The 107,500-nt window shown below is 45.2% G+C and overlaps 1 protein-coding gene across 1 annotated transcript; it reads right to left on the bottom strand.

Moving 5' to 3' along the window:
* Positions 1-6,135: 6,135 nt before the first annotated feature.
* Positions 6,136-62,527, bottom strand: LOC105185047 (homeotic protein empty spiracles). Its single transcript, XM_011144266.3, has 3 exons — positions 60,937-62,527; positions 38,912-39,084; positions 6,136-6,574 (listed from the first exon to the last, which is right to left on the bottom strand). Exons 1-3 carry the CDS (start codon positions 61,850-61,852, stop codon positions 6,290-6,292), a joined length of 1,374 nt encoding a protein of 457 aa, XP_011142568.2. The 5' UTR covers positions 61,853-62,527; the 3' UTR covers positions 6,136-6,289.
* Between the last annotated feature and the right edge of the window lie 44,973 nt (positions 62,528-107,500).

Here is a 107,500-nt window from a genome sequence, read left to right as displayed (position 1 = left end):
TGAAATGAAAAGGGAAAAATATACAGAAGCCTCGAGGTAGCTCGACTCGCTGTCGTCCTGAAACTTGAGGGTAGTTTCGCAAGTTGCAAGTCGCGAAATTCCATGGATCCTTGATTATCCTCGATGGAGCTCGCGGAGACTATCGACGTGCGGTATTCTTCTTCTTCTCGAGAAAGGACCCACTTGAGATATTTCGAGAGAGAAGGGAAAAGAAACGCGCGAAACAAAGCTTCACGGAAGCGAAAGTCCCGAAGAAGAGCGGCTATGACTCCTCCGTCCATCCGCCGTCCACCCCGAAACTTCCCGATGCCAGTGTGTGTGTGTGTGTGTGTGTCCAACTCCGACGAAAATAATAACGGCGAATGACGGCGATCTCCGAATACGATCTACCAACATCGGCCTGCGTCCGCATATCCGCTGTTCCGGACACGAAGGGAGAGATCCGGCGCGTTTAATTACGGAGGACGCGAGAGGGAGAGCTGAACGGGGCGGGCGGACAGGCGAAGGAGAGGGGGGAGAGGGTTCCACGTCCGACGTGGTAAATTATTCCTTTTGGAAGCGGCGATTATAAAGCGATTATCGACAAGGATCGCTCCCGCGGACGCGGCGCGACGGCAGCCCGGCGATTTTCTGCGCCGCCGTCGTCGGAACAGTCGAGCAGCCGGGACGAGGGAAGGAGAGGATGCCTTCGCGAAAACAATTTGCGCCTTATGCGCCAAGACACCCCTCTATGCGCGACGCAACGGCAATTACTGCCGTTGTCATTGTGATAATGTCGTGGCTGGGCAAGAATTACACCGGCGCGCACGGGCCGCTCGTCGCGGTCGTGCCTGACGGCGGAAATTATTCAATTTTTCGCGCATGTTCGCCTCGTCAAATAATACGCTGCGGCGCGGAATTACCATCGCGCGGAAAACAAACAGTTTCGGGACGGGGTCCCCGGCAGCATCGGCGAAATTACGACGTAGCCCCGAGTCCGCGCTTGTTCGCGCACCATCGAATTTGCCATCTGGATGTTAACGATCGGCAGCATTAGTTGCGCCGTTACGCGCGCGTCCTTAAACGCGCCGTCTCTTCCTCCGCGCCCGAGGACAAATGCGACATGACGCGCTCGCGTCGCTCGAAATTCCTCCCGAGTGTTAATTGCCCGCTCGTATTCGGGTTCACTCGTGCGGAGTGAATTCCCCGCTTTGAACGGTCCGCTGAGTGTTTCCATGCGGACTCGAAGAGTGAATCCGACGTGAACCCTGATCGCCACCGATAGCCCCGAGGCTTCTGTTTCTCCGCCGCGGCCATCTGGACTTGTGACGTCAGAAGCGAGAAGTACGCTTTAAAGTTCTCGGGAATTTCGTTGACGCAAGGAGACGTTTTCGCAACATGAAATTTCCCCGACACTTTCCTCTTGCTCTAGCAATCAATAAATAACTGGAAAATTGGTATGCCGGGATTAGGAGAAAAATAGATTAAGAAGATAGATTGAATATCACATTGACTTTATGCTCCTTTCAAAGCTCCTCTGACGAATATGTATATTTTTACTTCAATTAATCAACTTGGTTTGCACGAATTTCCAGCGTATTCTCTCGTTTCGGACGTTATCGACGTTATCAACATGAAGAAAAACCAGGAGCCTCAACGCATAAAGTTGTATCTCTTTAGGACGCATAATATATTTCTTACGAGAGGTGGTAAAATGATATATAACTTTGTGTCTTAAGACTATTATATCGGTCTACCACATCGCAGGGGCTAAATAAATCTAATCGACAGGACAGAATAATCTAATCGATTGAATTTAATCTAATCGTATTTTTCACAACGCTACAAGGAAGCGCTAATGCATAAGTATCGTTCCATTTGCAGGAGAAGGGAGGCAAGAAGAGTGGGGAAATAAAAATCTGTACGAAGTTTCAGTTGAATATTCATTCGTGGTTGGACGTTCATTCGTGTAACTCCGAGTGGCGGTATTTTCATCGTCACTTCGAGTGTACTTTCACTCGTTTCGAGAGAGTTTGCACTGCAATTTCGAGCAAAGAAATTTCGAGCCGCAGCCGATATTTACGTTTTGTAATATTTCCAAGTGGTAATTTCCTCAAACGACGCTCGGGAAAAAGGATCGCTTGAGTGCACGTGATAACGAACGAATCAAAAGCCTTCTGATTGAAGGAAACTGATTTCCTGGTTCTTTCCTTCTGGTCCTTCTGGAACCAGAAATCCTATTTCTCTTTCGATTGGCTTTTCCATTGTCTCGTTAATTAAGTAGAATTTTTACAATAGAGGGATAAGAATTTAACGACGAAATTATTTAGAATCATTATTAGAATTATTGCGTTACAAACACTATTTAGAATTTAATGATAAAATAAAAGTTTGGTAATAAAAAGGAAGGAATTTGACTATAAAGAAACTATCACCATTCTCTTCTCTCGATGAGGGATACCGCTGTCGCACGGCGAAGGAACGCCTCGTCGAGACAACTGGAGCGAAAACGCGCTGGAAACAAAAAAGAAACGACAATCGTGCAGAGTGATCATATAATTTATTTCACTATATCGTTAGAACACGAACTGAATCATCCGATAGTACAATTCCATGTTTCTGTATAGGTCGGAGTAAAATCACAATTTCCTATTTACAGTATTATTTACAGAGCGAAAGTCCTGCGCCGCGACGGAGCGCGCGAATTTCGGCGAGCGAGCAAAATCGATTAAGTAGGAACGACGCTTCCGCGCGAAATTCACGAAGACGCGCTCACGATTATTCGGCGGATCGGCTGCTCACGAAGTCGCCACGTAAACCGTTTTCATCATTCCAAATCGACCATGTCGATCCAAGTCGATCTTGGTCGAACTCCGACACGCTCGCACGGCGACATCAGGTTCGTTCTTTCTCGCCGAAGTAGGTCGCATTTTTACCCTTAGGGGGAGAGAGAGAGAGAGAGAGAGAGTGAGAGAAAGAGAGAGAGAGAGAGAGAGAGAGAGAAAGAGAGAGAGAGAGAGAGAGAGAAAGAGAGAGAGAGAAAGAGAGAGAGAGAGAGAGAGAGAGAGAGAGAGAGAGAGAGAGAGAGAGAGAGAGAGAGAGAGAGAGAGAGAAGGATAGAGTGAAGCAAATGTATGAACTCCAAGGGAAAAGAACAAAATTCTCTGCAGCGCTTCAGCACTTCAGCCGAGAAGAACGGACCTGCTGAGATGTCGGGAGAGACATCGACACGTTAACGCTCCGAGCACGGCGATTCCGCGTTCGTGTGCTTCTTCACGACGGCCTTACCGCGCTCCGGCCTCACTCGCGGCGCAGGAGATTCTTAGGTATGCGCATATGTGTGTGTGTACGTGTGTATATGTGTGTGTGTGTGTGTGTATGCACGTGTACGTGTGTCTAACGTTTAGCAATAATAATTTAAATCGTCAGTACTTTCTGCATGCTTTCTTTATCTCGGACATCGATCTCGGACACCGGACGAAAGGAATACTGCTCGCTCGTGTATAGAACAACGACTTAAATACAAAGTACACAACTCGAGTTTACACTGGGATCCTCCTCTAAAATGGGTTCTAGGGAGGGCGCGGTGGGGGGTGGGGGTACGAAGTTTGGCACTCTCTTCCAACTCGCGCGCGTTCGCCTTCTGCATCTTTTCCCTATGGGATGTTTCTCCTTTTCTCGTTCTCGCGTTACTTCGCACGCGGGTCTTGCGCGCATCGCGCTTTCGTCCCGTCTCTCTGCAGTCTCTATTTACATTCTTTCGATGCGCGCTCTCTACACCCCTTCGACTCTCGTGAGAAGAAACGCGCCGGGACGCGGTACCAGAAGAGACCGGCGACCGCAGTCTGCGCGGCTGCCGTCTCCTCCTCCTCTTCTCCTCCTACTCCTTCTCCTTCTTCTGTTCCCGCGCTCTGCTCTGCTTCCTACAATTTATTTACATGATCCAGCGGAGTTAACACGAGAGGAGGTTAGTCTTTTATGGCGATTCTTTTATGGCAAGACGAGCGTGAGCAAGGTGAGCGCGCAAATCGGCGGCGATCGGCGGCATTTGCGAACCGCGAGCACGAATCACGGGCGAGATCGGCCATTACTTTGTATTATACTTTCCCGGTTCACTCTCGGGAAGAAACCGTTCTCGCTCGCGAACGGAGGTGAAAGAGAGAGAGAGAGAGAGAAAGAGAGAGAGAGAGAAAGAAAGAGAGAGAGAGAGAGAGAGAGAGAGAGCGAGCGAGTGACTCTTCGCCGCCACGTCGTCGCGAAATTCGAGACTCCGACGGCCTCGAGGCTTCCGACGCCGGCCGATCGCGAATCGCTACGGCGGAATTAATAAAGCCCGAGGCGCAGTCTCCGCGTCGATCGTGCTCGATGCGCCGAGCGTCGCCGTTTCCGCCGGATACGCGTCCATTTAGCTCCGTCGTTTCTCCCGCAGACAATGCCTCCATTAGCCGACTTCCGATGGACGCCTTTGATTTCTCCGGTCGCTTTTTCCGCGCCCGCCAGGAAGCCAGTCTCTGCCCGGGAAGATCGCCTCTGCCTCTTTCTCTCTCTTTATACACACACACACACATACACGTACTCTTTTTCTCTCTCTCTCTCTCTCTCTCTCTTTCTCTCTTACCCTCTCTCTGTCTCTCATTCTAATCCCGAGGATATTTACGTATCTTCGCGATCGTTCCCCGGCCTTCGGCAACGGCCGCGGTGCGGTCACGAAGATCCTGCAGAACTACGTCGCGATCCCCTCTTCGACCGACGAAGAAGAATAAGAGGAACAAGACGGGAGGAAGAAGAAGAAAAAGGCACCCCTCCTTCAACATCGCCTATCGACTAATCTGCCAAGTTCCGAACAAGACTCGCCGAGTCCTCCACGCAGATCGGCGATTTCGCTGATGGAAAGGCTCTTCAGGGTCAGACTCTCGCGGGGTCAAGCATTCTCCTCCTCCCCCTCTTGCTCCTCCTCCTCCTCCTCCCGCTCGTAGCCACGATCCATCCCTAGGAGCCTGCGGTCGCTAGACGAAGTGCGGCGAGTCGAATCATCGCCTTCGATTGCTCTCGAGTGATCTCTCTCGTCGCCCGCTTCGCTTCGCTCTTGCGTTCAGCTAATTTCCCGCTTATTAAACCCTCGGAAGCGAGACGACCGCTGTGCGCGCCGCGGGCTAGCCGGCGCTGGTCATCGCCGGTTGGTGCCTCATTTCCGCGCGCTGTTAACGAATTACGCTGTTAACGAATGAAGTTTATGCGGCGCCACACAGCGAGGGTTGACCGTCGGTCGTTGAAAAGCACCGTTCGCCATTCTGCAGCTCGCTCGTCGCGCTTCTTTGCTCCTTCCCCTGCGATCGTCGCCGTCCGCCGTTATTCTTGGTCCTGCTTCTCCTGCGTCTCACGCCGGCTATCAGTTTGCTTTCTTCTTCCTTTCTCTCATCGCTCCACGGTTCTCCTACTCTTCGTCCTTTCTCTCATCCTCGTGCCCTGCCTGTTATATCTCCTCAGCCTCGTCCTCGAAATCCTCACTACCGCCCTCTTTCATCTTCATCGTCATCGTTATCGTCGTTGATGTCGTCGTCGTCATCGTCGTTTGACGTTGCATCCCTCTTTATCCTACCTTCAAACCGCACAGCACTTTTCTGCACGTTGCCAACCGCCATGGCGGCTGGACTCGCCATCGACGTGTCAGCCGCAGAAATTCGTCCCGATTCCTGCGCGTCCCGGCTGGCCTCTAAGTCGCATCCTCCTCAGCTCGAAACCAATCGAACGCGACGAGCTACGCGGCTCCAAACACGAGCGGATCAAGTCAGACAGATGATTCCCGGACAATCTGTAATGATTTCCCATGTGCATTATAGGAGCTGATCACCGCTTCCATTTTCCCGATGAGGTTTACCACTTCCTCGGCTTCACGACATCTGGTGTCGCGTATTCCGTCGTGGAACCGCGCGCTCAAACGCGATTCGACCGGGACCGCGCGACAGCCTCAATCTGACACTTCTTCGAGAACTTATTCGCTTCTGTTCACGTCCTGTGCCGGATCTTAGCTCGATCTTCTAGCTCGACAGCCTCGTTTCGACTCGTGGACAGGGTCTATCGGCGGAACATGCGAAGGAGATTCTCTCTCTCTCTCTCTCTCTCTCTCTCTCTCTCTCTCTCTCTCTCTCTCTCTCTCTCTCTCTCCCTTTATCTGTCTCTTTCTCTCCTTCTCGGCGACCGGACAAGATTCGAATCGATCCGCCGAGCGACCCTTCGCTTCAGCCTACAGTCAGTAGGATATTCTGCTCGATCCTGGATCCTTTGCCTAATCCAGGCAAAGAACGTCTAGCTACGCCTCAGAGCCGCTCGAGCACTCTTCGGCTTCCGGATCGATGTGCTCCTCTTCCTCCGCCTCCTCGCTGTTGAATTCGGTTTTCTGCTGCCACTTGCTGACGTGGTGGGCGTTCTTGTTGTTGCTGCTGATATTGCCGTTGCCGTTGCCATTGCCGCCGCTACCGCCATTGCCACCACCGCCACCGCCGCCACCCCCGCCGGATTGTTGTTGGGTCTTCGCGTCTTCCTCCTGCAGCATGCGCTTGTGTTTCGTCCGACGATTTTGGAACCATACTTTCACCTGAAACATTAATTATTTCGCCGCTATCAGTTTTTCCGGCGGGTTAATTGTGACTTGCTGCGACAACTCTTAGTCGACTCGAGAAATTCTCGAGTTAATAATTAACAGATGCGTTGTTACGACTTATTCGGGGAAACTCTTCCCACAAGCCATCCAGTGAGCGAAAAATTGTTGACAGAATATTATTTCAATGATATTTGATGGCGAATAGCGTTTCCTAGTATGTGGTTTTTAACGTTGTATCGATATCAGAATGACTTCTGACATTTTAAAAATATTTTTACAATATTTGAAAAGAGAGAAGATCATATTATCTGATATCTTGAATATCTTCGGTGTTATAAGGTAATATAATTAAAAAATATTAAGTGAGAACGTTCTCAAGAAATACAAAAGCTCAAGAAATGCGAAAGCAAAATTTCAAGATGTTGATTTAATGTTCTTCCTTTACTGAACACATTGCATTTATTTTCACGTAGTTGCGAAAGGGAGACTCGTTTATGTGTAAATATAAGAAGCAGAATTATCGTCGTAACACACCGTGTGACGTTAATTCTACTCGTCCAATTTCAAACGTTAACGTAGAAAATTAGCTGACAAGATAATCAGAGTGTCAGTCAATTGTTAGTTGCTATAAATTCACCAATTTATTTTCATGCATTAAATTCATTAGTTTATTTTCACATAATTGCGAAAGAGAGACCCGTTTGTGCGTAAATACACTGCAAACCCGAGTGTGTTATTTTGACACGTATACAAGCTGAAGCTCTCTTCACGCGTTTCTCGTCGTCTTAAATCACATCGTTTAACGCGTTTAAACGCGTTAAGTGACATCGAAATGCATCAAATGACGTGATTTCAGACGACAAAAAACGCGTGAAGAAAGCTTCAGCTTATACGTGTCAAAACAACATACTCGGGTTTGCGGTGTATAGGGAGCAAAATTATCGTCGTAACATACCGTGTGACGTTAATTCCACCCGTCTAATTTCAAACGTAGAAAATTAGCTGACAAAATAATCAGAGCGTCAGTTGTTGCTTGCCATAAATTCGCTAATCGTTATCGGAAACTAGTACTGAGCAACCGATAGTACTAAACGAATCGTGAACGTCCGCATTGTTCGGAAACAGAAAGCACGGTTAAGGATTTCCGATCGTAGCGGAGGGAACACGTCAACGGAAGATAACTCTCCGGCGCAGCCGACGGTGGCAGAAGGATACGTGACGTTCCGCGGGAGATAATTCGAGTATGCTCGTCCCCAGCGAATACCCACGTATACGTCCGTCGAAATCGATCTCGACGGGCCAATCCCTCGCCGACGGGGCGAATCGCAGCCCTCGTCTCGGGGTTGCTCTCGTCAGGCTTGCCAAATTAAGTGGCAACTAGTTATAAGCCTGCCCGGTCAACCCCCGATGTACGAAGGGGCCACCCCTAAACGGGAGTATCCGGTTACAATGGTACGTGTCGTTCACTCGGGAGGAACAGCCCGGCGGTGGTAAAAAGGGGGATCAACGTCGGCCGGGAGGGGAACGTAAATTCGATCGCGCATTGTCCCCGAATTGACTGTTGGATGGCGTACGCTCCGGCCGTGAGAAAAGGGTTGAATGCGCTCCATTTTCGAGCTATCTACGTGGAAAATCAGTATTGTGACGCAGCGGGGTACACACGCGCGGCGGAACGGCCTGGCTCCGCGGGGATGTTTTGGATATATCTCCGACTTATGTCCCGGCTGCCACGCGGTTTCGACAAAACCCGGATTAGCCCCGGGCCGGAACGAGCGAGTCCTCCGAGGCGAACAATTTTACGCTCTGCGTCGCGTAATATGTGATAGCCGTCAAGGACGATCCGTCAAGGACAAGCGCGCTTACTCCCAGCACCGAATCATCCCCATGACGCATTGCGTTCCTGCTTTCTTCCAAACGAGGCCTCCGAGAGATCGCTCCGTTTCACGGGGAAATGATGAATTCCCGACAATCGTGCGAGCTACCTCCAATGAACAACCTCGGGCCGTATAGCTGTCGTCGTCTTGCACCAAGGATTAAGCACATCGCGCCTCTCATCCCTCGGGACCGGTTATTATTCAGCGTTCTTATTCAGCACTCGCCACTGTCAATTGGCAGGCAAGCGAGACCAGCCACGTCGCTGTGCGGCACATCGGGGTCGCGGCACTTAACGGGTGATTAAGAGGGCAAATAGAGAGCGCGCAACCCCTTTCGGCGGACCATAGTTTCGAGCCTAGCCTGCCCTACCCCTTTCAGCCCGAAAAGCCACCCCGTTACGTGCCGACGTCCCCGGCCACGTCGCCTCCGGGAGCGGCGTCGCGCGCTTAATCGAGTTACCCCCGTCCCGTAATCGTCACCCATCAACCCCCGGAGTTGCCATGGTGATCGCGGGCGGTCCTGAAGCCCGATTGGCGGGTCTGTACGCACGTGGGATCCCAAGCATCCCCTACCGCGCGGCCCCTGCATCCCCCAGGATGAGCCAGACGCTTCATCCCCGTCGAGCGAGCCTCTCTCGCCTCCCTTCTCGCCGCTTCCCCAGCTCGCTCGCCCCCTCTCTCTCCTCCTCCGCCCCACACCAATGGCACCTGGATTTACACTCAGTTTAACCGCTCCTCGCCGCTCTGCGATAGTAACCATTCTCTCTCTCTCTCTCTCTCTCTCTCTCTCTCTCTCTCTCTCTCTCTCTCTCTCTCACTCTCTCTTTCTCTCTCTCTCTCTCTTTCTTTCTATCTCTCGCCCTCCATCGACGCCAGTATTTCACGGACGCGCGCGTTGTAAAAATCCTATAAAAGCTTCCAACACGTTCGACGATTTATTCCCTGATATATTACCCCGCGGAGTTTAATGCGCGACGGTAACGCGCGATTGGGATTTCGCCGGCGGGGGAATGGGATGGGGGTGAGCGGAGGTCAACGAGGAAAATGGCCCGACGCCCGGCGTCAGCTGGATTTCTCGCGCCCTGTGCACCCGGGAAAGAGAGGAGAGCCCCGGAGCCGGATCTCCCTAGCACGTCGCTGGAGACGCTCGGAATTGGAGCGCGGAGTTGGACGCGCCTGTGGAAGTCTTCTTCTTCGAGTGCACCGTCACCGACGCTCCGTCGCGCTCGCGACGATATTTTCCGGCGCTCCGGAGACAGCGATATCTCACTTCTGATCACAATTCTTCTAATTAACTGCTGTCTCTTATCATCGCGCACTATGTAAAGATCTACACTCTACCATCTCTTTTTTACTCTTGCTCTTGCATCTTGTCTCCTTAAAACGACACGAACGACACGGCGCACAGTAAGGCCAGATGACATTTTTTGGTTCAAATTTCTCTGCACCTGAATTTCCAACCGATCATCGACACCAATGGATGAGGTTGATCCTGAATAAATTCCAAAGAGATCTGTCTAGTCGAAATTTGAAAAAATCATCGGTTCATGGGTTTAGGGTTTGTCTTAAAAGTTTATCGTTTAAAGTACAGTGTCTTGGGTTCGACCTCAATGGGCTCGAGCCTATGGATACTAAATGCGAGACCCCAGAACTTATAATCACCTTTTAGAAAACTCAGAATTTCAAAGCTCATCAGATCAGCTAAAAAGTTCTCGGATTGATAGACTCCTAAGTTGATGGGCTTAAGACTCAAAATCCCTCGGTTTTGTGCTTAACGGGTCTATATTTGATGTTTTTGTATCTTGGGCATATGAGTTTTAGGTTAATGGGTTTCTGGTTCAAGATCGATAAATCTCGAGGTGTCTGTTGATTGGTTTTATAGTTGCAATCCGTTAAATACGCTATTAGTTAGAAATAAGTGTCGAATAATGAGTATTTCATAAGTTTCTCGCGTTTAACGATAATTTGTCCTCTTTTGGGGCTAGTAATTCAAGAAAAAAATGTTTTTTTAATTTTGGCAAGACAGATCTCTTCGGAATTTATTCAGGATCAACCTCACCCATTGGTGTCGATGATCGGTTGGAAATTCAGATCTCTAGAGAATTTGTAACCAAGAATCATCTGGCCTCACTGAGCGGCGGCTCGATTTGGAACCGAGTCGTGATGCCCAGGCGTTTCTTCGTGCTCTCTAAAGTACAGGCGGACACGTTTATAGAAGTGAAGATAACAAATGAACTTTACTTGTTCCTCGATTGCACCGAGAAAAGCCTGCGCATGGGCTTTCACAAACCTGTCTTCATTCCAATTTCAGTTCACAATCGGTGTATCTTCCCTGGAATGTTAGCGACTGGTGGTTTAGTTATAAATATAGTATCGCAGTGTAAAATCGCGCAGTAAAATCTCACTAAGACATTCAGTTAATGATAACGACTGCTCCTGCGTCATCGATGCAGCGATTGCGAACACGCAGAATGACTTCCCACCCGAAGCGCATGAGGAAACCGTTCATCTCACATCGCCACAAGCACAGAAAGTTGCATTTGGTGTAGCGAATTCGTGTGCTGTCGATTTCGCAGTGAAATCTCACCTCACTCTCCAAACTGAAGTGTGTGTTACCTTATCTGAAATTCACTCTCTGTATGTTTCTTTCTCAAATCGCACCGTTTAACAGACTTAAACGTGCTGGCTTATATATAACTCAATACGTTTAAACGCGTTGAATGACATGGCTTACCGCAACAAGAGACGCGCGAAAATAACAGTAACGATAGCGAGAAAATAATAACGGCAATAACAGTAATGAATAATTAGTGTGAAGATAACACGCTTGGACTCGCAACGCGTCGGTCAAGATCAGCGAGATGCGTGAGACGGAGTGGCGGAGAGAAATGTACTCTCTTTACTGATTGCGTCGGGAACATTTTTATCGATTCGCTTTAAGCGAACGCATAAACGCAGCCTCGCGATTATCGCTCTCTGCCGTTGGCAAGTACCTGCCGCATCGAAAGGGTTAAGAGATTCTCGCAGCCTCCGTCCGTCGAGCGTAAGAAGAGATTTTACATCGGACAGGCAAAAAGTATACATTAAGCGAAAGCTCCGCCACCTATCCCTTCGATCGCGCTGCAATGAGTCGCGACATTTCACGAGAGAGAGAGAGAGAAAGAGAGAGAGAGAGACAAGATGATTCACTTTGAGAGAGCGACTTCCACGTTTCTTGTTTACTTCGCCCGTCGATTGCTTGCGCTCGGCGCGTGTTCTTATTATCGTGCTCTCGAGATTACGCTCTGCTGCCTCTTTTTAGCCTGTAAACTCACTCTTACATTTCGTCTCCCTAAAGCGACGCGTACGCAACGGCCATGTCCGACGCCACGGACGTCGTGCAACGTACGACTGTCATGGGTCCGCGCCCCGCGTATAAGGTGTTCGCCTGTCACTTAGGCGCGTTCCGGGAGCAACTTCAATTACGTTGCCTGGAAGGTAGCCGAGCCTCTATCCCGCCTTGGCCGGATAGCCAGGCTCGCCGGCCGCGGCCGGGCCCGGCGAGCCGAGTTAACGCAGAAATCGCGCAGGTAAACGCGGACGCGGTGCGTATACCTGGCCGTGCATACGCAAACGTATTCGTTATCTCGCGGGATCGACAGGACGCTCCTCCGGCCGCCGCCGCATCGCCGAAGATGCGGACTCCTCCGACACCTCCTTGCCTCGCGCGCGCGCGCGCGCGAGAGAGAGAGATTCGCGTCACGGCCGACTTTAATCTCCGATCGAGGCGCGTCGATATTAACCTCCGAACGGATACGTGATTTTCACACTCATAAGTGGGTACTCGGGGAGGCGCGGCTGATTGCCCCGACTGACTTGTGCACCGTGAGGCTTCGGCAAAATTACGCAAACAACAATGACGCGCCTCGATGATGGATCATAACGTCATGCGAGAACCTCGACCGAAGGTGTCGGAATTTCGGAAGAAGGTAATCAGCGAGAAATTTGAAATTTCACGGGGCTGTTTGGGCGAGGATGACTCTCACCAAATTCCAATTAAATCAACCGATGGTTAACCTTTTCGCTGTTAGTGGGAAGTATACTTCCCACCTTTTCTTCAACTTTGCATTGTAAATCACATAATTTTGAAGAACTAATCGGGGACTTGAGTTTTCCAGATAACTGAATAGTTGTTCAACATACTCCAATAGGTTTTTATACCCAATTATTCATTTGTGATTATTTACAACAAATCAAAGTTGAAAGAAAATGCTTTTTTTAGGGAAAAATCGATTCCTCGGAGAGTATCGAATGTAGAGGTCTGAAATTTTCCCCAATTTTTCTGATGTTATACAAAAACATATATTTTTTCAGTATTTTTCTGCAGGTTAGATTTTTCATATAAACAAATATTTCTACAAAAACGGTCGAAATTTTATTTTTTTGCACTTTTTAGCCCTATTTTCCTAGTTTTTTCATTCTGTATCTCCATCTCTCTTATCCATACTATCAATATTATTTTACTCAAAAATGAATATTTAATCTCTAGCAAGCATAAATATACAGTATTGAACATTTTCCCACATAAATTCGGTAAATCTGACTTCAGATTCGTAATCAGCAACCCGAAAAACCCATACACCGTCAATAATAATTGGAATTTTCATTAATTTTGTACATCATGGTCGCTATATTGAGTCCGCCATTTTGAATTTTGCAAATCTGACTTTAGATTCGTAATCAGTGACTCAAAGAACGTAGGACTACCAAATATTTTAATAATTTTCTCAAGGGAAGTTAATTCAGCAGTGAAAGGGTTAAGAATGGCCGACGGGGACTTCTAGCTGTATAATTCGCTATCCGACGATAACGAGGAAATTGATGTAATACGTAGTACTTGACTAATGACAACTTTAAATGTATCACAGGAAAGAAACGAGAGACTTTTCTTGCTTCTATCGACGATAAACTGTCATTCATTTGTCGCGTTGCCAACTCGGTAGGTTGAGTCAACCATCGATTGCTTTTATCGGAATTTAATAAGTCACTCCAATTGGTGCTTCCGGTGATCGGCGACCGTCTCTCGTCGTAATAACCTTCCTCCGTTTTCCTAACTCCTTTCCCTCCTTTAGTGATTATCAGAGGAAAGTTTAATCTCTTCAGGGCTGCTGAAACATATGCTTTTTCACGTGTATTCAACTTTTCCGCCATTCTAAACATTATCGACAAAAATATAACGGACCCTATAGTGGGCAAATAATTCCGCCGGGAAATTCTACAAGGTAACAAAGAAGTCTCTCATCACGAGACGTGTCACTGAGGAATAAAATCATAGTCCTCCGGTTCTAACAAATTCATCCGCGAAGAGAATCGTGTCGACATCGCGTCTCCCGAGCGCGACAGGCAATTTTCCTTTTACCATTACACTTGGAGCTTCGAAACCGTAACGCACCGCGAGCGCATTACGCGCGACTAATTGTGAATCATCTAGAACGTTCTCATCGACGCGGCAATAATGCGCTCGACGTTTTACACGTCCCGCGCTCGCCGCTAGACGCTGATACACATATACTAGTTTATCTATGCAAATTACGACGGACGATATATCCGCGATAAGGCCGCGAGACGTCTGGAGAGGAAATTACTTCGGAATCAATTGCTCGTCGGGGTAGCGCGCGAGAGTGAGCGCGACCAGCCGGGATAATTAATGCAACGACGACAACGATGTAATAAACGCGCGCGACGAATGTCGTTGGACTCATCAAGGACGAAAAAGTGGCGTAAGTCGCTTGTGTACATCCGCGCGTAAGCATAAGCCGACTCCTTCCTCGACTCCTCCGTCTTCGACTAACGCGCGCGCGCGCGCGCGCGCGCACACGCGAAAACTCGCGCCGGACATTGATAATCGCGGGTTTAATTAATCTGGATTATTAATTGATATTCTAATTACGCGATACACGGGCACGGCGATCAAGATGGGATCGCGTTACGTCGATGCCGATACGGGCCGGGCGAATCGCTCGAACGAACGAGCGAACGAACGAATGAACGAACAAGCCGAGGGGGGACGAAGGAAAGGAGAGAGGCCTAATCTATCGGGGTCTTTATGTCCCCCGTTAAATATAATTACGTTTATTGCGGTCGCGCTCGCCGATTGGCCGCGCTCTTACTCCCGCAAATTGGATATCCCCGCTAATGGAAATTAATGCCGCGCAGCGCCGCGCCGCGACGTGACGTCACTTGCTTGCAAAACGCTTTAGCTCGTAGGCGAGCTCGTCATTTTCTCCTTTCCCAATTTCATGACTTTGTGAATGTTATTATTGTCGGACAGTGCGGCAGTGTGTCCGATATAATGTTGTCACGAGCGCTAAAGCAAAAAAGATCCGTGCGTTGATCCAGTCGAGGGAATTTCGAAAGTAGATTTATACTTGAGGAGCGCTCCTCTGTGCGTCGGCGAATTCCTCGCACGTGGCGTTTCTATCGAGAACGCTCGAGTTCCGCAAGTTTCCGTTTTTGCTCCGCGGTGACGCGAGGTGCTCATTAAACTATCACGATTGAGAGCTGCTACCGATGGTCTTGCGCAGTTATCGCCTGCGACAGAAGCCGGAGTGACAGCATACGGAGACAACGTCCGGCGCGGCAACGGAGGATTCAGGAAGACGCGGCTATTTTTATCGTACTCTTGTCCATCAGATGAGAGGATAATCAAGCGCCAGTACTCGCGGCGTGCACTGCTACTTCGCAGACTTATATAGATAGATAGACGGAGATATTTATCACGTTATACGCGTTTCATATATTTATTATATACGTCGACTGCAAGCGCTCTGCAAGAGGAGCTTTGCTGCGGAGACCGCGCAGCTGAAGACGATGACCCGCGCCACAGGCATTCAATCTTCGTCCAGCTTCATTCTTATCGGCGAAAGTTAGACGAGGATAGCATGTCTGCGGGCAGTGGAAGAAAAACACAGTCGTCCTTAACCCTTAAACACCAGGATGGGTGAAATTTCACCCGCTGATATTCTTCAACTGTTGCCGCTAAATAGCAGCGCATTACACACAGTGGTGTCCTGCTAGGATTTATAATGTTCCTAAATATATTTACATATCAAAAATGTGTATACAGTATACATTCAAAAGAGATGATAAAAGAAGTTGCGGGCGAAAATTCACTCGTCCTAGTAACAAGTCATAGAAAGGTCCTAGTGTCCAAAGGTTGATATCCTGTCTTCAAATCTCCATCACAAGAAGGCGCAATTTGATGTGTCACTTCGTGTCCGCTCGTGTTGTGATTACAGCGCACACCCATCAGTAACGGCTCGCAAAATCGTGAAATTTGAGCGCGCCCCTTGTTTCATTTTGCAACCGAGTGTACGAGTCGCGTCGTCTCGGTGCTCGGCTCGGTTGCGCTGAGAGGCTGCTGACGATGAACCGGCGATATTTCGACAAGCGCAAAATTTCCAACGGCACTGTGGACGCACTTCCCCCGCGGAGTTCGAGGGGGATGAAGTCTCCGTCTTTGACGAAGACGTCGCGACAATGGCCGCGGTCGCGGCGAAACAACAGGAAGCGCGCGAAGATACGGTACGCCGCGAAAGAGCGAATCAAGCCGAGCGTGGAGAATTACATGGGCGTGCGCAAAAATTGAATCGAGACGGCCGCATTTTGAAATTTAACTCGATTAATTAAAACGTTGCGTGCGCGCGCGCTCGTGGGACACGCGTACCTCCCGCTCGCGCGGCTCTTCGGTTTATTACCCGTCTATTTAATTACCTACCGCGCGCGCGGTGTGCCGTGCGCGTATTCGATTTCAATCAGCGCTTTTTTATCCATCCGCGCTTGCTCGCTCGCTTGCTCACGCGCTCTTTACAAATCCGGCCGCGCCGACGATTTATAATTGGCGAAGCCGTGACGTGCCGCGCCAAACGGCAGCTCGACAACACAAGAGCGTGCGCAGCGCGATTTTTTTCGTCGTGCCCGCTTTTTTCACCGGCGGAAACAGAGAGGGAGGCAACGGCACAGGGGGGAGCGAGAGAGAGAGAGAGAGAGAGAGAGAGAGAGAGAGAGAGAGAGAGAGAGAGAGAGAGAGAGAGGTAGAACCGCCTGTAATATGTACACGGGCGAGCTCTCAAATAAAAATCTCCAGCTGGATAGTAACCAATCGCCGGCGAGAGCTAGTCGCCCCCTAATCCCCCGAGGGCTCGGCGGTCACGCTCGAAACATTATTTTTAATCTCCCGTACGGTCGCGACAATCCGCCCCTCGCTATTGCGCGGGACGCGTCGGACTAAATAAACCCGGCGATATTATTTTTCAATCGTCGCGAGCGTACACATCGCGTGACAGAAAGGGCAAGAGAGAGAGAGAGAGAGAGAGAGAGAGAGAGAGAGAGAGAGAGAGAGAGAGAGAGAGAGAGAGAAAGAAACAGAGAAACAGAGAGAAAGGGAGAAAGGGAGAGACGAGGAAAGAGAGAGATAGAGAGAGAAGAGGAGGGGGGAGGAGAAGGGGGGAGAGAGAGAGAGAGAGAGAGAGAGAGAGAGAGAGAGAGAGAGAGAGAGAGAGAGAGAGAGAGAGAGGAGGAGCACACAATTCCAGACTCCAGGCTGGAAAATACAAAAGCGCGCACGCGCTCGCTCGCGAACGAAAAAGCCGCAGCGACGCGTACGTGGGTGTGGATTACAGGATGGAGAGAGCCGCGTGTTTTGTTAGGACGAAATTGAGCGTGATCTCGCGCGAGGGGACGCCAATTTCCTCGGATATGCGTTTCTCCGCTCGCCATATTCGCGCAGCGTGGAGTTCTCCTTTTGTATCTTCCCTCTTTCCCCGCCCTGCGCGCCCTGCCATTTTTTGCCGCTTTTTTATCTTCCTCCTTTCCCGACCGATCGTCGCGCGCGTGAGCATTGATCTGTGACCGCCTCGACGAGGCTGTCGCCGAGGATCCTTTTCAGAGGTAATCGCCGACCGTGACGCCGAGTACAAGTGGAGAATACCGGAGAGTTTGACAGATGTATTTTTGTCATCGAGGGGGAAAATGGACTCGCTGGAGTAAATGAACTGCGGGAGTTACGCGTTGACGATCGTGGGGAAGTGCGGACGGAACGCGTCGCCGAACCCCGTGATATTCGATTAGCGAATGAATGCCGGCGAAGACGAGCGAAGAGGCGCGAGGAAAGCCGCGAGAAAGAAGGCCCAGGGACGGCCGGAGGAATCGAGAGCGAGAGTATCGATCGTTACGTTACTGTTCGTTTGTGCGACGATCATGGCGTGGACAGGAGAGATGCGTCGCATCAGACTACGATGAACTGATAATGGAGGACTTTGCTTCGCGGTATCCTGGGGATCTGAACTCTTGAGGAAACTCTTGAGGATCGCTCACCGTTGTCCATCAACCATTTGTCGTCTTCGGTCTTTTTCGTTTGTAGAAGAAGCCTAGTCTGCAGAACGTAAACGAACGTTAATACCTTGCGTGAATGTCAATCAATAACTTGCGATAATAACTTGAGATAATAATTGTAGGGATTGATGTATTTCGAGATCGCGGAAATGTTCGGATTTGGATCGCCGATCATGATTCCCCATCGCTTCGAAAGCTGAGAGCACTTTACAAACGCGGAATCAGACGGTTGCCTGAGAAGCGGCCTCATGGTGGACGCTGATCGGACACAGTGTGTTCTGTTCCGTTTTTATCGATGAAAGATGAGGCTTATAGTTCTTCACTGACAATATGTAGCAAAGATGCGTCTAAATTATATTTCTTCCGAAAGGTTTTTTCCTTAAAGCTGGGCGATATGAATTAGCGTAGAATGTAACAGACGACAAAACCTGCGGAAAATATCCAAATAAGCGCACTATTGTACAGCAGAAAGTCAAACGTGCGCAACTAATTTTTTTGCGAATATACCAACAACTTGGTATCGCAATTCTTACTGCTAATATTTTCCTCGTGTAGATTTGCGAGATTTGTAAAAGTGTTGCTCAAAGTTTGAGTCAAAATTCTTCAATCCGGGGGTAAATCCAGGATAAATCCGGGATAGATTGGCATAGGGGACAGATGGTCAATTGCTATAATTTTGTTAATATATCTTGTTAATGTTAGGCTAGGCTTCAGTTAATCTCTTCCTGATGCACAAAAACATTGTTATTGCGAGTGAATAAATGTTTTATGTTTCTATTAACTTCCAAAATGTTTCACACATCGGAAAAATACGGTTTATTGCGAATACGGTTTATTTTGAGTTACAACATTAGACCTGGGCTTAAACAACTAAAAAACATCGTGTTTGCGTATTTAACTTACAAAATTCGTCACCGAGACTACGTTTCACGCGATATATGCATCTTTACGCGAACCCTCCAAATGGGATAGATGGTTCATTTTTATCAGAGTTGGATGGGCAGCCTACTCAGCGAGAAATAGCAAGTAATGGACATCGGATCGATGTTTCCTAAACGCTTTAGACGTATAAAAGACGTCCATCCGATATCTATTCGACTATCATTTTTCCCTGGATACCTAACATTAAAAACTTCAGTACATTTTAAACAGCTTTTTGCTTCGTTTAAAAATGCCGAATAGATTTCTTTCTCCTTTCGCTCTTTAATAAACAATATTTCTATAAGAAACTTGTGGAAATATTTCATTTTATTAATAATTAATAAAAGGATTAATAAGAAAGTTAATAATTAATAGAAAAGAACAAAAAATACTAAAAAATAAATAAATAAAGATCAATTTCTACATTATCATAGGCATGCCCATCTATCCCTTCATATATGACCATCTATCTCTCACAAAATATTTTTAATATTTCATCATTATTGGCGTCCCATGAATTTTTTTCACAAAAATTCTTCTATACCTTAAACATTCTCCTCTACTGAGTGCGTTAGTATGTTGTTGATCATTTATTACAATAATACAGATGTGTTATTTCCAATTAAAAAAAAAACTATACCCATCTATCCCGGACTTACTCTAATAATAATGGAATGATACGTTCAGTCAAAGTACCCGCCACCGTTATCACCACTTTCCACCGCCTTTCAGGCGATTGTCCGATCCCACTTTTGTAAAGCGATCCATCTCCCGAGTCGGTGAATTAATGTGAGAACATACGTTGACGTATATTCGTCAAGCGAGATCGACACTTCTGTTGGGAGATGATTCCGATTTTCATAACGATCTGCCGCGTCGGCTGGTGAAGCTCTTCCTCCAGTCGACGGTACGTATGCGCACGGAGTCGGCGACGCACACACGACAGTGACATGGCGGGATCGTGACGAGAAAACCGAGGAGCCTCCGTCCTGCCTCGAACTCGACGAGGCGACGAGGACGAGAAAGAGAATCGGTCCCGGGCGCCGACGGCTATCGTCTCCCGCCGATCGCTCGAATCGTTATTATTCGCGTTTCCACGTTTCGGAGTCCTTTGAGCGTCTCGCCGATTTGCAATTCAACTTGCTCCGACAACTTTCCGCGGCTGCTCCTCCCGGAAAAGCTACGAGGTACGCACGCGCGTGACACCAAACGCAAGACCCTGATTGCGCCGCGGGAATATCCGCGTGCGTTAAATTAAACACGATACGATCGTTTTATCAGCGCTCTTTCATACGCGCAGGAGATAAAGTAATCGCGACACAAAGATCCTCGCCGTGCGAGCAAGACGGAGACGACATGAGCGCGAAGGAGGTCGTTAGCTCCGCCGTCGCTCACCTCCGTTAATTGCTTTCCGTATGATTATTATTAATTTACGATGCGCTCGCGCTCGCGCGAATGCGCGCCTAACAAAGTTGTAAAGGAACATCGACCCGCGCGGCGCATAATAATAAAACAGCGTCGGCGCTTAAACCGGCGTCCCCCGACAGATTTCCCATCGTCCTTAAAATCCCATTAAACCGAACGTCAGGGCTTACCGCGCGGCGATATATATTACGGGTTTCATGATCTAAATATCGGTCGCAGCGCTCATATCAGATCGGGAACGCCCGGCCGGCTGGCAGGCGAGCGGCCGGCCGCTCGCTCCGGCTCTGATCGTCCATAATTCGTAGGAATTAATTGATAAACACTCGGCCGGCCGTGAAATACGACCGCGCGCAATTAGGCGAGCGATAAGTCGCGCCGTGGGGCGCGACTGTCGCGACGTGTCGCCTTAAAGGCTCGAATTAATGTTCCGCGGGCCACCACCGGGCCGGGCGGGAGGGGGGGACTTTAAATTCGCCCGTTTTAATTAGCCATTGTTCGACGCGATAGGACCGGCGCGCGCGGCGTACGAGCGGGATAAGCGCTGCATGTGTGTCGGCGTAATTTTATTGTCACACGCCGCGCGTGAGCGTCGATAAGCGCGCCCGGGCGCACCGGCGGCTTTCGATTTAAACGACTGTCGGGCCGATCGATTAAACGCGGCGCGCCGATTACGGGCCGATAACGTTTGTTTGCGCTATCTCGTCAACGTCGACGGCAGGCCGTGCACTTTGCATGACAAGCCCGCGGCGAGGCGTCTCGCTGCTTCAAATTATCGCTGCGTCCGGTGGAAGCGGAATATCGATGTCGCGGGCGCGACGAGCGCGCGCGCGCGCGCACGCCTTCGTCGATGACGATTTATAAGGCGTCGTTCACGTCTCGCGCGACAGAGACGCCCGTCGCGCTGCATGCTCGATCGCCGCGGCTCGATTTCTGCGCTGTCCTGGCTGAGTGTGTGTGCACTTGTCCAATTACGATTTTATCCCGGAATGGACGCGCGATTTTCATACGCCCAGTGGCGACTCCGGTGTGTATTTTGCTGAGATATTGAATTTTGATTGAGGTGTAACGCCTGTACTCAAGTGTTTTTTTCTTCTTGTTAGCTATTTCCGGTTAATGTCCTGAATGGAAATAGTTTTAATAGAATCATGTCTCTTTATTACGTCTTATCTTAATGTATAAATGTATTAAGTGAAGTCAACGAGAAGAGATACTTTACCGGAACACCCCAAAAAAGTAATTTCAAAACAAACGGAATCATCTAAATTTTAGAGGATTTTATTCCTATATATGGCCTCAAGAGGATTCCTTTAAGATTAAGAGGAAAATATTATAAACATATTACTCTTAAAGTTAATGGGATTATATATGTGTAGTACAAATCTTATTGATTTTAATATAAATTTCCTCTTACATAGAGATTATTTAATCTTTTTTTAAGAGGATTATTATTTATTCTTACTGTATTTTATTCTTACTGGTTATACTGATAATAGTTAATTTGAAAAAATTATTATAATGTATAGTAAAAAGTAACATATATGTAGATGTACTTCTGGCTCCACTTCTACAATAAGTAGGCACGAATGAAACAAATTTATCATAATAAACCAATTTCCAATCAGTTTTGTTATGAACTTCATAGCTACAAAGATGTTCATCAAAACCAATTGTATGAAACATAGTTAAAAGAAAGAATATATTATTCAACTTCTTGCAATAGATTATAAACTATATTTGACCAAATATGGGTAAATTATCTTTGTTGTATGTTACAGCAACACACATACTTTTTTTTAAGAAAGCATTTCAAATATTCTGATCCATGAGCATATGGTCATTTTTTCGTTCATGTCTGGAGGTAGAATGTGACTGAACAAAAGAAGCCGACATTCAAATCAACATATTCCTGTTCATACAAGAGGAAAATTAATTGATACAAGAGGAAACCCTCTTATATGAAATGAGAGAAAAACAGAATAATATCTAATAAATTTTAGATCAGTGGTTCATTTTAATCGCTTTATCGAAAGAGGAGTCCTTTTTTTCTTTGCTTAGAATATGAGACTATGGGAAAAATCACTTTACAAATAGAATACTTTGTTTTGGGTGAGTAAATTTTTATTTCGTTCAACTTGCTTACAGCACAAACGACTGTGTGACGTGTTAAGATAATATATAATAATTTTACATAAAAGTCAATGGTATCTTAGGCAGTGTCTAAGCGTTGAGTCTGGTGAACGTTACGCGGGTACCTGGATGCTCAGATATTTCTCCAAGTACCCGGATATTCGCGTAGCCTGATAGCTGAGTGTCTAGTTATTTATTTTTATTATTTTTCTTTCTGGAGGCGAGATAAATTCAACGAAAAGCAAAATACTGGATTTTTATACCAGGATGTATCAAGATAAAATATGAAACATTTGCTTCAAGTATACACTTCTTCTCATCAACCTTGTCTTCGCATGTACGCAGATGAGGAGAATGTTTTATGTAACGGAAGAAACACATGTGAGATTCCATTAAAAATATTTTTAATTCCGGATATCAGATCGGAGAAAGAGAGCAAACAAGGAGCGCTAATGAAATTCGTTCTGAGCTTAAACACGGCAGTTGTACTCTAATTATAATTTAGTATCTTGCCGCTTATATGCACACACATATACGCTTACAAAATTCGTACAATAACTTGCGCACTCGAACGGAGTACCGGTACTCGTACTGACACGACCAACTAGCTGCACTCCGTGCTCGTCCTTAGTGCCGATAAATCGCTCGCGTTCCGTTACACATCGAAATCCTGGCGACGATCACGAAAAGGCAGGACAGGTAAAGAGCATACGCCCGTATAATAACGCGGCTGTTATTCCCGGCCGATCGCGGACTCGTCGACCCGGCGTATTACGCTCGCCGCAGACGGTAATGGAAGAAGTTTTGCATATTATGCAGGCCGCGTGCGGATTCTCTATGCATAATGAGACGTGTCGTCGTCGGACTAACAATAAAGCACGCGCTGTCATCCGATATATCTGGCGCGATGCGTGCACAGCCCTTCTTCTTCCTGGCGTCATACCGCGAAGGTGGAGCTCGCATACGCAAAGCTGACGAGCTCTTCTAAGGTCGTCGTAATGTTAAATTTACATCATTTGATCATTAGGAGATTCGAAAAATATGCCCCGCTATCGGTGGATCTTTTTCCTTGTTTAAGTCATCGACATCGTAAATTAAATCAATGTACCTTCTGAATTTCTTGAAGTGAAATTTCACTCGAAAGGTACAGTAACTGCAGATTCACTCGAATTTAGGTGACTCTTGACTCATATGGACTGAATTCGGAATCGTTGAGTGAATACTTTCACTTGAGATTGAAGGGTAAATCTAATGCATCTCACCATCACAGGTATTCATTTTAATTTTTGATCGAAACATTCGCTCATATGGAATTAGAACTCATTCTGAGCATGGAACATTTATTTTTGAGATTTCGTAGTGGCATATTTTCATTTTCGCTTCGAGCGAAAGTGCTCGCACTTTTTATCTGTTTCGAGTGAAATTTCATTCCAAGAAATTTAGAGAATAAAAAAAGTGATAAAAAAATAGATGATTTCTGCGATCCAATTTAGCTCGAATCTAAAGCTATGGGTTTGGTGTGTTATATATTTATTAGCTAGGAATTTAAATATTAAAATACATATACTCAAATTCGACCGCGTGCAGATATATTTGCTATCGTAACAATAGCAAAGTAAATGGATATATTCACTTTTGAGTTAACTTCACCGTATTAACGCTAAAATTACCGACGATCTTAATGCGATTAAAAATTGTTGGAAAAACGCTTTATATAAGTATTCATTTATAAAATTTATAAAAGACTTGTTTACCTAATTTTTTTTATAAAAGTATCTATTATACTTATTCTTTCTGATGTTTTCCAACGTCCGTCAAAAATGATAAACGCATCGTTATGCGAAAATTCAAGCAACTTTTATAAGAGATTACAAGTCATTTTGGCCGTTCTGGTAATTCTAACAAACGTTGTAATTCTTCCTTCGCCGAATAAGGAGTGATTTTCATCATCCGATTAGCCTACGACAGACAAGAATCCTTCAATTCTCCGTTGCACTTGGAATATTCGCAGTATCCGTTTCTGTCACGTCCCAATCGCCTCGATTCAAAGAGAAATTTGACCAAGTCCTTGAGACTCAAACTTAATCTGCTTTGGGTCGCTTTCGTCGATCGATGGCAATTCAACATCAGATACGCGTCTTTCCTCGGCGCGTCGGCCGAGCGCGAGAATCACGGCGAGGAATTGATTAGAAATATCCATTTCACGCATGTCGCCCCTCGAGAGAGGAGTAATCGCGTCGGTCGCGGAGCGCTCAACAACGTCGAGTATGCCCGTCGGTCTCATTAAGTGTCTCTCCTTCGGCTCTCGCAATGGAAACAGAAGTTCCCGGCTAACCGCGCCCTCCGCTCCGCTCACCCGCTCCATAATAAAGCGTTTACGATTCCGCGCACACGCGCACGCGAATTTTACGGCGCGCCTGCGGCACGGCGACGGCGCGTTCGCCCCGGTAACGTAAGATTGATAATAACAATATATTCTTAGATCGCGTCGGGATAAGATTGACCGAGCCGTAAATTCGTAAATTGCGGAGACGCGTCCGCCGCATGGCGCGGACGACTACAATCGCGCGCGCGCGCGCGCGATTTAAGATCGCGCGCCTAATGAAGCAAGGACACGGGGCACAAAGACGAGGTGGCCGAGGGGAAGGGAGGCGGCGATTGAGCCGTCGCCGTTCCTTCCTCGGTTTCTCCGCCAAACGTTGAGTAATCGAATGGAACAAACGAACGTCACAGTGGGAAAGAGGAGAAACGGGAAGGACGAGGACGCCGCGACCGTGAGGATCGCGAATCAGTTATCGCGCGCCGCGAATCGCTTTTACGCTGCAAAGAGAAAAGGGTCGTCTGCGGGGTGGGCGCGTCGCGGTCGCCCACCAAGAACGCGCACGTGGATGCAAATTACCGCAGCAATATACAGCGTGACATGCTAATAATGTCGCGGTGAGTATTACCGTACATTTGCGACGCGGAGATATACGGCGCCGTTTATTTCCTCCGCGACGACTTCGATGAGGATACGCGGGGCGCGACGCGCCGTCCGCGATAGCGGACGGACGAATGTCGGAAATATTTGCCGACACGGAATATTTGCTGACACGGAGCATGTCGTACGAAAAGTATTGAAAATGTATGTACGCGAAAGACGCTGGCTGCAAAAAATTATAAGTCGACGAGCGAGTGCGGTTAAGAGCCGAACGCCGCTTGGTTCTTGTCACGAAATATTTAATGCCGATTATCAAAATAATTTAACTCAACAAAACTCGTCTGTTCGCACTTTAATATATAACAAACGCTTCAATCTTGGCTCCGGTCACTTCCCGTGTAATGAAAGGTGCAAGAAAGAAGAATAGAATTTAATTTTCCGGGGTTAAGACAAGCGCTCGGAGTTTTCCCACAATGCATATGAAATTCAGAATCAAGGTATGTAGGCAATGGAATAATACAAGAGATTTAAAGATAGTGACGTAATTAGATATATCGCACATGGCAGAGCGAAAATTCATTCAGAAATATAACGTTCCTTATTTATTACAGGCGTAACGTACACCATGTGCACCCTCTAGTCGACATTTTGCCCCTAATTTTGGCCTAAACCATCTGACATTTATAGATTCTGAAGAAATCAGTGTGAATAATTAGATATAATGTGTACATTTAATTTACACAGAAACTAAAGTTCCCAACTCAGCGCGGACCGCGGGAAACGTATAATTCGCCACTTGTAGCTGTTTTAGAAAATATCTGAACGAAATTATAGGTTAATACAATCAAAATAAGGTGACGCAGGCAGAATGGCTAAGTGAGCGTGTTAAATGGAATATAGAGGCCGAAAATAGGATGAGCAAACGTTCACTCGTTAAATCGGCTCTCTCGCGGAAGCCGAGAAACGCGATTGGTCCCCGCGGTGGACGCGACGCGACGGCGATCCATTGCCGACCATTGTCCCGACGGCTTTTCGACAATGCGAAAGAGCGTCCTCGTTTTCGCTCACCGTTCGCGCACCGCTGATAAGGAGCAGTTAAAGGCATGATTTACAGACTGGACTCGCTCGCTGCGAGCACGACGATTATTTTGTAAACGGCGGACAGGCGGGCGGCGAACGACCGGCGCGACAAAGTCTGATTTATCGGCGACCTTCTTTCCGCGCCATGTGCCCAATGCGTCGTTAATTATTGCCGTTAATAATACCCTCCGCGAGCTCGCGAAGTGCGCTGTAACGATCTTTAGCCGGGAGGAGGACATTTTTACGCTTCCGCGGAAAAATAACGGCGACCGGCACTTCGCTCGGCGCGCACGAGCGTTTATTTGCCGGCCGCTCGCTCGTCCGTGGGTTTCCCAAACGACGACGACGACGACGACGACGACGACGACGACGACGACGACGACGACGTCGAATGAGTCGAGCGTACGTCACTTCCGACGGACGGCGCGCGAATTCCCGTCGTTTTCGAATCCGTTCGTAAAAGGCCACGTTATCGTATTGTTGCCTCTTTCGTGCGATGCTATCTCGATCTTGACGTTGCTATTTATTTCACGGTTACTGCAAGCGGTTACTGTCATGTCATAGAAGAATTGAATATTTTGGCGGTTCGATTTTTTTTTTTTCGTATTGAGCATTGTCGACAAAATGACACGAACATTATCGTGAATAAACGTTCAAAGAATTGCAAGATTCCACGAGAAAAAGAGGAATCTCGTCACGCGATTGATAGGTGTTACATATTTGTTTTAGCTAAAAACTGTATTATTTTCTTTTCGTTTTATTAAATCGTTGCTTGAAGAGATTAAAGTCTCAAGAAGGAATTAAGTAACGTAAAATAATGTACAATGTAAATACCCACTGAGTTGAAAATGGCATGCTCTTTCATTGTTGCCTCCTTCTCGCGATGCCGATAGACTATCTCGATCTCGATGCGAGTCGTTGCTTATTAAAGGCAAGTCCCACTTGCCGATCGCGTCGACCGCGAACATTATTCTATCCTTGTCCATCTGACTGAATGCTAAACAGGAACGAAACGTACGCCGTATTGACGCGATCGTTAAATGGAACTCAGCCTAAAACGATTATCACGAACGGCTGTCATTGCGGGGGAATTATGCGTTTCGACGATTTGAATGCCAAAAAGGAATTAGGTATTGGAAGATAATGTCTACAAAAGGCGTTAATATTGCGAAACAAAGAATGTTTCACGACTGAACAGACAACAGTAACGGTGCACCTCCGCGTGTCCGCCGACGGAGAGTCACGCAGCCCTCGGGAACAATTATATGTGTATGTAAAAATAGACACGTACATATAAATAAACATATCGGGAGATATCGCGCGCGATTTTTCCGAATCGAAACACGTTACTTGACACGCGCGCATTATTTCGTAATTATCTTGGCCGATAGCGGCATCCTCGAATCCTGAGGATAATCGCCATCTTCCATTTTCTCATTTTCGATAGTAAAAGGAACACACACTGTTCTTTGAGCTAATGATTTCGGCTTGATACATCGACGTCCGTCATACGATGGCAGTCTGAAAAGTTCTCAGCCTAACAATGAAAGAGAATTCTTTTTGCTGTGAAATATGTTTGATTTTTCAATATAATCTCCTGAAACTTCAATACATTTATTCCAACGTTTTGCCAATAATTCAGTACCATCATTAAAGTGTGATTCCGGAAGGTTCTTTTCGCTCTGGTGGTATAGTGGTGGATACAAGTTTCATCAACAGTTCATGAAACGACGCTTGAAATCCATTTTATTTTGCTTAAAACGATCCAAATACGCATTCGAATGCGTTTTTGATCAATTGTTAGCAAATGCGGCACCCATCTTGCACAAAGCTTTTTCAACTGGTGCTACTACTCGAATGATTTGACAGATCGAATAAAATTTTACATGGATTTATGTCAGGGATACCACTTTCCAATACAATTATAGTTTGACAGTTTCTAATGCCATGTATGTGTCAGGTCGAGAACTTTTTAGACAGACTAATATGTCTGACTAGAAAAGTTGCTTTCGGTTTCAGATCTGACACGGATTTTAGCCAGACACAATGGGCGCGATTCCTGAGAGATGTAGTTTCGATCGATGCCAACGTGCTGCACCAGAGGACCTTGTTCGTGCAGAGCAGGATCGACTCTAAAGTAGGTGTACAGGCTCCCCGTGCACTTGTCTTTAACCATTTGAGGCCGAAATCTGACATTTTCAACTAAAAATTGTTGAATCGCAACGATCGCATAAGGTTAACACTCTCTTATTCACTCCATATATTTTTCTTATTAAGCCATTGACCATCACTCATTGTGTTATATTGTTCCATATTGCAATATAACGTTATGTGTTCCTGATAAGTAAGTTAATAAATATGTAAGTGAATAAATGTATTATTAATATAAGTAAAAATATCATATCTTACTTTTAATTCGTTTAAACTGCTTTCACATCGTCTGTAAATTCTCTTTCTATAAATATTCGCCCAACGTAGAAAGTTACAAATGTTTGATCGTCTATTTAATTATATCAATTTCAATTACTCGCTGAAAGAAAAATTTTCGACCGCCTGACTTGTTCACTTGTCGCTACTTGGTCGAAAAAATTTCGAACATTGAGCTTGTCATCGGCTCTAACTTACGTATTTTGGTAGCAGAAACAGGCAATAAGCGAAGAGACGGCACGATCGACGAAAAATGCGAATATTTTGACGTTTAGAACTTTTAAGGATTCTTTAAAGACTTTGAGCTTTCAGAGTTCGAATATCAGGAGAAGAAATGAGCTAGGGAGTGGCTGAGAATGAGCTAGCAAACAAATAGAAATTGATCTGAGAGTCGATACGCGCCAATGCAATCTATACAAAACACGACGCATGCTAAATGACGAATGAAACGTTCCACTTGCTTATTGAAAACGAGATATCAATACATTACGTAACGCAATCGCAAGGGAGAGCTCAACTTTGAGCGAACCGAGTTCTCGCCTTCGACGTAGATAATCGCTAAAACATTCTGTCGATCGTGCACTCGGGTGATTAATTTGGATTACAAATGTCGTCCAATCGCGATTGACATCGAGGCGCCGCGAAATCGTGATTTTCGGTGCGGAAGTCGATGTAATTAACGTAACACGCGCGGCGCTTACTTGCCTGTACGCGCGCGAGCGATCGTTAGTTAGATCGACGGCAGTCCGGTCGCTTGATTGGCATCAATTTTCCACGATAACGTAACCGCTCGTGTAAGTACGGCTCTATTCGCAGTCAATACTCTAATGCAGCCGCTCATTAAGCGCGGGAACACGCGTGAAAGAAAACGAGCCGCGCATTCCACGGCGCGCGCGCGCGCGGTTCGCGTTGCGCTAATAAAATTGCTGTTGCGCGTCTCTGTTCCTCCTTCTGACTTTCCCTTTTCTTACATTTACATAAAAAGAGACACCCGGAATCGGAAAAAAATGATAACGACATTTCCGTTGATAGTAGGAGGAGAAGGGAGGAGGGGAACGAGAGGACAAGAAGGCACGTTTGAGAAACGAAAGTCACCGCGTGGTCGCGAAAAATACGCTACGACGAGGACGATCGCTCCGACCGCTCGCCCTGCCTCGGAAGAAAGGAGACAAAAGAAGAGAGAGAAGGAAAAAGGAGAGGAATCACGCGGGGTTAATGGCGAGATTAATGATCCGGATGAGTCTCAAATAGAGCCCGCGCTCGCGCGCGCGTGCGCTCGCTCTAACGCTCGCTTCTTTTCGCCGCGCGCCACCGCATACCGATGGGGCAATCGCGATAATTAATCACTCGTTTTCATCGGGAGAATGATAAATCCGCGGAGTCGATACCGACGATGGACCCGCGCCGGCATGATTAACGCCGGCGTCGCCCATAATAACGGCGTCGCCGTAATCGACAATAAATTAATAACGAGCCGCCTCGTCCCGGCGAAACGCACGGCGTGCTTTCTCTAATAAATTCTCACGGCCGGTAATTAACGTCACGCACCGACGTTATTGTAAATACCGCGGGGAAAGCGGCGGGGCACGACGACGACGACGACGAAAATCGCGTACGCGCACGTCGACATCGCGACGATTAATAATCGCGCTTGTTAATAACGAGCGAAAAAAGTCAGTTCGGTTCGATTCCCTTCTCTCTCGCAGGTGGCTCGACAGCGAGCGAGCGCGCACGCACCGACATCGGCCGAACGAGTAAGAACAACAATGTTGTTCTGTCGCGAATGTAAAGGAAGATACGACGTAAATTAAAGGCTTGTGCGATAACAACCCGCGCGCGCGATCGCGCGTTACCTCGCCGTGTTACCGCAGCCTTGAGGAGACCGCTGTCGGCCATTGTCCACCTGTCCGAGCTGCTCGCATTCGATGGCCGCTATCGTCCAATTTTTCTCCTTTGTCCACTACGATGTATACCGTATCGCGCGTGTCGATTGCGTAACGCAATTACGCTCCGCCGTACGCCCGCTTAACTGCTAATTGCAGCGCGCGGCCGCCCCCTTCGCTCTCCCCCGATCCTTCTCCGTTTCCACCCCCTCCTCCTTCTCCTCCACCTCCCTTCCCCGCCATGGTCCAGCCGTAAACCCGCGACCTCATCTCTCTCGCTCAAAGCACGGCAATCCAGCGGTTACGATAACCCCGCGATTTCTTTCGATGCGGACTCCGATTCCAAGCGGACGGTCGTGTCCCTCTTTTACCTCCGCCTCCCCTCCCCTTCTCGCGCCACCGGACATCGCGAAACACGAGGATTAAGGAGATTTGTTGTCAGACACAAAGCGCGAGGTAGATGGATACTTTTACGGTCGTTTTAAGGAAACACTTCTGAGGATGTTATCTCCACAGGTAATACAAATCAAGTTAGCAGCGATAGTCAATTGCGAAAATAATACAGAGAAAAAAAAATAAAAACGCGAATGGCACAAAGAACGAGGGAGAACGAGGGAGAGAGACGCATATTCAATTCGATCGGCCGTCGATCGGCCGATTCTCGTTCGTTTCTGCCGCCGAAGCGGGCTTCCTTGAGCGACTGCAGTTATGCAAATCGAGATGATACACCATTAGCCGTGTCCCTCCAGCGCGTCCTTCTCCGCGGAAGCCAATCAGCGTGGCGCGAGAGGCGCGTAATTAGCAGTTACATTATATCCTTCGGCTTTCGTGCGTGCGTGCGTGCGTGCGTGCGTACGTGCGTGCGGACCGACGTCGCCGCGTGCGTGCGTGTGGGCGCGCGCGGGCACGCACACACATCGGCTGTTCTCGCGCTTGTTAAGATTCATAAGGAGAACGCGCGTTACACGCGACCCGGTGGCCCTCATTAGAGCTCTAATTGCGTGCGATTATACCGGCAATTACCTGGGAATACATTACGAGTCGCCGAATCGCGATCACGCGGCCATCACGACGTCGCGTCGTGTCGCGATTTCGCTCTGCCGTGCTTCGAGGCTTCCCTCGAGCGCAGCCAAACTTGCCGAAAGTCTAAAAATCCCCTCGAGGCTCATCCGAGCCGCGCTTAATCGCGTGTTGCATAATTTTAAGTCCCGCTTAAAACTCTCACGGCAATTACTCGACGAGAAGGCAAAAGGTGTTCGGTGTTAGCGAGTATAAAAATGCACGCTAACAATCGGAAACTTCATTTTCTGATCTCTCCGAAAAAAGTGTGGAGATTCCCTCGAGATTCGGCTGAAATCGGCTAACCCTCTCACTGTTAGTGGAAAGAATATTTCCCACCTCTTCTTGATTCAATTTTACGTTGTAAATCACATAATTTTAAAAAACTAATCGGGGTTATTTACTATACATAACTAATTTGAGTTTTCCAGATAACTGAATAGTTGTTCACCATACTCCAATAGGTTTTCATACCCAATTATTCATTTGTGATTATTTATAACAAATCAAAGTTGAAAAAAGATACTTTTTTTTAGGGAAAAATCGATTCCTCGGAGAGTTTTGAATGTAGAGGTCTGAAATTTTCACCAAATATTTTTCTGATGTTGTACAAAAACATATATTTTTTTCAGTATCTTTTTGCAGGTTAGATTTTTTTTATAAACAAATATTTCTACCAAAACGGTCGAGATTTGATTTTTTTGCACCGTTTAGTTCTATTTTCCTAGTTTTCTCATTCTGTATCTCCATCTTATCCATACTATCAATATTATTTTCTCAAAAATGAATACTCAAAAATGAATGTTTAATCTCTAGTAAGCATAAATGTGCAGTATTGAACATTTTCCCACATAAATTTTTTCCAGCTCGACCGATTCCTACGTCTAGAATCATATGTTCTTATTACGACCTGGTCATTATTTGATAATAATTGGAATTTTCACTAATTTTGTACATCATAACTGCCATATTGAGTCCGCCATTTTGAATTTTGCAAATCTGACTTTAGATTCGTAATCAGCGACCTAAAAAACGTAGGACTACCAAATATTTTAATAATTTTCTCAAGGGAAGTTAATTCAGCGGGGAAAGGGTGTTAATCGCGTATAACATATTTTCTCCGCTGACGAAACTCACGCAGCAGTTGCTCGCTGTGCGAGCAGCGTTTCGTATCTATGATTATAAACGTACGATGAAATCATTGCAGTCGGCAAACGTAATTTCCATTTTTCCGAAAAATCTTCTCGAGAGATTCAGCTGAATGTCGCCGTATTCTCGCAACTCTTGCCTACTGTTTAAAACTTTCACAGCAGCAATCACTCGTCGGGGAGAAAAGCGTTTGGCATTAGAAACGCATGATGAATTAATCATAGTCGGAAAATTATTTTTGCAGTACGCGCCGCTACAGTATTAACGATAAGGATCTAACGTGCGCATACATCGCTGCCGCCGGGACTTTTTTTTTGAAGCGACAGAAAGAATAAATTGAAGCCGAAAGTGATCGCGATTCCTAGCGAGATGAACAATTTCGTTCTCTCGGCTGGAAGTGACGACGCTGAGCATTTCTTTCCTTCGGATTTCCGCGACTCTTGCTGCTTCGGACCGCTAAATTAGCCGAACTCAAGCACCGACATGCGTGGCGAAAATGCGGACACGCTTTAACATGGTGCAAGCCGGTACTTATATTTGCGCATACGTCCCGCGTACGAAAACTTTGTTAGCGTATGATCCGCGGGGCACGAAGGGGCCCCGGCCGATCCTTGGAATTTCACGCGGATATTCGCGCCTTATTAACGACGCACGTCGTCGCGGTCCATGAAGGCAACACGTAATAAAGTACAGTTAATAGTCCCCGGGCTCGGCGTTCCTCGATGTATTCGAGCGAATCCCGCGGTGACGTGCGAAATAAAAAGAAAGAGTGAGAGAGATTGAGTGGGGGAGGAAGGGAAAGAGAGAGAGAGAGAGCGAGAGAGAGAGAGAGAGAGAGAGAGAGAGGGAGAGAGAAAAATGTGTAGCGTCTAAGAGAGATTGTCGAACTGGAGGCGTGAGTTTGCCTGGAAGCGTGAAATTCCAGCAATCGCCTTGTTAACGACGCCCACGAGCGGGGAGTAAACGGTTCTCGCCGGAAAAAAGCGGGGAGAAGGGAAAAAGAGAGGAAAAGCAGCCTCAACTGCTTATTCGCAAATCGCTGCCTCCTCATGCGAGACGCATTTAACGTCACAAAGTCGCGCGCTGGGATTATGTATTATTATTTATTCTCGCGACCGCGCGAATACCTAATGACGCGGAGTGTCGGCCGGATTTGTGCGTAATTGCTCGTTCGGGTGGTCGCGTTTCCCTCGATAGGCATTTACGCGCGAGTTGGCCTCACAGTTAAAACAAGAAACTGCGAGACCGCCGCGCTGCTGGCGCGACAAATTTTCCGAATTACCATTCAGCTTATCTTATTCACGCTGCAGCGGACGATTTGCATCACCAAGTGACCAGGGCTTTTCTCTTGCGACACGATAGCGCCCGTGTCATTTGTCCGTGTCTTCTTTACATTGTATGTACCTTCCCTACATGTGCTCAGTTTCCTTGGCGTACTTCGACCTTACGCCGCATTAGATTGATTTCGATGAGTGAACGAAAGTACTTTAACATTCCCGCTTACGTCCAACGCCCCCAGAGTCCCATCACGGGGAATAACTCTGCTCTTGGATATGTGTTATTTTATAATTAGAAACGAAAGAATAACCAAGTAAAAATTGAAGCTTTCAAGTATACGATGCAGATCTTTACTTTGATTATTCTTGGTTGCGTGTTCGCTTCTAAAGTTTTCGTTTTCTGACTATCGACGTAGAAAGATATCTTGACGGGAAATTTGCGGAAGTGATTGTTCTCGATAGGGATGTCGTGTGCGACGAAGGATTTCCTTTAATAGAAATATACGTTCTTGAAATAATTAAATTTAAATAAATAAATTTACTACTGAAGTAAATACATTTACTTTCGAAATGTGTTTTTATGTTATGTATATTATACGATGACTTGCGTGCAACGCACAAAGTCTTCTTTCAGCGCTAATGTGATAATATTCTTTATATTGTTGTATATTGAGTAAACTACTACAGATACGGATTTGCGCAATGACGATAACATTTCTGGATTCCAAGGTCGAAGAAAAAATGAGCGCCTGTCCGGCGCATCAGGCTCACTTTGTTTGCATACATCGTACAGTGCATTGGCAACTTACAATAAATTGATATAATGAGTTTTTTCAAACACTATCCCAGCTGACTGCAAACGTCACTCTTACAGCGCAAACTGGAACCAAACCGGATATACACGAAGAAATTGCAGTGAAATATATCGTAACTTCCCCTCATCTCCAATTAGATTTACGTCCTCCTAGATTTACGTCAATGATTCTGAGCAATCTCCAAAAAAAAATCACCGAGGACCGCAAGTACTTTTTTCAGTTTGATATAAATGCAAACAATACGAGTGACACCAATAAACGATTACACACAAGATGTAACATAAAATGCTATTCGGAAGAATGACAATTAGCGGAATAAGGCCCGGTTGCACCGACATTATTTTGTTTTCAAGCGAGACTTCAACGTAAGTCTATCCTTTCTTTTCAAGACAGATACATATTTAAGTCCCGCATGAAACCAAAATACCGTTGGTGCGACCGGGCCTGAGAGTTCTCACATCGCGCACAAAGCGAGGGGTGAGTCTCGGATTCCATCGCAAGCCCCCGCGCGCGCGCGCGCTCGAATTTCGCGGCCTCACAAAGTGCGCGCGCGCGCGAGGACACGAGCAAGAAAAGAAACGTCACGCGGCGGTACGGCGATATTTTCTGCGGGACACAGTCGCGAGACGACGTGCAACAAGAGTCGGGGGACGTGCCTGGAGAGAAGGACGAAGAGGAGAACGCGGCGGAAGCCTGTTTGGAGAGTCCTGTCGGCGGCGGCGGCGGCGGCGCCCAAGATGGCCTCCATGCCACGGTAGTTCTCCGTTTTCTCCCTCTCTCCGTTATCTCCCTCTCGGCTTAATTCCCGATACTGTCAGCCCATCTCGCCCTTTTTTGGCGCGCGTTGCGCCCATGGAATACGCAACGCGGCGGGTGCGCGTGATGTGCGCACATAGAGCGCATCTGGGCCGTGCGCGCGCGATTGCGCGCGGCTCGCCGAGGTGCGTGTGCGCGCACTAAAAATATCGTGTCGGGAGAAGGACACGCGGCCACCCCTTCGGCGGCGTGAATTAGCATATCAATCCCCTCATTATGCTGCTGCCTTGTGCGACAGTCTGTTCTTCTCCACCTCCCTCTCCCTTTCTCTATTTCTCTTTCGGGCTCACACGTTTCCCTTCTCGCCGACGCCATTAACGTTTGCGCGAACGTAGATTTATTAGCTGTGTAAAGAAAAAGTTTTCCTCATGAACACGGCAAAGCGATTTAGATTCCGATTGTTTTACCGCCATTTCGCATCGACTTCGAACTGAACGCGTCATTTGGTCGTTTAATATTTTCTCCTTCGTTCGCGAGCCCCGTTTTCCTCGGCCGTATTCTCGGCCGCAGCGCACTCGAATTCGAAGACAATAATGAGGACGATGCGTCGGCATTTGCTGCATCGCGTAATTTAAGTCCTGCGACTCCGCTCGCGGAATCCAGCTAACTCTGCTCGGATCTTGGTGCGATTTTGTTTCCGCCATTCTCGCGGTTCAAGGAGGTTCCCGCGCGTCCGACCGCGGAGTATTATTAACGAGAGATTAATGCATTCCGACACTCTCGGGCACGGTGATAATAAATATCAATGATGTCGTTAATAAATACTACCGACGGATTGCATTAATCCGTCGCGTCCGGTGCGTTATGTAATTGCCGTGTATAAAATTACCGTTGAAACACACCGTGCATTAGCCCGCGCGTATATACACGCGCTATAACGGCTGATAGTTTTTGCACGAGCGAGTGAAGTGAACGAAATCATCGACTCGCTCGTTAGGATGTCTAACGCTGTGCCGCTTTTCTCACGAAAAGCGAGTCATTCGATGAAACGTTGAAAGAGGACGAGGAACGAGGCGACGGGAAGAAGAGAGGAGGATAAAAATAAGCAATCGGTAAAACCAAGAATGCGAGTCGAGGAAAATCTCGATGAAGAGGCGATTCGCAATTCGCTCGTTCGACACGCTGAATGTCACGACGATGTCACCGGCGATCGCTGACCACACTGATTTTACCGCGTCTCATTAACTTACGTGCAAAGTGTAATTAATCGCATTTAGAAAATCGATCATACGACCGAGAGAGAGCCAATGAAGCGAGATTAGTGCTATACGCGTCTCGGATCACACTTACTTGCCGTCTGATAAATCTGCTAACTCAATCGCCGGTTAAGCTTTTGTGAGTCAATCGTTAGTTGAGTTTCTGTACTCTCCGAATTTCAGCCACAGTTACGTAACATTAATGTTCCGCGATCGACGACGTCAGGCACGTCAGACTCATCGTTTCATTTCGAGCAAAAGTATCTACTCGGTGAATTTAAGGACGGAAAATCATGCAACTCCAGTGGCTCGGCTCTGCTCTTCGAGCGAAATTCCACTCGAAGAACTTCAAAGAATGTGCGATCAACGTCAACGTGTTGCTTTCACGTCAACGTCAACGTTTAACCGTCGAAACCGCCGACGATTGAAATAACGGGTTTTCGAAAGAATACGTTGTGCAAGCCGTTGGCGAAGCCGTTTACTCTGTTCGCTTTCGCTCAACGTCCAATAAAAACGCAAAACGCGTCGTTATATAAATTCGCGTAATTTTTCACAGGGAATTACAAACTCGGTAGTCGCGATGTTGACACCGACGAAAGATTGTTCGTCCCGTTCGCGGTTTTTTCTCTTCTGCTCCTCTTCTTCCTTTTCGTTACGTCGCCGGGCCTTTGTGTGTCTCAACGGACACACATCGCACCACCACACAATGGGGCCAGATGACATTCTTTGGTTCAAAATTCTCTAGAGATCTGAATTTCCAACCGATCATCGACACCAATGGATGAGAGGTTGATCCTGAATAAATTCCGAAGAGATCTATCTCGTCAGAATTAAAAAAATGTTTATTCTCGAATTACTAGCCCCAAAAGAGCCCCAAAGGAGGAAAAATTATCGTTAAACGCGAGAAACTTGTGAAATACTCATTGTTCGACACTTATTTCTATCTAATAGCGTATTCACAGCGGATTGAAACTATGAAAGATACTTTCTATCTCTGTATGATGGCTTATGAGCTGAGGTTTATAAACTTTGGACCAGCTCATGGACCATCAAGTTAAGGTTGGATGTTTTGTTCAGTGTTCTCCACGTTTTTACTTATTGGGTCCATGTGGCTTAATTCTTTCTCAATGTGGGCTGAAATGATGAGCTGTGAAATTCTGAGTTTTCTAAAAGGTGATTATAAGTTCTCGCATTTAGTATCCATAGGCTCGAATCCATTGAGGTCGAACCCAAGACAATGTATTTTAAACGATAAACTTTTAAGACAAACCTTAAACCCATGAACCCTGAACCGATAATTTTTTCAAAATTTCGGCTAGGCAGATCTCTTTGGAATTTATTCAGGGTCAACCTCATCCATTGGTGTCGATAATCGGTAGGAAATTCAGGTCTCTAGAGAATTTTGAACCAAAAAATGTCATCTGGCCGCGACGGTAATAGCTTTTTTATGAATCAACAAGAGTGTATCACACGCGCGCGAACCAAGTGCAAATGAGGCGATCATTGCCGCGAAACGAACAGCGGAAACAACGAAGGAGCGCTGCGTCATGCGAATGCATCTTCTTCTCGTGTGAGACCGCGACGTCTCGTCGCGCGCTCTTCTCACGGCGCAGGTATCAATGTTGCCTAACACGTCCCGGGAATGCTGATGTCGAGCCGCCGCTGACGTCGCTTTATTAATCGCGCCTGCTATTTTCACGTTACCGATCTTGCTCGTCGGTAATAGACGACGTGCTCTCTCGTGTATTAAATAATATCCAATTATCGATCGTCGCTCGCGACCTCTGATCTTGTTAAAAGTTTAATAATCCCCACGACGCGTATCCCGTTATTGCATTGTTATAATTGGCACGTCGCAAGGCAGATATCGAAATAGTAAGAACACAATAGCGAGTCATTCGGGCTTCAATCTATTTTCGCAGCGATCATCTATCGCCTCGTGTTCTCTTTCCTTCTTTCCTTTCTCCGTCGTTCTCTCGCGCTTTCTCACCTGCGTCTCTGTCAGCGACAACGCCTGCGCCAACTGCTTCCTCTCCGCGCCTACGACGTAGTGATTCTTCTCGAACGCGTGCTCCAGCTTCAGCAGCTGGCTCGGGCTGAAGGCCGTCCTTATTCTCTTCGGTTTCCTAAAGGGCTGGAGCAGGAATCCGGATATGTCGGGACCTGAAACAGACCGTGTCCGGTGGTCCGTGAAATTTCGCCAGGATCTCGGCGCGAGAGAGAAAGAAACCTCGCGCATACCGACGGGCACAGCGAGACGGGAGTGACACGTGGGGGGGAGGAGGAGGAGGAGGAGGAGGAGGAGAAGGAGGAGGAGGAGGAGGAGGAGGAGGAGGAGGTCGACGGGGGCATTAGCATAATAAAGTTCACGAGCATATCATTAAGGAGGCCGAGAGTGTGTTGAATCTAAATAATGAATCAACGCGATATGAATCGGCGACGAGTAAGAACGCGTAACTCACCGGCCGACATATTAAAGCGGTATAATTAAATTACGCGAGAAGCGAAAGCCCACATTGAGTTCTCTCGCGGGTAGGCAGTCCGGAGCGGCCAGAGGAACGGCAGCCTTGCGATTTATTAACGATTAATTAATTGTTCAACGCCGCGTCGTCCGGCTGGCTGGAGGTCTCTCCCCGCCGCCGTAGAAGATAAACTTAATCGGCACGCGCGAGAGAGAAAGAGAGAAAGAAAGAGAGCCCGCGAATTCGTATACGACCAGCCGGCCGATCGTGCGTGTTCCGGCGAGAAAAAGGAAAAATGCCCAGCGAAGGGTTGCCCCGGGGGTGGGGGAGGCAAAAGAAGGTGCACGGGAGCGGGAACTCGGGGCCAGGTAATTGAGTATTCTACCACGAAAGAGCGATGTCGATCCGCCGATAGCCAAGTCTGCCGGAAGTCAGTCGAGATGCTTCAGCGGAAAGCTCGGGACGATAAATCGCCACATCGCCTCGCGCGAGCGAGCGCGGCTCTCCCTCGCGGCTCTCCCGATGCGTGACTATACCTCTCTCTTTCTCTCTCGCTCTCCGTTAAGGCGTGTTAATCCGATTTCCAGCGATCGACAACGCGATCGTCTCGCCGACGAGGCGTTATGGAGGCGCAATTGCAAAGTTGAAACGCCACGGAGTTGCCCGTGAGGGAAGGGGAGTGTTTGCGTAAATTCACAGGAAGATTCGGTATCCGCACGCAGAGGGAAGAAGAAACTCGCTGTGAATTTTGGTCATTTTCGGCAGCGACTGTGTGTCTCGGCCTGACGAAGAGCAAATAGCTTGCGATATATGAAATTATTATCAATGGCTCTACATACGTAGAGCACTTGTTACAAAAATGGACTTTCTGGGTACAATTACTTTGCTGCGCTATTTTTGTCTCATGTACCAAACATTTTTTTCTCTCGTGGTATGTGCGTTGCTCTGAGGACATTAGATAAACAAATTGAGGTTAGACAAGATTTATTGCATAATCGAATCGAATTGAATAAAAAACGAATTAAGTCGACAATGTAGACGTTTAGATTAAGTTTCCATGAAACTTAATCAACGATGAAAGATTAACAAAACCGAAATGTAATTATTATGTATGATACAAATATAAAATGTTCTTTTAATCATCAGGAAGTTGATTCAACTGAATAATATGAATAATTTTATCTCAAATGGAAAGTTGAATAAATTAGACGATAAATATAATCAGTAATGTATTGTGTCAGCTTCTCGTAAATTATTGAAGTAAATTTCGAGCTTTTTCTACACAAACGAAAAATTTAAGCATCCCTTGCAAAATTTTGCTATAAGCGATAGTTTGTCATACACAATCTTGAAACTGAATTCGTTGAACTCAATTCAAATTGTTTAGATCAATCGCTTTTGTTATATAAAGTAAAGTCGTATTGTGTAAATGTAACTTTAATAAAATAACTATAAATAATATAAAAATGTCATATACATCCAAAGTATAAATTTTATTTAATCGCTAATAATTTATCATTTAGGCCGATATAAACTACAAAGACATTGATAGCGAATAATTTTTTCTTTACGGGAAGATAATGTGTCGACGATGTATCGCACGTGTCAAGATTTTCCTCGGCTTTTAACAAACGCTTATGAAGCAAATGGCCGCCGTTCTATCGCGTCTACCGATTCTATGTACTCTTATTATCGCCGACGTTGTTATTCTCTCGTAAAGAAAAAAAGTATCGCTGCCGACATCCTCTTGCGTGGCTTTGATTAGCCTTAATTATTATGATCCTTAGTGATTGAATATCTCAGAGAAGCTTAATACAAAATATCGCTTATAAATTTTATCCTTTAGTATAAATTTTCAGTTTAAACACTGCTGTCGGCAGCATACACGTAAAGCAGGCCCTACGATTTACTGCATCTTGATAATGCGTAATTTTATCTGACACGAGTATCGAAACGAAATGCAATTCCGACCTCGTCGTCTTCGCACAGCGATCTCGAGCGTCAATTAGCGTATGCGCGTGTGCGTCCCCGTGTTATATTATTTATGGCGGCTTCTAAATTACAGCGTCAGCACGCAAAGTGATCTAAATAAGTCACGCTCAGTAGGTTACACCTAGTAACCGGTGTATAAACGTACACGCGACTAGCGGCTCGTCGGTGAATCGTATCATTTGCGTCGCGCGAAATTCCCGCTAGGATTCCGCGCGACTGAAACTGACAGGTTGATAGCTTGAATAAGTCGGCTGATACTCCTATGTTCTATCGAACTCGCGTGTGTATCTTTCTCATATTTCCGAGCGTCGTAGATTCTCCGCTGCAACGTCGGTCGAAGGGCGCGATCTAAAAGTGGGTTAAACGCATCGACCGACGGTATCGCGATCGTTCGATGAGTCATTCCGCGTCTGCGCCGCAAAAATAACCGCTAGCAATCTTTGCGGCTGAGACTTGCAGCGGGTTTGCACTCGCGAGCGCGTTCGCGATGACCTTCCGTCACGGCGAAGGATCCTCGTGTGATTCATATCTTCCGCGATTCGAGGCGCGCGAAAGAATTCGCGAAAAATACTCCCGATAAAATCCAGCGAGCCATTTACCGCACTTTTTCTCACTCGCCCGCGACAGAAGGAGAGAATCAGCATGATAACTTTGTGAGTCGCGTTAATTCGCCTCGGTCTCTCTCACGTCCTCTCCCGCGTAAAAAAATTTCGCGGGATTTCGTCCAGTCCGAAATCTAAGCAGAAATCTGACAGAAATTCGCGATTCTAAGCGGGCAACCCAAAATTTCGCCAATATTTCCTTTCTAGTCTTCATTTCACATTGGAACTTTATTTTGGTTAGTTTTAGTTTAGAATTTTATCTTTTTATACTTTTCATTCTGTTGAAAATAGTTGATGATAGTTGTGAAATTAAAATTCTCTATTTAATACCATAAAAAAGTTCAACGTTGCTTATCGAAAAAAAAAGTTGGCGACTTCTCGTGGTATTTTTGTTTCGAATCTATTAGGTGTACAAATTTGTTCGGTCCGTTTTCAAAAGATGGCTCCGGCTGTTATGAATGGTTCATAGTGACTGCCGATTTTGGCGGTTTCAGAGAGGTTAGACATCTGCCAATAATATTCAGTTTATATCGCTTTGAGTTTCATACAAAAACCTTGCTTTTTACAGTGTTGAAAATGTCGAATTTTGCGTTAACCAAGCAGCATTTGCGGGAGGCTTTAATTTTCTGCTTTAATTGGAAGAAAAGTGCAGCTGAAGCCCATCGAATGCTTGTTGAAGTTTATGGTGACGCTGCTCCAACTGATAAATCATGTAGGGAATGGTTTCACCGTTTCAAGGATGGAGATTTCAGTGTCGAAGACAAGCCTCGCTCTGGACAGCCAAAAAAATTCGAGGACAAAGAATTAGAGGCATTACTCGAAGAAGATCAGAGTCAAACGCAAGAGGAGCTTGCAGAATCATTGGGAGTGACTCAACAAGCCGTTTCCGTACGATTGAGAGACATGGGATTTATTCAAAAACAAGGAAATTGGGTGCCTTATGAACTGAAACCGAGAGACGTTGAAAGGCGATTTTTCACTTGCGAGCAGCTGATTCAAAGACACCAAAGAAAAGGTTTTTTGCATCGGATTGTAACTGGAGATGAGAAGTGGATATTCTACGACAACCCCAAGAAGAAAAAATACTACGCCAAACCCGGTCAATTGTTGCCATCGACCTCAACATCAACACCAAAGCCGAACATACATGGTTCGAAGATCATGCTCTGTATCTGGTTGGGAGCAAAAGGGTGTTGTTTACTATGAGCTGCTGAAACCTGAAGATCCCATTACGGGCGATCGGTATCGGCTACAATTGATTCGTCTGAGCCGTGCATTGCGAGAAAAACGGCCGGAATACGAGCAAAGACATGATAAAGTTATTCTTCTTCATAACAACGCTCGGCCTCATGTCGCAAAAGTCGTAAAAAAATATTTGGAAACGCTCAAATGGGATGTTTTACCGCACCCGCAGTATTCTCCGGACATTGCTCCTTCTGATTACTGGTTGTTCCGAAGGATGCAGCACGATTTGGCAGGTCACCGGTTCACTTCTTTCGCAGAAATCGAAAATTGGCTCCAAACTTGGATCGCCTTAAAAGACGAGTCATTATTTCGAGATGGAATTCGAAAATTGCCTGAGAAATAGGAGAAAGTAGTAGCCAGCGATGGAAAATACTTTAATTGATCTGTTCATTCATTCATGTTTTGAAACAAATACATTTTTTAACACAAAAAAACGGACCGAACTAATTTGTACTCCCAATAGATAGGGAATTCACGTTTGAGAGAGGAGACGGTGAATTTTTTCTCGAGAAAGCTCAAAGAAATTTCTATGCGGTCTGAACGTCAAACTCTGTGGTGACGAATGCTCGCGTCATCGCGAGCTGCGCGGCGGTGTGTTCGCTGGGCGTTCTTTGGACTTTTCGCGGAAGAATCGCGAAACGAACCGTTTAACGAGCACGTCGCGTACGCGGCGAGTATGTGCTGCTTAAGCAGAGACGCGCTTCCATGTGCGAGCACATTCCTGCGAGTCACGCGGCGAAGGTTGGATCCTTGACACGATCGAAGCGGTGATCGCGTGCGAATAGACACATTAATCAGCGCTATCTCGAGGTGGCGAAAACGCAGTCCGTTTCCGTGATCCGCGTAATCCGGCGTAATCCACGTTATCCCGGCGAGCTCACCCGAAGAAACGCAGCATCAACCCTGCGCTGTCATACGGCTGCTTTTACTTCTGCCCAATGTTTTCGTGAATATTTATTCGCATAAATTGATTCATCTTGTTATTTATAGATTATTTATATATTAAATTATATATCTATACAGTTTTTTCATATTATAATACATAATACAGAGAAGCTGTCACACAAAACTCTACGGTACAACATTTCACTAACACATTCTGAAGGTCGATTAGAATCGACAATCTTGATGCAAAAATTTCGAAAGGAGGCACTTTATACTTTTTATTTGTCGCAATTTTTCGACTTCCGATGTTGCATATTTCTGTAGAATTTCGTTAAAATGTATGCCCTAAAATTTTCTATTCGTTTAGCTTCCCGAAGTTTAGTTCAAGTAACAACCAACTTTTTATCAACTTATACTCTGAAAAAATATTGCCGATGCCTCGGCATTTTTATATTAGTGTTTCCGACTCCAGCCATTAAGTTATTAAAATTAAGTGGAACCAATTGAATGATTAAAATATCGCACGATGATTTTGGAACGGCCTGTATACACTTCACGACCAAAGTAAACCTTAGATTCCGCGATACTTAATTTTTCCTCTCTGCTCTCTACTTCGCGCAACAATGAGCGGCGATCCGATAGATGTTAAATCGAATTATACGTCGGATTACACGAGCGTGGGCGATTTTCCGCGCGGAAAGGTACGTGCGATCGACGCTAATTGCCGCGGCGGAATAAAGGATCATTACCGGAGCGCTCATGCGCGGGAGCCGATCGTTGTTGCTGGCGCGGGTAATGAATAGTAATGCGGTGACTTACTGCGACTGCTATCACGCTCGCGCTGCTCCGCGATTTTGAATGCGCGACATATGCCGCGAACCGCGACGGTCCACGACCGAGATGAGGTAACGATCGCGTTTCGCCAATAATTAATTAGTTAACTCCGGACGGCCGGGATTATATGTATTTAACGGCGCGAGGAAAGTGCGAGACAATGCGCGCCTGCAAATAATTATCCGCGCTCTTTTGCAGCTGCCCCTCTAATAATAATCGACCCCGCGAGCGGAAACGGCCGAATCGTTTATTATCGTCGCTCGTATAAATACTTGAAGAGGACACTCTCTCCCTCCCTCTCTCTCTCTCTCTCTCTCTCTCTCTCTCTCTGTCTTCCGGGTGCAGTTTAATTATTATACTTTAACGATAAATTGCCTCAGGAGGCCGCAAATCCTCGCGCGGAGAAGGCGAAAATCGATCGCGCGAGCAGAATCCCATATCCGGACGGGATCTTCGGCAACGTTGGGTAAGATCGATCCTCGCAATCCTGCCGAGATGCCGTGGCGAGATCGTGGGACGGATACGTCGTCTCGTGGTCTCGTCGTTAGCGGTTCCCTAGGAGCTTCCTAGACATCGCCTAGAGCGATGCGCTTAACTCGTCCTCTGCCGGGTAGAAGAAACGAGAGAGGAAGAGGAAGAAGAAGAAGACGAAGACGAAGAAGAAGAAGAAGAAGAAGAAGAAGACGACGACGACGACGACGATGTCGACGACGAGGGCGACGAGGACGATGAGGACGAGGACGACGTGGAGGAACGAAGAAGCGAGTCGGACGGCCTGTAATTACGGGAAGCTTGTGCTGCGGCTTTCGCAGCTGAGACGCCCAGAGCGACTCGAAATTACTCAAAAATAAGACCAAATGGTAAACGTATCAAATTATATCCCCCCTCCGCGAGGAGTTTCCCCCGAGCTCTCTGCCGTCGCTGCTGCTTCGCCAGCTCCGACGAACCCCCATTCTCCGTCTCCCTCTCTCTCTCTCTCTCTCTCTCTCTCTCTCTCTCTCTCTGTGCGCTGAGCGAAAGCTGCCGGGCGGCTCGGTGCATCGCACTAATGTGTTTTTAATTGTCGCTAAGCGTGCGACGAGAGACGTCGACGATCACGTGAAACTAACGACGGTCGCGGCCGCGCGAGACGAATGAAAATGTAAATAAGGCTGAAGCAGAAGGAGAGAGTGCGCCGACGTTTGATAATTTGGATCATTATGTCCGCCGAAAGAGGGAGAGAGAGAAAGAGAGAGAGAGAGAGAGAGAGGAGGAGAACTAGAGCGACTTGAGCTTCCGAATATGGAAGCAGGAAAGCTTTTCGCTTATCAAGATTAGATTGTGCAGCGACTCTGAAGAACAATCCGAGCGACGAGCAGTCTGCAGATATCGACCGGAAAGTGCTTTCTATCTTTGTCGGAGATTGTGCGTCGATTTGTATCGAGTTGACAAGAAAGTTCTTCTCGATCTTTGCCTTTCGTTTTTATCGAAAAATTCAAAAGACCTTTCTGAACGAGTCCACGCATTTCGAAGAACAATCGGCGGCGATTCTAGCTCTCTTTACGGCCGCGTCTGTTATTATATTTCTCCGTCGAGAGAGATTCCGCGGCGACGGCGACGGCGCGGGGCTCGTCGTCGAACTTTCCATCGCGAGAGTGAAACAACGGCAGACGCGACGCCGTTAATTGTTCGCGAGCGATCTGCTTAATTTCATTTGCTTTCGGGTAATTTGCCAAGGGCCGTCCACCGGCCGGTAAATATGGCGATTCAAGAACCGCCGTGAAAGAAAGAGGGAAGAAGCGCGAAAGAGAGAGAGGGAGAGAGAGAGAGAAAGAGAGAGAGAGAGAGAGAGAGACGGTGAGCTAATCCCGCGACGGATAGTTAATTAAAAGTTGAGCCGATAGTCGATTCGAGAGCGGGCGATTCTAGCCTTGAACTCCGCGATGAAATCTCGCTCATTGTTTTTTCCTCGTTCCTTCATTCTTTCCACTTCTCACAAAGCTAATTGGGGCTTACGGAGTACGCACCGGGCACTGCGTACAAGCGGCGCTAACGCGCAGCGCAAAGTGTTTCTCACCGTCTAACGATCTCATATGCAAAAGAGATTAATTGCTTAATATCGTGACAAGATAAGGCCTCGGCTTCCCGTCGAATCTAACATTAAGCGACGCACCATCGTGTAATAACAACGTGTGGCTCTTAAGTATCCTTGTCGCCGGTGTCCCGTCGTAAACGTCGCGTAAACGTGCGCCTGCGAGCCGCGACGCGGGTTAATAAAATATTTAAATCGCGCGGTGCAATTACGAAACGAAACACCTTCCGGCCTCCCTTCCGCCGTCACTCCCTTTCCGCCCCCTCGCCGGAGCCGTTTAATGATTGTAGTAGTTCGCGCTCGATTAGGCGGCGACGCAGTCCTTTGATTTCGCTCGCGGTGATTTGCGAGCGGAATAGGAACGCGTCGCGCGCGCGGGAAAATCCCATTTCTCCCCTCGCCCCTCTGGTACCGCTGAGACTCGCGACAAAGGGGTGATTGGCACGTCGCGCGGTTGTAAAGTCCGCCTCGATGCAAACAGCGCGACCGGTTTTACGAGAGAGCGACTACTATTTAAAGCATAATCGAATTCGCCTAATGGCGATTATTAGCGCCAATATGCGCGCGCTCGCGAATTGATATAATAATGATACGCTCGTCGTGGCGACACGACAACGTCTCGTTCGTACACGGAGCGAATTCCTCGTGAAATCGAAATAAATAAACAGAGAAAGAAGAAAGAGAAAAAGAGAGAGAGAGAGAGGGGGGGGGGACAGAAGGGAGGAGAAAAAAGAAACGAGGACTCGAAATTTTCCTCGTTTATGCGTTTTAATTGATTACGCACGTGATAACCGGTATATTTTTAGCGCGCGCCATTCCCCCGCACGAAGCGACGGGAATATTCAACGACGGGCAGCGCGCTTACGCAGCCGGCCGCGATAAAGACGTTCATGATGTAATTATTACGCTAGGAAAGAAAATAGAAAAAGGAAAGGGAGGAAAAGGGCGAGAAAGGGGCAAGCACGAAAGTATCGAGCCGCGGCCGGGGAGGCGGCGGTGGCGTCGCCTTCTGCGAGCTTCCGGCGCGCCATTTTCGCGCGAGACGCGAGCGCGTAAGCGCGCTCGGACGAGGAAAGAAAAGGAAGGAGACGATAATCGCACCGGCAGCGATATTTACATACGTGTCAAACCGAAATAGCCGCCCGTGCTGCCGTGGCAGCTCCATATTCACGAGGGGTTTTACGAACTGTCGTGTAGCCGCATAAAACAAACCGCGAGAGCTCAGCGATATATGGACCGCGCGCGATTACGCAGATATCGGCGCAATAATGTGGACACACTCGTGCCTCTAAACCGGCGCCGTAAACGCGTAGGCGATCCCCATTTGAAATGTAAATGGCGCTCATAACTTCCTGGATATCAATGCAACAACAAGCGTAAATTACGGTATATCTACACGGTGTAATTCAAGCAACATCTTCCGTCCCCGCTACTCCGCGCGCGCGCGCACACACACACACACACACACACACACGTACGTACATGCGATGTAGTGACGCGAGTCCGCGATTAATCGCATATGTCGCCAATTATTATCAATTCAACCGACCCTGCGCGATTTCTTTTCCCTCCTCCTTTCTTCCCGCTCCTCGTCGCACTAACTCGCCGAGGTATCGGCCGCTTCGACGTTCTATTTTCGACCGCGACGAAGTCGTATGTCATTGTCGGCCGAGGACAAGTATGAGCGCGACTCGAAGGCCGCGAATTCGCCCTCGGCTCGGCGGGCCGACGAGCTCTCGAGCGTTTCCCGACGAGGAGCTGAGACGGAAAATCGGAAGATCTCACGGCGAACTGGTCGGTTCGGCCCGGCGCGCACTTCAGCGATAAGCGGCGTCGTCCACGTTAAATGAGTAATTACCGTTTAATTACGCGGCCGATGGTGCGTGCGAGTGCGAGCGTGAGTGTGAAAGCGCGAACGTTCGCCCCGAGAGCTGTCGCGATAGCGGATATCGGCGATTTCTCGAGCTCGCGCGAGGGGCGCGAAATTAGCGCACGCGATTCGCGCGAGCCGAGCCGAGCCGAGCCGAGCCGAGCTGGGCCGGGCTGGTCGTTGACAATAGTATCGTGTTTCTTAGCGGAGAGCTAACCGTTGGTTAAGGATCGTTAGCGGAAACGGCTGTTACAACGCGAGCGGGCCGCTCCTCGCCGCCGTGTCCGCGGCGGCGGAAATCACGCGGTAGATCGGCGCCCGACTCGCAGAAATCTGTTATTATTTAACGCTCAGCCACTTAGGCTCGCCTGTCGCAGACATTAGTCCGCCGGCTCGTGGAAATGTGCAATTAAGCCGGCAGCCGCGAATAAAAATAATCGGAGCTGTTCCACAAACGAGTAAAAGATTTGCCGGCTCTCTCGGCAGCGGCGCGACTCTATGTGCACTGTCTGCAATTAAAAATGTACACCAACGCGACACGTGTTATTACGCCGCGTTGGCTCGGCGTCGCGGATTTTTGCGGATCTTGTAGTAATCTTGTAGTCGCTGGGCTTGTGTTAATCGCGCGTCACTGGAGGGATGTCCGTTGCATTTGAAGAAAACGCAACAGGATCGAACGGTCTGTGCATGTTTTCAATTAGAGATCGTTCCAATTCTAGGTAACCGGATATCCTTCTCACATTATTTGCCTGCTCAGAGAGCCCGGTATTTCTCAAATTGTACGGCTATTTGAGTACCTGCCTGGTCGAAGGTACAAGTATTCTCGGTTAAATGTTACTTTTCCTTCCTATTAATTTCTCAAATCTTCTGTCTCAGATTGATTTAACTGAAGACGAAAAAAGCCAGATTTAATAATTCAAGTCCGGTCGAAATAAAACAAAAGATAAACGGAAGAGAAGATGATCCAAATTTTCTTCGCGAACGTATGACTGAGACAAACAGACTTTGAGATAAAAGAAATCGAGTAGCCGCTATGACGAGTGTGACTGATAAAGATTCGTTCGTCTGATCTGAACTGCTGATTTCAGGTTTATTTATAAGATCGCTAATTAGATGCGGCACACAAGCGATGATTAGCTGCGAATTGATCGGATGGTGATGGGAACCAAACAGGCAGTAAATGTACGGCCTATTGTCTAGCTGTTTATAGTACCTCATTATTGAAATCACTGTGATAAAGCTTCGAGAGAGCTCGACCGCAATTAGCAATATGATTATACAAATAAATTTGTATAAAATAATTTGTATAAAATCATTTAAAATAGATTTGTTTTGATATTTCCAGAATATCATTGTCGAGAAACTTCTCTGGAAGAATATTTATTTGCAAATTGTTCGATTTTGGACACGTTTTATACGCAAAATTATTAAAGTATCAACAAAAAGTAGGGACTTTACCAAATACTTGGTTTTTGTATCAAAATGTAGATATAATATAAATATTTAATTAATTATTTTATATAATGTCAGATTATAAATGTTTATATCAGAATATATAAATAATGTTTATATTAGAATATATAAATTTATAATGCAATTTAAATATTTATATCAGAACATGAATGTTTACGTCGGAATAAAAACATGACATAAATATGTCAAATTATAGATACAATGTAAGTATTCGTATCGATATAAATGTTAGAATATATGTCTAAATAAAATATGCAGCAAAGTCTTCGCTTTCTGCTCTCGCCTTGATGTCTTAATAAGAAGAATTCGATATTACACAAATTTCTTCATCAATATTCTTCCGAATGTTTGCGAGTTCGAGCGACCGAAAGTAGTTTCCGTGAGTTAGCGGAATATAAATGTTTATATTAAAATATAATTCCGAATAGAATATCTAGCAAAGTCTTCTCTCTCTCTCTCTCTCTCTCTCTCTCTCTCTCTCTCTCTCTCTCTCTCTCTCTCACACTTTCTGTTCTCGCCTGTTCTGGTATCTTAATAAAATAATTCTGATACCACGCAAATTTCCTGACTAATACTTGAATGATCGCGAGGTCGAACGGCCGAGAATAGTTCCTCGTGAATTAGCAGAATATAAATGTTTATATTAGAACATAACTCTGAATATCCAGCAAAGTCTGTTCTCGTCTTGATATCTTAATAAAAAGAAAAATTCTTAATAAAAAGAAATCTTAATAAAAAAAATTCTGGTGCCACGCAAAATGCTTTGCTAATATTCTTCCGAATGTTCGCGAGGCCGTGCGGCCCGAGAGTAGTTCCCGTGGGTTAGCTATCCTAATATAAAAACACCCGGGTTAAACTGACTGCACTGGTTTCCAGACGGCGGTCCACAGCCGCTTATTTGCGCGAGGTTCGCGCTGAAATAATGCGCTTTGCGTCGATACAATATAAGAGAGCGCGGATACCCCGCGGTAGCCGCGGGGCACGCAATCACCGCGACCGGTCGACGATTTATTTACGCACTCGTGCAATCTCATTGAGAGATACGCAATGCGCAGGAGGCCGGATCACCTACGCGTTCATTCTGTTTGCATATTTTCCGTCCGGTATGTAAAACCGGCGACGAGCGTTTCAGCGCGAGCGCGAGACGACTGCTACGTATATGGCGGGGATATATTAAAATGCTCGACATGCAAACGTTAAAAATAGCCGTTCGGTTGAAATATATTCATTCCTAATCGAGGCATTCGCCCGTCATTCGCGATTATACGATCGACCGAGTGCACTGTCATCGACTTGTCATCGCGATACTTTACGATCGGCGGAGTATTTGGCGGCCGGCACATTGTGTCGTGTCGTTGCCGAGAGAAGAGTCGGTAGTTAAAAAGAAATGAAGTCAACAGAAATGCGGTTCAGGCCAAATTTCCGAACGAGATCGGATCCGAGGTGTTCGGTCCTTGACGGAAATCCATTAGGACTCACAAAAACGTACAATGAAAACCTAAGTCCCGTGCACTGCATTACTGGGAACAGGAAACGTGTCAGCTATTTGCTACTCTGGTTATAAATAACATTTTTATGGTGATGATTAAGACACTATTGTGCCCGCCCATAAATTTTGCAGGTAAACAAACACGCGCATTCAATATATCGCAGGTATCGAGGGAAACAAGAGCGAACGTGCTATAAAGAGAGAGAGAGAGAGAGAGAGAGAGAGAGAGAGAGAGAAAGAATGACCGTAACTGTTTTCCGTGATGTCTCAAAAAAGACCGGAAACACGTTCATCATAAATCTACAAGAGATTTAACTTTTCTTTAATGCCTGTGCATCCATCTTCTTCCACACTGGATTCCATCTGTCGTATACGATACGAGGTAAGGTAAAAACACCGCCATATCATCGGACATGTATTTTTAACTCTGAATATTCTTGTTTTGGCCTTTGGGTTCGACTATTTCAACTTTCAGCACAAAGAAGGAGAATACACACGCGACATATTCACAATGTATGTACACGTACTTTCCACGTTGAAAGTACAAACATTCGAATCTCCAAAGGCCAAAACAATGAGGATGTCGAGAGCGCGATGCGCGTCCCGGCATTTTTACTCTGAATCAGTCGGACAAGAAGGAGGAGAAACTCAATTGCGAAGCGAGTGTGGAGGAGCGACTCGAAAGTGCGGCTTATTATGTCATCTGATACAACGTTAATCGCGCGAGCACGCGCGATATCGTCGATATCTCGCGCGGCGCCGCGCAAAGACGGACTCGCGAGACGCGTTCTCGCGCGTCCGAGAGGTCTCCGATCATATTCATTCAATTACCGTTCCCCCGGCGCATTAATACCCCCGTGTAGTTTCAATTACCCGCGTTTGCACGGCAACGAAATTGCACAACACTGTTAACCATAATAACAGCCCCAGATACACACGCATCGATCCTTTCCGCGAACGTTTCCCCATTACCGCAACGACTTTCCTCTTTTCGCGCGTATTACCTGCGTACCCGGCCCCGCGTCCCTCGCTGAGCAAGGAGAAGCCGGAGAAGGAGAAAAGGAGAGAAAAGTAAGGGATAAAAAGAAAAGAAAGGAAAAAACCGCGGGATACTTAATAAGCGCGAGATCGAACACGGAACGACCGCGAACGTTCTTCTCTCTTCCTCTCTCGCTCTGCCGGCTAATATCAATTTTCCGTAAGCGTTATTGGCGTTGCCGCGAGTGCGAGTGCGGGTATTCTGTGGAATACGGCCGCACGCAGACCGTCGTCGCCGGCGCCGGCCGTGTATCCACAATCTCTGCGTATTTCCCGGCCGATTCCCGGCCGTACCGACGGCCGTTCATTACAGGCAATTAGAGTCGCGCTCGCGGTGGTCATTCTCCGCCGCGGGAACGGTCGTTAGGACGTCCTGCCGTCGAATTTTCAAAAGCGGACACACGAGAAAAGCCGGCGAGCGCAATTTGCCATTAGCGGCGATTAGCAGCGCCGGTGAAAGGGCTGGAAACGCGCGCGCGCGCGCGAATCGAGAAGTAACGATTCGCGCGAAAAAGCGAGGGGCTCCGGGAGAACGCGCGACCGATGGAAAGAAAACCGCCTGAGAGGTGCGTCTCCGTTTCTTTCATTCCAGCAGCGACGAGGGAAACGCCGCTACTTCTTTCCTTCGGCCGCAGGGATCGAAGCCGACGATAATATCATCATTAAACCCGCCTCTCCCGCCTGGCCGTTCTTGTTTCTCCGATTCATCGGAACGCCGCCGGAATGCATAAACAGTCCTCGGATGTCGAGTGGAAGAAATAAGAGTCTACGAGTATTTTCTGCTTCAATGTCCAATCAAGTTGTTGAAGAAGCTAGAGTTCAAGTCGTAACACACACGCGCGCGGTGAGGAATATCGCGGCTCCCTTTCATGCAAGAGTTCTCTTGGATTCCAGCAGGGTTTATCCTGCCAAGAAACACGTAGCCTGAATAATCGTTTCCCTATCTGCTTGCGTTCCTTGAAAATGAATAGGGAGCAAATTGTGCCGAGAATCATTGTAGGCAATACACTTATCTCGAACATATCGCGGAACATAGCGAATATTTCGGTTGGAACGGCTAAAAACTTGTTTGTTTCAAACGATTGAGAGAGACTCTGTTTACCGGGAGCTTCCAAATGAAAGAAAACATGTCGCAATGTGCCCATTTCTCTCAGTTATTCAGCTGTAATAAAATTCGAGCGTGTGAGTGCATTTACGGAGCTCGTCGCCGGATTCGGGCGATGTTTGTAAGCAAAGAGACTCCGCGAGCGCCGTTTTCAGAGAGAACGAAGTAGACTCGGTCTTTCGTTACCTCGGATGTCCGACATACGATAAAGCAATTCATCTAACAAGAGTACGCGATTTTTATTTTATATGCCGACGAGAAAAAGCCTTTATCCGTCACTCTCGGGATTCATGCGCGCGACCACATCACGGTCATTACTATAATTATAGACGTCAGATTTCAAGATACAGGTAGCATTTATAAAACGAAAGAGCAAGAAAAATTGAGGCGGAACGTCGGTCCGAAGAGACTGCTGTTACTTTTTACCGCGTCTTGATGCTAATTACCGCTATAAAATTTTCCTCTTGCACAATCGGGCGGATCCGGTTATTTTTGCCAGGAACGTCGAGCAATTCGGATAGGTGAACTATGATTAAAGACGCAGGTGTGAGCGAGCCGGATCGAATCGGAGCGTGTCGGGGCCACGATACAGATTAGAACGCGTGTACAAGTGAGGCAAGCAACAAATCGCATTTGCAGAATCTCTCTACGGGAGATCGTCATTAAGACGGCGAGGACGCGGCGCGCAGGCGCACGTGAGAGCGTTTTTGCCAAGCGGCGATACCCGGCGCGAGCGTTATCAAGTGGACTCGCAATCACGCATCGCGCTGGCACCGAGCCGATAAATACACAGTATTGTCTTCGCATTGTCGACGATTAGACTCCTCTCAAGGATGAGAGAGGCTACCTGCTATCCGAAGGATCTCGGATGTAATTGCAACGGTAATATCCCCGCCGGCGGCGTCGATAACGCAAATATGCTCCCCGGCGCAATTTTGCCACCGGCATGGGATAAAGCCGAGATGTAAATCGGACGCGCGCGATGCAACCAACAACCGCCTCGCGGTGTTACGTGTCTTTCAGTCGAAGAAGAGAAGAATTGCTCCCGCGCTTGTGGCAGATACTAATTCTTCCCGATACGAAGGAAACTTCAAAACACGTACACGTACACACGTGGAAGTTGGCGATAAACATTTTAATTTATCGCCCCTTCTCCTTTCTCTCAAATGCCATCCGAGCCCCGCGGCTCGGTCCGTCAACACGTCGGAAAAAAGGCTCAATCTCGAAATTATCGCTCGCGATAAATATCCTACTACACACGATAATACCGCGAAATTACGATAATACTTCGATCTAGTCGAGGCCTAAACGTCCGTTCGTTTCAATGTTCGTTCGAGCGGATCGTTAGAAATCTCCTCCCGCGAGAGCGGGTTTCACCTCCGCGGGTTTCGCACTTTGCTTCGCGAACGCGAGATGATAAAAGAATCGGCTGGTGAGGCTCGCGATAGTCGCGGTATCGGTAACGCACAGTTCCAAGAGCTGCTGCAGAGAGTGCGAGAGAGAGAGAGAGAGAGAGAGAGAGAGAGAGAGAGAGAGAGAGAGAGAGAGAGAGAGAGAGAGAGAGAGAGAGAGAGAGAGAGAGAGAGCGCAAAAGCGAGGCGGCAAAAGTGTCTCGAGCAATTAACCCGCGCGCTAACGTCCGTCAAACGTGGCGCACCGATAGATGGAGGAAACTCAGGCGGGAGGAAGTTCTCTCTTACGCCATTAAGAGCCTTTAAGGAGCCTGGCAGGCAGAACCGAGGTGAAATAGGCTAGAGAAAATAATCAAAGCGCTTATCGAAACTGCTTCGCGTACGTGTACCGGCGCGCGCATACACACACATGCGCGCGCGTGTACGTACTGCTACGAGACGCATCGAGGGAAGAGGAGGGATCACTCGTTCTTCTCAACAGTAATTACCGATACCGACTAATTGCTAGATAAGCGGCTGCCCCTTCTACGTGACTGAAGCTCTGATCGGCTGCATCGCACAGACCGTCTCTCTTTCTCTCTATTCTACTCTTTTCTCCCTTCTCTGTCTCCCTTGCCCACTATGCTTTTATTACTTTGAAACGCGATCGGTGCACGAGATCTCGCGCAATTCCCAACGTGGAAGATATTCGCGGTTATATCTCACGCCCTGCCGCAGTTCGTCTCTCTGTCTCTCGACTGCGCGTTATCTTAAGCCTGACACTTCAGCGCGGATAATCGCCTCGACTCGCTCGAGCGATCGTTATTTAAAAAGTCATTTATCACCGCGAATATCTACGATTTCGCGCGGAGGCTTGAATGAAGGACTCGTTCAGAATGGAAAGCACGAAGGGGACCTTTAACTGCGTGTTTGTTTATTTATTTCTTGTATTCCTTTGCGAGAAATTTATCTGAAAAGATGCCGTTGATAAAGTCGTTTATTAAGAACATTGTAGGAATAAAGTTTCTTGCAATTCCTTCGGCGAAAAGCAGAGACGCGAAATTCACGGGACAGATGAATATGCAACGTTTTCGATAATATCGTTGACTTTTCACATGAAGAAAGATTTATTTGCATTCAAAAAATTTTTTTTAATTCAAAAGGAAATTTAGTGAGATGATTCAAGTGAACTTATGTTTGAAATTAACGAACACGATTTTCTTCCAACAAAGCGACAAAAAAATTAATTATAGTAAAATAAAAATGTGATGCTCTGTATTATATCGTTTTAATATTATATTGTTTCATTTAAACCAATTTAAACTGATAAGGTTTGTAAAATATAAAACGTTATTATAAACTTTTTCTCTCACGTCTGTGGAAAATATCGCAACATCGTACTTACTGCGACAAAAAAAGTCTATCTTTATAAAAAATTGGACCAAATCTTGTAAGACACTTTACGCAGACCTTGTTGATAAAAATAATAAAAAATAATCAAAGTATATTAGATACTACCAAGAAAACTTCTTCTCTGTGTATTTGCGAGAGAAAACCACTTCGAGCGTGCAATTTTCTGCGCGTAATAAAATAAACATTCGCATCCAGTCTTTCCGAGAGAACTTTATTGTGTCACAGAACTAAAGAACTCAGAGATATATCAAAGGATTGCTGGGAAATCGTAGACGCTGAAATCTCCGAGTATCGCTCGCGTTATCGTGCATTCTTTAAAGCACAGATCAACACTGTCGCGAGTTGTTGCTACAGAAAAAAAAGTCTGCGGAAAGGGAGAAAGAGAAAAAAACACTCGAGAGCAGAAAAAACACGCCGGGGACTAATATGGCGGTCGTTGTTGGATCTTCTTTCAGGCGAAACTAGTTTCGCGACGTCTCTTGGTATATTTCTCTACCGGGTGGCACGCCTCATCCCGCATACGTGCCGATTGCGGTAAATTTATGATAATTGTCTTCTCTACCTGCCGGGGATGCTCTATCTTCTCTCCGCATGCCCGCCCCTCGTGGGCCTGGCCGACCTCGTAAGTAACTCTAAACGAGGCCTGCGTTGCCTGATTGCCGGCCGATTAAGCTCGCAGGTTTGCAGAAAGTCCGCGAGACGGACGATCCTGCTGCCGGCGGTGTTCGAAAATTCCACGGAAGAGGTTCGACGAACTTGCCGGCGCAGCCCGTACGCCACTAATTGACGATCGAAGCGAATCGGAGGGGGGAGGGGAGAGGAGACGGTAAGTTTTCACGATCGATTATACGCGAGTCTAACTTACGGTCGCGCAAAGAGACATCAATCCGCGAGGTAAAAGAGAAATCTGTCTGACTCTGGACATTCTTATTGTTTGCACCTTTAAATATGAATATTTCAATTTTCAGCATGAAGTAAATGTATAAATGTTCAATTTATGCATCGTATGTTATAAGTTCAAATATCCTTATTTAAAAACAGTAAGAATGTCCAGAGGGTGTAAGGTCGCGTGCGCCGGCATTGGCATCTTTATTATTGTTCACAAAGTGCACTCTGAACAAAAACAGCCGCATTTAAAATCAATAACAGCTCTACTGCGAAACTGGCAATCCGCGATGCGATACCGCCTTTTCTTTTTTCACAGTTATATTTCAAACCAACAAAACGGTTCGTACGGCATCTCAGATAAACTGAAAGGACGCGATCATAAGTATAAGATCCGACTGCATGAATACCGCCCTTACTTTTTCCAAGTAAACGTCCGTATCGTAGTATGTAATAATTGCAATTCCAAGATTAATCTCGCGCTCACAATCGCCGACTGAGTTATCCGTCATCAACAAATACCACTGCCTAATACCGCTAATCGCCGGATGAGGCATGATGGAATGTAAAAGAAGAAGATAAGACGTCGATTACGATACGAATGATCGGACCGTCGAACCTTCCGCACTACCTAAATTAATCTCTCAGCTACGTGCCCGTCGCCGTAATCGTCGTCGTCGTCGCCGTCGTCGTTTCCGCTCGCGTCATAAACGCTAAACGTGTCTCCGGGGTGTATTTCAGATTGTTCAATAATACATCTCGAATGGCAGAAATCGTTATCTCGGCGTAACCGATAAGAGGCGTCATCCATCATACAAACTTGTGCACGCGCGCGTGCTTCGGCCGCACGCTAAACCTACGATCGAACCGCGGGGAGTCGATCGAGATGCCTGCGAGGAGAGCGAGAGAACGAGAAAGAGAGATAGAAGGAGAAAGAGCGAGAGAAAGAGAAAGAGCGAGAGAGGAGGGAGGAGGAGGGAAGGAACGAACACTCTTGGGAATGCGACGATATTTCTTCTGTGTTTCCTGTTAATAGTACGAACAGCGATAAGTGCGGATAATTGGACTGACGCGTTATCAACGTATCAAAATAAATTAATTATGACGCGCAAGAGACGCGGAGAAAAACTACGACATTTGTTTTGCCCGGTGTGACTTAGCGGACGATAAGAAACCGCCGCTCTAGGACAACAACGTTACAAAATGCTAATTACGAAAGACTTGCGTAACGCAACGATGAGCGGGAGCGTGTGCGCCGAATGATAAGTGATATGATTATCATAAATTGAGTACGCAATCGCGCTTCCCCGATCGCGCCGATCATCGGCTTGAATCATGCGACTTTGACGACGACAGTACTCGAGAGTCGTAAAGCCCGATAACGTTGGAGAAAAACGTCCGCATTCTTTGACATATCTCCGAGGGACGGAAGCATGAAACTGCGTTTGGGGACTAAATATTGATATAGAAGTCAGTAGAAAGATAAAGTGGCCGTTTTTAATCAACGTTGTATAAATCATTGGATTCATAAGGCCCGCCACGTCGTCCATTAATTCTCTGTTACGTCGTGTAGTTTTGAAGTAATTTCGTATTTGACCTTCGAAAATTGGATTCAGTTTACCCACCGTCGCGTATCGTTATGACTTGAAAGAGATAATCTTGTCAATAAACAGTCTGTTTACAGCACTTATCAATTTTTTATGCCGCAGAGTGCACGTATTGTGCTTATAAATAAAAAAATATTTGTAAACTTAAATTGGACTGTTGCTTTATCGCACTGCATGATTATATCCCACAATCCCATAATCGAGGTTTGACGTTTCCTTCTTGTGGTCACCTTTTTAGAAGCAGGAAAATCGGGTTAGGAAGGTTTAAGAGGATACTGAATATTGTAAGTACAGGTTGGCAACGGTTAATGACTAGTGACTGTCGGAAAGCTGCAACGCGTGATGTGCAAATGCCTATTGTACTAACACTCTTATGATCCCATATGGATAATCTCGCAAATCCGCGCACCTGAATTCAATCAGCAAGTCATATATATTGCGGCAGTTTCTACGAACCTGCTAAAACGCGTAGTTTTTATGACTGCTACACCTTATCGCATCCTGTCTATTCCCGTGTCGGCTTTCTCTCGACAGTCCCTGCTTAATTTGTATCTCGATTCTTCCGTTTCTACCGTCCACAATGTTTACAATGCCTAAAACCCTTGGCGTCTACTCTGACGATATCGTATAAGACTGTTTCACGAAGATCAACATGAGTTCCACTCCTTTTTGGGAAAAAAACCATATCTGATAAATAGTGTAGTTTCAAGTGTCCGGTGGATTGTTGCAATTGACCCCAAATATCCCTAGGCCCGCGCCCAACACGAATACCTGAGCTCCGAATGTTCGACGAAAATCCGAGCGGCTGAACGAATACTCGTTAAGTCAAACCCTTGCGTCATACCTGAGCCGGACGCGGAACCCCAAAGAGAGCCGTGCGCAGCTTTGCCGCTGAACGCGCAATGCATAATAGCAGCGCGTCCAGCTTCTGTTACTTCACACACCGTGTAATTCATCGTGGCTAAGTTATTAAAAGGTAATAGACTGATAACAAACATACAAGTACAAGTTGCAGAAAGACATCGAAACAAATCAGCACAGACTGCCTTGTTTGGCAACAATCAAGCTACTCAAGTACACTGATGTGCACGTGACTCTCAATGTAAGTTGTCCAAGAAAAGTGTTGTGATAGTGTTTCGGACGATCAATTAACATCATCACACCAAATTCCGCTAATTAATCTTCAATACTTGAGTCATCGATACGCGGTAAATAAGCGTAATCAATAAATGACGCATACATTTGCCAGCACATTGCATTGCATTGCATTGCATTGCATTGCATTGCATTGCATTGCTTCTTTATCGACTTAACTCATTACGCTCATTTGATTATGCTTTATACATAAATTAGTGAGACACGTCGATATCGTCCCACGCAACGCACGTGCCCAAAAATCGTTCTAAATACCTCTAAACGGTGTGTAAAAGAAATAGAACGTTTTTGAGACATGTTTTGCGTGGGAGGACAGTGTTCTACTTTGCTATTTGAAAAACTGTCCCTATCGAGAACCATTATAGCGGCACTTGGGTCGTAAACGACCGTTTAACGGAATGCCATTGTATTAGTATGCCATAGTATAGGGACGGTATAGTAGCTGAAAGGACGACATCATTGGAACATGCGACTCGCACCATTCACATTTCCGCATACCTCCGAATCTATGCGGGAAGATTCTGCCGTGCCTGGACAGCAACCAGGGATACAGGGGGTAACTGTCTCTGGGCGTCTGGTGCGGATGCGGCGGTGGGTGGGGTCCAGCCGGAGTGCCTCCGTGCGGATAATGGCCGTGAGGAGGTCCGTGCGGCGCGGTGCCTTGGTGCGCCTGGAGCGCGACTGCGAGATTCGCCGCTTGGAAATTGGCCTGAGCCGCGGCCAGATTCGCAGCCAAGGCCAAATGCTGCGAGTGATACTCGTTTTGACCTGTCTGCGGACCGGCTGGACCGTGGCTGGGCAAACCGTAGAGGGATTTGAGCTGCTCGGCTGCCGCCACTGCTGCCATACTAGACGGTGGCGCGATGTAGTTCGGGCTGGGTCTGACCACTCCGGGGGGTGGCTGGGGGTGCGAGCTGATCGGCGAGTCGCCGTGCGATATCCTGTGTGGCGGACTGGGGCTGTTGTTGGGTGTGGAGCCGCCGCTGTGGCTGTGCACGGTCGTACGACCAAAGTCCAGGTGCGCGGCCGTCGACAGGTGATGATGGTGGTGCGGGTGGTGGTGACCGTGGTGATTGCCGTGGTGATGATGGCCGCCGCCGGCGCTACTGGCATGCGACGGTGTCCGCCGCGAGTTCGGGTAAGACTCGACGGAGGAACTCCGGGAGATGGGCCTGTCGGAACCCTCGGAATGAGTACCAGGTGATCTCGCGGCGACTCGGCGTGCCCGTGGCGACGACGAGTCCTCGACTACCTCCATCGGGCTGCCATCGTCGCGCTCGATCTCGACGCGCTCCAGCCGATCCAGCCGGTCCTCGCGACCCTGCCCGCCACCACCGACTATCGAGTCGATGCTAAAGCCGATCTTCGGCTTGGATGGCACCGGGACGATTGGCGTCGGCGCGAGCGGCATCATCGTACGATTATCGTACGCTTCGCGATTGAACAATCCACTTCGTCTGGACTAGCGAGCAACGTCCTCTTCCGGGATTAGGATCGCCACATCTTTGTAAGGCCCGCCCTTCACAGACCCGACGCGCGCTTCTAGGCGTCCTTCCAATCCGACACTGTCGTATTATTCTTATCACTGTCACTTACTGAAGCACTCACTATACCGACGATACCTGTCTTCCTTAACAGCGAAGTCCTCGGGGTTGTTTCTCACAGTCTAGAAATGTTTTTGCCGAGAACCCTCCAAAGGTACTACTTTCGACACCGTTGTTGGACCATTTAACCTACTCCGACAGGACCGCTCGCTTCAATTGCTCAGGTTGGTATTAGCGGCAATTCCAACAGTCACTCTCACTAATCCCAGGTCCCAGCACCGTGTTCACGCATCACTGGAACCGCTATCCGTGATATTGCAACCGGCCAATAGTAATCACCGTGCCAAAAACAACGCACGGCTCCTAGTCCGCGTCCAAACACGTCCCGTTGCTTCACCAACTGACGTCACGAACGCCTACGCACTGGCTCCAAGGTTCACGACACTCACTCGTAGGTCACGCCCGACACTCCATCGACCTGGTCGCGAGCGCGCTATTGACTTGGGCGCGCGGAAAACGAGTAAGAATGAGAGAAAGAGAAGAGAAACACGGAGAGAGAGAGAGAGAGAGAGAGAGAGAGAGAGAGAGAGAGAAAGAGAAAAGGAGAGAAAGAGAGAGAAGGAGAGAAAGAGAGAGAAGGAGAGAGAAAGAGAGAGAGAGAGAGAGAGAAGGAAAGAGAGAGAGAGAGAGAGAGAGAGAAAGAGAGAGAGAGAGAGAGACAGCAGCGACTTTTCCGTAATTCGTGACAGCGAGCGTCAAATGGAGCGGACACGTCGCGCGTTTCCGTGGAATTCAGCTCTCGCGGGCGAGAGCGAGCACCGAGCACAAGCTCTGACGGATGTTTCTGGCGCGAGAGCTTACTAGTGTTTGAGCAAATTACAGACTAAACGAGTCGCTCACCGAGACGTGGTGGGGGCTTCCCCGATCCCAGATCCAGTGTGAGCGCGCAGCACCCCTACCCGCGACTCGTCGGAGCGTATATGAGAGGGGGATCGTGAAAATCGAGCGCAGATGGGCGTTTCTCGGCACGGTTCGTGCTGCCTAGGCGTGCACAACTCGCATCCGATTGGCCGTTGCACCGTGCTCGCGATCAGCATCGGAGCCGAACATCAAGCGCGACTACCGCGGTTCCTCAAGGTACGTAGGAGTTGCAATGGGGCGACGCATTAGTCGACGATGGGCGTTAAACTCACGTTTTTGTCGTGCGATGAAAATGAGTCGTTTAATTAATATGTCTGGGCTCTCTCTCCCACCCGCGTCCCGTCGTTTCCCCGCCTCGGCCCTCCCCATCACTCCACCCCCGTCCACTTCTACTGGAAGAACGAGACGCGGTAGGACAGAGACGTTGCGTCGTATCCTTACTCGTATCCAAACTCATTCGAGATCGTAGGAAGGTTCCCTTGTAACCGTAGATATTCTCCAAAGGCAAGGCCATAAAAAAATCCATAAAAAGAACGAAAACATGTGTCTGTCTATATCGCCGATGACAATGCGAAATAATTCGCATGTTTCCAAATAAACTACCTACTATGTCGAAACCTATCTGAAGCATTAAAATTTTTAATCCGCTAATTCAATAAATCTTCCCGGACAAACACACATCCTTTGTGTGTTTTGATCTCATTTAAACGAGCTCGTCAGAACCTGCCGTTAGAAAAACCGTTTTCGTTAAAGCGTGTGTAGCAGTGAATAGTGTCCTCTCCACCTTGACTATTGTTCAGCTTGTCAGTAAGCGATGAGGTGATGAATGTATTTTTCACGGGTTTGTGACTATAATTGCGCAAATTCATCTGCTCAATGATGATCGATATTTGACACAATCTGGAGCGACTGAAGGTCTGGGAATTCTCTTTCTAGCTTTCATACAAAGTCGTTTCTGAATACCAATTCAGACTCCAAAATCCATTTCTTGATTTCAGTCCACTTACTGGGCGGTAATGGGCTTCTGTTCATTCTGATGATTCTTTAGAATTCTTTCTTTTTTTCTTAAACCATTTTTCTTTTTCATTCTTTATTACAAAGGTCCTTCTACATCTATCATAGTGTCAGCTGCAAATCGACATAACGTTCGCCGAGATGATGGTCGCAAAAGTTGACTCGACGTCAACTGTTACAAGTGCGACGTCAGCCAGAAGTGTCAGTGGTATAAAAACTTTGCAGACCTCTGACTGGTGACATATTCGTGTCGTTGAAGTTCAAATGTTAAAAGAGTCTTTACTTTTGCCTTTTACTTCTTACCATTGCGTTGCCGCAACACTATTATTAAAGGCGTATGGCGTAGCACGTGCAAACTACGTTCACCGGTACTGCAAGTCGATATCGGCCTGCTGCGATATGTTGCAAGAAGAAATATCTCGTCGTGAGAGACGACGGGGCGAGGCGGCAGGAGAGAGTTGGGCGAATCTATCAACGACGATAAATTCCGCGCTAAATCGCTGCGTCTAATCAGAATTGAAACGATTCAATCGGCGTATCGAAGGATACGACGGCCCGGAGACGCTCGGCAAATCGCCGTATCGCGCGAAATTGGAAGCATTCAATCCCTCGTCCATCTCATCGGGAATAATCGATTAACTTTCCGCGTTACATATGTCCGAACGTTATCGAGCGGCATTTACGACGCGTACAAATGCAGGCGCTTCGAGATTAACGACCTGCATCATTATACTTCCAATCATGCTTATTTAATAGCACGCTGCGCGCACACGTTAAATCCTGTCACGTTGTAGAGTGTACCCTCCTCTTCTTCTGCTTCATTTTTCTACTCTTCAGCTCTCGTCCAGACCCGGAGACGAATCCACGTATTGATCAAGAAAGAAATCGTTTACGAAGCATTCTCTCCGATCGTGAGCTTTAGCAAAAAGAGAAAGCCTTTCTCTCTTTGATAGTCTTATCGACCAAAATTTTGAACCACAGTCATTGAGGAAGAGAACAAATAGAGCATTGTTATTGTATGTTCCGTACGTATGATATTTCTATTATAAAATTACGCTTTCTGTGAGATACAATGGACTGAGGGATGCAGACCTTTCTCTCGCAGCATACGTTACGGTTATAATTCAGGTCGAAGAGGAGGGTTCGCTTTGTGCCCTTATAAATACCGTCCCGTCCGCACGACGCAAAGGCGTCATCAGAATCGGCTTCTATTAGAGGAAGCTGCGATAGCTGGCTTTCTGAAATTGTACTCAACCCCTTAACCCTTGAGGCATGTATTTTTCAGAAAATCCGAATCACATGAAAATTTATATACGGGGGTTTCTGGAGTCGCTGATGACGATTCCGTTATCAGATTTTCGAAATTCAAGATACCGGATCCAAGATGGCGGACGCAAAAATGAAAAGTCGCGATAATTTCGGTGATAGTAGGTATTGTAGGGTTTTTGGAGCCGCTGATTACGAATCCGTTATCAGATTTTCAAAATTCAAGACGGCGGATTAAAGATGGCGGCCACAAATATGATACGCCATCTTGGAAAATTAATGTTGGAATTTGGACCTCAGGTTCGTAATCAGCGGCCCAAAAATCCCCCAAATCTTGATTTTGAGCAAAAAATTCACTCATAGTTCGTGAAAAATGATTTTTTTCTGTAAAAATGTGTATTTTTCACACTTTGTTTATTTATAATAAGTGGACAACTTATACAAAATACTTTTCCACCTTTCATGTATGTTCCCGTATCATATAAGAAGCCAAAAAACGCAAAAAACCCGACGAGAATCCCTCAAATATAAAATATTTCATGAAAATGTGAGAATAAATAGGTGGTAAATACACTTACCACTATGCTTCAAAGGGTTAAATCCTCATACTTTTTCAGTCACTCGCCCTCTCCCACTGCCTCATCCCCTTCCTGATCCCCTCCCCGTGCTCCTTTCGCCGGGAACAACCAGCCCCCATGGCGGAGCCGGTGAGGCTCGATTTCTCGCCCTACCGAAGACGGCGTGTGGTCGCGACGGTGCCAGCACGTGTGTAGGTACTCGACACGTGGAACGGAAGTGGGGATATTCAACATGGCGACTGTACACACATCGCGCACAACAGTGCACCAATGCGCGAGCAGCGAGCACGCCCGTTTGAACGATTCGCCACTTTCTTATTTCCTACCGCGAGCCCAACACACGACTCTCTCTGCCTTCTTCTTTTTCTTTTTCTTCTACTACTACCACCAACTCTTCTTATATTCTTGTTCTTCCTCTTCTTCTGCTACTTCTGCTTCTTACTCCTCTTATTTCTCTCTGTTAGTTGCCCTTCTTTATTCCTGCTGTTCTGTCTCCAGTCGCGAGATTTTCTCGCCTTTTGTTAACTCCTTTGTGCTGAAAAAACGAAGCTACTCTCTCGCTGTGCAAAATTGCCGAGGGGATTATTATCGATCACGTAACAATATTTTTGTTCTTTACGGCAAACGCAGGAAAAACCCAAGTCAGATAGACAGATTTTGTAGAATTTCAGTGTTCGCACTTCTTGGGATAACCACTAATTCTCCTGAATGACTACTAACGTACCATTAACGTAACCTGGTCACGTCGGGATCTGGCCCACCCGTCTAGCAAACACGCGTCCTTTTACACAATGTCGAATACCAAATTATAGTTCGTACAAATAACATCTATCATGACTGACAAATGACCGATATGTGTGAGGTCTTTTGTGCAATGTTATACTAAAGTTATTATATCACGTTCTTGCAACTTAATGATACTTCAGTTCTGCACTGTAACGCTTCATTTTATGTCGATATTGAAATCAACCTTTCCCTTAATAATTGTCCTTTTTATTCCATCTGTTTCCATTATATGTCTGTAATTTTTTGTCTTAGAAATTTAATATTGCTATTTTCGCATCACTGACGATCTTTTTTCTTTACTTGTTTGATTTCAATAACGAACTAGGACATAGTGATAGCAATTAGCTCTCTCATGATATACGTAGTTACGTTATGCTTAAATGTATAATATACAATGTTCAAACATTTTTCTCTTGTGCCATACTTAGTAGTATTCGTCGAAAATAATATAACAATAATCAATAACGGATATCGACCATATGTATATTAATGAACTACTGATGTTCTGATTTATGAAATATTATATCCATTAGTTTAAACAATAAATTAGATTAAAAAATAAAACTTCCAAAATAATATTTTTTTTACATTTTCATCACATAACACATAATTATTCAATTCAGTGGAGCAAAATTTGAAATATAACAAAATTATATTAAAATCTTACATATAAAAAATCAAACATAATGAAAATAATTTTTGAAAATAAATTTTTAAAAATAATGATTGGAAACAAAATTTTACTTTTACTAAACAATAATATTTTTTTTTCTACCACGTAACGTGGTTTAATGTAATTAAACATAATGATATTTAAAATAATATTATGCTGTTTGAGTCAAACTCAACTGAAATAAATAAGAATATCGAATACAAAGAAAGCATTCCCCGTGTTCGTTTACTGAGGGTTAGGCAATGTGGACTATTCAGTAATAAGATACTGTGCATGGGATGGATTTGCGATGCAGGGGAAGAAAAGCCGTCAGTAATGCAAAAAAATATCAGATTTCTTAAAACAATTTAAGGAAAATGATGTAATTTTCTGAATAAAATGAATAAATTAGTTGAAACGATATTTTTTTTGACCAAGCAATGAAATTATTTCAAAAGTCAAACAATGCAATTTATTGCTTGAAATTCAAGGTGAAATATTTATATGAATGAAATATTTTGCGATTCTTGTTTCACTATTTCTCTTGCAATGAATACCATGTAAACGAAACGCATGGTCCCGTCCCGAAACCAATCCTGTCCCTTGAGACTTTGGTTCCTATATGTCCTATTGCAAGAGACACGAAGAATGAATACGAATTGAAAAAGTTTTAGAAAGACTTTTCGAAACAGTAAATTATACTAAATCTTACAGTCACCATCATGCGTAGCAAATGTCGATTATCGTTTCGCCAATAATATAATGCAACCAATATAATACTAATATAATGCAGGTTGTTACTCTAATAACAGTTAACAATGCAAGACAAGATTCCTAAATCTCGACACATTCAGTTTCGCTTTGTTCCGGATTACAGTGCACAGAATTGCAAAATAAGGGAATTCTTGTCCACACCATGAATGAAACTAATCCATCCTGCCTTTCAGCCTTCACTCCCTATGGAGGCAAAACTGCGACACGCGTATATGTTACGCTGCCACTTTTCAGTAGGTTCAAGGTTCGGAGACATTTTGACCAAGTATCAAAGGTATCTGTTTCCCTTTCGTGTTTTATTTTTTTTAAGAAACTTACAACTGACAGTCTTCTTTCTTCTGCTACGTAGGACCGTTACCGCAGAAAATATTCGCTTACAATTACATAAAACGAGTCTCCGCTAAAAAAAGAAAAAGAAAAATCCGATTCCTAGAACAGTATGGAAAGAGAACCTTCGAATAAATCCACGAATATCCGTTGATACTTTCTGTTAAGCAGCGCGAATCGTTAGACCGCCATTGTCGAGGCGAAAAGTAAAAAGGAGTGATCTAGAAAAAAACAGGGAAAAAAGAGGAATAACGGCCACGACGCACAGCACGCCGTGCCGACGCCGTGTCGACACTGTGCGTGCTATTGTTTGATAGCCCCGGAGCAACAACGGCCTGCTTTCCTCCGCGCGTTCTCTCTGTCAATCGATCGCAGTGTATTCCGCGAGCGTATACTGACCCCCTTATTGAACATCGCATTTTCTCGCGCCCGCGAACAAACGGAGAAATCTAATTTTCCCTTTGTGCTTTACAAAGAGAACCAAAGCAAAGAATCGAGCGTCGATACCAGCGAAACAGAAAGAAAGAGAGAGAGGACGAGCGTGCGTAACCGACTCCAAGTCACGTGTATGAGAAACCGGCGTCACACGTTACGTCACACTGTGGGACCCCGCGGGGCTTTGTGGGACCGAAGAAACGTTCGCGAGCTGTCTCGCAATCGTCCCTGCGGATTTTCTTTAATCGGCCGCAATCGATAAATTAACAGAACGAACGTCGTACGGACGACTTTTTGCGTTTGGTCTCACTCGCTGAACTGCGAGCTTACCCAAGTTGCAAGAAGCGAATGTTTTGAGGAAAAACTCGCGGAACGAATGAGTCTCGCGTGTCTCGATCGCCGATGGCTGCCAAGGTCGCGACACGCCTTATCGCCTTTTCGTGATCGGGATATCGGCGATTTGAAGATCGGCTGCGAGATCGCGCGTTCTCCGCGGTAAAGAAGATTAATTTTCTAGCGTGCGAGTAATTTTTCTCTGCACGCGCACGCGTGCGCTGTTCCTCTCGAATCGGCATGGCGCGAGAAAATCGAATGTAATCGAGCGTATAAAAAGGGAGCGGGACTAATCCGGTCGCATGATCGAGGCCGAAAGCGTACACACGAGGATACAATGGGGGCGCGGGACAAATGAAGTCTCTCTTTCTCTTTCTCTCTCTCTCTCTCTCTCTCTCTCTCTCTCTCTCTCTCTCTTTTTCTCCTTTTCCCTCCTACTGCCTCTCTTTCTCTCGCTCGCTCATTCGCTCGTTCGCTTGCTCTCGGCATGCTTAAGGATTGCATTACAGGCAAAATGGCGTGCTTAATCAGGCCATTTATTCGCCGAGCAACGGCCGGTCCGGCCATGAAAAGCGGAGGAAGCTTTTGTGACTCTCCCGACGTCGTCCTGCCGAGGCGTCATGTCTCAGGGCCCGGGCCCCGTATTTTATACATTGTACGTATCGCGTCCGATGCAATTATAATAAGCTTGTAATGTCGACATAATGAAATGCCGAGCCGAGGACCGTTGACTCGCCCCGCGTACGGAAAAGAAAGGAAAAGAAAGGAAGCCCCAAGCCATTGCTTTCACTTCTTTCTCGCGCTGTGAGAAAGGCGAGCGAGTTACGCGCAAACACATATCGAGACTTTCGGGATCCTCGGGATTGTTAACTCTCGGCGCGATGCGGCGCGACGTGTTCGCGCTTCTGTTCGCGTCGTCGTGTTTAGAGAAAGAAGGCTTAATCGGGGAGTTAATTAATCGGACAATCGCGGCAATCAAACGACACGTGTGACTCGATCCTCGACTGTAAAAGGGAACCTTCCCTTTTTCAAGGATCATGAATGTTTCTTTGTGCCCCGGGACAGGTCGCACGTCACAAAGGGATAGAATTAAGACCGGACTTGAGCCGCATCCGAGGTACGTTGGCGAGATATCGCGAGTACACCTCGCGAATACGCCTCCTCCGCGCAGCCTCCGCCGGTACCGCACGGCGGCTTGGCTAAAAATAGCACTTGGTCGTTTTTACAGACGCTAAGGGGCGCTTAGATAATGGACGGCATTTTTGCGAAGAAGTCACGACCCCTGTGCGCGAACTTGCACGAGGATAGCGGTACCCAACGATCCTGCTAACGCACGGCCGGTACTTTCGTCCCGAGAATAAAAGCTGTCCCGGGGTACCGAGGTTACGCTGACATTCAATTACCGTCCACTTATATAGGCGAGGCCCCGCTATACGTGCATCCACTTGATCTGCCCACTTTCAGGCTAATCGCCCTTAATAAGAAATCTTGTACGCGGCACTGAAGGGGTTTTCTACCCGCGGCTAGGTACGACGCGTGATCGGTATTCTGCGAAGCGCTCGTTTCTCCCTTATCCTGCCCGATCCTGCCATTCTGCCGGCACGACAGATCGATTCGAATGGAACGATTGATCGCGAGCCGCGCTGCTTCTCAAACCAGAGGAAGAAGCTGTCTCTGATCTCGTCTGCGATCTCCAGATAGCGACATTCGAGATTTCCAGTCTAACTAATCGCGAATAAATCGGTGAGAACAATTCTCCTTCATGTGACAATAATGACCGTTGATGAGGGAAGCGCGTCATTATCGGTAAAGTGCCTCCGAGTTCGCTTTTCAAGCAACATTGACGCGCAAATTATCGCCACTGTGTGTGCAGAGAGCCGTGAGGAAGAGAGCGATAACAGCAAACACGCTGCGTCGAGGCTGATGCGCAGGTGGAATTTCAATAAGGCTGAGAGCCACTGACGATTCGCGGTCCTCGTATCTTAAATAACCGGCCGGCACCTATGATTTTCTTGGAACGACCGACGGCTCGATTAAATTGATTCGCAAGCTCGAACGCTCGGAGAGGAGAGGCGGGTCCTCGGGAGGGTATAAACGAGGCAGCGCACCGTTTTGCCTCGGTAAGTAAATAAGTTTAAGCGACCGCACGACGACAAACAAACACCACGAGAGAGAGAGAGAGAGAGAGAAAGAGAGAGGGGGGAAAGCGAGAGGTCTGCCAAACTGCATACACGCGCGACTCGCGAGCGCGATTGAGAAAAGAAAAGAGGGAAAGAAAAACGGGGGAGACAGAGAAAAACGTAAGCGATGAAGACGCCGTCTCTCTCTTTCTCTCTCTCTCTCTCTCTCTCTCTCTCTTTCTCTCCTTGCCTCGAAACTCTACTTCGTTGCCCGAGAAAAAATCTCGTAACGAGTACTACAGGTGCTGCCTGTGGCTCGCGGTGAAAATACCGTACACACAAAAGCGACTCGAGAGCCGGCCGTTTATGGCGAAACGCAATTTTACGGCGATCCGCAAGAAGCCACCGGCGGACGCTTGTAAGGACCATTATGATAATCAGTCGTTTCGCCTTTACGGCACACATTATACATATACATCCGCCAAAAAGAGAATTATGCGCACACGCATATCGCACGAATACGCGCACACGTACGCACACTCGAGATCCGTGGAGTCCTTTAAATCGCTAACGGCCGCGACGCAACAATCTATTATACATGCTCGATGCGGCCGATGTGTCGCCAAGATGCTCATTACTTCGCAACAATGTATACACTGCGCGTCGTGTATGGGCGTCGAGGATCGCGATCGCATCGTCGTCGTCGTCGTCGTCGTCGTCGTCGTCGTCGTCGACGTTGTCGGAGGCGCGCAAGCCGGGAGGTTGGAAAAGCCGATGGAATCATGTTCGAGGCCATCATCGGCCGATTACGCATACTTGCCGGGCCATTATGCCTCATTAAAGGAGCCCGATCGACCTTATTATGTGCGCCACGGACCTCCTCCCGGGCTCCTCTCTCGGTCTCTCTCTTTCTCTTTCTCCCTTCGTTCTTCTCCCTCAGGACCCTATCATTGCCCCTCGCGTACGGCCAGCTCGAATATAATTTTCGACGGGCACGAAGATAGCAGGAGTGCATCGACCGAAAATTAACGGCTCTTTAGGGGCAAATTGATCGGCCGTGTTCGCACTCGACTTTTCGAGCCGCTCCGCAAAAACGTGCACGGTGGTGTGCGGCACGGCGCGAAACGCGAGAAGGCGGAAGCAGCCCGAGGTGAAGGCGGCGATGGAGCCGGCCGATCGTGAGAAGACACCAGCGAGATCCTCGTTGAGCGTTCTTCAAGACCGCTCCGGCAGAACGCCAGATGAAAACGCGTCTCGTGTACGTCTCAATGTGCGTGAGATGAGGAACGAAGCTCATGCCCGGTCGAGATTGAAATGCACAGGAAACCGCGTAGGGGAGGGGAAAACAGGCCGCGATCGGTCGGTTTCACGATTACACTTGGTAATCAAAAGCTTATAATTCGCGAATATTTCTCATAAGTTTGCTAACTTCGTTCAACTGGGAAACTCCGTTTACACCGAGAGGATATTATAGTTATTATATAAATATTTTTTCAACCTTGTCGTATGTCCTAGTATTTCAAGAGTAAACCATAGAACAAACCAAGTCATCAAAATTGATCTCTCTCTCTCTCTCTCTCTCTCTCTCTCTCTCTCGCTAAAGAATGTAGTAAATATTTCAACATCAGTAGTAATTTTTTTAACATCAGGTAACCAAGAAAAAGTTCGTGCCGTTTCTAGATTTTGTCATGGTCAAACTGCACATGCGCACGCTATCAATTAAAAGTGTAGTTGTGTACGCTCAAACAAAAGCTTATTTAATAGAGAATTTACCAGTGTGTAACACTCAATTATTTAAAGTTTTGCATATATTAACTTTCTCTACCTAATAGTGATCTTTGCTTCCTAAAATGCGAATGGCGCGCAAGAAACGGCAGCACAATAAATTCAAACAGAATATCGCTATATTCCTCGGTCGCAAACTAAAATTCTATATAATAATCTTTATTATAGAATCCACCACCCGTGTGTATATGTTCTTATGCAATAATGTAAAGTAGACTTAATTTGTTTATGTGGACATGGAAAATGAAAAATTTTCGTTGTTACGCCTCTCGCTCATGAGAATCGGTGCGTCGCACATGCGTGTGACATGTGTGGTAGCGAACACGTGTTGAGATTGATTGGGCTGCTAGCCGAGATAAGTTTTATAATATTTTGATAAAGCGCCCGCGCGCTTCTCTACGCTGTTCTCGACGATACGCCTTCGCTGCCACGACATCCGTCGAGATCGTGAGGTTCCACATCGACTTTGCAGGACGCACATCACGAGGTCTCATAAATAATAATCGTCGTCAATATCTCGACGGCGCTTTTAGCGACTCTTACGCGTCGCCTATTAAATAACGCGTTTTTCACTTTCCATTTTTCTCCCCTGTCCCTTTTTCTCTTCTTTCTTGTACACCGTCGCACAACCCCACGTCGACTTCGGCCCGGAATCTCATTATGCATTACATGAATGACTTTCCGCGTTTATGTAGACGGCGGCGGATAATTATCGCGACCGGATTTCAATTACGTTCCCGGCGTTACGCCGAAGAAACGTGGCGGCGCGCGAGGCACTCGGAAGAACAACAACCTCCGCGTTACTTATTACTCATGAATATCCATAAGCGGCGGCGGTGGCGGCGGCGATGACGACGAGGACGGGGCCGAGAGCGATGCCGCGTGTGCTCTTACGTCACTCGGCGTGTTAATTATACTCGCAATTAGCTCGCATTTTCGTGGTATGAAACATCGACCCGTCGGCCACCGGTCGAGAAGTCGGCTCCGCTGTTCCGCCATAAGTATTCCGCGGGATATCACGCAATTTTTAATCTTGATGCTAATTCAAACAAATATCGTTATATTTTCACCCTCCGTCTCTCTCTCTCTCTCTCTCTCTCCCCCCTTCCTTCGCCTGCCCGGCCACTCACCGGACCCTCGCTCACCCCACGTCTATGAGACGGCGCAATCATTTTTAATTACGGTGGGGAACCAATTATATCTAATAGCCTGTATTTATATCATAATCATAACGTGTCCGCGCAGCGGAGCAATTATGCGGCAATTTGAGCAAATACCTTCCCGATGCGCACGGCGTTACCGCTTGATGAGCTTTAATTATTTCGGCCGCCGAGCCGGGATAACGAGAGAACGCGCCTCCCTCTCGCAAATATCGCACATATAGATATATATGTAAAAAAAGGAATTAGGCTAATGAGACGAGAGGCCGTGCACGGACAATTACATAATAGTTACACACCAATCCGTACCAATTATTCCGCGCGCCGATATCCATCCGCTTATCTGCCAATTATCACGAGAGAGCCGGCGAGTTTGATCGAAAGAAAAGTGAAAAGAAGCAAGAATCGCGCGCAGGAAAAATTGCGCCCTTGCGATGCTCTTACCGCGGTGAGCCACCAGGCTCTCGAGGATCCTGTGTCACGAACTCACGAGAGTGCATTTCTTTCTCGGGGAAGCGTGAAGACGCGTAAATGCGGACGAGTCAGCGTCGCCGGAGATACTTTCACCCGCGATCGATTATCGCCCCGGCCGATATACATACGTTTTGTGCATGTATGTGTATGCGCATACATAAACTCGTATGTCCCCGATACTCCTCACTCCATATCCGAGGCGCGGTGACCACGAAACACGTTACTTACGGCCCATGAATATCCATGGGGTCCGGGGAGCAAATCGTGCGGCTGGCGTGCTCTGATGATAGGTAACCATGTGTAATGGAGTGCTAACTACTGGCCACTTCGCGAACCAGCACACCTTCCATCCACGAGAAAGGTGGTCGAGGGGGTTGAGTGGATGCGCACGAGGAAGAGAGAGAGAGAGAGAGAGAGAGAGAGGGAGGGAGAGAGTCGAAGCATAGGTAGCGTGAGTGAGAGAAAGAGCAACGATGGAGAAGAGACGGAGAAACACTCGAACCCCGCTCTCTCCGGCGCGATGGAAGAAGGGAGGACGATGAGGACAAGGGAGCCGAACAGTAGAGGGAGAGAGAGAAAAAAAGGGAGAAAAGGACGATGCGGTAACGAGAGGAGAGAAGGCACTCGTGCGCTGGCATGTCTCGTCTCTTAGTTTCTCAAACAAGGGGGCGGTACCTCGCAGACCAGTGGCAGTCAACCGGCAGATCGAAAATTCTCGCGGGATCCTGTCTGCATCCGGTCGACTCGCTGTTGACCTTCCTCGACTTGCGTCGAGACCTCTCAGGTCCCGACGGAAAGCCGAATTTTCATGCTTTTCCGAAACCGTAAACGTTGTCGGGCGCGAGCGCTTAACTGGAAACTAAAGTTCGCGTCGAAAGCAAACTTTTAATATATCGTAAGACAGGGTGGTGACTATATGATGCAATATTTTTCAAATTTGAAATTTCTTACAATACTCGAGTCGATTTCTGGGAAGAACTGAAGCTGTGAACCACGACTCTCGGTGAAAGCAATAAATATGATTCCGCTATAAAATTTAAAATTTGGAAAATGTTCCATAGTTATCCTATTTTATAATACCTCATTTCTACTATTTAGGAAGTAGCAAGGAAATTACTATTTAAGAAATCAAACACAAATTGTTGTATATTATATGGAAAAGATAAATTCTGTCAGCGTAACTGAATTTTCTGATGCCTGAGAAGAATAGAAACCAATTGAGAAATTCAGTCATAAGAACAGAGAGATTCTTGCAGAAGGTTTCTAATAGAGATGTGCAAACTATTCGAATTCGAATTCGAATTCGAATCGAATCGAATCTAATATAATTCGATTCAATTAAAATCCGTATCTCTATGATTCGAATCCGAGTAATTCGAATAGAAATCAAATACATTATCGTTTGCGTGCATCAGCTACAAAACGGGCCATTTGGGCCTGTATGTTTGAACCCTTAACTTGTAATTAACTTAACTTATAATTAATAACTTAATTATAAATTATTTTAAATATTTAAATACAAATTTTACTTTAAAATGATATTACAATATCAATATTCCCTTTCATATTAAAATCTTCCATTATTATTTGCATGTTTAATAGTCATGTTAAATTTTTTAATGATTCGATTCGAATTCGAGTGAAATTTCATAAATTCGATTCGATTCGAATTCGAATTTAAAAAATGAGATTCGATTCGATTCGATTCGACATAAAAACATTCTTGATCGCACATTTCTAGTTTCTAATCATTCAGTCATCTTCAATTGTTTCAAGTTCGAGTTTTAAAGCGATATTCATAGTGGAATCTTATGTTTAAGGTCGTTTTAAGTTCACTTCGATTCGTTTTATTGAGTATTGACAAAGCATCTGGGAATAAAGTTAAAATGATCTTAGATATAAGATCTGATTATGAATATCGGCCTTAAAGATTAATCAAATATTTGTAGACATAGATAGACTGAGAACTCCGAAAAAGCCATGAAGATATTTGAAAAAGATACCTGTGTCACAAGTATTCGATCTTTGTCTAACTTCACGCCATTGGAGAAAGCTAGACGAAGATAAAGTGCCTATCTAAGGGAAATGTAGTCGTCCTTTATATCTTGTCTTCAAATCTTATATCTTGTCTTCAAATCTTTCATAGGAAGACCCAGTTTATGTGTATAAACTAATATTTTAATCAATTTTGACACAACTGAATGTCCAGGAGAATTTTTCAATCGCGATAACGAAGATATCATTTCCCATCACCGAATTTTTATCTAACTCCCTTTTAAATATACAAATTGATATCCTTTTTTGTAGGAAGTCACATGAGTCAGAAAAAAGGTTAAGAGGCCATTTCCACTAACAAAGATGTTTAAGTTCACGTCGAGCGAAGGTGCGAATCATTGAAAATTGTCACTTCCCGTTTTCGGCGGATCTAATCTAAAGTACAACTGAAAGCCGGTAGTGTGCGAAACATTGCGCATTCACGCTCGCTGATCTTTCGCGTTTGTCCTTCATCCTGAGGACTCGGAAAAACCTCTCGCAAAAGACTCGTATTTTTGTTATAATAAGTCCAAGAAGTTTATATAATGAACGTTTACGTAATCACGCCTTATCACAAAAATGTGGATATTTTTTTATAAGCGCGAGAGCCACTCGTGTTACTTATGCAATTATGTAACAGCTAGAGGTCGAAATTTACGTAAACGCAAATGTATTTGCATCAGCGTGTTAATAAATCGTAGTTAAGAAGTAAATCTCCGTGATGACATTAATTAATTTCTTCATTTGCACGCGCTTACGCGCGAAAGATCGCGGTAAGTCGATGGAAGACGGCGGCGATTCGCGCGAAACGAAAAATCATCTCCCTCGCGATCAATAAATACGCGCGTTAGTTTTCGCACTCGGCGAATTATTTCTCCGCAGGACGTGCTCGCGAAGTGAACGTAAGAGGCGTTATCTCTCCCGGCCGAAACTTTGCCGTGCGCTGAAAAAGTAAATGTTTACCCACGGCCACATGCGTCGCGTATTTACCGCGAAGCTGGTGAAGCGCTAGCTTGCGCGAAGCCGCTCATTATTCGTTGCGATCATCATCATCATTATCGTGGTCATCATCATCATCATCAACGTCATCATTCTCGTCTTCTTTCTCCTCTTCTTCTTTCTCTTCCTCCTCTTCCATGCTGAAGAGTGTTTGTTCTGGCTCTCTCTCTCTCTCTCTCTCTCTCTCTCTCTCTCTCTCTCTCTCTCTCTCTCTTTCTCTCTTTCTCTCTTTCTCTCTCCCCCCTCTATCTTTCTCCGCGCGCGGCGATAAGCGAATAAAAAGTAATCTGTTCGAGCGGAGCCTGTCATTACCGGGTTATTACCTAAGTATCGAAGTGGAATCAGGGCCGCGCGCCGATATTGAACTAAATGGCGGAAAAAAAGGAGAGGTCCGATACTCTTCCTCACCTTCTCTTTCTCGCTCTCTGCGTGGACGCGATAGGGAACTCGCTCCTGAGTTCGATTCCATTTTTCCGAACTCCGTACGAAACAACGAGAATCGAAACGTCGGAGAGGCGGAGGGCGCTTCTCGTTATCGCGCGACGGACACGTGGTGATGTTTTTGCGGGAACGAGTCGCGAATCGTCATGAGAGGAGGGCGAATCGAATCTCCCCGGCTGACGATTCGCGAGCTGCTCGCCGTGAGCCGTACTAATTTTCTATGTAAATCGCCGGTCGCCGACGTGTCCTTTCTAATCGAATAATCGGGACCGTCCGACATGAGCAAACACCGCAAGGTGCGCGCTTTCCCGAGGGACCGATCCCCTATCGTCAATAATTTCGCCTCTTAACGCCGGCGGAATCGCGATTTCATTTCGACTCTCCTCGCATCGTCCGCCCCGTGTACCCAGTGATTTGTAATAATAAAATACTCTTTATCTGGTGCCTCACACATGCACACATATATACCACACAAGAGCGCGCCCGATATTCAATCGGGCCGCACTCCGCGCTCTCCTCGCTACCTTGCCGCTCCCTCCCCCCCTCTCCACACTCCTCCCGAAAATTCGATAAATCATAACCCAATTTCAGAACGATATCAATCGCACCGTCTCCTTTTTCTTCTCTGTCCCACCACCCCTCTCGCCCCTCGTCCCACTTTAAGGACCCCTCGTGTCGAACCCCCTCGGCCCTCCCTCTCCCGCTTCTTTATATAGCATCCGTACTCTCGTCTCGCTCTCTCGCGGTTCAAGGCACGATTTATAAAGCAAACACCGTGCGGCACCCTGCAATCAAGCTACACAACGCGCCTCTTCGGTTTACCAGCCCTCTTTCTCTCTCACCTCCTCCTCCTCCTCCTCCTCCTCCTCCTCCTCCTCCTCCTCTCCGCCATCGTGCGCACCTCTCGACTTGTGTATCGAATCGGCCGATCGGCACTTATACGCCGCGTATCTCATACCTCCGAGCGCGTTTACACCGTACTTAGGACTCACTCGGCGCAGAGAATAAATTAATAATTTCTCCGGATAACAGCTGGCGTGGAGTTTCAACGATTGCCAGGGACGCAAAGATCGAACACCGGGATGCACACGAATCTTCCCGGACTCCGCGATCCGGATCCCCGTCCCCGCGTGATTCCTCGACCTCGAAAGCCGCTGGACGGACGAGCAAGTGAGGCAAAAAACTATCGGGCGTATCCTTATGCCGTGACATTTATGCCGTGAGGAAACTTATCGATATTAATTTCAACTATTTCTATTTCTTTTTCTATCCCTATTTCTATTGTAATATTAACTTTTTATTTCGATCGTTTTCTATCTGTTTACGTATACAACCTCGCGTTATCGTGATCTAAAAGTTACGACTAACAGCTGTCAAAATTAGAAGTGCGTATATTATAATTAGGAAATGATAGAAAAGTTTCAAAAAGATTGCAAAATGTTTATAAATAAATTGGTATAACTATATATAAAATTTGTATAACCATGAAATTGTCATAAAATAACATGCATATCAATAATATGCGCTTAAAATTTTTTTTTGAATAGTTTAATAGCTCACATTTTTCATATGTGTGTACGTGTGCAATATAAAGTTTTATCTTACGATTATTTATATAATTAAGTCACATTAAATATCGTGTATCATTGAACAGGAATTGTAAAAATTAAGCAATGTTGGTTCTGCGGTCTTAGACATCCGACTGTTGAGATGTCTATTTTATCTTCAGTATCACCGTCCATGAAAGTATAGAAAAGTTGGAAACTAAGCATGCTTCGGATTTTATATAGAAGAATTGCAAAAACCGACGAAGAATCCAGCAAAACTCAAGGATTCAACGGTCCACGATTGAAGAAATTTAATAAAAAAGAAACCCCGCGAATCGATTGCGAATTTCCAAGATTTGCGAAACACAACAATTATTGGCAGCCATCTGCATTTACTTATGGGGAATATCGATCTTCCAGGAGATCGTCGAACGAGTCTTTCCTCGAGCAAGATCTTCGAGCAAGTGGTCAATGACGGCGCGGAATAATCGGCCTTAGTCGGGCACAACGTGAATATCACGCATTCGAATGCGGATTCAGGATTCTCTTCGCGGGGTACGAATTAGCGGTTCTCTCTCGGGATAAATTAATAGTTCCGTAGACAGCTGGCATGGAGTTTCGACGATTAGTACGTGCGCGGCGCGCACGAACGTCTCTCAAGTACTATTCGTGTTCAACTGTTATCAAGAAACGATCGGCGGTTTCATGCTCGCCGATGGATAGGACCGATCTTTATTCGCTCGTTGCCGACCGCTGCTCGCGTTTCGAATCCCGCGACTTAATTGCACATTAAATGAAACCCACGTTATTTTTAGGTACCACCTATAAAACTCCTCTTATCTCGCGATCTCGCGTGTCTTTAAGCAAACCGGGACGACTTCCTCGCTATTCATTACCGATGATTTCTCCTTTGACCACTTATGTGAATTAAGTGTAAGCTTATATTTCAAAAGATCGGAAGATTTCACTGGAAGAAACTTGTTAATCGGCTTTGTTTTAGAACTGAATGATATGCGTCAAATATGTAGGTAATTGTGCAGTGCAAAAATACTCAATCTCATATCAATAAAAATTTCTTCTGAATTCTAGAACAATTAATGTATCCCACAACACATCCTTTTTTATATATGCAAACGTACCATCATTTATAATATCTTGAAAAATGCATTTAAATTTTTAAATATATAAAACTTTTATAATATCTGAGTGATTGCAAACTCAATTTTTTTGTAAACGTTCAGAATATTGAAATATGCTCTACTTTCGTATATGCTCTACTATGTGTATATGATTCATTATATTATTTATTATATATTATTAAGAAATGAGACTACTGAAAATGAAATCTTTGTCAAATAATATCATTGTTATCAGATATCTTAATATAAGATAAACGCTCAATAATTGGACACAGCGTCTAAAGCGACACAGAGTCAAGATTGCTTTGTTTTTGTAAAGGTACACGATAATGATTGTATAATTAATTGAGAGATATACAGTGTATAAAAATTTATACCGGACAATTTAAAATGCTTGTCCCGGTTATTAAACTTTCTTGATCCAATATTCGATTATTATAACATCCGATTATCATCGAAATTAAATTATTAATGGACTATTTTTTTTCGTGATAATTGTATGATAATGATTATCATAATTTATTTAATGCAATATAATTTTAATTTAATCCACAACTTTGTAAATTATCACGTGTATTAAATTTCGATATGCACAGTTAAATTTACAAATATTAGATCGCAGCGCAACTAAATTATAAAATTATCGCGCGAAATCTCTTTCCCCCTTTCCTGTACTTTCCTATCGGAATGTTTCAAAGACTATCCTAATTAAAGGGATAAAAATTTTCTTCCTCTCATTACTCGTAAATATAAATATTGCCTGTTTTCGAGCGATTTGCGAAAGGAAAAATCGTTTGGCACAACGGCGATTCCGCGAACAGCGGTCGCCATAAAATACCATGATGCGAGCCAGTTGCAGTGCAACGTTGAAGGACCACGCGATGATCGGCCGATCTCGCTTCGAAGAGGCGCTCGACTTAGTCACGAAAGTACCTTAAACGTTTGACGAGTCATGTCGTAAACCGTTTAGCGAAAGAGGCAGCCCGATGGCCTCGACGAAGGGAACGCGAGGAAGATCCCGAGAGGAGACTCGCGGGAGAACTTGAGTGACTCTCGCGAGTAGGCTCGAAATGTCAAGGCCCCGTCTCGAAGGAGCAGACAGGAAGAGCGAGGACCGGTGAGCGGAGGCGGGATTACGAGATTTAAGCTCGAGACTTCCGAAGAACCACGGCTAATCGCCCACGAATGCTTAATGACAGGTCATTAATGAATAGCCTATCGTTTGGTAAACCGCAGGCAGGTAGAACCACAAAGTAGCCGAAAGTATAATTCGCCCGAAGATCCCGAATCTCCTCTCGTTCCAGCACGAATCGTCGGGGCCACCTTCGCGGAAACATATACGGGCCTGGTTGTAGAAAAGTGTTTTCGGAGCTTCTACACGATACCGCGAATTTATTCATGTAAATCGTCCGATAATCGCTGTAACGGCGAGAGCAGCCTTCGGACGCGATTCCCGATACGGTAAACCTGCAGAAACGCGTGCCTCAACGTCGATCGTCATTGCGACCTCTCCTACTGCATCGAAATTGGAGTTCACAGAGGAATTATGTCGAGCTCTCAAGTCTACTTCCTAGATAATGATAAACCTAATGATTAACATTCCTAATGATTAACCTAATGATTAACATTCCGTAGAAAGAGTGTTTCAACCTTGGTCGAATTTATCTTTGTAAAAACTTGAGACAACTAATCACGCACTGACGCGAGAAAATCGAAACAGGAATCGGTTCAATTTTCTCGGGTTCTTCAAAAAAAAAGGATGTTCTAATTTATCGATCAGCACGCTTTTCTACCTCCTTACATGTCAAAGATATATCTATTCATAAAAAAAGAGACGAAAAAAATTTGGAGCAAGGCAATATAATGAAAGTCGCGTTTCTTTTCCTCCTTTTCTCTCTCGGAAGAGGAGAGGGACTATTAGCCCAGGGCGAAAAATATTCTTAGTCGAATACCGGAGCGTTGCTGCGAGGTGGACGGTCCGATTCCGTTTCGTTTGCCGTGATGTATATTCGATCCCACCCATTCCCCCAGCGATGATTACAGGTTGCTCGTGCATTAGACCCGCGTCTAAAACAAACCGCTCCCACATCTACCAACAGTTTAAAGCCGCGGGGCGTGACTGCCGATGCTCCGTCGGATTTCTGCGTGTATCGACGAACTCCTATTGCGACCGCGTCCCTTATTTGTACTCGCCGTCAATTGGCAGATCGTAGGATCGATCGCGGAAGTTACATGCGGCGCCGTGACATCGATACGCAAACGTGTCCGATATCGAAAACATTCCGATCCTACAACTGATATACCGCGGGAAAAACTGGCTAAGGGGAACTTCTCGGGGAGATCTCGCGGTTACGCTAATTTCCTTTGTATAAAACTTGCGACAATTTTCGTTGCAATGCAATCAAGGAATTAACCAAAAATCGAGTCGAATCAAAAATCCAAATTACAAAATTTAGTCAATAGTAGAAGATTCAAGAAACTAAAACTGAAAAGTGTTTCTATAATATAGATATTGTCCAACTGTCCAAAAGTTTATTTAATTGTATAATGTGAATGATTCTTTCTCTCGGAAGTTTAAGTAAATCAAATGACAAATATGATCAATGACGTGTTGGATTTATTATCATTTTAGCCAAACTCAATTTTGAGTTTGTTTCGTGGTACAATCGTATGATTACAAAACAGCAAAATCTTGCTGAAGGCATGAAGAAATTATATTATATAGCCATAAAAATCCTGAAATTGAATTTGTTTATCTTGATTCGGGTTGTTTTGACTCACTAGTTTCATGATAACATAATAAAACTTAAATAAACATAAGAGACAAATTTGTAAAAAATAAGGTCGCTAGTCCTTCAAACTTTTCCAATATGCGTATCGTGTTAAAGCATTCAACTGCACTCGAGCAGAAGAAAACCGCGTTTCACGAAGCAATGATAAATCGCTGGACCACCTGGTACCAGACGTAGATCAAACTGCGTCATGTCGCGCGCACGTTCAACCAACTCTGCCGAAGCAGCGGAGTCCTTCAGCGTCAATGCGAAGTCATCATTACGCATGTAAAGTAGCGCGAGTGCTCTCTTGTTGACCTTCCGAGTTCCTCGTCCAATTCAAGAACCCGGCCGCTTCGCGATGCTGCGATCCGGACACCAGCGCGCTCCCGGTCGATCGAAACTTTAGACGCGTGACAAGAATTCTCGACGCTCCCGTCGGCTGACGGGCCCGGGGAAGGTGAAATCCTTAATTCCGCCTTCTTTGTCTCTCCTCTTTGAGCCAAGGACCCGAGAAAGAAATTTTATCTCGCGCCCAGCCGCCGCTCGTGTATCGGCTGTCGCGAGTGAACGCGGAGAGAATGACTTGCAATCGGTCTGGCCGCGGAGGGTAGCCACTGAAGATGCCATTGATAGCGTCCCGGTGGAGGCGCGCTGGCATTCATCATCATAGGACCTATCTGCGAGAGTATCACGATTCTCTTTGTTAGATCGTCGGGCTACGTCTTCATACGACGTGACGAGGGAGAGGCTGAGGGGAGACGAGACGCGATACTCGCGATTCGCATTAACGTTATTTATTTATCGCTAGCGAATTTACCGGAGACCAAGAAGTCGCGGGTGCACGTAGAAGGTTTTTACCGAATAATATACCATACTGTATCGTGAAACTGGGATATACTCACATACTGAAGTATAAATTTAAAAAATAAATTGCCGCAATAAAATAATAGTTTGGATATCTTTTTAACTTGTTTTTTAACTTGATTTTAAGTCACACGAAGCGTACTTCAAGTGATTTACTCTCACGTCTATTGCTTTAACAAGATTCACTGTAATATATATAATTATATTATATATATTAATTATATAATATATAATATATATTTTTTGTGGCTTTAATAAATGAAAATTTATTCATTTATCAACAAACTTTGTTGTTGCGATTTTCCATCCAGTTATTAAGCATGTATGCAATCTTGTAAATACAAGTAATTGCGTGTTATGAACATTTTAATCCGTCGTATGACGATTGCCGATTGAATTATTAATAACATGTATATAAATAATGAACGGATGAATAAATAATCGTCTTATTGATATTCGTACCGTACGTAATATCATTTTTCTTATTATTTTTAAATGTTTTGAATATCAGTATATTCTAGCCAGACAAGCTAGTATGATACTTCCTCAGTGTACGATGTCAATTAGATGTAATGTTAGTATTTTTCAGAAAAATCCTCTCCGTATATATAATAAGACCATCACCTTCCTTTCATCGGCGAAAGAGAGAGAAAGAGAGAAAAGAGAGAGAGAAGAACCATCGCGAAATACGATACGCCATAATTCGCGGGGTGAGTCGCGTACTCGTGGGAGGAGCGCGCTTAAATAGGGTGGCAGGATTTTCAATAACTTGCGCCTTGCGAAAAGGCAATATCACGGTCGCAAATTTGTCCGAGACAACATTGGCTTCTTTTCTAACCCTCGGCACATCATCGGGTTACACTGAGGCCGATTTGGGTTTTCAAGTTCTCTTTGTAAAAAGATCTAATTACTTATAAAAAGTGATTCTTCACGACTTTTCTTTCTTTCCTATAGAGGACCCTCCGAAGGACAAGAGGAGAGAATGTCTACTCCTCTTCTCCTTTTTACGATAGAATAAATTACTTCTTTAATTAATACCATAATGATACACCGATGATTAGGCGATGATTAGACAAAAATTCAAAAAGGTCACGATCGTCATTCAAATTCTTTGGAATCTTGCTGTTATCAAAATTGATCGGGAATCGGGGATTGAATGAACAGCGATGGTAGTTCGAGAGTGGAGTCGTCTTCGGAAAAATTAGGACGTCTGATGAACCTTTAACGCGAGTCTTCCACCTGCGATTAGTCCCTCCTCCGTGACCGTATAGTTAGACGAACTTATTACAGGGATCATTATAACGCGCGCACACGGTCGAAATATTTAGTGAGAGACTCCGACGGGATTAGGCAAAGGGAGAGGGGTAAGGCGGGAGTTTTAGGAATTCCGTTTTTCGTTGCCTTCTGGGGAAAAGGGGTTGGGCCGGCCTCGTGTTAGTCCACGATGTAATCAACATGTCAAAATAGTTTCTCGAGTAGAGTCGGTCCTACGGCTCTAATATATCGTCCGAATGAAGCTGCTTCGAAACGAAAGCCAGGAACGTAAAGCCGCGCATCGGGCCCACGGCGCGTCTTTTCGGAGAAATTAATCCTCATTAATTAATGTTCAAATTAACCCTGCCCTTACCTACGAAGAGAAAAATGCGCGCCTCGTCGTCCCTCATCGCAAAGAACGCGCTTAAAAAAAACAGGATAGAGTGGATATAATAAATTGTTACAGTATAATTATTATGGATCAGTTGATTAGATTCTCCCGATGAGAGATTCATACGATAATATACGCGCGATGAGAGTAAAGGAAAGTGTAATGTTTTCATCAGAAAGCAGATATTAAATTTAGAAACATGAATAATAGTAAATATAAACAAATAAAATATAAAAATAATAGATAATAATGTTAACTGATATATATAATTTCTACGGCAAGATATCTGTTGAGATATCTTAACGGTTGCTTTGGCTATAATTTCGGGAGAAATAAAATATGACTAGCTTCCGTTCTCATCATCAACCACATCTTAGGCACAAGATAAGTATGCGGAATAACATCATAAAATAAGTACGTCACTGTTGGATGGAGGGGATTCATGGAAGTGGAGAGCTATACAGGTCAAGCGGCCTCCCGAGGTTAAATGAGAGGGCGTTGATTATGAATTTTGAAGGATTCTTTAACCGTCGCGCCTTTAATTAAACTTAATTACCGTCAGAATCGCCGTTCGCTACCCTAAACGTCGCTAACTCTCGTCTCTCGGCGTTAGAGAACCGTATGATTACAGGACGAAATGGTCGCGTGATGAATCTCTCGACTCGAGTGTACAACAAACCTTGTTTGATCCATCCTTCTCTCTGTCTGCTCGCGCAAAAGAGAGAAGAAGACAGAAAGAAAGAGCCTCGGAGAAACAGAGAGAGAGAGAGAGAGAGAGAGAGAGAGAGAGAGAGAGGAGGGGGTGGAGCAGGACGAAAAAGGATTCGTATTGTGTCAGGACCGAAGGCGAGACACAGATGGGCAGGCCAATAACGCAAAGCAAATAAATAATTTAATGCATAGCTTACGATGCGTAGCTAATTGCTGTGGCAGTTTGAAGAAACAGAATAATATATCCGCCTTAATTAAAAGTGTGAAACATATTTTAAGATTAATAAATGGCGTCTAATTTTTCACAATACTCGGCTACTCCCTTTCTATGTATAATTAGGTCTGAACAATGCCCGTGAATCGGGACCGCGGGGAAACGCTGGACCGCGTCGGAAAGCGAGACGTCGCGACAAAACAAAGGGTGGAGGAGGAGAAGGAGGATCGAGGCGTGTCCCCGGCGAGATCGAGATCGACGATCGGCGATCAGGGCGATTCTCTTACCTGGAGCGGGATCTGGAAAGGGATGCGCCGCATCTCGCGTCTCCCGCGAAGAGCGCATCCAGAAGAAGAGAAGAAAGAAGAAAGGAGAGCACGGGAGTGAGAGAGAAAGAAAGAAGGAGATAGGAAGGAAAGAGAAAAAGAAACAAAACAAGCGAAGCGGGGCAAGGAGGGTTGGAGGGAGGAAGGGAGGGGAAGAACACTAATAATAATAATAAACAACGATATCGACAGGGATTAATGCTCATCTTGATAGATCGCGCGATACACGATCCGGACTTCAATTTCGGCCGATGCACGAACTCACCTCTCTCCGGTATAACCGAGGGGGCATGAATAATTCAGACCGAAATAATAATGTGTGCACGTGCTATAATCATACAAGTCAAATATAATTACACCGGGACGCGCGCAGGAGGAAAAGAGGTTGGCGAGGGGGTTAGCGAGTCGTGAGCAGCGCGAAATATCAACGTGTCAGGGGTGCGTAAGCGCTTCGTTATCGACAACATAACTGTCGATGATTGCGTGTGCATGTGTGTCAGCGTACGCGTGTACACGTCCACTAAAATTACAATTAGTCCCGTAACAATTAATTCGTGTCTCTTTCTCTTCCTTCCACTGTCATCATCGTCGAGAGAGAGAGAGAGAGAGAGAGAGAGAGAGAGAGAGAGAGAGAGAGAAAGAGAGAAAGAGAGAAACTTAAATGAAACTCTCCATCGACATATTTTCATATTATTCTCATGTCTGATGAAATACATATATATATATTTACACTTTTTGATACTTTATGTTCTGTTCGCCTTAAGTCTTCACGGCCAACTTCTGTGGAATTCCATGTCAATTTATGCGTAGAAATTAAATCTGAACACCGAGAGATGCGCGTATCTGCATTCCTTGCGATGCAGTAAATCTCTTCCAAACGATAATAGAACGGTGATTCCCGTTGGCGTGTGATATGAAATATTATAGCATACATAAAATCGCGATTAAATTAGTGGAATCTGGTTTTCTATACGATCACATTTGCACGTGAAACGCCTCTCGAGCCGCCTGCGTGTCCTTGATTCGAAACGGAAGACGTAGAGATCAATCGCGAGCGGACTTCCTGCCCTCATAGAAATTTTTATCGTCGGCCTATGGAGAACGGGCTCAATGTCACAATAAGTGTGACAGTCTCCGCTCGAGAGATGTAGGCACACCCACGCGTACAGGTGTGAATCTATCCGGGTCATTCGGACGAGCGCCCGAACATGCTCGCCTCTCGTACAGACGTCGTCGAATTGACTCTCGAGTGGACTCCACGACGACGACGACTTGTTTTCGACTGCGCCTATCTGATTCTATCTTTTTTCAGTATTCCGACCGTTGAATAATGCATGTCTCAATTACCAGCTTTACTGTCCCGCCAATGACAAATCAGAAGGATGCGGAGATTCCTCGGTGAATACCATGAGTTCCCGTGATGATGAAAGAAAAAGAGAGAAAGAGAAATTTTCGTATTACACGATGAGATTCAAGTCGGAAACAACCGTGCCGTTCAGTCGCATTTGAATAATTACTTTAAGTATCTAACTGGAAATATTCACAAATGTTCGATCAGTCGAGAAATACGATTTGATTTTTTAATTAAAATTTTATGTTTGTTACATTCAATGAAAAAGAGTTATTCGTTAACCAAGTAGTCGTCGTCGTCATCGTCGTCGTTATCGGTGATCCTTATCGCCGATATTCTAGCAGCATTCACATACGGTAAAAAAATACTCGTTGCACTATCGAAGAAAGTAGAAGTAGAAGAAAATAAAGAAATTGAACTTTTTGATTTTAACAACACGTTAAAGGTATCTGTAGATAATTAAGTATTCACAAGACTCTTTTTGTTATCAGTCTTCACTTGAGAGTTCTATTGTGTATAAACAATATTTTCTTAGAGTGCTATTTGTACAAGGTACTCGATTTAATAAATTATTGATTAAAAACTAAAAGCTTTGGCTATAAACGACCAATTGGCATCATTACATAATTGCGCGTCGTTTCAGCGGCGAGCCCTCGGCGAACACGAGTAGCCGCGCCGTGTTGATTAAACGTCATCCCGGTGCACAGTTTCTCGTAATGACCTGCCAACCGGATATCTCGAGAAAAAAATCTCATGTCTAATGCGCGCATATAGCGCGTCGCGATCACGAGGCTAGAAATCGCCCGAAGATCCGTTTTATCATGATGACGTATTTCGCATTATGTGAAGATAATGGCCGTTTTCGCCAATTATCTTAGCACTGTCATGCGTCGCGTATTCTTTCATAATGAATCATCAAGTTTCGAGTCGACAAGCTGCGAGTATTTATTTTCGATTAATCATTCTTCACGATGTATCGCTACGTTAGTTATTATTCTAATCGACTTTTAATATGTTTCATCGGGCTCTAATCGATTTCGCGCTTATTAACACGCGTTTGTTCGATCGAATCGTATCTACGCAAATGTCACTATCAGTCTCACGAAGGAATAGCCAGGAGTCAGGACGAAAGAACCAGGTCTCCCAGACACGAATATATTATATATCTCTAGACACGTCGCATCAGAATGTATTCGACTTTAACGGACACTTAACGAATTTGCTGAGAATAAGGAAATACTTAGGTCGGGATTTGGGTCAGCGTTAAATAGTGCCTCATCATTTGGTAAATTATAGCTTCATGAATCTCCTCATTCTTATTCGCCAACCTACGCCTGTACTTATTTCACGCAATAATAAATATTGATTTAAATAGTCGAGTAGAGGTCCATGAATACGAATCTGTAATTAATTGTGACCTCAGAGACTGCGAATGATATACAAGAAATTTATGAATATCGATCTTATGATCTAGCGCAAATCTCGTAAATACTGTTTTTTATGCCTTATAATGCTCCTGACGCCGCGAATTCGATCTAGAGTGCGTTCCGTTTCACGCATATGCGCGCATTTTTTATAGTATACGTGACATAAATTATAGATAAATGCGCGCGTATGCGTGAAACGGAACGCACCCCTAGTTTACCTCTTCTATTTCTTTCATTCCATTTAAATATAAATCTCTTGACTAGATTATTTAATGTTTGCTTATCTTATGCACTCTATCTGCAACTGAGTAAGCTATTATATAATTAATACATTATTCATTAGCATTAGGAATAAAGATTATAAATACAGGTAAAATATTGAAATAACCAACTATCAAATAAAACGTTTCCTTTCGATATGAAGAAAACTATATTGTAGCATCAGAAGTAGGGCGATAACTAATTTAACATTACGTTTCGAGATTCTCTATCGGTCTTTCAAATTTGAGGAAATTTGCAAAATTATTGTAAGACCAAAAATTCGACTCAGAATGCCAAATATATGGCGCTTTTTACTTTCCCGCACATGTAATCGAGAAATATTTTAATAACGTTAATCCTCTTTTTTTATTAGATATAATAATTCTCAAAATCGGTAAGTATATCTTCGGTTTGTTTAGCGCCGATTTTTGTTCTTAGAAGAGCTACGCCTGAGAACCGATAGTTAAAATAAGACGGATCGGAGATGCGGGCTTTTTTCCTGAATTAAGCTCGAGCATAATTGTCGGTTAACAATTTGATTGGTCGCGAAGAAGAGAGCGGGGATTAAGTCGGGCACGAATATGCATGCGTCGTATTCACCAAAGCTTAGCCACTGCGCTCGATACGATCAGGCCCGCAAAAAGCGATAAATTAATCTGCTCCCGGGTATGCTTTATCTGCCGCTTAAATGCAAATCGGTAGCAATTCGTCTTGTTCATTCCGTTGCCGCGAGCAATAAAATGTTTTCGTGAATTAAGACGTTCGCCGGTCAAGAGTGAAGGCGATCGTCTCACGTTAACTCATTTCCTCATGATGTTCCACATTTTTCTTGTACGGAAAAGAAAGAACAAGAAGAAAAGACAATTCACGCTTGTAGCTTCGTGGTTAAAAATATCAAGAGATAAAATGAATGTCCCAACTAATGACCGAGTGACTTCATCGTGAAAATAAATTAATAAATTAATAATATACTTAAACTAAGTGTATAAAGCTAATTTTTTTGAAAAACTTGAACATTTGAGGTTTGCTGGAGGAGAATTGCGTTATATTTTTAAAGAAGGACTTGTAATCACGATGTTCCAGTATTTGTTATGACGTTCAATTTTACTTGAAATTTACTTGTTTTAATCGACGATATATAAAATTTAAAGAAAGAACATGTTTATCATAAACATGGGTTCGTCCGATTTTGTATCAAAGGAAACAGGTGCAATTATCGCAAATTCGGATACAGTCGCTAATTGAGACATTCACCTTAGCTCAGGAAAACGAAAGAATTCCTCTCGCGCTTCCCTCCCGAAGCGAACTTCATCGCCCGTTGAGCCACGCACTCGCAATACATCGTAAAACGTTCGTAATCCCGCGTCTCGGGGTCGCGTTCCCGCGTGGTCCCTCTTTTATCCGGCCTGCATCTGCCGCCCGGGCAGAATAGGCGCATCACGTGCCGTCTATTAATAACGCGCCAGACGAATAAAACTTTCCGCGGCGGTCCGCGATTGTCATCCTGTGACGCGACGAATTCCGCAGCGGCACGCTAAAATCTCCCGAATCATCCTGATCATCCCGTCGCTACCGTGGTAGCACTGTTTTGACTTTCACTGAATATCCACGCTACGCTTCTGTACGCGTCGATACGCACCGTGGCTCGATACGATTTTATACCGTCGCGGCGCTCCCGACGATTTGTTACGCCCGTCCGACCACATTGCGTCTGTTTCTACTGGAAATTAGGCCTTGACACGCCGCGCGCCGATGACCGCGCTTCTAGTTTCGCATGAAGTGCAAAATTAATTGCATCCAAGAGCTTGCGATGATCTAGCAGAGGACTGGTGAAACGCGAGAAAAATGAGGCGTCCATCTCGAATCTATTTCAAGCATCTTTGGTAATTGAGTCGCGAGCTAAACTTCTGCACGATCAATGACGCCCAGCTAACGTGTGAATGAATTCATCAATTAATCGACGCGTTGAAAATACCGTTATTATACTTCCCGTGACATACTTGGAGTTAATCAAATCAGACATTAAGCTGCGCAGATATACTCGTATGACGACAATTTTATATATCTTACATATTATCTGCATAATTCATGGGAGTGTTATAACGATAGCACAATAAGAACTACCGTAAATCCGAGATAAATCCTCTTAAAGAACCGCATGTCTCGAGCGATCTTGAAGCAGCCGACGTGTTAGCGATGTTATTGCTTTGCTTTCAGCCTCTCGCGGCTTCATTCAACGGAGCAATCGAACTAGACATTCCATTGCTCAACATATTGAACAAATAAAAATAAAACACAAATAAACCAAGTGACAAAAATATTCTCGATTTCATGCAAGGTGTCTGGACGCAGGGCACAAGAATGAATTTCGTGTGTGTGTAGATTGAATCAAACCGAATGGAGAAAAAGCCTCTACTGTTCTGCAAACAACCACGTAAAATTGTAAGTTATTAATTAAAGAAGATTGATGAATTATCACGTACTATGCGGTAGATGAGCCGCGATGACGACGTCTGCTGTCGTGTGCTTGCAGATTATGCCAAACTGAAGAAGAAAGAACGTTACTTCGACCTTCGCTCTGATTGACGAATAAATAATTGGCGATGCACGAAGCATCGCCTCCTGTGCGATTATTCACCAACTTATTATTATTTTTCAAATAACAGCACAAAATCTCACATAGTTGTTTGGAAAATGGTGGAGGATTTTTGCGCTTAATTTGACCTGATTTACACGTTCACAACCGTTATCGTATCTCACGTCAGACACGTATCGCACTTTATGTTATCTTCATGCTTCAGAAGCATTATGAAAGTTATATAATCTATAAATCTGATGGATCCTTTAAAAAAACAAATTATACATCTCTCAACATACTGACTGCGCCACGCCGATTTCCATTGATTATTTAAAAGCTCAGGTGAAATTCGGACGACCAAAAATGCGGTAAATAGATACAATTACCGATGCATATATTCATTCGTTAGCTCGCTTCGTTTTCTTGACTTCCTATTAGCCGTATATTTAATTTATTACATGCAGTTGGTCATGTTTTATATGCAAATCACTGAGACGCAGCGATGTAGCGCTGGTAACTGGTGGTCGCCCGTAGCAGTCAACATATCAATCTATTAATGACGCTGTCGCTGTGTTTTCGGTATTCAACGTTATTCTTCGGAGTGACCGAGTCAAGCTTCAAGACGCCCAAATGGCGACAATGTTATTCCGTTCTACACATCACCACATGATGATTCAGTTCATGAGCGTTAAAATAATAGTCTAATAAAAGCTATCGTAAATCCGTCGAATACCACGACGGAGACATGCGTCTCGAGCGATCTTAAGCAGTCGATATGTTAACGATGCCGTTTGCTGTACCTTCAATATCCCGCGGCATTCTTCGGGCCAGCCAAATCGGACAGTCAGCTGCCCGACTGGCAACAATGTTATCCATTTTATGCATCATCCGTGTACTTTATGAGCATTATAATAATAGCATAATAAAAGCTACTATAAATCCGTCGGATTCTCCGAGAGTCAGAGAGAGAGAGAGAGAGAGAGAAAGAGAGAGAGAGAGAGAGAGAGAGAGAGAGAGAGAGAGAGAGAGAGGGGCATACTCGCTCGAGCGATCTTGAGCAGTCCATTCTCGTATCGTTTACTCCATAAAACCCACGAACGGCTCACACAATTCTCGTTCTTACGATCCGGCCGAATTCGTCGGCGACGTGATCAACATCGCGGAGCAGAGCCTAATCTAAACTCAATCTCGCCGCGGCTCTTCCTGACCGCTTACGTACCCGTCCCCCGGGAAAGCGGGCCCCAACCGGACCTCGGCCAGAGTCGCGACCCGATTCACTTTCCCCCGCGAGCCTTCTGCTAAGCCCAGCGGGCCTCCTCGAGACCTCGCGAGAGCCCTACGGACCCTCTTTGGCACATGTCACCGTCACGCGACCGCGATTTCGGGCCCGACCGACTCGCGCGCGCGCGCGCGCGCGCGCTCGCACGCACGAGAGCGAGAGCGGGCGCGTCTCCGCGCGTACGTGTCGCGCATACACGAGCATCTGATACAGCCGTAACAAATGACATCGTCGAACCGGCGTATAGTCGGCCGCTATCTCTTCATCTCGCGACGGCCACGACGGCGCAAGTATTGTCGGGCCCGAGGACGCCCGCGGCGTCGTCGATCCTGGGACAACACTTGACCGGTCGGTCGACGGTCGGCCGGCGTAGGGGTTGTCGCGGGCGAGTCCGCGGCGAGGATCGCGCGACCGGTCAATACTTTTGCCGCGGTTTAAGGGTGGCTTAAGCGAGCCTAGTTAGAAGACATGACGCCGGGTTATGAGTCCGAAGCCGAGCCACGGGGAGGACTTTCGTTGTAACACGTGTTGCTAACCGGTTCCACCTTAATTGTCTTAAACGGGCACCATCATAATTCTGGGTTTATCTCGCGACCCGCCGGGCGACGCGGAGCGCGCGGAGTCGCCGTCGCGACGCCGTCTCTCGCCGAGACGGCCGCGCTCACGGCGACTCGGTGCCTAATCTAATGGTGATTTTGAAACCGACGAGGTAATTCGTTGCGTCCGAGGAACGATGACGTGGACAGACAGAAGAAGAGAGAGAAAGAGAGAGAGAGAGAGAGAGAGAGAGAGTCCGGGAACTGTTTAGCGGTAGACGCTGCGTAACGTAATTGTCGAATGAAAGCGAGAACTCGACGTCATTATTATTATCTTGTCAGAAGCGATCCTTTTATTTTTCTCTCCTTCTCTCTGGTCGAAACGAAATGTTGCGTGTGATTTATGCGCAAGCGATGTGACTTTAGCACCGTAGCCACTTTCAAAATCCGACCCCCTTCCCTCCCCCTCCCCCCCAGAACGTGAATTATATAACTTTTGTTACAGAGATATTATACGCGCATTTTTCTGCGAATGCATCCTACATTCGAGTGAATGTTACTCATTTCAAGTATTTCATAAATTTATGTATCTGCAAATCGATCATTAGTTCGTCGTAAGCGTCACGTTTACTTAAAAAAATGTTCTGAATTTTGAGTGTATAATAATTTTCATGAGCTTTTCTAAAATTTATCATGAATGTATTTTTTAAAACTGTTGTCAAGAAAATATTTTTTGTAGATAACCATTCCTTAGGAGAAATATGGCGAACTGAAAATAATCATTTTTCTTAGCAATGGAATGATATTTTTTTTCATATATATTTTTCGTCAATGCTCATAATTTTGAATTAGTAATTTCTTCGTAAAATCGTCTTTATGAGATTTATTTATATCAGCTTCGTTTTATTTTCCTTTTTTCAACTTCCGAAAAGGGAGAGAGAGAGAGAGAGAGAGAGAGAGAGAGAGAGAGAGAGAGAGAGGGGAGAGAGATCTCCCATGTGGTACCCTTCTAATATAAAGAGACAAGCTTATTTTATAAAATGATATTTTAACAACGAAGGTCCGAGTGCGGCGGAACACGATACGGTGATAAGATACGAGGAGGCTAACCTGAAAAAATTCAGGACCCCAGGTCGTGTCCTGACGATCGTGAAGGAAGGGCCGGATTCGAAATTAGGTTTGCGAAGCACGTTTCTTTCTCTCTTTCTCGTAACACCGCGAGAAAGACGCGGCTTTCGGTCCACCGTGCGACGACAGTGTCAGGACGTTAACCGTGAAGTATCCATCACTGCCTTACCGAGAAACCCACGACAGTGTTCTGACTTCGGTGGATCAGGTTAGATAAATGTAATAGTCCATAGTTCAGCTTGCTAACAAGGCTAGTCTCCCCAGATCCGAGATAAAATCGTGGTCCAGCTGACTCCGGGCCGCTTATAATGAGGCCTAGTAGAAGCCGATCGCCGATTAGGACATTCTTCGGCGATACTTCATCAATCATCCGAATCGCCGCCGAATTCGTTATGCGAAATCTCCGTGCGCTCAATATTTATGGCAATATCGCAGCGCGGAAGAAAGCACCGGCGTTAATGGCCTCGATATTATCCGTCGAAAGTAAAAACGAGAAAGAAAGAGAAAGAGATAGGAGAAAGAGAGATTTACAAAGTATATTTTTATAACAGATATATTTACTTTAACTGTAGAAGTGCCAAAAAAGGGACTCTTGTGATGTGATTAATTTCTTCAACTATATTTATCTCTTATATTATATTGTATTGTATACTTATATCTTTATATCATCTTATATATTTATATACTTTGTATCATCTTATATATTTATTCTAATATCACAATAGCAGTTACAATCTATGCATTTCCCCCCAAAATTTCTAGAATTTAAATGTAAATTTTTTACATTTCTTCCAGTTATTACCTGTTTTATCACAACAGTTCTCCTGTCCTTTCATTTATTCTCTCTCTCTCTCTCTCTCTCTCTCTCTCTCTCTCTTATATTATTTTCTTTTCTTTCTATCAGTTCTTTGCACTTGTTTAAACCTTTTATATACTAATCCGTTTACTTGCTATGAAGAGATCTATATAATATTACACCAATCTCTTCATATGTTTCACTATACTTTATTTTATCTTAAACATCTACTATTACCTCATTATATCGTTATCTCCCCCTTCCTTTATGTTTCCGTCTTAATCAAACCTTTCAACAAACCTTTATATTTCTTTAACCTACCCTGTTTTTGTTCTTGTCTCTTCTTTTTCCTTTTTAATCTTCCTCTACCTCCTTTCTCTCTTTCTCCTCACAGCTTTCTCAATATATTTCTTTTTGCCTTATCTAACTTATCATCTATCATATAAAGAATATTTTTATAAATTCTGGGTATATCGAAAAATGTAAGAAATTTTTCGATATTGGTAATATTCGAAAAAGACTCCTATCGTCGATATTTATTATAATTTTCTATAACGCCGCATAACTCGAGCGCGCTCGCGCGCGATACAGGAAGCAGGGAGTTATCGACGTGAAAGGTGTATTTTGAACGATTTGTCGCTCTACTTTGATGAATGACGCAAACAAAACGACTGTTAATCATCGCCAGTTATTTCAGTGAGACGCCGTGGCCGAGAACGGACATTAATTTATGCCCGAAGATAATCTGTTAACCGCGAGCCGCGCGCTCTTTCGATTAATGATATCGATAATATTATTACGGCTCGCCCACCGCCTACATACACAGTGTCCCGAAGTCACCGGGAATGTTCCTCATATCACGGATCCGTGATGGATTTAAGAGCAACTTTCCCGTAACAAATGAGCCGAGACAAAATCGAGAGAGCTTTCACAGTCCGTTCGAAACTGATAGTTGCAATCATAATTGCATTGTGGAAGGATCAGGATATAATCAGGGGGACTATTTTTGTAATAAGTGTTACCTTACTGTTAGCGATAATAATACTGTTAGCGATATATGCATATTGCAACTGTTGCATTTTACTAGAACAAGAAGATATACATCTGGAGCCAACTAATAATTATAATTTTGAGACAACATTAATCTTTTTTTCCTCTCCAGAGCATAGGAAGATTCTATTCAGTCAATTGCTCTGAGTTATCCCAACCGCGACTTTGATAGCTGAATGTTACAGGTGAAAGCTTTCTGTCGCGATAATAAAGATATTGCTTCTCGTCACCGAGTTTTCATTCAGTCGCCATTCGCTCACACGACCGAGATTTTTTGCTGTCTGTCCCTAAGCGCTGATTATACGAAAATCGCTGCGTCACTTCGACAATCTTCTCATTGAAGAACACCGAGGTCGAGTTAGCCGAGAAACGCACGCCATTGGGATGTAACACGAGTCGATGCTTTCGGGACGCTCTATATGTGCCGCGCGCGTTCATCTAAAAACCGGATTTCTCACGTATTAACGGCTCATCTTTCGCAACGTCATGAAACGAGGCTCGCCAGGAGGATAACACCAGCGCGCGTTTCTCTGGAGCAGCTTCTCACGTGTTGATTAAGTTGAAATTTATTAAACCCCGTCGATGCGCCACATTCCCGCGACCACTCTCTCGCAGCGCGGCGCGATGTGATCCGCGCGCAACTTTACGACGAGGAGCTTTAATTTCCTCGGGAACGGGCATTAATCATTATCGGTGATTAACTCGTAGACGTCGATAAAACCGAGAACGATTCTCGATATTGTTCGTAACGATCAGGGCGAGAGTACAGTGAAGTCCATCGAACGTTCTCGCATGTAACATATATATAAGAATATAGGCATGTACTCACCTCATTGCAAAAATGAGGCGCTGCTGCGCTCTATTTGCTCGCATCATTGCGCTTTTGTAGAAATTTAGGCAAATATATTCGTAAACTTTGTATGTAACTCGCCGACATTCATCAAATTGAATGACATGCAACGAATTATATATCAAATAGTTCTCTCTTTATCATAGATAACCGAACTTTTATAATCTAATTTATAATATAATATATATCACATAATTTTTAATCACGTGTCATAATAAATTCTCAGTTGTGGCACAATATAATATTATAATCTAATTTATAATATGTATCACATAATTTTTAATCACATGTGATAATAAATTCTCAGTTGAGGCGCATCAGTTGAATTGGACATTTCTAATATGCGTTTTGATCAATCGACGCAAGATTGTTATATCAAACATATAAATTTTGTATTCTATATTTCAATTTACTCACATGCGTAATGCATCTGGTACACACGGGCGATGCATCATGACGATAACGTAGTTTCTTTGCACGGAGAAAAGCTGCTTGATGCTCGCATTTATCGGAGTTGACCTGTTAACAGAGTAACGTCCTCTGCTTTAGCAACGACTGCCAATGCAGAATATTCAACAACAGAGCAGTTATATCGCTCGAGAAATCTCAACAAACCTACATGACAAGTGAGGATAGAAGCGGTACAAGGTGTACTCTGAATTTCTTTTCTCGCGAACTAATACTGCTTTACATCATTCTTAATAGAATTCATATTTGTCCGACGATCCAATACAAATCTTAGCTACTCAAACATGAAGCACGTAGTAATATCAGACAAGCTAAAATGACCTTCTTGGAGCTCGAGTAACTTTTGCGCTTCGTTAGCAGATGACGCTAGCGACCGACATCCATTCTTTGCTAGTAACATTTTTATCTTCAGAAAACGTTAGATATCAAACGTTATACGTGATGCAAATTTTCATTATTTCATTTATTGTATGAGTATTATCGAATATGAAAGGAGCACTCTTAAAGTCGCTAACATTTTTTTCGTGTATCTTAGGAATTTTCTCTTTGACAATCAATCTACGTATTCAACAAGCTTGTCGTACGACAAATGAGATATTCGGTCTGCAGAGCAATAGAATTGCCGGCTACTTAACACAGAGAGAAACCTGAAAGCGGCCAACACACCGTTTTCGGCAACACCGATTTTCCGCACTGGGAAAGGACGCCATCTGCATTCATTTTGAAAGAGAAACTACGATGCTACATCCACTTTTAGGTCTCGGCGGTAAAATCCACATGTGGTGGCAGTCCGTGCTACATCCACTTTCAAACGGTTTATGTCCATGCTACAACCATAATAGCGTACTTGACAAGCACGGTCTCGCACATTGTTACGTGTTTATAATATGAATTAACATGTTAACATGCGCAAAAAAAGGAAATAAGAATTGACATTGTGTATGATTATGAAGATCATACAAAGTGTCCGGTAATTAGCGGCCAACCCGAAGTATGAAAGTAGATTGGGTTGAAACAAACATAAAAGTATCATTTTGCGAAATTCACAATAATTATCGAGTTATTAATGACAGAAATCTAAGCAGTGGGAGCGCGCCGACATAGATGATTGGAGAAGCGGTACAGCTGCGCTCAGGGTAGCGATCATGAATTTTTTCCCTAGCGTGAACTAATAAAAAGTGAAAGACTTCTGTGAATCAGTGAAAAATGAAAAATTTTATATGAATTTGTGAAAATCGATACATTTCACACGACAATTGAGTCGTTCAACATGGCAGTTGCGTTCTGGATAATTCATAATGAATACCAAAGAAATCAAAATGATCAAAATAATAATGTCCGTGTAGTCCGAAGGATATTACGTGACACGCAAAATCCGTTTGATATAATATCCAAAGAAAATGTTTCAGAATATGTATGTATGTATCGGAAGATATCAAAGACTTAATACAGAAAATAGACCGAATATGCATATGTATATGTCTCTTCGGATTGTGAGACGTGAGAAAATTTAGAATAATTTTTATTTTATAAATATATACGTTGGCATTCCTTAAGTTAATAATTCGAAGCTGAAATAATACTAAAATTGCAATCGGAAACATGCACAGAGTGTTTCACAAATTCCTCGCTCCTAGGAATTCACGAAGGCATAGAACGGATTAAGATAAATATAAAATTCCCATACCATGTGCGCAACAACCGAGCTATTAATTACAGAAATGTAATGAATGAGCACGCGCCGAGATGGTATCGGAAAAGCAACGAAACTGCTCGAGCCAAGAGCGGCCCACATGATCTAACGACAGTTGCCAGCGTGCAAGAAGGAGAAGAAGAAGAAGAAGAAGAAGGACAAGCCGCCGGCGAAGTAAAACACAAGTAAGCTGGTAAGGCACCCGGGCGAAAGAAATGGGGCTAGGCGACAGAACGACGGCTAACGAGAAATATAATCTATTGGGTTGGCAACTAAGTGATTGCGGATTTTGTCGACAGATAGATTTTACACTTTCTTTTGTTTCGTTAACGTGTTCAAAGTACCTAACCTATATTTTTTCTTATTGTTTGGACTTCTACCTTTCATTTAGTACAAAAATTATATCGATTAGTTCTTTAGTTTTGTTTTTATCCCAATTTAAAAATGGAAGAGCAAGACGTGCACTTCAGACATATTTTATTGTATTATTTCCGAAAAGGCAAGAACGCATCGCAAGCACACAAGAAGTTATGTGCCGTATATGGGAATGAAGTCTTGAAAGAAAGGCAGTGTCAAAATTGGTTTGCCAGATTTCGTTCTGTGATTTTTCATTGAAAAATGCTCAACGATCTGGCCGTCCAGTTGAAATCGATGAGACCCATATCAAGGCCATTATCGATTCAGATCGTCATAGCACAACACGTGATATTGCAGAGAAGCTCATTGCATACATGCATTGAAAAAAATTTAAAAAAGCAAATTTAAAATTTTGAATTTTCATTCTTATTTAAAATCCGCAATCACTTAGTTGCCAACTCAATAATCGGAAATTTCAAGGTAGCACTCGCTAAATATTCCCGTTATATCGTCGCTGCAAGTTCGAGTGTGTTCTTTTCACACGCGTGAGCGTGTAATCAGCTCAAGCTTTCTTCACACGATTTTTGCAAGATTTGAAACGACAAAATTCGCCCCCGAAAAAAGCCTCAGCCAGTCGCACACTCGTATGCGTATAAATAACACATTTGGATTTGCATCTCGAATCTTTCGAAAGAAATCGATACTCGCTCTTCAGGTTCTCACAGAGAATGTCTAAAAACCTCCCTCAAACAAGCAGTATCTGATCTTGAAATTTTCATGGATCCCGAATCTTGTAAAGCGCAAGTTGGAGGAACGAGAATAATTTCCTTCGCGGTATTTAATTTCAAGATTGTACGTGCGTTGAGTATTCTCCACGTGCAACATTTTTCGTAGGCACGTCTCGGGACATTTTTTATCAAGCACGAGCGACGAACTTGCGTGAAAGAGCTGGAAAACTTTACGAGACGTATCGTTCAGAGGACAAAGGTTATCCGCGGATGTCACTTTTCCCATACTTATCCGCAAAAATAATCGTAATGCGGATTAAACAGCCGCGGGAGCAGCTGCGGAAGGAAAATTCATGCGGTTTTTACGACCGGTTTTTACTGGTAGCAGACTCTGATTTCTTTTCGTCTTTATCATCGACGAAAGAAGCGCCCCCATTTTAAAAAGCGATTATAAAATACGCGACTACTTTGTCACGCTTATATCATCAATTTCCGCTTCAATATCCCATCCTCGATAGAGTTTCAACGCACGATCAAGCGCGAGTTATGAAGATTCAGTTTCCGCGAAGAAATTAGTCGGGGGACGTTTGCAGCCGCGGTGGAATTTAACGTTCGCGTTCGCAAGGGCCTAACATTCTACTCGCGAAGGGACGCTATCGCCCCTCTTTTCACACCGGTGTCGGATGTTTAACTTCTTTCTTCCTTATTTTCCGCGACAACGATACCGCGCCGGGGCCCTAACGAGGCAAATTCGCTTATAACTAGCGTTTATCTCAAGAGCGCTTCTCGGGAACATTCCGCGCGAAGGGTTAGTCCGCGATAGAAAATTTCCTGCGACCGGAGGCCGCTGTGGTTCAAAGTTAAATTGTAGCAACAGTATTGTTATCAGGCAGCCCTGAGACGGGCAATACTGGCATCCGTCCGTGACGTCTGCCGTGCGCCTTTGCGATTACCGGTAAATTCAGTTTTCTCGATTACTCGCGCGACTTCAAGTGGCCATAATATATGGCGAGAATATATGGCAATATATGGCAATAATATATGGCAATAATATACGGCAACAATACATGGCAACAATATATGGTAACAATATATGGCAATAATATATGGCCATAATATATGGCAATAATTTATTAAATTATGGAATATATTTTTCGTTACAAAAGTCAATGCAAATTTGCGGCATGCACAATGTAATAATAAAAGAGCTCTCTGTGAGCATTAAGTCAAACGCTCACCGATGATGACATTCATGATGCCCCGTTGCAACCAGATCCACCAATGTCCGTCCATGTTCGCTGCTGGTCTCCATGTCGCGCAGCATCTATCTTACAGCGCGTCCCACGTTGATTGCTACACTTTCACCATACTTCCGCGACGCGGTCGAGATTTGTATTAGAACGGCGATATTTGCATCAATTAACGAACGTTTTATGTCATTATCGGTGGAAACTCTTTGCGCGCTGCGAAACGGACTCTATAAACTCGAACGGCGACGAGCAAGAACCGTGTGAAAATTTATCGACTCGTCCAACGGATTTTTACGGCGCTTTTCGCGATCGCGTCTGAAAAGTCGCGAAAATGCGGGAGTATCGATATCTACGAGTGAAATATTCGCGACGCGAATGCACGCGAGGAAAGATTAGACAATCAGAAACCGGTCGCCCCGAGAGAGCGCAAAGATAGAGGAGCGGGGCAAAGTTTTCACGTATCGTCCGCATTCGCGCATAGCTCCGTCACGACGAAGTTTACTTCGTTCGCGATACTTTGGCGAAATGAGAATTTAAGCTTTCTTTGTTAGCAGCGCGGATAAAAACGTGTATTTTGATAACCGCGGTCGCGATATTCAAAGGCACGCGAGCGAGAATACCTCAAGCTCAGCGTGCGCTGGCGCAATTTCTGCGCGCATTATACGCTACTCGAGACAATAGGGATCGTGATGAATGGACAATATTGCTAAATAATTCTACAGCCTGTTTTGCAAATAAAAGAAAAGTAGCCAACGGTATCGGCATTTATGTGTATGAATATATTTTACACGGACAATTGAATATTGTCAAATAATTAAATCGTTAAATAATTCTGCAGCTCGCTTGAAAAATAAAAATAAAGCAGCTGATGACGGTGATATCGCGTTTGTACATATTAATATCTCTTATTCAAATGACTGAACATCAAAAGAGAATCATTCAGTATTTTAAATCTTGTATGTAATGCAGGCTGCCGATCAAGTAATCCCCTGATTGTTTCGAGCAATGTATTTTATTCAACGTCATAAACACACACATGTAAGAATCTATTTGCAATTCGCATTGACTCGAACGATATTTTTTAGTCCCACATCCGTCATGCAGAATTTTGTTTCTCTTTTTATTTTGACTCACCGAAACGACTTGCAGTCAGAGCCGGCCACGTTCCGCTTCAATTCTGTAACAAAAAATTCACATTCGTTCATTAAATTTGACCAACGAGTGTGGGCGAGTAAAAAAGTAATTTACCCTCTGCGATCTTAATTCAAGTCGAGTCGGAAATTATATCCCAGCGCTAGATCGCCAAGTGTCAAACAGAGGACTATAGTAAACTTGTAAACTTACCTTCAAGCCGACTCTGCTTGGCCCGAATCGGATCCTCCGATGCGGCATCCCGCGTCCGCCGGATTGCTGTTGCTTTCCGCTACAACTGAAACAGAAAAATAATTTTCCCGGTTAATAACCTGCGGTAGAGAGAGAATATCTTTTATCGGGACAAAACGAAAATACAGAAATATTTTGATAAGGAATTTTTATCTCAATGTTTTTGTTCCAACATTGAAAATTTAAATGAGACTTGAAGCTTTCAAGAGAGCTGATGAGGAACAAGTTGCAAAGGCAAAGATCATAAAGAGTTGAACACAGATGTGTAGGAAAAACTTGTAAACTTTACCTTCCGACCGACTCTGCTTGGCCCGAACCGGATCCTCCGGTACGGCATCCGCATCTGCCGGATTGTTGTTACTTTCCGCAACAACTGAAACAGAAAAATAATTTTCCCGGTTGATAATCTGCGGTAGAGAGAGAATATCTATAATCGAGACGAATCGAAAATACGGAAATATTTTGATATGGGATTTTTATCTTTATACTTTTGTTCCAACATTGAAAATTTAAATGAGACATGAAGCTTTCAAGAGAGCTGATGAGGAACAAGTTGCAAAGGCAAAGATTATAAAGAGTTGAACACAGATGTGTAGGAAACTTGTAAATTTTACCTTCCGGCTGACTCTGCTCTGCCCGAACCGGATTCTCCGGTGCGGCATCCGTGTCCGCCGGACTTGCTTCCCGCAACGTCTGGAACAAAAATTTAGCGTTCTTGGTTGGTAAGCTGCGGTAGAGAAAAAATGGTTGGTCGGGATGAGTGGAGAATATTCGCTACGATTTTTTTTCTTTATTGACATTAAATGTCTAGATAGGAGCTCTTGAAAGAGCTGACGAAAGAAAATGACAATAAGAAGCGGAGACAACAGTTGTGTGCTCTCGAAAATATTCTTTTACGGATGGACATTTAAATTCAGATCCCGTAACAAGAGTAAACAAACTTGAAAGAAGCGCTGACCGAAAACAAAAAAGGTCGCAGTCTAAGAAGCGATATGACGTTGAATATTCTACACAAGATCAATAGTCTCACACAGGAATTGGGAATGATTCAGAATGTTTGATTGAGAACATGATGAATTCGAGATCCACGTCCATGGACCGTTATCCGTCTCTGTCTGGATCAATATCTTTTGTATACAACAACGCAATAAATAGATAGACAGACAGAGATTGACGAAAGTAATTGCAAATTCATAAAGTGATGATTACTAGTCGGATGATGACGGATTGTGAATGCCGAGCGCGAAATTCCGACTTCTTATTCCCGGAAAATTCATCAAACGTACGCTCTCGTTATCGGAGACCTCCCGCGTAATAAATGATTCCACATACCTGGAAACGTGACGTATCGCTGCCGGCGTTCTGTTTCTCGACTGCTGAAGTCCTCCGGATTTCACTCGCTCACGCTTCTAATGCTGATACTCGCGATTCGACCGTGCAGTTAATGAATGAGATGCCGACGCGATGCCGATTGAGTATCTCGAGGACCGACGAGATATATTTCTTTTAATTACACGAGACGGAAGTGACGAGAGCGTCGCGCACGGCTGCTGCTGATGAATGAGATCGAATACATGAGGTGCGCGAGTATTATAATACGAAGGACAAAAAGTGTCGTCGCTCGCGAGCCGATCAACACAATCGGCGCGATGTAAACATTGCGGGCCTCGGCGGCGGTTGAAGCAAGAGAGACTTGCCTTTGAGCGTCTCTTGTTTTCTCGAAGGTTTCGGAATGACGAGGGGAATGCGAGGAGGCCTTTCAACTGTACGCGACATTGATGCACTCTATTTTTTGATTACTGAAAATAAAGAAAATTACTCTATTGAAGCATCAGACATTTGTTAGCTTTATGTTAATTAAAGAGGAATGTATACGATTAGAAAATGTGTTAGCAACTAATTGTACAGAGTGTAAGTTGTTGTGACGCCGTTTTCAGAGAATAATTAAAGGTCATGGTAGCGTTAAAGAATGGAATTTCATCCTATGCGAATTTAGTCACCGCTCTATTAAATATTAGTCCTGTATAAAATGTCGTATTTAAAAGTATTGTTTCGCATTCACGAGATTTTGTCGTGAATTCTGCTCTCCAGATTGGATCGCGGGTGAATACTTGTTAATGCGACGGGGAATAGAACGTGAAAATCTTGTATGCCTCTGAATCCGGAAAACGATTAGGAGAAGTGAATATTTTTCAATACGAAAGTTCGCATTTAAAAATTATCGATTGCGATTGAATACAAGGCATATTTGAAACGAATTGATCCTTGTTAATGCGAAGCATTCACTACTGCCATCTCGCCATTTAGCGCGGTGAAATTTAATGGGAACTAATACTTTTTATTTTCCCTTTCTTCGGATCAGAAAGCAGAATTCAGACGTATTCAAAATGTCAATACTTTTTAATATGTTTCAGTTCGACATTTTATACAGGGAGATTATCCGCTGCGGACAATAACTCTTCTACTTTTCATTTAATATTCAATGATGATAAATAACATTTAATTGCATTCGTTTGGCTTTTTTATTTCGAAATAAGAAAATATATACCGGGGTGAGATTTTACCCATGACAACATTAACGTGATTTTCTTTGATGCTTTTTTTAAAAGTTCAAATATTTCGTCGACTCGCGGGATATTTATAATCGGAGTCTCGTCACGTTAATTACGTGAATAACACGTGCTCCTCCGAGCGGATCGAATGCTCACCGACGGCCACTGTCAGTGCCACGAGCGAATGTCCGGAGCGGACGGGATGCTGAATTAAAAAACAGACGAAGTGAACGGGACGGGACAACGATACATCATGCGTCTCCATACATGTCAAATTGTTTATTATAGAAGAGACTTTGATACGGCAATATATATTCGAAGATTTAACATTTAATACGTACTTTTATTTTTTCTGCTCCTCCCCCTCCCCTCGCCCCTTATACCATGGCCATAGTCTGGCATAGAGATGGCAACTGTCATTGCAGCACGGACATAAACCGCCTGAAAGTGGATGTAGCATGGACTCTCCCATATGCAGATTTTATCACCGAGACCTGAAAGTGGATGTACTT

The sequence above is a fragment of the Harpegnathos saltator genome, unplaced genomic scaffold (assembly GCF_003227715.2).
Source record: "Harpegnathos saltator strain DR-91 unplaced genomic scaffold, Hsal_v8.6 scaffold265, whole genome shotgun sequence".
Taxonomy (NCBI): domain Eukaryota; kingdom Metazoa; phylum Arthropoda; class Insecta; order Hymenoptera; family Formicidae; genus Harpegnathos; species Harpegnathos saltator.
This window is presented reverse-complemented; position numbering and strand designations above follow the sequence as displayed.

Coding starts and splice junctions, on each gene's coding strand:
- LOC105185047 (XM_011144266.3), bottom strand. CDS start 61,852: ATGATGCCGCTCGCGCCGACGCCAATCGTCCCGGTGCCATCCAAGCCG. Junction 39,085..60,936: donor CTTCCCGCATAGATTCGGAG/GTATGCGGAAAT, acceptor GGTCTGTTTCAG/GTCCCGACATATCCGGATTC. Junction 6,575..38,911: donor TGTCGCTGACAGAGACGCAG/GTGAGAAAGCGC, acceptor TTAATGTTTCAG/GTGAAAGTATGGTTCCAAAA.